General features: G+C 36.8%; 1 protein-coding gene and 2 pseudogenes across 4 annotated transcripts; 1 reads left to right on the top strand and 2 right to left on the bottom strand.

Annotated features, from left to right (window-relative positions):
- The first annotated feature begins 32,058 nt into the window (after positions 1-32,058).
- Positions 32,059-122,463, top strand: HACE1 (HECT domain and ankyrin repeat containing E3 ubiquitin protein ligase 1). 4 transcript variants are annotated; one of them, XM_024551769.3, is made up of 24 exons: positions 32,059-32,366; positions 42,227-42,281; positions 43,134-43,223; positions 43,786-43,890; positions 49,184-49,259; positions 59,166-59,297; positions 69,340-69,422; positions 75,749-75,845; positions 76,673-76,774; positions 77,474-77,580; positions 81,142-81,292; positions 87,178-87,512; positions 88,620-88,688; positions 88,914-89,001; positions 93,993-94,104; positions 94,202-94,299; positions 94,482-94,569; positions 98,606-98,755; positions 99,278-99,474; positions 107,673-107,804; positions 112,287-112,385; positions 112,656-112,726; positions 120,473-120,586; positions 121,121-122,463. In XM_024551769.3, the coding sequence occupies exons 1-24, from the start codon at positions 32,291-32,293 to the stop codon at positions 121,221-121,223; spliced, it is 2,730 nt and encodes a 909-aa protein (XP_024407537.1). In that variant the 5' UTR covers positions 32,059-32,290; the 3' UTR covers positions 121,224-122,463. The 4 variants fall into 4 exon arrangements, with proteins under 4 accessions (XP_024407537.1, XP_045044575.1, XP_045044578.1 ...); XM_045188640.2 differs by having other exon boundaries at positions 81,142-81,388; positions 121,121-121,823; XM_045188641.3 differs by lacking the exon at positions 32,059-32,366 and adding an exon at positions 40,433-40,605 and having other exon boundaries at positions 81,142-81,388; positions 121,121-121,823.
- LOC112297177 (tropomyosin alpha-3 chain pseudogene) lies at positions 39,293-40,045 on the bottom strand (annotated as a pseudogene).
- A 13,431-nt stretch (positions 122,464-135,894) lies between the features above and the next one.
- LOC112297216 (piezo-type mechanosensitive ion channel component 1-like) lies at positions 135,895-139,689 on the bottom strand (annotated as a pseudogene).
- Between the last annotated feature and the right edge of the window lie 4,490 nt (positions 139,690-144,179).

Raw genomic sequence — 144,179 nt, 5'->3', positions numbered from 1 at the left:
GGGTGCATGAGTGGCAACCACATATTGGTGTTTCTCTCCCTCTCTTTCTACTTCTATTCCCCTCTTTCTGAAAATGAATAAAATCTTTAAGAATAAGTAAGTAAAATTTTTTAAAAAATGGAACAAAGAACGCAAATTATAGATGAAGAGCACACTTCAGAAGAACAAAATTTTACAGAATTGCTTTGATTCTCAAGACTAAAGAAAATATGAACTCCATGAAACAAACAAAGACAGTGTCAAATAACCCTAACTTTTTATCTAACCCTCCATGTAATCTTAGTAAAACAAATAAATGAAAGCATTCAAGAATTTTTTCTCATTTTAAAAAAATAAGTAAAAATAAATGATTAAATTATGTAGGAAGGATGAGTGATACACAGTGAACAACCTTAAAGAGAATCTTAGTGTATAATAATAATTTGACTATAATAGTTTAGGACAAAATTCTCAGAGCATGCAAACAAAAATTGGAAGTTGAGGAAAATGGAAAGCAATATTTGTGCCTTACTTTACTTCTCTGTCATATGGCATGCTCATTAGAAATGTCAATTCCGTGATGAGATTTTACCACATTTTTATTTTTAAATAAGAATAAAGACCACTTGCATTTTTTAAAAACTAAGTTCTGATGATGCAAGAAATAAGGGCTATTTAATTAGCTTTATTATAGAACCTCATATATGGAAGGGATCTCTGAGGCTACCTATGAATTTATCTATTTAAAGGCTTAATAAATTCTATTATTTTATTTCAGACTGATCAAATAATGCCAGTTAGCTGAGGCAAATGTATATGTTCCTCCTTCAACCTCAGAGAGCTTAATAATGATTCATTAGGCAGCCAATTAAACTTGCATTATTCTCAGTAAGAAGCTCACAGACTCAACCCAGTGCACACACCTTTGGCATGCTCCTTGCTCTTGGAGCAACTTTATTTTGCTATTTAGAAGCAGCCCAAGAGGGAGTTTTGGACTTCTGGCCAAGATGGAGGCGTAGGTAGACACACTGTGCCTCCTCGCACAATCAAAAGAAGGACAACAATTTAAAAATAAAAAACAACCAGAACTGACAGAAAATCGAACTGTATGAAAGTCTGACAACCAAGGAGATAAAGAAGACACATTCATCCAGACTGGTAGGAGGGGCAGAGACGGGCAGCCGGGCGGAGAGTACCCGTGGCAAGGTGGCGGCTGGTGGACCCAGTGAGGTGGCAGATTGTGGAGCGGGGTGGGCAAAGCTGCAGCTGGCAGGGGACCTGGCAATAGACTGCACAACCCAGGGTTCCAGTGTGGGGAAATAAAGCCTCAAACCACTGATTGAAAACCTCTTGGAGGTTGAGGCAGCAATAGGAGAAACTCCCAGCCTCACAGGAGAGTTCCTCGGAGAGACCCACAGGGGCCCAGAACACACACAAGCCCACCCACCTGGGAAGCAGCACCAGAAGGGCCCAATTTGATTGTGGGTAGCAGAGGGAGTGACTGAAATCCGGCAGAGAGTGGAGCAAGTGCCATTGCTCCCTAACAGACTCCTCCCCCATATACAGCATCACACGTTAGTGAACACCTAAGGCACCGCCCCCTTGCGTAAAAGGCGCACTGAGACCAAAAAAAAAAAAAAAAAAAGGCCCAAATGAAAGAATAGATCAAAGCTCCAGAAAAAATACAACTAAGCAACAAAGAGATAGCCAACCTATCAGTTGCACAGTTCAAAACATTGGTAATCAGGAAGCTCAGAGAATTGGTTGAATTTGGTCGCAAATTAGATGAAAAAAAATGAAGGCTATGCTAAGAGAAACAAAGGAAAATGTACAGGAAACCAACAGTGATGGGAAGGAAATGAACTCAAATCAATGGTGTGGACCAGAAGGAAGAAACATCCAACCAGAAAAGAATGAAGAAACAAGAATTCAAAAAAATGAGGAGAGGCTTAGGAACCTCCAGGACATCTTGAAACGTTCCAACATCCGAATGATAGGGGTACCAGAAGGAGAAGGGGAAGAACAACAAATTGACAACTTATTTGAACAAATAATGAAGGAGAACTTCCCCAGTCTGGCAAAGGAAATAGACTTCCAGGAAGTCCAGGAAGCTCAGAGAGTTCCAAAGAAGCTGGACCCAAGGAGGAACACACCAAGGCACATCATAATTACATTACCCAAGATTACACAGAAGGAGAGAATCTTAGAAGCAGCAAGAGAAAAGGACACAGTTACCTACAAAGGAGTTCCCATAAGACTATCAACTGGTTTCTCAAAAGAGACCTTACAGGCAAGAAGGTGCTGAAAAGAAGTATTCCAAGTCATGAAAGGCAAGGACCTACTTCCAAGATTGCTCTATTCAGCAAAGCTTTCATTTAGAATGGAAGGGCAGGTAAAGTGCTTCTCAGATAAGGTCAAGTTAAAGGAGTTCATCATCACCAAGCCATTATTATATGAAATGTTAAAGGGACTTATCTAAGAAAAAGAAGATAAAAAACATGAACAGTAAAAATGACAGCAAACTCACAGTTATAAACAACCACACCTAAAACCAAAGCAAAAGAAAACTAAGCAAACAACTAGAACAGAAACAGCACCACAGAAATGGAGCTCACATGGAGGGTTATCAACAGAGGAGTGGGAGGGGGAGAGAGGAGGGAAAGGTACAGAGAATAAGTAGCATAAATGGTAGGTAGAAAATAGACAGGGGGAGGATAAGAATAGTATATGAAATGTAGAAGCCAAAGAATTTGTATGTATGACCCATGGACATGAACTATAGGGGGGGAATGTGGGAGGGAGGGGGTGTGCAGGATGGAGTGGAGTGAAAGGTGGGAATGGGACAAATGTAATAGCATAATCAATTATATATATATAATTGATATGTATATATCAATATATATATGTGGTTCTTTTGTGAAGAACATCTTGCTGTCGTGACCTGAAGATAATCCCAAATACATAGATTCAAAGTCCACTCTTTTGGTTCTTGAGATAATAGGGTATTGCCCATGGAGAATCCATACATGTAGAATTTTTGTCCTAGTCCTGACTTGGCAAAATTCCAGTTCATGGACCTCTAGGACTTGTAAAATGGTCACTTAAAATGAGATTTTTATTCTTGTTACAAGAAGTGTCACCATGTGAGTTGATCATTTTCTAGATATATTATTTTATGTATTTCAAGCAAACATCTTATATGGTTTCTAATTTGTTTTGTCATAGATCATAACCTTAAAAATAAAGAAAACCAACATCAGAGACATCGTCAAGGTTACAGTTCATAAGTGCTGTGGTGATTGCTGAGAGGAGGGGTTATAAGGGTACTACAAGGTAGTGTAAAAAAAAAATACAATAAAGATTAAATTACAAAAAAGCACTGACTTCGAAACTTAAAGTAATTTTATTTCTCCTTATCAAACTCTATTACTTTAGGCCCTGGCTGGTGTAGCTCAGTGGATTGAGTGCAGGCCTGTGAACCAAAGGGTCACTGGTTTAATTCCCAGTGTAGGGCACATGCCTGGGTTGTGGACCAGGTCCCCAGTGTGGGGCTCCTGAGAGGCAGCCACACATTGATGTTTCCCTCTCTTTCTCCCTCCCTTCCACTATCTAAAAAGAAAAAAATAAAATCTTTTAAAAAAAGAAAAAATCTCTTATTACTTTGATTAATAAAAACCATCTGAACCTTGATATTAAACACAGGATATTCTCTTTTCCCTGCCATTAAGCCATTCATAAGTGCTGTGCTTTCCCATCATAACATCTGGCTATATGCAATAATTTTCAGAGGTGTGTGGAAGAAAGGAGTGAGGTCCTTGGGTACAGGTAAGGAGTTTCCTAACCCCCTTGAAACTTGCTAATTAAATTTTTTTTTTATTTCCTCACCCAAGGACATTTTTTCTTTGCTTTTAGAGAGAATGCAGCCAGCAAGGGAGGGAAAGAGAGAAATGTTGATATGAGAAACATTGATCGATTGGTTGCCTACCATATGCACTCAGACTGAACATCATACGTGCTTGGTCTGGGGACTGAACCCACAACCTAGGTATGTGCCCTGACTGAGAATCAAACCCACAACCTTTCTATTATGAGACGATGCTCCAACCAACTGAACCACACCAGCCAGAGCAAACTTACTAATTTTAAGTTTTTCTTTAAAACTTAAGTTTTAAGTTTTTCTTTAGGTGTCTGCTTAAAAGTGTGGTTAATGTCACTGGGTTGTAATGATGATTACATGCACTGGGATTGCCTGGAAGCTCAGGTCTAGTACAACTTTGGTGATCACAAAGAATGCTTAACATGAAAACATACACTTATTAGGTACTTACTATTCCTAGACTAATCCTAGGAACACAAAATGAATTATTGAGAAATTTTAAGGTAAGAAAAACAAATATATCCTGAAATAATAGCAATTTAGTATGATAGATGTAATGTTGGAACTATGGTAAAGATTTAAAGACACAAAGAAAATTATTGGAGAGAGGAAGAAAAACTTCACATAGGAGTCATCTCTAAACCAGGTTTTGAAGAATATTTATGAATTATCCAGGTGATGAAACAAAGACACTGTAGACAATCATTTATTTGTTAACCATTCAATAAATATGTATAGAACAGCTACCATATGCCTAGTGCAGTACAGTATGTGCAAAGGCTAGAATATGGATGGTATTTTATATCTCTTATTGCTACAGCAAAAACTAGGAGAAATTGTGGGAGCAGTATAAAAGTGAGGTGTATAGTAGGGAAGAACAAATCTGAACTCAAAAACCATATCCACCACAATACTTAGTATGTAAACTTTATGCAAGCAACATAAGCTCACTAAATATTATTTATGCCATCCATACAATAAAAGCAAAGCTGTCTCACAGGTTATTGTGGAAGCAGGCATAAGGAGTGAAAGGTTATTGTAGCCATCAGCTTTTGCTGCACTATAAACAACCACAGAAATCTCTGGCCTACAAGAACTAGTATTTATTTTCATGCTCATTGGTCTTCAGGTAGACTGCAGTTGGGCTCATCTAGGCTGGGGTGGCTAGGAAACTCTGCTTCAGATTGTGGGAGGAGCCCACATACTTCATTTTGAGCTCTGGCTATAAGGACTTAGGCTACCAGGGTATGGTCTTACAGTGATGGCAGAAGCACAAGCCCAACTAGTCAAATTTCTTTCAAGCCTCTGTTCATGTCACATTCCTAACATCCCGTTGGTCAAAGCAAACACATGGCCAAGTTGAAAGTCAAAGGGTGAGAAAGCATCCTGTGACTCCATGAGTGATGGCATGAGTGTGGATATGTCATACTACCAAGATTGTGGGAATAATTTATTATGTTATATTTCTTATATTGCAAAGGCCTTACATATCATCCTAAGGAGTTTAGACTTTATCCTGCAGATAATGGAAACAGCTGATCAAATCTGTGGTTTTAGAAAGATGGTTCTCCTGATGCATGAAGGGTAGAATTGAAGAAGATCAAGACTAAAAGCAGAAATACCAGTTGCAGTAATGTCTAGTCTAGAGATGACAAAGGCTTGAACTGGCCTGCATAGAGACAGGAGATTTTATTAAATAAAGAAGAGAATACAATAGGTTGAATTGTGAGTCTGAATCCTGAGGGATTTATTAGTTTTATTTGCTTCATTTTTAACAATTATTGAGTAAATCTGGTCAAAGTAATTCTTCCTAAAGCCACGGAATTTGGACTTGATGAACTGGAAGTAATCTTACATTGCATTGAACAGTCTCTTTGTCCAATGGATGTAGAAAGTGAAGCTCAAGCAGAAGGGTGCTAGAGGCAGCTTTTACTGGTTTTTGTGAGTTAATTGTAAAATTTTCAGGAATTTTGTGTCAGTTGATTTATGCGGCCGTTGTTAAAAATTTAATTGTGTAAACTTATGATGAAATAAATTATGCTTAAAAAAAACAATTACTTCTGCTTCCAGCCAAGATAAAATAATAGGGACTGAATTTATTTTTCCACCTGAAAAAAATTGTAAAACTCAGGTAAAGTATACTAAACAACAATTTTCTAGACACTGGACACTCTTTTGTGGTGGACCACAAAAGAGTGGTCCCTGAGAGATGAGACGCTACAGTTGCCCCCAGCTTACTGCCTTGAAAAAGGCTCTTGGCCATTGAGCAGAGGGAGAATGTAGGCAGAGCTAAGGAATGTGGACAATGTGGAGAAAAGGAATGTCAGAGCTCCCTGAAATGTGGAGACAGTGTTAAGAGTCCAGAAAGACCAGGGCAACCAGCGTTCTCAGGACAAAGTACTAGAGAGGAGAGAGCTATAGAGATAAAACACTTCAAAGCTCTGTATAGGGTCTCCCTGGAATATTTTGCAGAGTACTGATCAGCATATGCGTGTAAGGAAATTACTTGAGACCAGCAAAAGAACTGTTGAAAGGATTAGAGGAAATAGTACTCTGTGCTCACACATGATCTGAAACAGCGCCTGTTCCCACTAACTGGAAAAACTTATACCTTGGGTAAAATACTGAGAAGGGTCTTGCCTCAATAGTGGGGAATAATTAACCTGGACTAAATATTGCTCAGGTTAACCTTAAAGATTCTTAAAATGGAGAACCAAAAGGAACAAACTTTTCAAGTAACTTAACTACATCACAGAAAAGGCCCAAGAAAATTTATACTGCATACAAAAATATGCAGTACTCAATGAAGTAAAATTCATAATATCCAATCCAAGATAACAAGAACGTAAAGAAGCAGGAAAAGGGGAACTATAAGAAGAAAAATTAATAAATTAAAACCAACTTAGAACAAATACGGAGGTTATAATTAGCAGACAAAGACAGTAAAAAAATGGTTAACTATATTCCATGTGTTCAACATCTAAGTACAACAGAAACGTGGAAGATGTTTTAAAAATCCATATAGAATGTCTAGAGATAACAACTACAATGAGATAAAAAAAAAATACTAGAGTAGATTGACAACAGACTAGACATTGCAGAAGAAAAGATCGGTGAATTTGAAGACATAGCAATAGAAACTCTGCAGTGACACCCAAAGAGTAAAAAAAATGAAAAACAGAAAATAAAACAAACAAAACATAAAACGAGCATTAGTAAACTTTGAGAAATAACCCCAACATAAATTAATAGGTGAGTGGATAAACAAATTATGGTATATTCATGAGATGGGATATACTCAGTAATAAAAGGAATAGACTATTGTATATGTACAACAACATGGAAGTATCTCAAAATAATAGGCTGTTAAAGAAGTGAGATAACAGAAGCATATATACTGTATGATTCTACTTATACAAAGTTCTAGAAAATCCAAATTAATTTAGTGACAGAAAGCAGATCAATAGTTGCCTGGGAGGTAGAATGAGGATGGGGCTGGATGGGCAGGAGTGGGAATTACAGAAGGGCAAAGGGAAACTTTCTGGAGTGATGGATATGTTCATCTTTGTGATTTTGATGATGGTTTCTTGGGTGAATACATGTGTAAAAAATTGTACACTTAAATATGTGTTGTTTATTGTATGCCAATTTTACCTCAATTAGGAAAAAACCCAAATTCTAAACCACAGCAATAATTAAGATTTAGCTGTTAAGACCACACACACACAAAGGTAACATAGAACTCATTTCCTAATTATTTTAATGTATTTTATTATCATCTGCATCCTTGAGGTTATTTACATCTATTTGTGTCTGTATGGTGGCAATATTATATAATAGTGTGCCATTTTGAATCTCTTCACAATCCCACATTCACTGACATCATGCTTGTAGTGTGAAATTGGTCATTATGGGAATGTTTACATCACAAAAATTGGCAAATACTATATAAATCATGTCCATTTCTCCCCACCTCCCAACAGTCTGTGTTAGCTAGTTAGAGAGGCGGGTCTAAAACCAGGTGTCCTATTTCTAAATCCAGTGATCCTTTCTCCAAATCCTGCAATGCACCAGTATAACTAGAAACTGCTCAGAGAGACACTGTGGTGGGGGCCACTGAAGCAGAGACTGAAAGGACCATTTCCTCCTGCCTTCCAGCCAAAGGAACAACACTAGTTACCTAGTTACCGACTGTGAGGCATGAGACCTTGTCCTCATTGTTTCTTATCATTTTTACTTCTTCAATACCCCCTTCCCATCCCTTTTCACCTGATAAGAAACAGATCTGCTCTCAAAGAGCATTTCCCAACAAAAGAGAATACATTATTTTTGGTGGAATTTCAGCAATCAGTGGAAATGATTTTTTTCTTTTAGTGAGACTTATTTCCATCACCTCTCTCATTATGTCACATGAATGTGGTAACTACATTTCTGCCCAAAGTCAGGCATATAGTTCAAAGATCTCATTTATGTATTTCCATGGTTTATGAACATGGTGGGAAGAATATTTGGAATCTGGATTTTACCAGAAATTCCACATAAGCTGAATTTGTCAGTCTTCACCAGTCTGTGGATACAAATGGAGTTAAATAAGTGAGCAATCAAATTGTAATATTTCTGCCCTCATTACCATCACAGGACCTCCAATCTCCCTCTGAATTCCCAGGGCATGTCTTGCAAGGAAGCCCTCTTGTGCTCCAAAATCCTGTCACCTGGTTAATGTGCTGCCTGAGAAGAGAAGCCCCTGAAAGTGGTGGCTGCTTTTGCTGCCCTCATCTGATTGAACCTATTGAAGGTACCATTTTTAAATGTGAATTTTCATAAGATATTTTATTTATTTTTAGAGAGAGGGGAAGGGAGGGAGGAAGACAGGGAGAGAAACATCAGTGTATGGTTGCCTCTCACATGGCCCTCACTGGGGACCTGGCCTGCAACCTGGGCATGTGCCCTGACTGGGAATTGAACCGGCAACCCTTTGGTTGGCAGCCTGTGTTCAATCCACAGAGCTACACCAGCCAGGGATGAAGGTACCATTTTTTATTGCTTTCAGAGTTGCCCAATCTGGAGGTGCTGAAGCAGCAATGCATTTTCTGAAGCTATTGTTGGTGATGCCAAGTCATGCTGTTCTGTGAGAAGACTTGTAGGGAATATCCCTTTTTCTCACTTATGTCGAACTGTGTCCCTTTGGCTTCCAGAAACCACAAGAAGTGTTCCTTGGAATTTATTTTGTAACTTCTCTTTATAGAGGGTCCCAATGGGACTCAATGGAATTCAGCCACAGAACATACTGTTTTCTCCATCTTTGGCCTCAGGTGAGTGGTTGGGAAGGGTGTGAAGAGTAGGATATGGCAGAGGAGAAAGGAAGAGAAAATAGTTAAAAGTCAGTCTAGTTATATCTAAATGCTGGTTTTGACTCAGTAGGGGCTCACTACATCCGATCACATGAGTAACCTTCAGTTTTTCCTATGGCAGTAAAACTGGTGTTATTTAAACTTTCTGACTGAATTGTCATCACAGAAATGAAATGTCTGGTTAGAACACGTAGAGGTAGTTCTTGAATGCCTAAGGAAATTAAAACAAGTGTTAAATCAGAACACATTACCCAATAGCTTAGCTTTTTTCCTTTTTCTTTTTTAATTTGACAAATCATCCTTCTCATTCTATCACTGAATCTAGTATTTTTATTTTTGTGGGATAAACATTGAGAAGAATGTATTTGAAAGGCAGGAAGAAGTGCAAAATAACCTTTTCTTTTCCTTCTTTACAACTTTAGCATTAGCTGGAGCATGGACACTTGCATGTGAAATCAGTTTTATAAAAAGAGAAAAATAGGGCAATGAGGGTTTAATATCTTAACTTCACAAAGCCCCTAAAGGCAGGAATGAACTAAGGGTCTGTGTCTCTTGACTCCTAGTCAGCAAAGCCTCTGCGTTGACTTCTTAACTTATCACCTAATTTTATATACTCAAATTATAAAGTCTAATCTGCTGATAAATGTTATGAAGGAATATCTTTATGTTACATTTTGATATATGTTCATGACTGCAGCCCATGAAGTGCTGAGGATTTTCTCATTCGGAGCCTTTCTATCATAGATATTAGGTAAATTATGAAAGCTTTGCTGGATGGTAGAGAATATTTTGACAAATCATAAACCACTAGGAATGCAGTTTTGTTAGAGTGTGTTTTTATATACTCATAGTTTTCCACAAGCAGAAATCTAGCAAATACATGAACATTTAAAACTCTAAAGACTTAAAACCATACTTTAAATTCTAAAGCTACAGAAGCAATTGAATGATTTAGTTCAGGCAGGGGGTTTGTAGGGCTCGGTTCTAATATTAGACAAATCAGTTCACTCATCTCTAGTTGACCTATTTGTTCATCCATCCAAGTCATTACCCTAATCTCTGTATCTTCTGTGCTCTGTAAGGTAATTAGCACATATGGGATTCATTTGTAGCAGGCCCTGTCACCTCCTTGACAATAAGCTTAATCGAAATACATGTATTTATGAAAAAACTTCCTCTTAGGAGGAGCAACCAATTGATTAAATGGAAGTGGGTAAGGCGTACCCGGGCAGTCATTGTCAGGCAGCGCAGAGCCCTCTTCACTCCAGACGCAAGCACTGCTCTGTAAAGTGGAGCTAGAGACCTCTCCGCTCCACGAGCAGGTATGTCCAGGACCTTAAGTGGGTAGAAGGAAATGATTGAACAAAACTAGTTAACAGGCTGGCTGTGTAATAACCATTCCTACTCCACTAGCTCCCTTATGTAAAAAACCTGTATATTACATATTCATTATCATATATGTACACACACATATATTTGTTTATTTCCTATGTACAAATACACAGAGACATACACATACAGATTTTCTCCACATAATATAGAAGGAAAGTTTCTCTCAACTTGTTGCTTAAAAAGCTCTGATATTAGGGGAAAAAATCTAGGATGGTAATGAATACCCCACTTGAGTGTGTCAGCAGTCTTTCTCATCAGTTTACTCCTATGAACATAACTGTTCATGTGGAATGGACAACTCATATCCTTTTCCAAGGGACAAATTAATTTTAGTCAAAAAACACCCCAACCCCCAAAACAGATTGCATAGCCATATCATTCCTTTGGTGAAAAAAAGAGTATTACAACTTTAAAAGGTTACTTATATGCATATTTCCCTGATTTTATTGATGTGCCCTCATTTCATTGCTTTCTTTAGGCCAAGCAACTCTAATCTTCTTCCAACCTTTTCCTTGAAGGAGTTGTCATACTAAACTAAGAATTTTTTTTTTACATTTTTAAATTATAATTTTAAAATTTTAAAAAACAAAGGAGAATATGTGATGGTAAATACTTTCTGGCCCACAAAAGCCTAAAAATCTGGTCCTTTGCAGAAAAAAAAATTGCCAACCCCTCTTCTAGGAGTTGACTCTAAGTCCCCAATCATAGCATCTGCTGAGGAAAAATTATTATGGTCCAGGCTTGGCCCTTGACATTTCTATATATTAGACAAGACCTGAAGATGATTTTAGCAGAAGTATACAGGGTAGGAAAGAAGTAAGTTTACAATTGTGAGCACACAAAACTCAAAGTTTATTTTTGTATTATTATTTATTAATTATTGTATTATTTTCCAAACAAACATGTATAAACCTACTTTTGCTCCCACCCTGTAGTTTCCTCTGTATCTTTGAACAGAGAATGAGTCTTTTGTATAGGAAGGTGTCCTATAACCAACAAAGCACAAATCTGGAAAAAGGACACACAGAGCATTGAGGACATGCATGTAGTCAGTCACATCATACCACACTCATCACAGAGGTTAATGAAGAGGCTTACGTTAGTGCCAGACAATATTTGCATTCACAATAGTTATGACAGTGATGCTGCAGAATGAAGTGGGCATGGGGTCCTCTACTGCTTTTACTGGCTTATTTGCCAAACTATTGAACTTCTGTTCACAGGTTTTTTTCCTACTAAGTTGGCAGCATTGTCAATCTCTGAGAAAGGAGCTTCTGATGTTAAGAATCTTACCCACTGTATACTGTATTCTTGGTTTGTTTATTCTAATGAAACTGTCCTTTATTTAAAGTATTTAAAAATAGAGTATAAGTATTCTCTTACCTTTAAATAAAAGACCATTTTCTTCTTGAATTAAAGAAAAAAAAAACTTGTCTCTATATACTGTGCTTACTTGTTGATTTCTCCTAATTATATTGTCACCTTTTTATCTGTTTTGAATAAAGTCAAGACAAAAGTTATCTTCAACTTACATGACTTATATGCACATGTGTATATACATACACACACTTGTGGTTTTCTTCCTCAAAGAGGTCTATATAAAGTAATTTTTTGTCTTGAGAGAGTAAAATAATGTTAAAACAAAGTACCTAAAATGAGGGTGGAAATAATCATGCCTCTACTCATCAATTTTCCCTTCCCCAACCTCACTTTTCTTTCATTCTGTTTTATCTTCTCTCGGTTAGTGCAAAATAATTGTTAGTGAATTAAGGTATCTGCTTCCAAAAACGAAGACCATGAGGGCTCAGGAAGACCTACCTGGGTCACAGTTGTAATCAATAACAATCATTCAATCTTGTTCATGCCTGTGGGGAGTGCAAATCTGTTAGCTCTTATCTGTGCACACCAGGGTTACTGCTTAAAACTATTATCTCACTTTTATTGGCATGCCTTGAGTGCTTGTGGATTTGAATCAAATTGAACTGAATTCAGATAAAAGGGCAGGAAGAACTTACTCTAGTTGCACTGTTGTATGGACCTCCTTGCCTGCCTCTGCACGTGAAAATGCTGTTTCTATTTCTCATGTCTGAATGCCTTCCATTGTCTATTTTATTCAGTTCAATCCTTCCTTTTTGTCCGCAGATTTGACTTTTCCTTCCTCTGAGAGTGATTCCTGGTTATCTGTGTTCCTGGTTATTTGAGGATGTTTACCATCTCTCTGCCTGAGCATGCTAGATTGGCCTCTGAACCATGTCTGTGTCTTCATTCTAGCGCCACTCTTGATACACAGTAATAGATGCCTTTCTGTAGGAGCAAACTATCCACAGAGGGGGTCCTAAGGGAGGTGCACGTGCATAATGCTGTCCATGGTCCTGAATCTCCATTGTTCTGAATCACCCTGTGGTTACACTCCACTTTGCTGTCCAGACTAATTCCTGGTCTTAGCCTGACTTTCACTCTGTCATGCCTTGGACAAGAATGCTATTTTAAATTTGAAACCCCTCCAGGAAGATGCTATGCAGAGGAACTAAAATAGTCAACTGGGCTTGTATATTCCACCTGAGTTTATTTTTGTTTGACCAAGAGATGTTTAAAACCAAAGACCATGGCTTAAAAGAAAATACAACAAAATGTTGTATCCATACAACAAAACAGAAAGAAAACAGTATTTTCTTTTCTGATTGTCTGTATTTTATCCAACTCTTTAACTTTCTATCAATGCACACTAATAGTTTAATACATAATTATCATTGTAGTTATTTGCACAAGATTTTTATATTTTTGAATTGTCATAGAGATTGAAAATTTTAGGGGATTTAGATTTTATTTTTTTATTTTTTTTAATATATTTTATTGATTATGCTGTTACAGTTGTCCCTTTTCCTCCCTTTATTCCCCTTTGCTGTGCACACCCCCTCCCACCAGCATTTCCCCCCTTTAGTTCATGTCCATGGGTCATACGTATAAGTTCTTTGGCTTCTACATTTCCTATACTATTCTTTACTGCCCCCCCCCATCTATTTTGTACCTACCATTTATGCTACTTATTCTCTGTACTTTTTCCCCCTCCCACTCCTCCACTGATAACCCTCCATGTAATCTCCATTTCTGTGATTCTGCTCCTGTTCTAGTTGTTTGCTTAGTTTGTTTTTGTTTTTGTTTTAGGTTCAGTTATTAATAACTGTGAGTTTGTTGGCATTTTGATGTTCATATTTTTGATCTTATTTTTCTTAGATAAATCCCTTTAACATTTCATATAATAAGAGCTGGGTGATGAACTCCTTTACCTTGACCTTATCTGGGAAGCACTTTACCTGCCCTTCCATTCTAAATGATAGCTTTGCTGGATAGAGCAATCTTGGAAGTAGGTCCTTGCCTTTCATGACTGGGAATACTTCTTTCCAGCCCCTTCTTGCCTGCAAGGTTTCTTTTGAGAAATCAGCTCATAGTCTTATGGGAACTCCTTTGTAGGTAACTGTGTCCTTTTCGCTTGCTGCTTCTAAGATTCTCTCCTTCTGTGTAATTTTGGGTAATGTAATTATGATGTGTCTTGGTGTTTGCTTCCTTGGGTCCAACTTCTTTGGGACTCTCTGAGCTTCCTGGACTTCCTGGAGGTCTATTTCCTTTGCCAGACTGGGGAAGTTCTCCTTCATTATTTTTTCAAATAACTTTTCAATTTCTTGTTCTTCCTCTTCTCCTTCTGGCACCCCTATGATTCAGATGTTGGAACGTTTCAAGATGTCCTGGAGGTTCCTAAGCCTCTCTTCATTTTTTGGAATTCTTGTTCCTTCATTCTATTCTGGCTGAATGTATCTTTCTTCCTTTTGCTCCAAACTGGTGATTTGAGTCCCGGTTTCCTTCCCATAACTGTTGGTTCCCTGTACATTTTCCTTTATTTCACTTTGGATAGCCTTCATTTGTTCCTTCATGTTTTGACTGAGCTCAGTTGGTTCTGTGAGCATGCTGATTACCAATGTTTTGAACTGTGCATCTGATAGTTGGCTAGCTCTTCATCACTTAGTTGCATTTTTTCTGGAGCTTTGATCTGTTCTTTCATTTGGGCCTTTTTTTTTTTTTGTCTTGGTGCACCTGTTACATAGTAAGGAGCGGAGCCTTAGGTGTTCACCAGGGCAGGGCAACCCACGTGGCTGTGTTGTGATGCTCTATGTTGGGGAGGGGTCCGAGAGGGAACAGTGCCTCTTGTTCTGCTCTCTGCCAGTTTTCAGTCACTTCCCCAACTACCCACAATTAAATTGGGCCCTTCTGGTGTTGATTCCTGGGTGGGTGGGTGTTGGGAACCGCCCTGCCTGGTTTCAGAGGCTGTAATCCCCCATGGTTAAGGCTGAGTTAGAGATGGGACCATAAGCCACTAAGGAGACAAAGCTTATCTCCCTGGTGGAAGTGCCACCTCTGCCCACTTCACCCTGCTTGGCCCTGAGATTGACCAGTTAGCCAATGACGGGTAAGAATCCTCAAGGGAGGATCAACCTAAGACAGGCTCTAGTCACCAGGAATAAGCTCGCAGGGAAGGACTCGGGGGGCTGTGGAAAAAGGGGGTGATGGACCCTCGCCCCTCAGCTTTGAAATAGCCTGAGTCCTCATTCTGTCTGCAAGAAGTCTCCTAATCTCTTGGCTGCTTTACTTCCCTTGCCTGATTTAAGCCTGAAGCGATAACAGAGGGCGGTGCAGTCCTGTACTGGGAGGGGGGGATTCCCTGGGGAATCAGGCCTAAGAAAAATACTACATTCCTGTGAAACCTACTTAATCTCTACCCTCAGCTTAAAAGATAAGGGTCCAGACCTGAGATGAGTCTGGCGCCTAAAGTTTTATGGCCCTCTGGCTGATTGGCTGTAGTTCAGAATAAGCCCTCGAAGTTCTCTGTAAATCCTGTATTGTTTAATCCTTACTGGCTGACAATGATTGATGAGCTTTATTTGTATTCCTATGCGAATGAACCTAATAAAAGCCCATGGAGGGAAAGGATCAAGGCCCTTCTCCTTGGAGAGATCGGCCCCCTTTCCTCCCCAAGCAGGTCATGTCTTGGTAGTCTTATTCTTCATCCCTGGCGGACTGGGTCGGGGGGGGCTGCATTAAAGCTCCTCGACAGGTAGGTTTGTGTACATTCTAGGACCCTGTGGGTCTCTCCAGTGAACTCTCCTGTGAGGCTGAGATTTTCTCCCACTGCTGCCACAACCCCCACGGGTGTTTTCAATCAGAGGTTTCAGGCTTTATTTCCGCGCACTGGAACCCTGGATTGCATGTTCTGTCTCACTCCCCAGTTGTTCCTCCCAGTTATCTGCACTCGAATGTGGGACCACTCGGTCCACCAGCCACCGTTTGCCCACCCAGGTCCTCCAGCTGCTGCCTTGCTGCAAGTCTTCTCTGCCCAGCTGCCCATCTCTGACCCTCCTGCTGGTCTGGATGAACGTTTCTTCTTTAACTCCTTGGTTGTCCGAGAGCCATATAGTTCGATTTTCTGTCAGTTCTGGTTGTTTTTTGTTTTTAATTTTGTTGTTGTCCTTTTGGTTATGGGAAGAGGCACAGTGTTTCTACCTGTGCCTCCATCTTGGCCGGAAGTCAGGATTTAGATTTTAAATAAGTTTGTCCCAGATAGTTGTGAAACTCTGATAAAGAATCCTCTAATTGATGGAAAATGATTTTAAAGTTTAATTAAAGTTGTTGAGAATAGTGAATGGATTAGAATCCAGGTATCCATAAACTCTCTTTATCTTCAGATAAAGATGATTACAATGAGGAAGAAGTTGTATGAGTAGAGAAAAAAAAGATTTTTATTTTAGGCAAACAAGTATGGCCATAGAGTGAAACTGGGTTATGGATACTAAGGGGTTCCTTACATACAGCGGTAGGTGAAAGTAAGTTTGCAGTTGTTCATATGGAAAATAATACAAAAATTAGTAAATAATACAAGAATAAACGGTGTGTTTCATGTACTCACAGTACTATGCCTACGTTTGCCTACCCTTGTGTATTTCCTCTACTTTTGTTTGTGTTTGGGAAACTCCATAACAAAAAGTTTTTAAAGTTGTTTTAAATAGTTGCAAAGAAAATAAAAACTTATGAATAAAATTATATTACATCTATATAATAAAATACCAGATACATATTAAAATTATTTCTAGGCTCTTTTATGTAAACATGAATGTAATATAATTGGGTCATAGTAACAGAGCTGTTAAGGGCATAGGAAATTCTATTTAGCTGGGTGAAATCCCTCTCTGTGAATTCACAAGTATATGCTTGTTTACTAGCAATATTAATACTTAATTCAACTTGTGATTCTTTTTTATTTTTTTTTGCTAAGCCCTTTAAAAAATACAGAGACACATGAAGTATAAATTGCTGCATGTGATCTTAACTTTTTGTCTCCCCATATAATGTCCCTCATCAGAAATGACACTATTATTAGGTCCTTAATGGGTATTATCCTTGTAGACTTTAAAAAAATGAATTAATATTGATGTGTAAATTTATAAATATGTAGTTTTATTATACATATCTACATTATATTGTATAATGTCTTTCTGCCAATTGAATTTTAAACTAAACTGTATTTGAAAGATAGTGATAGTCATTAAATATAAATTCACTCTTCTATTTATAATACCTACTTCATTGTAAGACTAAATTTGTTGTCTCATTATTCTAATGGTAAGCTTCTAGCTTCCTGGTGTAGAAAACAAAACAAAGGGTAAAATTTCAAAGATAAAAGAAAATATTTATGGCCTACTATTACCACAGCATGGGTAGTTATGATAATTTGTTGAACTGAGGCTATAAAATACCTGGCAATAATGATGGAAATAGTTCTCTAATTTTCCCAGACCTCTGGTATTGAGTGACAATTAGACTTCCAATCATGGTGGGTTCTGCTCAGGTCCTATAATTACAGCCTCACATGCAGAGTCTGACAACTTTGTTCTGGGTCATCCATGAACTCATGGATGCCTGTCAGTTTCTCTCTTTTACTTTTGTTGAGCATACAGTTATTGCAATTATAGCAGCTAAGCACTTGCAGGGGTATAAACAATCATCTGATTTGCTTAACAAGGGTGATAGCACAAAGCGACCTCATATTATTGACATATCAATGCCTTAAAACTTTACCTACTTCCTTAAAATTCAGATTTCCCCACCTTGAATTAGCTGTTTTCTTTATTTTTTCCAGTGTTATTGAGATGTAATTGACACATACATTGTTTATGTTTAAGGTATACAGTGTGTTGATTTGATGCATTTATAAATTGCAAAGTGATTACCACCATAGTATTAGCTACCACATCCATCCCATCACATAGTTTTCATTTCCTTTTGTGGTGCAAACATGTAATATCTACTCTCAGCAACATTCACGTATGTGATACCATATTATTAGCTATAATCACCATGGTGTACATTAGATCCCCAAACTTGTTAATTGTATATCTGAACATTTCTATCTTTTGACTAATGTCTCCCCAGTTCTCCCACCCCCAGCCACTCACAACCAGCAGTCTACTCTCTATTTCTCTGGGTGTGTCTTTCTTAGATTCCACATATGACATCATATAGTTTTTGTGTCCAAACCCAGATTTTTGCCTTCATGTAAGCGCCATCACCTCAACCATCACTGAAGCAGGTCAGCTGACTGTATTATGAGGAATTGACTTTTAAATACGTTTTAATAGAATTTCTATGTATATGAAGTTGGTAAAATCTGGATAACTTTTCCCTGAGGTGCTACTGGGTTGCCACTGGGACAGTACCTTTGAAAATTTTTCTGCTTAAAAACATATGTGGCCCATCAATTTGTAGGAGCAAATTTTCAAAATCAAATTTGCAGTGAGATTTTCATAAGAGGCAATATGCCTTGTAGAAGAGGAGTTTTGATAGAGAGGAGACAGTTCTCAATTAAGAATTGAGAATTCTCAATTAACTGTATAGCTTAAGATAACTCATCTAATCTGGTTCGGTCTCAATTTCATCTGTCCAATGGAAATTTCTTTCTTTTCTGCCTCCAGTGATGCTTTGTATTCCATCAGCAAATATGTATTAAAGATTCAAGGCAATGAAGAGAGAGAGATAGCAAGATCCTACCTCAAAAAAAATCACTTAGTGAGGGAGACAAACAGTAAAAGACTTAACACGTAGTGATTAAGCTGTAATATATGTGTATAGAATAACCTATGGGATTACAGAGGGTGGACCCCTGACTCATTTAGGGGGTCGTATGAGCTGAGACTTAAAGAATAAGTAGCAGTTAAGCAAGTAAATGAAATTGGAAGGACATTCCGGGGGAAGGCAACAATACATCATTCCAGCGGATGTGTGAGATAGCACTACATATTTGAGAACAAGTGTTTTGTCACAATTGGAGGGAAGGGTTCACACAGCATAATACCGAAGAAGATGAAGCTTAAAATTGGGCTTTAGAAGGGCCCTATATGCCATTTCAATAGTCTCTACTTAATTCTGAATGTGATGAAGACCCCTTGACAGACTTTAAGTCTGGGAGTGATACAATCAAATATTAGAAAAACAATTGTGTAATACAGTTTGGAAGATTGATTGCAAACTTTGACACCTGGCTCAGGGGAACCACCTAGGATACTATAGCAAATATCGAAGGAGAATATGAAAGAGGAAATGATGAAGGCCCAACTGTGGCCATGGTAATGGGAATAGAGATAAAGGGACAGATACAAGAAATGCTTAAGGGGAGTCGGCTGGTGGGTAGAGGGGATATGGTGAAGGTCATTAAAAGGCACAAACTTCTAGTTACAAGAGAAATAAGCTTTGGCAATATATTGTACAGCATGATGACTAAAGTTAACAATACCATATTGTATGGTTGAAAGTTGCTAAGAGATTAGATCTTAAAAGTTCTCAGGATAAGAAAAAAAAACATTTGTACTTAAACTTACTGTAATTATTTTGCAATATATACACACATGAAGTCATTAGATTATTATATTGTGTTTTTGTTACACTGCATATTTATTACATCTCAATAAACCCAGGGTGGGGAGAAGAAGAAATCCTTAAGGGGAGGTGGAGCAACAGATCTGTGAGACCTAGTGAGTGTAGAGTGAACAATTCAAAGACAATGCCCTGATTTCTTGCTTATGCATTTGGATGGAGGAAGATAAAAAATGTGTTAAAAAATACAGGTAGATGCCGTGACCAGAGCATAGTGGGGGTTCCTGAGTGGGGTCAACGGGAGATGAAGAAAAGACACAACACAGATAGTTTAAGGAAAAGTGGGGACCAGGTAGGACATTGTCCTCTGATGGAGAGACAATGAGCCCTGAACATGGTAACCACGTTTATTTTATAGGGGTAGGTTAGATACAGCTCAAGGACGTTTTGCAAACTTAGGGAGACGCTGCAGGCACAGATTGTTCCGTTCCCAGCCTATCTAACTGATACATACGTCTTCTGCAAAAGTTACAGCGCATACAGTTGAAGCCTGCAGTTATCTATCCTCTGTTTAACCCCTGTGGATCCTGGCTGTTGTCACTGCTGGCTTGATCAGCCTTGCAGATGCAAGCAGTCAAGTGCAGCTTTGTTAAGCACTCAACCTTGGCTATGACGCCAGCCTTCACAGTCCCCCACAGGTAGAGCAGAAGGACAACAGACATTTGTTGTTTGTGTGGCTACCCAGCATCAGAACTTCCTTTTTTTGAGAGGGGGCAGCTCTCCATAATATAAGTCTCAGTGATAGTCAGAGCCCATTTCCCATTCTTTGCTAACCTCCGTTGCAGCTAAGGCAGAAGCACATCTCCTAGGCTCAACCAATTAGATACTCCCAGAATTTAAACTGGAAATCAATGGTATAAAGAATGGGTACTGTAATCCATTTTTGTGATGGCAGTTGCTATAGTAGAAGCTGTACTGTGGCACCCAGGGTTTGCTGTCAGCAGCTACCACTGATTACAGGCCTGTGACTGTGGTGCCTGGCATTCAGCAGCAATCAGATCAGACTCTTTCTGTAGAGTGATCCTGCTTGTAACCCTGGCTGCTGCCCTGGTTTCCAAGCCTGGCTCTGTGCTTCCTAGTGACTCCTCTTCAGCTTAAATTAGAGTGAGTTCCTGATGCTTGTGATTTAAGTCTTTGATGGATACTAGCAAACATGGAGGGTAAGATGGTGTGGGGCTGCGGAGAAAACACTATAGCAAATATCCAAGGTGGATATGTTCCCGCACAGCTAGAGCTTTCTAAACAAATGTTACTGAAACTTGGTTCCAGCAAGCCTGAAAGGTAATTTACAACTAATTAGATAATCAGAGACTTCCAGAAAGATTGACCTCAGAGTAAATCTCTTTACAGTTGGGGGTGCGGTGGGGGGGGAGGGAGGGGGCACAACAGCCCAGACTTTGGACGCATCCCTGAGTTGTAAAGGTCTTATCTTTCCCCTGACAGATTTCTTTTTTAAAAAAAAATATATTTTATGATTATACTATTACAGTTGTTCCATTTTTTTCTCCCCTTTACTTCTCTCTGCCCTGTACCCTCCCTCCTACCATCATTCTCCCACCTTAGTTCATGTCCATGGGTCATACATATAAGTTCCTTGGCTTCTCCATTTCCCATACTATTCTTAACCTCCCCCTACCCTGGCAGATTTCTTTACATGAGAATCCTGGATCCTCTCCATCCCATCTCCAAGGAGACTTTCATTAGGGAAGGAGACAGCTGACTCATTTTTTTTTGTATAAATATCCAGATTCTTTTGGGGGAGGACATTCCTCTTCTACAATACAAGCCATGTGTTTATAGAATAATACTTGGTTTTTGTTGTATCACCCCAGGGGAAATAATTGGGCCATGGGGGATCATAGGGTGGTTATTTGCTTTTAAGTGAATAATAATTATTTGTCTCTACTCCAGAAACTTTGTATGTATGTTAGGGGTAATGTTAATAAACATGGAGAGAGAGGAAGAAATAATCGATACATTCATGTATTTTGGGGACATCACTGGTCTGGAGGTAGTGGTTGTCAGGAGGTCAGAGGGGAAGGACAAGGGGATTCAGAATTTGAAATGGTGGCGAAAGATAAGAAATTGAATCAAACTGCATCAAAATTTAAGAGAAATGTTGTGGTGGTATCAAACTGATAGTTGGAGAGAAACCAGAGCAAAAAAAACAAGAGCTCAACACTTGGAGAATGTACTTCCTCAGGGACAGGATCTGATCCATTCACCAGGAAATTAAAACAGGAGTGCTTTTCTCCCTGAACTTCATTCATGCCAATATCCCTGCTCCTACACTTGGCAAGTACTGTGCTAGGTTCCGAGGATAAAGCAATGTACAAAAATAAACAGAGGCCCTTGCCCTGAGAGAGTATACATTCCAGTGGTGGAGACAGATAAACAACTATATGTATCAGATGGAAATAAATGTAAGGAGAAAAAAGAAACAGAATGAAGGATATAGCAAATGACAAGTAGAGTCAGATGAGTATTGTTTAAAGATAAACTGAGGCATATTAATTTTTTTAAGATTTTATTTGAGCAAAATAGCCCTGGCTGGTGCAGCTCAGTGGATGGAACTTTTGGCCTGTGGACCAAAAGATTGCCTCTTCGATTCCCAGTCAGTGTACATGCCTGGGTTGTGGGCCAGGTCCTTAGCTGGGGGCATGGGAGAGGCGACCGATTGATGTTTCTCTTGCACATGATTGTTTCCCTTGCTTTCTCCTACCTACCCTCTCTCTTGAAAAGTAAATAAAGAAAATCTTTTTTAAAAAAGTGTTTATTTGAGCAAAACCTATTCTAATTGGGTAGCATCCAAATGGAAATGTTTAGAAGCATGTAGATAACAGGAGCTAGGGTCAACACTTTTATAGAGAAGACACCAAAGCAAAACAAGGAAATTATTGGATTAGCTATAGCTTTCGTGGTTGCCTTATTTGGAAAAGCCTGGTTGGCTTTTGTGATTGATTGTCCTTAGGCTTTGATTTCTTAACCTTCAGGCATTTACAGGCTTAGTATTTGTTTTGCTTATGTAGGCTGCCAGGGCATTAGAGCCACCTCAGTTTAACTAATCTAACAGTATTAATTTATATAGGTGGTGGTTAAAAAAAAACCACAACACTTCTTTGTCATAGAGACAGAAGGTAGAGCAGTGGTAGCCAGGGGCTGGAGGGAGAGTGGAAATGGGGCATTAGTATTTAATGGATACAGAGTTTCAGTTTTGTAAGATAAAAAATATCCTGGAGATGGATGGTGGTGATCGTTCACAGCAATGTGAGTTTTCTTAATTCCACTGAACTGTACACTTAAATACAGTTAAGGTGGTAAAATTCTCGTATGCAAATTTTACTACAATTTAAAAAATTACCTCTACATATGTTATTTTGCGCATGTTCAAGTGTATCTACAGAATAAATTCCAAGTCGAATTGCTAGGTCAAAGGTGCACATTTGCATTTTGATAGACACTGTCAAACTGTCCAAATGAGTTACACCGATTAACACTATCTTCAGCAATATAGGGAAGCTGTTTCATTTAAACACATTCCAATCAGGTTTTACACTTATCACCCCACCGAAACTGCACTTATCAAAGACATAAATGACCTCTAAGAAATTCAAGAGTCAATTTTCAGTCTTCTTAGTTCTGGCTCTCAGGAGCACTTTAAACACATTCTTCAGGTGGCTTCTAATCTCCCAACCCTCACTGCTTTGCTAGATCCATCCGCACTTTCCTATTTGTTAATGTTGATGTCATTCCCTTAGGGATCTCAGTTTATGGTTTTAATATTCTCCCAAGCTGATGAGATATGTAACATAATGCGATGAGAAATGTAGTATGTCTAGCCTCAACCTCTTTCTTCAATGCCAGATTTACAGATCCAACCTTCTACTTAACATTTCCTCTTAGAGGTCTAATAAGTATCTGAAACTTAAAAGACTCCTGATTCCTCCCTGCCCCAACCAGCTCCTTCTCCAGTGTCCTCCATATCAGTACATGGCAACTCCAATCACACAGTACATCAGGACAAAATCCTTAGCTCTAAATCTTAGACTCTTGACTGCTCTCTCTCTTTCAAATCCCTCATCCTACCCACCAGCAAATTCTCAAGGACCAGCATATCTCACCATCTTCGCAGAAACCATCCTGGTTTAAGCCACCACTATGCCTCTACAGAGCTGTTGCTACAACCTCCCAACTCACCTCTTCTGCACTTCTGTATCTCCTACAGTTTGCTCTCTACTCAGCAGTTAGGGAAGTACTTTTGAAAAATATACATTAGATTACATCATTCTACTTGTTTCAAACCATTTGGTGGTCATCAAATTACAGTCTACCTACCCCGATATTTCTTTGACCTTGTGTCTTAGTACTCCCCCAAACTCGCTCTACTGTGATTGCACTGGGCTTTGTGCTGTCTCCCTAACACTCCAAACTCTTTCCACTTCCTGACTTTTGTGCTTGTGGATCCTTCTGCCTTTCCCTCCAGCACTTTGAAATAGCTTATATTATATTATTTATTTTAATATTTGTATTTTAAGTTTTTTCTATTTGAATGTAAACCCACGAGGACCAGGATATTGTCTGTTTTGTTTAGTGTTATGTCCCCAATACCTAAAACAGCACCTGGAATGCAATAGGTACACAATAAATATGTGTTTGGTGAATTAAAATGTGCATGTCTTAATCTGTTTTCTGTCATGTATTTAACCTCTCCCCCATCTTTATCACCATCTCTCACTTGTTATTTTCTTACAGACAAGGACAGCATCTTATTTTTCTCAGTACTTCTGTGAGCGTGAAACACAAGGCTCTACACTTGTTCCACCTGTTGAATACATGATGAAATAGGGATTGGGAGAAGTAGACAGCTGTCAGAAGGATGAGAGGCTATTTCTTTTAGCCTTACAGTCTGATGATATCTTGCAAAAATGTTTAAAGCTATGATCAGCCCAATTATAAAAGCTGTTCAGAATAAAATAACCGTGCAGCTCTCCACAGCTCCAGGTGCCAGTCTCGTGGCAATTTTCTGAGCATCGGTATAAGTAGTACATGACCAGGTGCTACAATCAAACCCCTTCCCACCTTCAATGCTTCTGGGAACACTTTCTTCCAGAAATGAGGTAGTCAGGACAATATAATCCTCTAATAGAAAGCTCTTCAAAGCATCACTGGGTCCGAGCACAGGAGTTTAGATGGTCTCCCCCACCCACACTATTCCTCAGCCATCCACTCTAGAGCACTCACTTCCCCTTTCATCTGCCTTCTGCTCCCATCCCCACCAAACCTCTCTCCACAATGACCCCCCAAAATGTAACTGAATCTATTGTGTTGAAACTCAGAGAGAGAGAGAGAGAAAACAAAAACTAAATATTCTGTATAGATTATTTAGGAAGAGGAAAAGAAATCACCCCTCTCCAACTGAGTTACTGTTCAGCTAAGAAAGTGCCATTAAACATCAAAGGTTTTCTACATTCTACTTCTGAGGCTATATACTTGCATTCCTAGGTATCCATATTTTAGGTACCTGCAATTTTGCTGTGTATAATGCGTACTTTCTGCCCAAATTTTTTAGGGAAAATTAGGATGCACATTAAACATGGGTAGTACTAATTTCATAGTTATATAAATGTTTTTTAATTCTTTTATTTATACTTATGCATTAAAAGTGTAACCCTAAAAAGCAATAACGATATCCATATGTTCAAAAATAAATGCTAAAATTCCTTTATAATACAAAACAAGTATCTAAATATAAATAAATAAAAAATTGAATTAAAAATTAAAATGAAAGGGTTTTTTTTCCTGAAATTTGGGCCAAAAACATGGGTGTGCAATATACACAGCAAAATACGGTAATTGTAAAATTTTAAAAAGATAGAGCCAACCATCTTTATTGGGCTTTCTTGCCCTGATTTTCATACCAAGTCAAGCCCTGCCTTTGTGAATGCTATAGGCATACTTATTCATAGATTTAATTCGAAGAATCAGTGCCCAAAATGTTGAAATATGGAGGTTAAACTGGCACTGTAGGATTAGGTAGGAAGCAGGTTGCAAAGGCACAGAAGTCAAGTAAGGATTTTGGAGCTGTGATATGTGTCCAGGTACAATAAAGCTGTAAGGAGACTGCTCCTCCCTTGATAACATGAAATCTACCACCTCCAAGGCTCAGAGTGGGGAGGCTGACCAAGTATTCTTGACCCTTCCCAAATGACCAATCGGGATCAAGAGAGTGTTGAGGAGGCACAGTGGTCCATGGTGGCTATTGTGGAGGGCAGAGGGGACAGCAACTGGTGTTAGTTCAGATTACCTTTTGTCTAAAAGCAACAAGTGCTAGGATAATTGAGAAATTCTGGGAGTGTGGTAGTGCTAAAATGAGGAAGGATTCAAACAAAAGAAGCAAAAAAATTAATAACATTTTGGAAGAGGAGACATAAAGGATATGCCAAATAAGGATGTTATTTCCCAGACACAAACTTTTGGAGTTGAATAAGTCTACATTCTCTGTATTGGACAAGTTATTTTGTGTGTCTTGGCTCCTACATTTTGGGGAACTGCATAACCTGGTTCCAAAGAGAGCAGCCTATTTAAATAATTTGACTCTGCACCCTGGTCTAAGAATGGGCCATCAAGAAAAGCTGTAAGATGTGAGACCATGTTTCCCACCATGAAATACAGAAAGAAATCAGTGAAATAATATTTGTTTGTTGACACTGTAATTGCTCCCATTTTGCAAATGACGAAAATGGAGGCTTCCAGGGGCTAAGGAAGTTTTCAAGGCATGTGATTAGTTGGGGTAGACACAGAAATTCTCATGCCAGTTTGTTTGCCTCTAAGACAAATCCTGGTGCAGTAAGGGCTCAATAAATGCAGGCAGTTATTAAAATAAGACTGAAAAGGTTGTTTGAGGACAGACTGTCAAGCTTTAAATAGTGTGCTCTGGAGTTTAGTTTTTAAATTATGAAGAATGCTTATGCCACATAGTTTCTGAGTGGGAAGTAAATGTTTCAAGTTGTTCTTTAGGAAGAGAACTCTGACAGAAACCAGAGAGAGTCTAATGGTGCCTTCTCCTTTGGGGTCCATGAATCATCCTATTGTATTAATAAATTCTACATTTAATGTAAGCTAGCTGAAGTCAAATTTCTATCACTTGCAATGGAAAAAGTCCTGATTAATAAATCTCAGTGTGCAGACAAGGAAACTTGAAACCAGATACCCTGAATGAATCCCAATGTTCTAGTGTCAGTGTCAGCATGTCTTCAATGTGTGGTCCTACACCACTCTACTTTGGGAGATTGGACCTTTTCCTTTTTTGCTGCACTAATTATCTTAAGGTGAACAAGTCAATTCATAGGCGGTTGCAAGTGATTTTATGTAAATTAGCCCACACTGACATTGATATAGAAAACCAATACTCATAAGACAGATGGGTTTATTAAATGTATTTAGCATAAGATCATCCCATATTCCAGACTCAGTCTTGATAAGACTCTTCGGACTCTGTAAATCTGATGATTTGGAGTTAGAGACACAGCATGTGCACATAAGTAGTGAAAACATGATAATATGTGTTTATTAATCCACTGTATCAGAGTGGAGGAGAGACAGACTCAAATGTACATAACACTAAATTTGAATGCCTCAGACCTAGCTTTATAAGAAATGGATGACTTGCATTTAAAATAACTGTCGTCCTCCATGAAAATTTATTAACAAGTGTAAAAACTTTTGAACAAGCTTTTCTCCCTCACAAGAACTTACTCTACCACTAGTTGCGGAGTCATTTTTAACCCTTACCCATCTAAAATCTAGATTCTGCATCCTATCAATCCACAGTACTCACATCCATCTTTCTTTCTTCACTCCCATCTTGATAGTGTCTTGTTTCACTCACCTGTATAATTGCAGTGGCCTCCCAATTCATTCAGCTGTTGTCATTCTCTTCTACTACCATTTCATTTTGTTGCTCCTCTCTGCTTGAGGAACAGGCTTCAAGCTCCTAAGCATGGCACTCAAGGCTAACTGAAATCTGACTAACACATGTTAGTTAGCCTTAATTATCCAATTAATCATAAGCCTCAGTTGAATCAGCTATTAATGCTCAACAGGCATCAACTGTTATTATTTTCTATTAATCAGATTGTCTTGCTTGTTTCTATTCACCCTGTGTTAACTTGACCTCCTTTCAGGCATGAAATTTTCCTTGATTCTTCTCACCCCCATAATGACATGATGATTCTCTCCCTCCCATCCCCATGTTGTTTTTTTTGCATAACTTGAAGGACTCTCCACAGTTTTCTATGTATTACTTTCATGTTTGTACATGTCTTAACTTTCTCTCCAGGAGTTGAACTCCTTGAGAATAAAAATATCTTATTCTTTATTGTACTTCCACCTTGCTCCTTGCATGTAAATAGTTGTTTGAATTGAATTTGGGAATGAGATATTGATGATAGAATGAACTCACTGACATTTTTTACCTAATTCAAGATGAATGTTTTAAAAAACAGAATTTTACTGAAGTGGGCAAAAAACAATACAAATAAAAATGGTTTCAAATATACACAAGTTCAATGATACTAGTTTCCTTAACATCGTTATTTTAGAGTGGAAACATGATCTTTCAGCTCTCTCAGGTGATCACTAAGGTCATTAAACTTATTACACAATTCAGGAAACTCTTTCATAGGACTAATCACTGATTTCATTCATTTATTATGGAAGTCAGAGACTTCTGTGAATGCTTTAACAGTTTAAAATTAAAAAAATTGTCAGTATGCATCTCATTTTTGATGTCGTCTGTCTCTATATTCCAAGGCCTCACTTTAGAAAACATAGCACTGCTTTCAATGTTAGCATAAGCCATAAACATTTTTTGCAACAGGTATAGGAAAGTTTGAAATGTCAGAATTATTTTAGTTGTAGCCAAAAGCTCCTACTTTACACATTCACAATTTTTATGATTTATGGGAATCCCATAATTTACATCTCTCCCAAAAGTTAATACGTTTTAATCCTGGATTTCATGTAGGCTTGCAATAATCTATGCCTGAGAAAGTTCTGGTGTCATGCAGTTTATATCCATGAGGAAGAGCTGCAGTTGGCATGTACTTCCCATGGTTGATGTGCAGGGAAGAGAATTGATATATATAGTGCTTTGAATTAATAGAGATATGAATTTTTAATGTGTATGTCTTCAGTATTTGTAGTGTTTATCTCAGGATTCAAGAAAAATAGAAAAATATTTACTGCAGTTAGATTTTCTCAGGATTAATTTTGTCCCATATATTATGCTTATATGTTGTCTGGAAAGGAAAACGTTTTCCACACTATCCCATATTATTTCATCTTAGTCTTAGAGAATAAGCCTCTTGCTTTCATGGAATAAATGCTTATTGACTTTCTTTGTCATAAGAGAAGATAGAATATCTTTGTAACATATCATGTTTCCTAAGGGTATTATAGCACAAACGTCTTCAATTTACTGAGTTGTCTTTTGAGTGGTAGGAGTTTTTCATATACAAAATCTTTATGAAATAGGTGTGTTGCAAATATTTTTCCCATGGAGAATTTTCCTATTCATTTTCCTGTTCATTTTCCAAATGGTAGCTTTTGATAAGCATAAGTTTTTAATATTTAAAACTAACATCAACTTTTGTTTTTAGTCGTTTTGTTTTGTTTTGTTTTCTGAGTCCTATGTAAGAAGTCTTTGCCTTCTCCCAGGTCACTAGGTCACTAAAGTAGTCTCCTGTATTTTTTCCTAGAAGCTTTATAGTTTTACTCTTACATTCAGATTTACGATCCTTCCTTGATTATTTTCTGTGGAATGTGTTATAGGAGTTGTTATATTTTTCCTTTCCAAGTGGATATAAAATTACTTCAGTACTATTTTCACTAATTAGGATCTCTAGTATAATGTTGAAGAGTAGTGAAAAAATCATTCTTGTCTTATTTCTGATCTTAGGAGGAAAACAATGATTGGTCTTTGCTCTTTTTATTTTTCTGCCCATTTCCTGCATTTTTGTTGAATTGATTATTTTCTTCTTTTAGTTTTTAAAGAATTTATTTATTTATTTTTATGAAGAGAGGAAGAGAAATGCTGATTGGTTACCTCTATAATCTCCCAGTGGGGACAAGGCCCACGACGAGGCATGTGCCCTGACCTGGTATGGAACCAGCAACCTTTTGGTCTGCAGGACGACACCCAACCCACTGAACTATTCCAGCCAGAGCTTGTTTTCTTCTGTTACATGGAGAAACTTAAGTTAGGGTATCTCCTATAAAACCAATTTCCTGGGAAGAAAAGGAATATAACATTAGAAAAAAGAAAGTTAAAACTGAGCCAAAGAAAAATCTGGAATCTTATAAGTGAAAAATTCTATGCTTTTGTGATGGGGCTTATGATCCAAAATGATCTTTTAAATCACCATTTGATATTTTTGGTGTTGGCTTCCATAGGACAAGTGAGAAAATCTTCAATTCTTTCAGAATTCTTTAGCTAATAACCTATGAAGAGCTATTTGACTTTTTGGTTGTCTTCCTGGACCTCTCTCTTCTTGATGTGATAATCTGCCCTGTCCAAGATGGGAGCCACTAGGTGTATGGGGCTATTTAATTTAAATTAATTACATTTAAATACACGTTTGAACTCCAATTGCGTTAGCCACATTTTAAGTACCCAGTGACCCAATTTGGTTAGTGGCAACTACTTTGGATAGTGCAGATTATAGAACATTTCCACCATTATAGAAACGTTCTATTGGACAGTAGGTGAAAAGTTTATAGTAGTACTCCAACTTCATACACCTTGGAGCAGAGCAAGTGGAGAGACATCATGCTGCAGAATTTATAAAAAGACAATCTACAGTAGCATTCTGTAACATTTTTCCAACATCTGATCCTGTGGTGAACAGTGTGGGGAGTGATGCCCACTTTGGAGGCTCCTGGGGACTTCTACTCCTGCACACAAGCTCTAGGCCTGGCATCCGCAGGACATTGAAAATGATTTATTTAGTAAAACAGCTTATAGAGTAGTGGTGATGACAGGGACTGAGGTGCTAGCTTCTGTCCAGCAGTAGGGAGCTTGACATTCTGAATGGTATAGGGAAGCCAAGAAAGGTTGGAACATTTGCAGTTGAAGGTAGGTGACAAAGGGTTGTGCATGGCCCACATTGGGCCATAGCATTTGGCATTCCTTGGAAGCTTTGGCCTCTCCACCTTGTTGCCAGACTGGTTTAGGTCTCACCTAAACTTGCTGGTTAGGATGTCTACCCTGAGCCTGTTGCAACTCTGGCACAAGTGACTGATAGCTGCAGACTGGAACTGATTTAGGATGGCATGGACAGGGGAAACCCATGCCAGCCACCACCTGCCCCTACATTTCCTGGATGGGCAGGTGAGACAAGCTTTCTTTCTGGACTAGCCAATATACATTATCAACATCTCTGTGCCCATTCATTGGAGGAATAACTTTGCCTTTCTGAGGAAGAAGATGTGAAAATCCACATTCTTTGTTTCCCTCTTACTCTGGCATCATCTTGTCATTGGTTATATCCACGAAGGGAAAATTCCCCCCTTATCTTCGCATTGTCAGTGGGTTAGCCAGGTTCATATTCACCTGTGTAGATTAATTTTTTCATGTGTCAGCTGTTCCAATTTCTGTTTTTATATTGGCTTGAGCTCAACTTTTGTGTAGAGGTGACAAATATGATCTCCCTCACTGATTTCCTTACCATTGTTTTCTTTCACATTTTGTTTTAATTTTGAAGTTTTTTGCAACTTAAAAAGTCAGAGTCTTTGGATTTCCCATTGGGATCTGTTATAACCATGATGCTTCAGCATTGTACTAAGTAAATTGAAATATTCATCACCCAGATCTTTCATCCCCAAAAGTTTCAACTTTGTGTCGGGTGCTGTGGTAAGCACCGGAATACAAGGCACGAGACAAGCCAGAGCGGGGTCCTATCCTTATGAAGTCACCCAGCAGGAGAGACAAATAATTAAACTACAGTTAAGTCACTTGCAATGAAGAAAAATGTGTATTCTGCATTTGTATTTGTTTGACTTTATTATTCTTTAAATTTGATACATGAAAATAGTATAATATTTCAACAATTTATGTAGCTGAAAAACAAATGTACCCAAACCGGGATGATGGTTTTTAAGAACTGTGCAAATCCCCAATCTGCTATACAGGAGAGTGATAGAATTGAAGGTCAAGGAAACAGCTCCCGTGCAACTTTGGAAGACCAAAAGTGAGAGCCTGTTGACACCCAAAAAGTCTCCCCAGGAACTTGGAGGTACGCCCAGACTCGGCATTGTTTTCTTCATACACTGCCCTACCCGGGCTTGGGCACTACCAAAGTGAGGAATACAAAGCAGCGCAGAGCTGGCTGGCTCCGCCCGAGTCCCCAGCTGGAGTAGGCCGGCTCGGGACTACGATTCCCAGAAGGCCGTGCAAGGCCGAGGGGAAAGAGCCGCGGCGCCGGAAGAGCGCAGCGACGGGCGGAGGTGGTGGGTGTTCTCTCGGTCGTCGGTCCGGCAATCACCGAAACCCAGACAGGGTACCCGGCCGTGGGCAGTCCTCGCAGCCCCAGGCGCTGGCCGGGGCGAGCCGGCACTTCCGACCGCAGGACGGGTCTGGGCGGAATGTAGGGCGCCCGGCGCAGAGGCCGCCAGCGCGGCTAGAGAGGCGCGGGGGCGGGGGCGGGGGCCGCCGAGGATGGAGAGAGCGATGGAGCAACTGAACCGCCTGACCCGCTCTCTGCGTCGTGCTCGCACCGTGGAGCTTCCCGACGGTGAGCGGGGCCGCGCAGCTCGGGGATGGGATCCGGGGCCACCGGCCCGGGGGTGGAGTTCGGGCCTTGAGAGGTCGTTGAGAAAAGTAACAGAAAGCTGACAAAATGCCCACACCTACTTTCCTGAGCTGGGAGGGGCTGGGCTGGGACCAGCCGATCACCGTTGCCCTAGCTCCCGCTTCCGCAGGTGGGAGTTTGCGGGAGGGGCCCAGGCTGTGCGAGGTCCTCTCGGTGGAAGAAGCAGAAGAGACAGAAGTCTCTCCCGACAGGTGGCGGAGACCCAGATTCTGGAAACATCACAGTTGTGGGCCATTTTGCATTTGCTGCTTGCTGGGAATGGGAAGATGCCCCAAAAATAATATTATTAACTTTAGGCTGCGGGAGGGTGGGGTGGGGTTTAAAGCAGCCTTTTTTCCCTGAAATCATAGAGCAGGGGTCCTCAACCCTTTTTGGCACCAGGGACCGGTTTTGTGGAAGGTGAGGGACGCAACAGGAGGCGCAACTTAGGTGACATTCGTTCGCTCGCCCGCTGTGGATGAATGAGTGTGGGAGACGGGAGGCTGAGCTCAGGTGAGCTTCGCCAGCGGCTGGGTTCCTAACAGTTCGAGGAGGGGGGTTTGGAGACCCCGGCGTACAGCGCTGTCGTATTTCCACAATAGATAAATAAGAGGGTGTCAAATGTCAAACTCGTACTCTTAAAATACTGTGTGTTTACAGACCCGTATTTAATTACACTTTTCTTTACTGTATATGCCTGCCTTCATTCTTTATCTGTTTGTCAGACGTGGGCGGGGGCTGGGGAGCTTCTACAAAGGAACAGGGCGTGAGCCCCGCAGTTCAGGAATTTCAGTTCAGTGTGCCAGGCCGGGTTCCTTCAGGACAGGTAAGATACTAGTAATAACAGAGGTGAGAAAGAAAGCCGTTTTGTTTGCAGCCTCATTAATTCAGACGTTTTAGTGGCTGTGGGAGATGGCAGTCAGCCTCTCAGAGGCTTCCTTTATGTATGTGAGGAAAGGGTTAGGCAATTATGGTGGCTGATTTTTAAAAATGCATTGCATTACTTTATCTTATTTCATTTTTTCAAAACTTTATTTGAATTGCTGCTGGAGAGGTGATTTGTAAATTAGGGACGGAAACCTTCGGAGGGAGTCCTCAAAGAAATGTGGGTTTGGATATTTGGGGGATAATTTTCTTGAAAAAAATTTTTCTAGTCTCCACTTAAGACGCAGAATAGGGATGACTTGTGGTCCCTGTTTCTCAATAATTTTGTATTTGATACTTTGCTACTATGAAGTAGTTGACCGATGATAATCCTGACTTTATTTTTTAAAGATTTTATTTATTTTTAGAGAGAGAAGGGAAGTAGAGAGGGATAGAAACATCAACGTGTGGTTTCTTCTCTAGTGCCCCCCCACTGGGGACCTGGCCTGCAACCCAGGCATGTGCCCTGACTGGGAATCGAACCAGGGACTCTCTGATTCGCAGGCCTGCGCTCAATCCCCTGAGCCATGCCAGCCAGGGTGATAATCCTGATTTTTAATAACTAGAACTCCAGCTTCAACTTTTTCTGTTTTCTTTCAAACTTCCACCTTTGAGCTTATTTCTTAAGTGCGGCTCTTACTCATTTTCCAGTCATATTACTGATAGAGGTTGATGAAGACTGCATGTGTAGGTTTATTGACAGTGATCTGTACTGCCTAGTTTAAATCCCAAAGTTTTTAATTAAATGCGATTTAGAATTTGATTAATGTTTCTGGGTTTTAAAAGTAGTAATGTATTTTTATTGTAGAAAATTTTGAAAAGAAAGATTAAAAATTCTCTTATTCACCCAGTAATAAACAGTTAGTGTTTTCTTCAGTTCCTTTTATTATTTTTCTTTCTCTACAAAATTAAGATCATACTGCATATTTGCTTTTAGAAAGCATACCACTTTTTTTGTATCTTTAAATATGCTTAATGACTTTGTAGGATTTCATAGGATGTATGTAACAAATATAGAGTCTAATTTTGTTAAGATAGATTTTATGAGGTGAAGGTAGTACTTTTTAAAGTCTTAGTCTGTCTCTATAAATATTTTTTTTAGGATTAATACATAAAAGATTTATATACCTAATTATGTCAACATTTTTAAAATTGTGAGTATCCACGTTTTAACTTACTCTTTGGAAGTTTCCACCAACACACTGAGAAGCCCTGGAAACTAGAGTAACTAAAAATAAAACTTTTCCCCATGTTGTTCAGCAAAAGTGGCATTTTGCTCACATTTGTTTTTCTTCGGTCATAATGAGTTTGTGCTCATCTTGTTTGTTTAATTTATCTTTGTCCTTAAATTCTGATGGCTCTTTTTGAATTCTGTGAGATTGGCTCTTTCGTGTGTGTGTTTATGTATCACATTCTAATAAAATTCCAGATTGTTGTGTTTGCATTTTGAAGACTGAACAGAACTTCTGAGATCTCTCTAAATTTAGGAACTAATCAGGTTTTATTTTGTTTTGCTAGAATTCATTGATTAATAAGTATCTAATTGGAACACATTATTAAGGTTGGAAAATTTTTAATCATCTTTTACTCTAAAATTGTCACATAGGATTAAACTGCAGATACTTGATTTCCTGAATTGAATACTGAGAGGACACATTTATATTTCCTTGGTTTGATGAAAACCATTAGTATTGTTACTAAGTAATGGATGGAGTGGAGGTTGTTGGGTCCTATCGTGTGCAGGGCTGACATAGGAATATTCTTATAAGAGAGGAAGTGACAGGAAAGAGCTTACTTTAGGGATGTGGATTCTCAGTGACCTTTAAAAGTTGATTTATATTGTTTGCTTATGTGGAAAAAGTCTTTTGCATTACAGTGAATGTAGCTTGTATAATAAAATAATATATGAACTTGAGCCTATTTTAGCCTATTTTTGAATGATGATTAGGATAGTTATCAGTGTTTTAAGAAAAATCACTCCCATAGTAATTATATATATAACACATAAATGTTTTTTTAAGGTTTTCCTTTTAGTTGTGGAGTTGTGAAACTTTATTAATGAAAATGGCCAACATATCTGGTTAAGTGTGAGATTAAACTTTTCTTATCACTGAACACTTAAGTTATATGTCTAGTACTCAGTGTTTTTATGAGAATAGAGAAGGAAGCACTTGACAAGTTATATTGTTTTTAGTAAAGTATTTATTGGATAGTCTCCTTCTAGCTCTATTGTTGTGATGCTACTTGTTTCTTCCTGCCTTTTAATGTATGTGAGCTATATTTCAATAAGGTTAGATTTGACTTAAAAAATAAGATCTACATCTAAATATTATCTAAATAAACACTTTATAAATAAAACCCATGTGAACCTTGTGATGCTCATTTACGGTCACTAAAAATTATGCACTATATTGATTTATAAGTTTCAATTCACAAATAAAGGTATTTTCTGTTTATGACTTTGTTGATTGTGGAGTTACTTAATTGAAATTGTCATGGTTTAGAAGTTCAGATTTTTATTGGGGTGTGTATTATGAGATATAAAGAGTGTTAGTAAAAGCAAAGATAAATTAATGGGACTATATAAAACTAAAAAGCTTCTGCTAAACAAAAGAAACCACCAACAAAATAAAAAGGCAGCCAGTGGAATGGGAGAAGATATTTGCAAACACCGTCCCCCACAAGGGGTTAATGTCTAAAATATATAAAGAACTCATATAAGTTAACATCAAAAGGAAAAAGAAAAAAAAAACGAGGAAACAATCCAAATAAAAAATAGACAGAGGACCTGAATAGACATCTCTCCCAAGAAGACATACAAGTATCCAATAGATACATGAAAAGATACTCAACTTCACTAGCTGTTAGGGAAATGCAAATCAAAAGTACGGTGAGATGCCACCTCACACTTGTTAATATGGCCATTATCAGCAAGACAAGAAATAACAGCTGTTGGAGAGCTTGTGGAGAAAAAGGAGCCCTCATTCATTGCTATTGGGAATTTAAATTAGTACAGTCAAAATGAGAAACAGTGTGGAGATTCTTCAAAAAATTAAGAATAGAGTTGCAGTATGACCCAGCAACCCTTCTTTTGGGTATCTACCTGAAAAATTTGAAAACATTCATGTAGATATAGGTACCCCTGTGTTCATTGCCCTATTATTCGGTGACCAAGACATGGAAACAATAAAAGTGTCCCTGGGTAGATTGGCTAACCAGGATGTACATAGATACAATGAAATACTACTCAGCCACAAGAAAAGGTGAAATACTGCCATTTGTGACAGCATGGATGGATCTTGAAAATATGCTAGTGAAATAAGTCAGACGGAAAAAGTCAAGAACCATATGCTGTCACTCGTGTGTGGGATGTAAAACTGAAAGCAACAAATGAACAAACAAGAAAAATAGTAACTTATAGACACAGGCAACAGTATGGTATTTACTAGAAGGAAGGGGAGGGTAGGGGAGGTAGCAGTAAAGGGTAAAGGGGGTCAAATATGTGGTGACAAGATTTGACCTTGGGTGGTACCATAGAATTGTACACTTGGAGATTTGACTTTGGATGATGGATTGTAGACTTGTACAGTTGAAACCTATATAATTTTATTAACCAATGTCATCCCAATCAATTTAATTTAAAAAATTAAGGAAAAAAATGTTACCATGCCCAGGGAGGCTTAGTGTAGTGTTTTTCAACTCCTGGTGGTGATTTAGTTTTAGTTGATGGAAACAATTTAGTAGTTGCATTCAACATTTAAAAAAAAAACCAAACTATATAGAAGATAATAAAACAGATTACAATGTATTGCAATTACGTGAAGAGTAAGTTTTGTATTTTAGACCTTTGGTTACTATGTATACTGCATACTGGTGCACTGTAAGATTTTTATTATGGGGCTGTGGAATCACTTAATGTTACCATCATCCAGCTTGTTTAGTGCTTCAGTTTTCTCATTTATAAAATGGGGGTAATAATAGTACCTGCATCATGAGGGGGTTGTGAGGATAAAAGAAATGATGCATGTAAAGCGTTTGGAACAGTGCCTTTAAGATAATAGCTTAAAACATGTTGACTGTTAATTACTAGGATTCTTTGGTATTTTATTTTTATAGCAAAAGAATTGCATTTGCATACTAAACTTGTGAGTGTTGATTAGCAGTGAATTGCTTTTCATATATATACTCCCAAATAGTAAAATAATGAACAAAAATGTGAAGGAATAGTAATAACTTATTTCCTTCTCATATCTAAATACTTCAGTATATATTCCTAAATATATAAATTATGTTTTTTCAAACATAATTGAAGTACCACAGTTAATGATTTTTTATCATCAAATACCTAGTTCATAATTAGTTTTTCCTTCTCAGAAACATCCTCTTACACTTGGTTTATTTGAGTCAGTATCCAAAGTCCATACATTTGGTTGATTTATCTCTTAAGTTTCTTTTAATGGTAACAATTCTCCCTCTTTTGTTGTTGTTGTTTTTGAGGGACTGATACCTTTAACTGGAACATAATAAATAGGAAAAAAAAAAAGCAAACAAAATATAACCAGAGACATTGAAGTTAAGAACAATCTAACAATGGACAGGGGGGAGTGGGGAGGGGACAGCGAGGAGAGGGGATTACAGGAACTACTATAAAGGACACATGGACAAAATCAAGGAGGAGGGTGGAGCTGGGGGAGGGAGGGGGGTTTGGATGGGGTGGGGTGGAGGGATGGGGAGAAAAGGCACACAACTGTAATTGAACAACAATAAAAAAAAGAAGAAGAAGAAGAAGAAGCCTTCCCAGGCCCTGCCAAAATAAAAATAAAAAAAATAAAGACATTTGTCAATTTTCAGTATCAGAGTAGTTGGTAGTTGCACTGTTGGTTTCTCTTTCTCCCAATTGGCCCTCAAAGACTACACCAAAGCAGAGTACATTTTAAGCCAATAAACTGCAGGATGCGCACCTAATTGAACTCACAGGAACCTCACCAAAAAGGGGCTACTGGGTAGGGAAAGAAACTTTTAAAGATCAGCACACTGCCAGCTCAGATTGTAGAGGGCTTTCATAACCAGATGGAGTGGCCAGTGCACCCCAGCCCCAAAGAAGCAAAGTTTCAAAATAATACTAAATTTATAAACAATTTTGTGCATAAACTATTCAGGATTTTTCCAGCATTAACTGGTACAAAGCACAATGAGAGGGCACTTCTAGAGACAGCAGCTTCAGTCCCAGCAAAGTGTGATGAGATCAGTTTCATATGGCTTAATCAGTGGCAAAAACATAATTTTCTTTTGAGGAGGCATGAGAGCAAATAACTGATCGCTTCCACATAAGGGGCACACAATCCATTTTGTGAACCATTGGGAGGGGCAGAGATGGGTCAGGACCTGGTATCAGAGAGGTTTCACCAGAACATCACGGTTTTTTGACTAACTCCTGGAATGACCTTTCAGGTTTCACTGGTATTCTGTACAAAGCAATGATTCCTCATAGTGGAGTCTTTCTCTGGGTTCTGTTTGGCTCTCAGTAATGTAGGCCCATACCTTTTCCCCTCCTCTGTGGAGAGGGCAGTACAGATTAAGGTAAAAAGTTACCTTTTAAAAGTGAGAAAGGGATTAGACTGCTACTTGAGAACTGTGGAATTATTTGAAATGTTTTTAAAATGGTTGCTATAACGAAACACGTAATTACAAAATGTGTACATCACAACATGCTTTTAAATACACTTTGCAATGTGCTCACATTCCTTTAAATGTTGTTTCCAGAGGTGCTCAGCTTGCAGTCCATCCAGAATCTCTGGGGAGAGGCAGATACAGTTTGGCAAAAAAGACATTAGGTGGGGTTGGGGTGAGGGATGAAATGAAAGGAGAAAGCAGCCTTTCAGTTAAAGATCAGCCTTCAGTTTAAAAGTCAACTTCTGGCAGGCTGGCCTCAGGCGGAGTCAGGGTCAGAGGATGGAGCAGCAGCTGGGTGAGACTGGGGTGCTGCACATCTCATTCAGATCAAGCAGAGTTTGGCCCAGCATCCTTTTGTACAGAAGTGTTCGCTTTGGTGCATTTCAGTTTATCTTCCAAATCATTAATTGTCTTTTCCACCTTGGGTGCTGATGATCTCTCCACAAACTCAGCTTGGGTCTCTGCCTTCTTGGATTTATCAGTAAGAATCTTGATCTCTTTCTCATATTTGTCTTCTTTTTGAGAGTACTTTTCTTTAGCAGTACTGTAGGTTCTGGGCGTTCGATCAGTCTGATCTGCTCATCCATCTCTGCAACCGGACCCTGCCAGCTCAGCTTGTTCCTCTGTGTGTTCCAAGTCTCCCTCAATAATGACCAACTTATGAGCCACCTCTTCATACTTCCTATCTGCCTGTTCTGCAATGTGCTTAGCTTCTTTGAGTTGGATTTCTGGGAGTTCATGTTCATCTTTTAAAGCTCAGTTTTCAATAACCTTCATAGCTTTCTTGCTCTCATTGGCAGCTTTCTCAGCTTCCTACAGCTTTTGCAGGGTAGTGGCCAGGTGCCCTGAGTGTGGTCCACCTCCTCTTCAACCAGCTCGATCCTACGCTTCAAGGGGGCCATCTCAGCCTTAGCCTGTCCCTGGGCCCGCCTTTCTCCCTCCACCTCCAGCTGGAGGCGCTTGGCCCTCAGCTCTGCATCATCGGCCTGCTGCTGCAGAACTTGGATCTTGGTGATCCCACCCATGGTGCCCACCCAGCTCCTGCTCTGTTTTGGTTTCCTGTCTCCTCCACCTGGAGCTGCAGCTGCTCCTGCTCTGTTGCTTTTTTTTTAATGTTTTATTTTTAACTAATTTTAGACTTACAGAAAAGTTGCATAAATAGTGCACAGTTCCTGTAAACCTAACGTCCCCTGAAGTTCACATCTTCTACAATTGTACTACAGTTATCAAAATTGGGGAATTAACATTGATATAATACCATTAACTACATTAGAGAGTTCCTTAGACTTTCACAAGTTTTCTCACTAATGCCCTTTTTCTACTTTATGATCTCATCCAGGATACCGTTTTTGCATTTAGTTTTCATGTTTCCTTAGCCTCCCCTAAACTGATAGTTCTTCAGTTTTCCCTTATATTTAATGGCCTTGAGACTTTAAAAAAAAAATCCTCACCTGAGGATATATTTTTATTGGTTTCAGAAAAAGAGGAAGGGAGAGAGAAACAGCAGCATGAAAGAGAAACAGTGATCAGTTACTTCTCAATCAGGTCATGTGTGCCCCAACTGGGGATCAAACCTGCAACCTAGGTATGTGCCCTGACTGGGAATTGAACCCACAACTTTTTGTTGTACAGGATAACGCTCCAACCAGCTGAGCCATCTGGCCAGGGCTTGATGGCCTTGAGAATTTGTAAGAGTACTATTTAGGTATTTTGCAGAATTCCCCTTAATTTGAGTTTGGTGTTTTCTCATGATTAAAGTTACGCATTTTTGGCAAGAATATTGCAAAAGTGATGTTGCCCTTCTCAATGGATTGTATCAGGGGCTATATGATATCAATGTGTATTATTTCTGGTGATTTTACTACCCTGTATCACTTGATTAGGTGATATCCTCTGGGTTCTCCACTATAAACTTACTATATTTTCCTCTGTAATTAATCAATATTTTGGGGAGATACTTCGATATTATATATTTGTTCTCCTTCTCAAAATTTAACTCATTACTGTTAGCTTTGGTATTAACTTTTTAATGGCTGGCCCTGGCCTGGTAGTTCATTTGGTAAGAGTGTCACTCCCATGCACCAAAAGGTTGCAGATTTGATCCACCCTCGGGGCACCTATGGGAGGCAACCAGTTGAGATTTCTTTCTCATCCCTCTCCTCCCCTTCCCCCCTCCTTTTCTGTCTCTCCAAAATCAATGAGTATAACCTCAATTGAGGATTAAAAAATAAAGTTTTTAAGGGCTAAATGGGAGTTGTTAGGGTTATTTCTTTGTAAGTAACTTACTTAAAAAACATAAACCTCTAAAATGGATTGAACTGAGAAATGACCATTAGTAATAAATAAAAATAAATTCAAACACTAGCTGAAACTTACGTAAGTATGATATGTAGCATTATAGATGTTATTGACTTATATAACCTTTTCTTTTGGATCATGTTTGTATGAATTTATGCTATAAAAGATACAAATGAAAATGTGAGAGTAGTTAAAATTAATAAGTAAAACAAAGACTTTAATGCTGTTTTACAAAAGCTTCTGAAATATTTTTTGTTATAATATTGGCAAGAAACAGGTACTGTGTATTTTTAATTTAATTTTAGTTTTTAAACATTAAAAAATAGATTTTATTTATTTATTTTTAGAGAGAAGGGAAGGGAGGGGGAAAGAGAGGGAGAAAAACATCAATGTGCGGTTGCGTTCCATGCGCACCGCCCCCCAACCCCCAGCTCCTGGGGACCTGGCCCACAACTCAGGCATGTGCCCTGACTGGGAATCGAACAGGTGACCTTTTGGTTACCAGGCTAGCACTCAATCCACTGAGCCACACCAGCCAGGGCCATATATACTTATCCCCCAAAGTACATGTAACTATGATAAAACATGAAGTCAATAACCACCTCCTTGGAAATAAAAGAAATTTTAGTTGTTAAAGCTGCAGAAAAATATTAGGACTCTTAATTTTTCCCTCAGCTCTAGAAGTTAAGCAGTTTTATGGTGATGTAGAGGGGATGAGTATTAGAGGGGATAAGAAATTCTGCATTATTGCAAATTTCACGATACTTCTGATATTCTGCACTATTCCTAACTTTCTTTCACCTCTTCTCCTACTCTGTATGTAGAGTTAAGAAAACTCTAAAACAGTCTTAGGTATCACCCTTTGGAAAAAGTAGGAGATAAAGGAATTCTTTTTTTTTCTTTATCAGATAATGAAACTGCTGTTTATACATTAATGCCAATGGTTATGGCTGATCAACACAGGTAAGTTCCTATTTCACAAATTTATACTTTTTGAGAAATAAAAATTTATCTGAATGTTGTATGTACATACACACATGCAGTTTGGACATAGATGTTGTCTGGGGGCACATTATTTAACCTATTACAATTTTCTCTCTGTGAATTAAGAAACAAGATTTTTAAAGCTCCTATGGCAAGAGATTTTTTAAAATAAATAGTCAGATATTAAGTCAAGTATTTGGTTGGTGGGGGCTGGGTGCAGGTAGGCAAAGAGGGGAAAAGGGGGACCTCTGTAATTGTGCTGATCATAGAAATAAAGTAAAGAAGATACAGTTATGTGATTGTGGGATGAGGTGATACATTTCTAGCAGACAGCTGTGCTGTGGTTAGCCATTGGGTAGTTTGGTGTAAATAAGAAAGCGAAGAGAAACTATATTTTGAAACAAGTTTTTTGCTTTAAAATTTCTGTCTGATAATAATTAACACATTTTTTTGTCTCTGATTTTTCTTATTTGGTCAAGGTTAATATAACTGGGCTCAGCTTTCTGCAAGGGGAGCAGCCAGCCCTACTCCCTTTGTTCCTTAAGAATCTAGAGTGAGCTGGAGGCTACTTAGATGTCCTCAGAGGAGGTGACACGGTGCGAATGAGGAAATCTTCAGCACTAGTGTTGGTCAGGGCAGCTGGGTTTTGGATGATACTGTGCTGGCTGCCATGCCACACTTAAAGAACAATGCCTGTTTTTTAGTTTATGCAAGAGAGAATCTTTTGAATAATTAATTGGTAGGAGTAACTAAAGAGCTACTAACTTTACCTGTGTGTTTTTTAAAAGTATTTTTTAAAACATATCAACACTTCAATTTTCTTTTGTGTAGATCTGTTTCTGAACTACTATCAAATTCGAAGTTTGATGTTAACTATGCATTTGGACGTGTGAAAAGAAGCTTACTTCACATTGCAGCAAAGTAAGATTAAAGATATTTTGGATTAACTCTGGTCTAGAGTAATGATCAGTAGTAGGCTTTGAGTCAGTGTTGGCCCACAGTAGTTATGGAGGGAGATGAGGACTGCTGAGTGGTTGTGTATATGTTTAGGGCATAGTGTGCTATGCTTGCATTCTTCTCTGTATAAGTTGTTAACCTTGCATTGGACTCCAGTCTCATACCCTCTGTCCTAGCTTGTTCTCGGTCGGATCAGAGTAGGTTAGGCACAGGATTGTCTTTCCTAGAAGTACTTAAGAGGGTTCATTCATCGAAATTTTTTTCAATGAATGAATTTCATTGAATGAATTTCAATTGGCTTTATTCAGCCAATATGAGATTTTATATGCTAACTGCACATGGTCATTGGCTTTATAGTATCTTAAAGTACAGGACATTTATTATTTGTGACAGAAGTTAAGTCAAACTTTAGGTTAATATGGGCTTGAAAAATAATGTGCTTAATAGAGATTTTTGTTCTTTAATTAAGCTATGTCAACTTGGCTGTTTGTTGAATGTATCTGACCTGTTTTTAATATTGTTTTAGTTGTGGATCTGTGGAATGCTTGGTTCTGCTATTAAAGAAAGGAGCAAATCCTAACTACCAAGATATTTCAGGCTGTACTCCACTTCATTTGGCAGCTAGAAATGGGTAAATATTTGTTTCCTTAAGTAGATTAGGTTGTATTATCAGTATTCAAGGCACTCTACCTTGATTTGATTTTTTTTCCCCAATATTGGTCTTGGGAAGAGGGTCTTGGGTCATATTCAATTTTTAAGTAACTATCATATTAAATAATTTATGAAATTGTTTACTGATATCTCTCTTCTTGAAAATATATTTGAAGTTCATTTTTACTTGTATTATAATGACATTTAATTTTCTGAAAAACATAATTTTCACCTTTATTGTTTTGGTGTTTTTTTCCTGCTAATCTTTAGCCACATCTTACTCCATGGCCTATTTTCCCAATTGCTTATTTAGTTAATTTTATTAATGGAACTAAATACAGGGTAAATATTGTATCCAGTTTATGTATAGTAATTATTTGAGAATGAGCTGTACTAGATAGAGTAAGCTTTCTTGATAAGGGTAGCTTACTCCTTTCAGTGCCAAAACTACTTTTCATTTCAGTTACGACAAAATGTTTCCTCAATAAATAGTGTGCTTGCTAGCCTTCCTTTTGATTTTTTAATTAAATCCGTTTTTCCCCATTATGAAAGTAGTATTTCCAAAGTGTAAATATATTTTTGCCTTTTCCTGATAACTCTGGTTATCATTATGAACATCATTATGTTAGGGTGTGCTATTTTAAAGATTTTAATTATTCATTTTTAGATAGAGGTGAAGAGAAGTAGAATGAGAGGGAGAGGATTATCAGTGTGTGGTTGCCTCTCACGTGCCCAGTACCAGGGACCTGGCCTGCAACCCAGGCATGTGCCCTGACTGGGAATCGAACTGGCGACTCCTTGGTTTGCAGCCTACGCTCAATCCACTGAGCTACACCAGCCATGGCAGGGAGTGCTGTTTTAAATCCTACTATACTTTTTATGGTTTCTCTCCCCTTTTTTGTAAAAAATATTAGATGTCACATGTCTATGTCTGCCTCTATCACTATGTTTTACTTCTTAAAATTCTGTTGGACTGAGAAACCAGACAAAAATGTTTATATTCAAAATGAAAATAAGCAGTTTTTGATTCTGAGTTTGAGAAACATATAAACATTTTTCTAATGCTATCAAACTACTTTATGCAAGTTTGTTTCTATGTGTCTCTTCTTTTGATTACTCTTGAAAATATTTTTGTTTTCTGTTTGAACTAAGATTCTAGATATGGATATGGGGCTAAAATTTTCTACTGCATTAATCTAAGACAAATTTGCATATAACCAAAAACATAAGAACGTTAGTGATGTGTAAATTGGACTGAGAAAGGCATAGTCTTTTGACCCTGTCTGGTCTTCCCCATTTCCTGATTTAGCATATGAGCGAGTTTAGTTATGCACTTTTCTAATCGGTAACAGCAGCTGATGAAAGAATTGTTTTTATAATAATTGGCCACATTAGGTATGTTGTAGGGTGTCACCCCAGTGTTATAGAGTAAATTATTAATTTCCTTGCTGAATTAATCTCAGATCTAGATACCTCATTCCAAGCGTTGGTAGAATAGTGACAAAGGTCTTTGAAAAAGTTACACATAGAAAAATAATCTCCTTGTCTCAACAAGGACACATGGGTGTATTTATTGAAGGGTGTCTTGTACAATTTAGAGGTGCTCAATAAATGTTTGCTAAGCCATTTGAGTACTTGTTACTTCCTATAGCTTCTTACGTTTTCAGAAATAGCTTTTTACTTTAATTTTTTTATGAGTATATTTGTGTAGACTAAAGCATGTCATAGGGTAATTTTGCCTCTTTTGCTAGTCCATTTGTTTCTTGGGGTTTTTTGTTTTGTTCCCGCAGCTATCATTGTCAGGCGCCCTGCTTTAGCATTACCCATTAGTGCTGGGTGCCTTAGTACTGAATTGCCCTCCTTTCCAGCAGAAGACTCATTAAGCTGTCACATAGTACTTAGATGACAGGTCCCTATCATTTGGGTTACCATAAGCTTCCCTAATGTTGCAATATTGGGGCAGGAAAATAGTTGTTTCCTATACAGGATGATCCAGTGTTGCTCACAGTTGTATGAGAATAAAAGGGAAGACTTCAAAATTATTGTGTATCCTTAGGTTTCACAGTTTAATTCATATTGCTCAGATTTGAAACATGATTTCTTCTTTATTTTTTTGGCAGGATTGTGAGCTCATAAAGTGCAAAGCCTGTGTATTAGTTAATATTTTAGCTCCAGTTTTTAGCAAAATAGGTGCTCACTTAGTGGGTTGTTTTGACTTACCTCAGGTTCTGGAGAGTAGCAATAATGATTGTTAAGTAAGAAAAATAGGATATATTTCTCTCATATTGCCAAGTACCGTTTGCAGTTCAGTTTTGAGAGGATCATTACGGACTTCTCTTTTTCTGCAGTGACCCCTAACAAAAACACATCTTTGGGACTATTCCACTGGCCCATTTCCACTAAATGTTTATTTTGGCAATAAGCTGACAGGCTTCTGTATAGGTTTTATAAATTCAGCAATATAGGTACAGACACACATACATATTTTAAACAGTGTACTTATTTTAATATGACTGTTCTGTTGTCTTAGCATTATTGAAGATTTATTTTAGAATGTGTTCATAACAATGTGTTAGATGAAGGACTTTTGTAAATGTTTGAACTTATAAGTTTACTCAGCTTTATTTTCTTCAGTTTCTTTGGTTATAATTATGATGTTAAATGACATTGCAACTTCATTTTAGATACAAAACTCAAAGCAAGAAGTTTGTTTTTATAAAAGATTTATTCAGCCAATAAAAATTTTACTTACTGCCTTATTAATAATAATTCATAAAGTTTTATTGAGAGTGCCTAGGTATGCTTAGTACTGAGTTGATTAAAGAAATATAATCCATGGCATGAGAAATTTATGATCTAATTGAATAAATAGTTAAATATACACATATATACTGTATGTACTAAATATTCTATATACCATATATTATATGTGTAGAAACTATACTCATATATATTATGTTAATACTATATACAATACATATATAACATACTACACATAATATCTGTTACACATACACTATTACGTGTTTTTATATATCTAATTATTTACTCAAGTAGATAATAAATTTTTATGCCATATTTCCTTAATGCATATATATAAAATGGATATTATATACACACAAAGGTGTATATGTGTGTATATACTTTGTTTCCAAAGTGTTGATTTTCATTTCATTATTTAGTGAAGGGGACATTGAGATGAATATGGAATAGTGACTAGTAATTGATCAGGCTAAGAAAAAACATTGTGACAACAAATTAAATGGGTAGGCAGTCAAAAAGGGGCAAAGAACTTGAATAGGAATTTCTCCAGAGAAGATACACAGATGGTTACTAAACATGAAAAGGTTCTCAATATCACTAATCATTAGGGAAATTCAAATCAAAACCATAATTAAATATTAACTCACTCATTAGTATGGCTATTAAAAAAAGTGTTGGTGAGGATGTGGAGCAATTGGAAGTCTTGGGCACTGTTGGTGGGAATGTAAAATGGCGCAGATGCTCTGAATAACAGTTTGGTAATTCCTCAAAATATTAAAAATAGAATTACCATATGATCCAACAGTCCCACCTCTGGTATATACCCAATAAAATTGAAAGCAGGGTCTTGAAGAAATATTTCTGTACCCATGTTTATAGCTATTCACAGTAGCTAAAATGAAAGAAACCTTAGTATCCATGGACAGGTGAATGGATAAGCAAAATATGGTATATACATACAGCAGAATATTACCCAGCCTTAGAAAGGAAGGAAATTCTGACATATGCTAAAAAAGGGATAAATCTTGAGGATGTTGTGCAAAGTGAAATTAGGCTAAGCACAAAAAGACGAACAACTGTGTGATTCCACTTTTATGAGGTACTTAGATAAACCCAAATTGTAGAGACCGAAAGTAGCATGGTGGTTACAAGGGGCTGGGGGGAGAGGGAATGGGGAGTTACTGTTTAATGGATTTCAGTTTTCAAGATGAAAATAGTTCTTGAGATAGATGGTGGTGATGATTGCAAAATATGAATATACTTAATACCACTGAACTGTACACTTAAAAATGGTTAAGATGCTAAATTCTGGGTCTGGTGGGGTAGCTCAGTTGGTTAGAGTGTTGTCCCAATATGCCCAAGTTGTGGGTTCAACCCGTGGTCAGGGCATATACAAGAACCAACCAATGAGCCCTGGCTGATGTGGCTCAGTGGACTGAGTGCTGGACTGCGAACTAGAGAGAGTTGCTGATTTATTCCCTGTCGGGGCACATGCCTGGGTTGTGGGCCTGGTCCCCAGTGGGGGACACATGAGAGGCAACTACGCATTGATGTTTCTCTCTCTTTCTCCTTCCTTTCCCCTCTCTATAAAAATAAATAAAATCGTAAAGAAAAAAAAAAAGAATCAACCAATGAATGCATGAATAAATGGAACAACAAATCAATGTTTCTCTCTAAAAATCAATAAAATAAAATAAAGGTGCTAAATTTTATGTTATGTGTATTTTACCACACTAAACATAATTTAAAAAAATGAAGTGGGTAGGAGGATGCATTTTAGTAATTTTGTGTATATGTTTCTATAATTCATGTTAGGGTTTATTTTGGGGGTTTTTTTTAGATTTTCTTTCTTTATTTTTAGACAGAGGGGAAGGGAAGGAGAATGAGAGGGAGAGAAACATCAATGTGTGGTTGCCTCTCTCACATCCCCCACTGGGGACCCAGCCGATAGCCAAGCATGTGCCCTTACCGAGAATCAAACCTGCCACACCGTGGTTGACAGGCTGGTGCTCCATCCCTGAGCCATACCAGCCAGGGCTTGGCTTTTATTTATTTTTATTTTTTTATTTTTAGAGAGAGGGAAGGGAGGGAGAAAGAGAGGGAGAAAAACATCAAGGTATGAGAGATACATGGATTGGTTGCCTCTCACATGTCCCCAACTAGTGACCTAGCCTGCAATCCAGGCATGTGCCCTGACTGGGAATCGAACCTGAGACCTTTCAGTTCGTAGGCCGGCACTCCATCCACTGAGCCACACTAGCCAGAGCAAATCTTGGCATTTTGAATGATGAATACATCCCAATGACATAAAAATACTATTCTGCTTTTCCTTTATCCTATTACCTTTGAGTCATAGATGCCATTTTATATATTATTTCAGATGTTACAGTGTTTATTTAAATATTGCAGATATAGATTGATACTTGCTATTAACTAATATTGAGTATAGTTAATATTTCAGCAAGATAATTGTCATTTTATCAGTTATTTATGACTGTCTCTCTTTTCAGGCAGAAGAAATGCATGAGTAAATTATTAGAATACAGTGCCGATGTCAACATTTGTAATAATGAAGGCCTTACAGCAGTAAGTGCTTAGAAGTTCATGAGATTCTTAAAATACGTTTTAGAAAATAATATTCAAAGTGATAGTAATGCAGTAATACATGTTTCTGCAAGCTACTTATTTGTGATCATTAAGGAGATGCAGAGTCACTTGAGATACAATTCTCAGCAATATTTATTAAGAGAAGCTATGGTTTACCAAATTTCTCCTTTTTCTTCCTATTTTAGTTTGTGACATTTCATTTGTTTTGAGGTCTCATTTTCTCAGCTTTTGTCATTAACTTTCAAGGGGCTTTTTAGGAGTATCTCTGCTAAAGTGTATGATGAGTTCATTATAGGAGAGCTGTTTTTCATTATGTCCTTTTAAATTCTTTTCATGTGTATATTATAGGAAAATTGTGTTGTTAGGCAGAAAGGGCAAAAAGGTAACAAAGGGAATGCCACTTACCTGTATTCCCTGCACTCAGAGGTAATCACTGTTAATATTTTGGCCTATATTACTTGTTTAATTAAGAGAAGAATATGTTTTATTAAAACTAATATTTTTATTCATTTTGCCATGTCACTTTTTTTTCCAAAAAAGTTTATTTTTAATTTTTTACCTACATAGATATTATAGGGAGATGGTATGGGATATTTCTGAAGAGATTGTTGAAATAAAAAATTTTAATTGTCAGTATTTAATGAAGTATTATTCATTTTAGAAGTAGAGATAAAATAGAATTTTGTGATTATTGAGAAATTATCCCGAAGTCATGACAGAAGATGTTAAGTTTTATTTATTAAATTTAACTGGCCTATATGTGAGGTATATATGATGATCTATTAGTTAACTGGATGGTGGGAATCCTTTCTCAATGTATAGCCAATCATCACGTTGTATACTTTAAATATTTTATACTTTTATTTGTCAATCATATCTCAGTAAAGCAGGAAAAAATATTTTATCTCCCTTTGGTAATATTTGTAGATTTTGAATCTTTTAATTTTTTTAAAAATATACTTATTAGCTATGCTATTACAGTTGTCCCATTTCCGCCCCTTCACTCCACTCCATCCTGCCCACCCCCTCCCTCCCACATTCCCCCCCTATAGTTCATGTCCATGGGTCATACTTATAAGTTCTTTGGCTTCTACATTTCCTACACTATTCTTACCCTCCCCCTGTCTATTTTTTACCTACTATTTATGCTACTTATTTTCTGTACCTTTCCCCCCTCTCTCCCCCTCCCACTCCCCTGTTGATAACCCTCCATGTGATCTCCATTTCTGTGGTGCTGTTCGTGTTCTAGTTGTTTGCTTAGTTTGCTTTTGTTTTTGATTTAGGTGTGGTTGTTAATAACTATGAGTTTGCTGTCATTTTTACTGTTCATGTTTTTTATCTTCTTTTTCTTAGATAAATCCCGTTAACATTTCATATAATAAGGGCTTGGTGATGATGAACTCCTTGAACTTGACCTTATCTGAAAAGCACTTTATCTGCCCTTCCATTCTGAATGAAAGCTTTGCTGGATACAGTAATCTTGGATGTAGGTCCTTGCCTTTCATGACTTTGAATATTTCTTGCCAGCTCCTTCTTGCCTGTAAGGTCTCTTTTGAGAAATCAGCTGACAGTCTTATGGGAACTCCTTTGTAGGTAACTGTGTCCTTTTCTCTTGCTGCTTCTAAGATTCTCTCTTTCTGTTTCATCTTGGGTAATGTAATTATGATGTGCCTTGGTGTGTTCCTCCTTGGGTCCAGCTTCTTTGGGACTCTCTGAGCTTCCCGGACTTCCTGGAAGTCTATTTCCTTCGCCAGATTGGGGAAGTTCTCCTTCATTATTTGTTCAAATAAATTTTCAACTTTTTGTTCTTCCTCTTCTCCTTCTGGTACCCCTATAATTTGGATGTTGGAACATTTAAAGGTGTCCTGGAGATTCCTAAGTCTCTCCTCATTTTTTTGAATTCTTGTTTCTTCATTCTTTTCTGGTTGGATATTTCTTTCTTCCTTCTGGTCCACACCGTTGATTTGAGTTCCAGTTTCCTTGTCATCATTATTGGTTCCCTGTACATTCTCCTTTGTTTCTCTTAGCATAGCCTTCATTTTCTCATCTAATTTGCGACCAGATTCAACCAATTCTGTGAGCTTACCAGTGTTTTGAACTGTGCATCTGATAGGTTGGCTATCTCTTCGTTGCTTAGTTGTATTATTTCTGGAGCCTTGATCTGTTCTTTCATTTGGGCCTTTTTTTTTTTTTTGGATCTCGGTGCGCCTGCTACATAAGGGAGCGGAGCCTTAGGTGTTCACCAGGGCAGGGTAATGCTGGTCGCTGCTCTGTGATGCTGTATGTGGGGGAGGGGCTGAGAGGGATTAATGGTGCTTGCTCCACTCTCCGCTGGATTTCAGTCACTCCCTCCACTACCCACAATCAAATTGGGCCCCTCTGGTGCTGCTTTCCAGGTGGGTGGGCTTGTGTGTGTTCTAGAACCCTGTGGGTCTCTCTGAGGAACTCTCCTGTGAGGTTGGGAGTTTCTCCTGCTGCTGCCGCCTCAACCCCAACAGGTGTTTTCACTCAGAGGCTTGAGGCTTTATTTCCCCGCGCTGGAGCCCTGGGTTGTGCGGTCTGTTGCTGGGTCCACCAGCTGCAGCCTTGCCAACCCCGCTCCACAATCTGCCACCTCGCCGGGTCTGCCAGCCACCGCCTTGCCAGGAGTCCTCTCTGCCCCACTGCCCGTCTCCACCCCTCCTGCCAGGCTGGATGAATGTGTCTTCTTTATCTCCTTGGTTGTCGGACTTACATGCAATTCGATTTTCTGTCAGTTCTGGTTGTTTTTGTTTTTAAATTGTTGTCCTTCTTTTGGTTGTGTGAGGAGGCACAGTGTGTCTACCTACACCTCCATCTTGGCTGGAAGTGAATCTTTTAATTTTGAATGAAGGAGTATATTAAGTATTTACCTTCCATGCCAGTTTTCAAGACCTTTTGTATTAAAATAATTTTTTTGGGTGGGGGGATACTTAGGAGGTGCACTAGAGCATTTAAAGAAAAGCTTTCTTAAGATTTATATCCTTTTAATAACTTATTGAAGAATAAGTTCAATCATGATTGTGTAGAATCCACAATTCCTGTGATAATTCAGATATTGTTATATATATAAAACACCATCTACTTTACAAAGAAAAACTAGTTTGAATGTCTTCTGGTTGCTTAGTGCCATGCTAGGTATCACAGAGGGTTGTAGATGTATGGAACTGATATAGATCTGTCCTTTGGGCACTATCTGGTATAGGCAAGATAAGATGTTCAATATTAATATAATTGTCTTATCACATAAATTTTTATCTGCTAATTTCTCCCCTTCCTGAACTTTAAGGGAAGTGAAATAGAAAACTTTTAAAAGTCAAATTTTCATTTAAAACTTATTCATACATATATATAAAGAGTCATTTGGTTCTATAAGGCTTGTTACAGAAAACCAGTCTCTACTCTCTGCCTGTTGTCAGCCTCAGTGTTCTCTCCTGTGGCCCTGATTGGTGTGGTGTGCTTGCTTCTCTTGGATACTGTTCTGGCCGCCAAGGGTGTTCCTGCCTTGTCCAGACCACTGTGGTGGAATTAATTCAACAGTTGGGCTTATTGACCCCATTGGGTGCAGGAAGCTGGGATGCTGAAAATGTGCTTTGTTCTGAATTCAGCACAATTATAAAAATTATGCAATAGGAGTGATGGAATATCTATTTGGTTTGTCACTAATACCATCTCCCAGCTACTTTCAAAGAACTCACTGCCTGTAAGAGGAAGTTCTGTAAGAACAAAACAAAAAGGACATCAGTAAGAAATACTGAAGTCAATGGGGACTGATTTCACTCAGGTGGCAAAGTCAAAGTGTACTTTTATCTATCTATCTTTCTGCATATTTATTTCTATCTATGTCTGTATTTTATCTGTCTCAGGAAATGGGCAATGACTGCTAATGGGTACATGTTTTCTTTTTGGAGAAAGGAAAATGTTCTTAAATTGATGGTGATGATTGTACAACTCTGAGTATTCTAAAAACCAATAGGTTGTGTACTTTAAATAGGTGAATTGTATGACATGTTATATGTCATTTTACCTCAAACAAATACACACATACCTTATGATACCCTTGTCTCCCCCAAAATAAAACATTCTCTTGATCTTCCTCCCAACCTCCAAAATTCTCATTCCATTGTCAGCTCCTTTCGAATATTTTTAATGGGTTTAAAAACTTTGTTTTCCTGTACCTGAATAACATGCTAATATTTCTCCTTTTTGATTTTTTCAGTTCTAGGCATCAGCTATTGACTTTCTGGAAGATAAGATTATTGCTCTCTTTTTTCAGTCCCTCTTCCTTATATTCCGTTATGTACAAGCACATTTCCCTCATACATTTACAAATACAGTCATAATTTTAGTGACATCATTTTTCAGTGTTTTAATTTTTGACTTTATTAAAACTATTCATAGTTAGGCTAAGTTGTTTTCTATAGTTACTTAACAATGCATTTTGTTTTTCATGTAGTTAATAATCACACTTAAAAATTGAGATAATTGTAGATTCATATGCAATTGTAAGAAATGATATAGAAAAAAATCACCTTTATATTTTGCCCAGTTTCTCAATTATCACATTTTACAGAACCATAGTATAATGTAATATCATGACCAGGATATTGACATTGATTCAATCTTACTCATTTTACCAGTTTTACTTGTTTACTTGTACAGTTTTTCCTGTGTATATGTATGTATGTTAAGTTGTATACAGTTTTATTACCTGTGTAGGTCCATGTGTCTGTTACCATAGTCAATATTCCAAACATTTCTAATTCTGCAAAGATGTCTTGTGCTGCTCTTCTTTTATATCCACACCTTTCTTCCTCTTAACCCCATGTCCAACCCCTGGCAACCACTAATCTGCTTCAGTTCAAGAATATTATATAAATGTAATCATACCGTATGGAACACTTTGGGATTGGCCTTTGTGTGCTCATCATATTCCCTGGAGATTGATTTGGATTTTTGGGTGTATAAATACTTGGTTCTTTTACTTTACTGACTAGTATTCCTTGGTGTAGCTGTACCACTCTTTAACCATCACCTGTTGAAGGACATCTGGGTTGTTTCCTGTTTGGAGCCATTGTGAATAAAGCTGCTATAAACACACACACTAGTGTGCAGGTTTTTGTGTAAACATACAAATTTTCATTTCTCTGGAATAAATGCCCAGGAATGCAGTTGTTGGGTTGTATGACAGTTTTATGTTTAATTTTCAAATGAGCTGCCTAACTTTCCCAGAGTGGCTGCATCATTTACACACCACCAGGAATCTCGGCATTCTCACCAGCATTTGGTGGTGTTACTGTTTTTTATTTTAGCTATTATTCTAGGTATATAGTGATATCTCTTGTGGTTTTAACTTGCATTTGCCTAATTGCTAATGTTGTTGAACCTGTGTTCCTGTGCTTACTTACCATTTTTTCATCCTTTTATGTGAAATGATAGCTCATGTCATTTGTCCCATTTATAATTGGATTTTTTAACTGTTGAGTTGTGATAATTCTTTCTATATTGAAGATACCAGTTCTTTGTCAAAGATTAGTCCTTTACAAATATTTTCTCCAAATCTTTAGTTTGCCTTTTCAAACTCTTAACAGGGTTTTTTATAGTGCAAATGTTTTAAATTTTGATGAAGTCCAATATACAGTTTTTCCTTTTATGGAAAAGAACTCCGTCTAGCTGTAGATCTGAAGATTTTCTCCTATCTTTTTTCAAAAAGTTTTATAATTGTACATTTACATCTAAGTCTTATGATCTCTTTCGAACTGCTATCAGTATAAGATGTGACACTTACTTCAAGGTTTTTTGCCTATGAAGTCTAATTAATTACTCTAGCATTGTTAGTTGAGAAGGCTACCTGTCCTGCATGAAAGTGGTTTTGCATCTTTCTCAAAAATCTGTTGGGCATATTTGTGTAGGCTCACTTCGGGGTCCTCAGTTCTTTTCCACTGATCTGTGTGTCTGTCCTTTTGCTAATACCACGCTTTCTTGGTTATTGTAGCTACACAGTAAGCCTTAATATCAGGTAGAGTAATTTCTCCTACTTTTTGGGGGGTAAAATTGTGTTAGCTATTCTGATTCCTTTGCTTTTCATATACATTTTAGAATAAACTTGTCAATGACAAAAAATCCTAATTGGAATTTTTATTGGAACTACATTAAACCAATAGATCAACTTGCGGAGAGTTGACATCTTTACTATGTTGAATCTTCCAATCGATAAACTTAGTATATCTTGCTATTTAGTTAGGTCTTAGATTTCTGTCATCAGCATTTTGTACTCTTTAGCAATTCAGATCTTGTACATCTTTTAAGTGTATAGCTAAGTATTTCATTTTCTTTGGAGCAGTTGTAAATGGTATTATGATTTTAATTTTGGTTTCTGCATGTTTTCTTCATCATTTCCACAGTATGTGGAAATGTGTTTGCTTTTTGCGTTTTGCTCATGTGTCTTGAGAACTTGCTGAATTCACTTATGAGTTCTAGGAGATTTTTGTAGATTCCTTGGGATTTTTTGTTATATACAAATAGAGATAGTTTTCAGTCCCAATCTGTATGTCTTTTATTTCTGTTTCTTGCCTTATTGTAGCTTAATTTTTTTCAAGTTTTCTAAGTACGTATTACTTCATTAGCAAACTTTCCCTAAGCTTTGTACCCTCATGATATGTATTCAGCACCTTTCTCCTTCTTTTTAAAGATTTTATTTATTTATTTTTAGAGAGAAGGGGAGGGAGGGAGAAAGAGGAATAGAAGAAACATTGATGTGGGAGAGAAACATCAATTGGTTGCCTCTCACATGTCCTTAGGGGACCAGGCCTGCAACCCAGGCAAGTGCCCTGACCCAGAGTGCCGTGGGGTGACCTTTCCAAAGATACTAATCCCACTGAGCCACCCCAGTCAGGGCCAGTACTTTTCTATTTGATTAGTTTTGAAGGAGTCTCTCATGGAGACTGCTGTTCTCTCCAGGCCAGATTGGTTGATTTCTAGGCATGCTTCACACTTTTTGGAATGTCACCATTGTCCTAGAGATTCCTTTTGCCTTTCTCTTGGGTTTCTGGGTTCTTTATTATATAGGTTCTGTGTCTGTATTTCTAGTAACTGTTCTGTCACTTTGCTGGAGTACAGTTTGTAGTAATTAACTGAGAAAGGATGTACAGGAGGCAAATTTATGGATAGTTTGCATGACTGAATATTACTTGAGTCTTTGAGTTTGTCTGACAGTTTCAGTAACAATGAAATTCTAGGCTGGACATTGTTTTCCATTAGGATTTTAAAAGCATGGTTTTGTTGTCTTTTGGCTTTCAGTTTTGAACTTTGGTGCCATTTTGATTCTGATTTTTTTTTTATGAAACCTGTTTTGTTTTTCTCTCTAGAAACGTAGAATTTACTTTGTCCTTGGAGTGCTAAAATTTCATAATTATATGTCCTGGCTTGGATTAATTTTATCCATTTGGCTGGATAATACTGACATTTTGTCAACCTGCAAACTCATGTAATGGGAGCTCATGAGAAATTTTCATAAATGATTTCTTTGATGATTTCCTCTTCTCTGTTTTCCCTGTTCTCTCCTTTTTTGAATTCCTGTTATTTGAATATGAGACCTCTTGGGCTAGCCTTTTAATCTTTTTACCTTTTCTCTTGTTTCTCCCTTTCTCTGTCTTTTTGTGCTTTCTGGGAGACTTTTTCAATATTATCTGCTAAATATTTTGAGTTTGCATGTCTCTAATCACATTATTAATTTTTGAGAGTTGTTTTTTTTGGAACTGTCCATTTAAAAAATTTTTTTATTGTGTTCTTGTTTTAAGGATGTAGTCACCATATTCTCTCTCTGAGAATATTAAATCTAGTTTTTCCTTTTGAAGTTTTTTTTCTTGAATATTCATGGTTCCTTTTCTTCTGTACTTTTTGATTTTAGTTTATTTTGTATTTTATCTTTTAGATTGGCTGCACTTGTCAGATGTTTGGGGGGACAGGAAAAAGCTGTTCAGAAGCTTTGAATGAGTGAGGTTTGTTCACTGTGGGCTTCAGTGTAGGGTGATCTGCCTTTAGGATCCTCTCTGATGTCATTTTCCTTAGGCATTTATTTTTGACCTGGATAGCATTCTGGATGCTGTGTAGAGGAGAATGCTTTGGGATTTCAGTATTCAGTGTGTCAACTTGCATATCATCTTCCTTTTTCAGTATGATATTCTTGCTTCAATGTGCCTAGTGTCTTTTACCTAGATATTTTTGTTTTTAAGCCTCTTGTGTTCTCTCAGATTGAGGAGGGACATTTCTCGGCCATGCAGAGTAGGGAAGGGTTGGGGATCTAAGGGTCTAAATCTTATCAAATAATCTTTCAACTGATCTGGTTTTAGTCCCACATTCACTTCTTCTTCAAGAGGTAATTACTGATGATACTTAGGTCTTTTGGGAGTTCTGTGATAGGAATCATCATCCTAGGCTTTCTCTACTGCTGGTTTAGGATTCAGCTTTTGGTTTTGACAAGTCAAACAAAAGCTTCCAGTTTCTAAAATTTGCTGCTGTTGTATTCTTTTCTTTATCATATTGAGTTTATCCTTTAAGGTGAAGTACTCTTTACTGTCATTTCAGTGGTGTTTGGGGAAGAAATAGATCTGATGCATGTGTTCAAGCTGCCATTTTAAAACGGAAGTTTCATGATACATATTTTTTTTTCAAAAGTTTATTTAGTATCAGCAAGAGGAAACTTTGATTAGCACCACAGAACATTTTATGACTTGAGTTATAAAAGAATACCACATTATTTGTACTTGTAATTGACTTCCCGTTTCACACATGTTGGTGAGGGGAAAAAAAAAAAGCTAGCATATGCCTGAAAGATAAAGTAACTAAATTCCATGGAAACCTTTAAAATGAAAGGTGAGGCTTATGATGAAGGATCAACTGACATATTTAGTAAACCTATGTTTTTAACACTAGTTAATGAAAGGGTTTTTTTTTTTTTCCTTTTGATGATCTATTTTTTCATATACAGACTGGAAACAACAAAATTTTACATGTCTGTTTTTTTCTTGCTGCCCAGGTTGATGTTTCCACAAAGTAGTTTTAAGTTCTGCTCAGATTTTAAGTATTTTGATTTGTTTAAAAAGGGTTGTTCATGGAAAAACTTAGTTTGGACAGTATACAGGACTAGTGGAGATAGGCTATTTCACAACATCAGACAGTACAATCTGTATCAGCCATGTGGCTGGTTTCCGTAGACACCCTTTGCTGTCCTCACTGAAGGTGCCTTATGTCTTGTGGTAATCCACTCCTCTTGCCCATAGAAGTTGCATGTCTTGTCACTGAGTGCATGTCCTTAATCATCATGATATATTTTTTAATTGGAAAAAAGTCAAATGAAAATGCATGGTTTGCATAGTCCAGAGTTTTAACATTGATTATCTTTGAGCGATAGACTTATTGGTGTTTGGTATTTTTTTATCCTCCCTATATATTTGATTATTTATACATGCATTACTTGTAAAATACAAAGGTAAAGAATATGATACCTGCTTTATTCATTACTTTTTAACTTATGTTTGCTTCGGGGGAGAGAAAAAATACAAGAGCTAAGATATGCATAGAGTCCAAATCATCTAAGAACCAGAGTATTTAATGATCCCAGGTCTACACTTAACTACTTTGAACCATAAAGTGCTTGATTTTGAAATACATGGTGATATAATTAACATACATCTTGATGCATCCTTCCCCATATAAAAATTCTGGAAAAAATATTGGCTTACATTTTAATTTTAGTCTTTGGTGTGTGTATTATGCTCACAATTTGGGAAATAATAGCATTTTTTATCTGCTGTTTTTATATAAAAAACTCTTGCATAAATGTTAAGTAACTAAATGCCTGCACAGATACACTGGCTGGCTGTGAATGGGCGGACGGAACTACTCCACGACCTTGTACAACACGTCAGTGACGTCGATGTTGAGGACGCAATGGGGCAGACAGCACTGCATGTGGCCTGCCAGAATGGTCACAAGACGGTAAATTAAGCTCTGAGAATTTTAAGTTGCATGTGTTTATTTTTTAAAACTTTGAGTCTGTGAAAAGATTTTTACTGTGCATAATTGGGAACATGAAGCATTATAGCAAAATCTTGTTATTACATTTTCTTTATCATAGACTTCTGATTTACATATTTTATGTAGAAAAAAGGAATAGAAAATAGTGCTTTAAATTTGTTGAAAATATTTGTAATTTGGATTTCAGTTTTATTTCTGATTTGTAGATTTCAAATACCTGAATTTATTAAAATTTTAATGTAGTATGTTCATATATAACTTTAACAATTATGTTTCATTCTCAGTTTTATCAACTAACTTGTTCATATTTTTTACTACTAAGGCTCAGTTATTGGGATTAAATAGTAAAACAGAGTGAATACCAGCATTGCTTAAATAGTTAACTTGGGTTATCCTATTTGCTGCCTTGGAATATGATCAAGGACTAGAGTGACAGTTGTTTTCTTTCTGACTTTAGATTTCTGAAATTACGCATTTGTTCTATACCCATACTTTTCTATTATTCCCATGTTCAAACATTTGGCTTTTAAAATTGCTTATAGTTTTCTCTCTCATTAGGAGACTTTGCTGCCTTATATAAAAGTTATAAGCATAAGATTTTAGATGAATTTCTGCTTTGCTATAATTTCCTACAATTTCCTGGTTACTTTTAGTTTTTTTCACATTAACTATTATTCATAATATATTTTATTTATTTAATAATAAATATTTATTTATTTATTAATAACAACAACAAAGACCAACCAAAAACAAAAAGTCACCACCACCAACTACAAAGATACAAAATTTGTTTGTTTTTATTTTTTTGTATACTATCTGAGTGTTATCTTTTTGTTGAGATAATTCTTAGTGGGATCCTGGATATCCATCTCTGCAAACTCTTTTTTCCTATGTGTTCAGGATGTGGGATCCTACATGATTAGATGCTTTATGTATGACCTCAATTCACAGAATATTTCACTTCTTTAAGATAGTGAGGCCAAGGTTGACATTGCCTTATGTTTAATAAGAGCTGAATAAAAAGAAGGATATAGGATTGGTTTTTTTTCTTCTAGGAATTTCTTCTGAACATCAATGTTCATTTTAAGTTTTTTGTTTTTTATCATCTGAAAACCCAATGTTTTCAAGGTATATTCCTTCTCATTATTTTTTACTTTCTCAGAGTCTACATTATTAAAATTTAAAAGTATTCCATATGAAAAAATGTTTACCTGAAGTATTCTAATTTTGAGTGACTCAGGTTTTTAGGCAGCTCATGCTTATTAGAGAGTGAGTTCTGCTGGTAGCTCTCACAGGATAGAAAAGCGCTTACTTTGATATAAACACTGTTTTGCTATAACAGATAATTGGAGTGTCATTTACTAAGATTGCAAGACCTACCTGTGTGCCCAGAAACTGGTGTAGGAAAAGCTGGAATTCAGATTAGAAGTGATCTACAAAAGCTAATTTTAGTTGCCTTGAATCAGTGAATGAGCAAGAATTACATAGGAACTCTTGTTTCAAAACATGTGCATTACAGGCTGCATTAGAAATTTAGAATTGCCTTCTGAAGTTATTGAAAGGTAGTTAGTATAAGTATAATATATTCCATATGGTTTGCAACCTAAAGCAGGTGTGGTAAAGTAAGGGTGAATTCCTCATAGCCAAATGCCTTTGAAGAATTGTATTCTCAGAAGATTTATAGGGAGCCTGACTTCACTGTGGTGATGAGTTTTACAGGGTGAGATTTTGCAGATATAGTAGAGGAGGAAGTGTACAAAAAACCATGTTGACTTGGGGTTGATTGTATTAGTGAGTGACATTCCATTCTGTCATAGTTGATCAATTATAGTTATCTGCAAGGATCATATACAGATAATGTTTAAAACTGAACATTTCTGAACCATTTTCTGAATCATCGTATTCATCTTTAATCCTTCTTCAGTTAGGGCAAGAAGGAATCTTGAAAAATTTGTACCTCTAAATTGTACCTGAATTGTACCTCTCAAAATCTGTGTTGAGAGGTGTGCTGATATTACCTGTGTTTTGTAATTATTCATGTATTTATGGGCTGTGTTCTGATGTCAGTAGATAAGCATACCCTTTTATCTTGAGTTAGATATGATTTATTGGGTTATGAGGTATGATAATTTGTTATAGGATAGGGATTATTGATTTTTTTAACCCTTTGTATATCTTTCTGTAAGCTGAAACTGAGTCTAAAATACTTTGTCAGGTATCATAGTGACTTATTTTAGTGACAAGTGAAAATGGCCTTTTCATGGTCTTAAAGTAGCCAGTTCTTGCATAAAATCATTAAAAGGTATTTAAAACTGGTGTCGGTGTAGACATGGTTTTCAAGTTTTCAGTTTATGTTTAAGCTTAAAGCTTGCATATTGTTTATATAATTTTTATAAAATGTAATATAAAACTTTAAAGAGGGAAAGAAACTATTTAGAAAACATTTACTAAAACATCATTGCTTTTCAAATTAAAGAGACAGCTATGATAAAGAAATTCTCTGAAATTTACTGTCTAATCTAATGTTGCATCTATAGATGTAACCCTATAGATTTACCCTAATCTATAATGTTAGGGTAAATTTCAAGGGTGCATGATAATCCCTCCCCCACCTACTTTATTTATTTAAAATTGTGCTCTTGTCACTTGCAACTGAAATTATGTTTTAACCAATATATTAAAAATATTTTTTCCTTTGAATTGATACTACTAATAATTAAGTGTAGATTTTTAGAGGTGCAGCATTCAGCCTTACAGAATTGGAAATTGGATGACTCATCCATGATCACACTGTTAGGAGTGAAATTAGAATTAGAGGAATTATGGCTTGTAATTGAAAAAATAACGAATTTAAATTGAATACTATATTCTTGCTTTAATGACAAGAAATGTTTTCTAGATTTCCACTATATTTTTTAAAGTTAAAAGATTTGGTGTGCTCATTTTTGTTATAACTAAGAAGTTGAGTGATCTTTGCTATGATTTCATTTGGATGCAACATAATTGCACTATGCACTATGATTTTAAAGTATTAGTTCTATTTATAAATGATCAGGTGAAAGAAATGATCATAACTCCTTAATAGTGTAATTCTTTATAATTTTCCTTGGATCAGTTGTTATTAGCTGTACAATATTAAAATTATGACTTGTCTTTGGATATTGATTTTAACAAGTCATTTCAGAGAATGATTATTTAGCTGGCTTATTATATAATCTTTGACAACTTTTTCTTTCCCTGCCTTATGTGCCTCCTAAGGTATATATTTTTTACTGATTATGTAATTAAGAAAACTGTTGTGAACATGTTGGAAGACACTTAAAAGCGATAGTATGGGTACTGTTAACAGTCATTATTAGTATGGATAACGTGATTCTTCAAGGAAATACAGAGAGCACTATGCAGATCCTTAATTCATTTACTCTTGTGCAGTAAGTTAGGCCTAGTGTGTTGTTTGAGTTTTAAACACATGTTGAGAAAGAGTAGTGAAACTTAACATTATTCTACATAGGTGTAATTGACTCTGATTTTTTTGGCCATAAATTGAATTTACTTTTAGGTAACTTTTTTCTTTGTAATTAGTTAAAATTTATTAATGTGTTGAATTGCCACAAATAGTCGCTTAATGTTTCCCTGGAATAACTTGGATTTAGAAACCCTAGAGAACTATCAGGTGGTTCAGTCTTAATTTATGTAAGTTAGAGTACACAGCAGGATTAGTTTATGGACAAATTTCAATTTGCCTAAAAAATTTTATTTTTATCAGAATAAATTTTATATTGCTAAATTTATATGCTGAATCTGAAGCTTTGCAAACATATAAAATGATAGCTGAACCCTGATTAGAGTAGATTTAAGCTCCTGAAACATAAAAGCAGTCCTTTGACATTGGTATTACAGACTCTCTTTGATAGAACCGACTGCATTTTTTTGCTGAAATTGTAGGCTTGTTAAGGAACAGTGCTCACTCACCTATGTTCAGTCAGCTCTCCTGATATCTTTAGCCAGCTTCCAAGCTTTTCATCCAGAGATTATAGGACAGACATGCTTAATTAAAAGCTCTGTGAAAACATTGATGGATCAGCCTCGAGGCACAAAGGATAGGCTAACATTATATATTTTTTGTATTTTTAGGTTTTGAGTAATTTTATTTATTCTAATGTTAGAATTCTCCTTTATCACTTTTGGGAAATGTGGGGAAAAAATAGAAAGTTCTTTTATTATTCTGGTTTTTCTCATACAAATGGATAATATTGATTTTTTTTGCTAGATATTACATATGAGTTCAAAGTCTCCATAGTTGTATGTGGACAAATTTCTAGAGAAGACATATAAACCAGTCACTGATGAGTGAGTTGGCCATTTTTCTTAGTGCTTATTTGTGCATTGCCATTAAGTCATGTCATTAGAGTTTTTTCTAATGTTCAGAACTTTTAAAATTTAATTAAACTTATTGCGGTGACATTGTTTAATAAACAGAATTATTTTTAATAAAAGATAAAACAAAGATTTTTTTTGTTGTTTGGTCTTTCAGCATATGGTAAAACCATAATAGATTTTTACCTGTAGTTTTAATATTGAATATCTATTCCTTTTTACTTTGATCAGTGTTGTTTAGAGACTTGTCATTGATAAAGTAGAGCTGCCTTGGATTTCTACTTTGTAATTTATCAGCGTATTGGGCACAGGTGGTCTTTGTTAGTCACTGCCTTCAATTAAATGACTTTTGTGATTGACCCAAACATTAGCTTTGCACATTAGTTTTCTACTCAGGATATTGTTTTATCATTTGAAAGGTCATGAAATCTGTTAAAAATGTGTTGTTTCTTTTTAAGGATTTTTTGCAGCCCATATGAAAATCCCCTTTCAATGCTTTTTCTTCAAGTTTCCTTCCCGGCACTTTCTTATTGCAGAAGGAAGAAGACCCCCACCCCCCCATTGCAGATTATCTAGAAATATGAGAATAATTATTTTTTTAAGGGGAGGAGGGAATTTCAAATTCTGAATTATTTTAACACCATATTTTGGTGATCTAAATGAGGCACATAAAATAATATCAGTTCAGTGTCGTTCTTAAAATTGTGTTGTGATAACTTGAAAAATCGAGGTAATCAGCTATCAGCCACAATTATTTATGTTGGCATACTTTTACATTTACATTTACTAAATTGTAAGCTGCTGAGCTTAATTTTTGCAAGTAAATGAGAAGCCCTAAAATAAGCAGACACAATGCAGTTTTCACAGAAGTATTTTGTATAGGGGTTTAGGGGTGAGAAATATGCTAAAACAAATTGAATTAAAATCTGTCATTCAAATTTTATCATTTTTTTCTGGATAGGCTTTATGCCATCTAGTGCATTAGATATTTTGTTTATTTCTTTTGTCTCTTGGTATTCCTTTTCCACTACAATGTAAGCTTCATAAAGGAAGAGAGTTTTGTTCCTTTTGTTAATTGCTCTAAGCATCTAGAGTAGTCCCTAGCACATAATAGACATTGAAATTTTTGTTGAATAATGGAAGGAATGGACTAGTCAAATGCCATATCATTTCAACCAATTTATTTCTGGCATTCTCTTTCCATTTCTGAGTGTCACTGTTTTTTTAAAAAATTGATTTTAGATGGGAGGGAGGGTGAAGGGAAGAGAGAGAGAGAGAAAGACAGATACTGACTTACTGTTCCAGTTATTTATGTATTCACTGTTTGATTCTTGTATGTGCCCTGACTGGGGTTCCAACCTGAAAACTTGGCTTTTCAGGGTGATGTTCTAACCATCTGAGCTATTTGGCCAGAGCTCACTTTTTTTCTTTTGTATCTTTAAGTATAGTGAATTGATAGTGCTGGTCCTTAAGATAAAAAAGATCATATCTGATTTATTGGTATTTATTGATGAAAATCTTCGATTTTGAGGATCCTTAGGGATTTTAGTAGTTGAATCCAGAATTTATTCTCTTCAATTATGTTTTTGCCTTATGCTTCTATATAGTTTAGTATATTCAAGTAGTATTGTTTCTCCAAATGCTTTTGTGTATTTATTTTAAAAACACTCAATTTCATCCACCTGAGTTTTACTAGTTACAAAGTTATTTTACCCTTTGTGTACATATAAGTCATCTACATAGACTGGAAAATTTTTTTAAATGGTGATTTAGTTTTTTTGTGACTTTCTTGCTCCTTGTCCCATTATGCCATCTAATTGATCATTGAATTATGCATTAGATTTTCTCTTCCTGTTTCAGAGCTTTCACAAAATAAAGTCTGCAGAAAAAACACTTTTTTTTAAGTTACAAAGATTGATGATTTTACGATCATTTCAGTGCCATAAGGTGATTGTTTATTCTTCCCGTTCAGATCCCTTTGTGTATTTTTTTCTTCACTCTGAGGGAAATGGATTTTCTCCCTGTTTGTCTTCAGGTAACATTTTATCTACAATGTACAAGTGAAGCTTTTAAAAACTTACCACAACAATTTTTAAGTAGTCGACTATTTTGAGGACCTTAATTGGGATAATTTTGTTAAAACAAAAATAGAGAAACTTATAATGAGCTAGAATTAGCTCATTGTAATAGCTAGAATGAGCTATTTCCACTAAAGTGTTTTTCTCCTATAAGAACAGAACGAATTTCTACTGACTTTGTAGAATATTTGCTATGTACAAGGATATGATCGGGTCATATGATAGTTCATATTGTAAATCATGCTTTCTTGCTATGATTTGCCCTAAGTTTGTCTCACCACTTTGTTGAAGAGAACAGTAGCAGAATATGGTAGTCTAGTGGCTAAATTGTTTATATACTATAAGCTTTACAGTATAAATAGAAATAGAGAAATATTATAAAAAGTATATTGTTTTAGCATTACTTAAAAACTAAACACAAATACCTGTCTAGGCACTTATTTAATAGGGAATTACTAGATCATCTATGAGTAATGTAGCTTATGAGATACACCAAATTAGTCGTAATTAGTAACCTGAATTAAGACAAATCAGAATTCTTACTTAGGTAAATAGCATAGTGGTTATGAACATGGGCTTAGGTTTTGTGTCCTGCTTACCTGTTTATTTGTGTGTTGGGGTGCACATTATTTGACCTCTTTGAGACTCAGTTTCTTGCTTATAAAAGTGGAGAGAATATTGACTTTCTTACAGGATGTATTAAATTAAATGATAAATGCTTATTGCACAGTGTCCAGGCACATGTTAAAGTTACTCATATTATTATATCATTATATAGTTTTGACAACTCTATAATTTTTATGAATGCATAGTATATTTTGTTACTAATTATTTTATTTCAGCCTCTCTTTGGAGTGCTAGGTTTTAATCGTATATTAATGTATATATTTTTGATACATTTGCTTGCATCTCCCCTGAGCCTTTCTTTAAAAAAGATTTTATTTATTTATTTTTAGAGAGAGGGGAAAAGAGGGAGAAAGAGAGGGAGAAAAACATGTGTGAGGGAAACATCGATTGGGAAACATCGATCAGTTGCCTCTTGCTAGCCCTCGACCAGGGACCTGGCCTACATCCCAGGCATGTACCCTGACCAGGAATTGAACTGGCAACCTTTCATTTTCTCAGGATGATACCCAGCCCACTGAGCCACAATGGTCAGGGCTTTCCTGAGCCTTTTGAGAGATAGTTTATTGTCTATAATTTCTGTAACAGTTAGTAAACATTATTGCTGCTATCCATCTCCTGTTCTGGGACCATACAGAACTTCTAGGTCAGAAATCAAAAAGGGAAAAGCCATGATCAAAAGGCTCAATTTGGCCTTATAAAATAACCCAAATGCTTAATTTTTTTTCTCTTTGAAAGGAAAGCTCTACTGGAACACATATGCTCAGTTTAAAGGTGATAATAAAGTTTTATGTAATATTTCTATTGTATTACATAGATTATATAGATTTTAGAATTCCTCTTGGGATAGAAGTAATGCATGAATAGTGTATCTTAAAATATTTTTATTAAAACCTTTGTAATAAAAAATAATAGCCCCTTAAACTGTCATTCTTCTTTGTCAAGTCATGATCACCAGGCAATGATATTCAGTTCTTCTTGCTTTTCTTATAATATTTCCAAGTAACATGCTTTTGCTTCTCTTTCTCAGCTTAAAACTTTTAGATAGCACCAAATCAGTTCTTGTTGTGGTGTGTGAGGATATAACTAATTTAAATCCTCTTCCCATACCCTCTTCCCCAATTTCTAAAATTAATTATACCACAAGTTTTGCTTAGATGATATTAGTTGTTTATATAGTTAGGTAAATACTGTTTACTGCTGTGTCAAGTATATTTATTGTTTGCCAGCCTAGAACCTTCCTGTTCACTTTGTCCAAAGGATAAACCTCCCTCCTGAGACAGTGTAAGGTGCATTAGTAGCTAACTGTATGGGTTGGGGAAGAGGGGTTCTGGGAGAAGATCCAACTGTTTCCTTTATAGGCTTTCAACTACTCCTGTTTTTAGCTGTATGTAACTACTCCTATCTTCCAATGTACTTGGTACTGTTGGCTACTGTATTTTTTGTGTACTGTAGCAAGCATTGATGATTTGTTATTGGAATCCCTGTTTATAGGCACTTAGACTTTAGTTTCCTTTGATCTGCTAAGTCAGTTACTGTTTCTCTACCTACTTGCCATTTTCCCAAACTGATTGACTTATCTAATATGCTGTTGTATCCTTTCCTCTTCTTCCTTGTGGGTTTTTATAGTATGATTATTTTACTGCCGTTGCACCAGGTTTTAGAACAGCAAGAAAAATGAACATGTGTGTTCAATCCAAAAATAATATTAAATAGTCTGATTCCCAAAACTTAAGTTTTTACACATTTTCTTTTTCAGGAGAAAATAAAATGAGGGTCATAGGAATAAAACCAGAAAGGATTCTCCTTACGGTTTTCAGGCAAGCCTTGCCCAACCCATAATCATCAGATAGGTATTCTGAAGATTTTATATTAGCTTACTTTTTGTTAGTAATTGACAGTTGCACAAGGAAAGCTTAGGGGACATGAGAAAACATGAATGATAGTCAGGAAAACTGAGTCAGTGTTGGCTGCTGTTAATAGCAAAAGGATCCTTAACTTTTTAACATTTTGTACTTTAACAATTATGCTCTTTGACTTTGAGAGAGTTATAGCTGTGGTATGTATTTTTTCTTTTTAGAGGCAAAAAAATCTATATTTTTAAATTCAAATATTTAGAGCAGTACTGTTCAATTTACTAGCCATGCATAGTTGTTTAAACTTAAATATAAAATAAAATAAAATTTAGTTCTTCATTTGTGCTAGCCAAATTTTTTAAAATATTTTTTAAAGATTTTATTTATTTATTTTTAGAGAGAGAGGAAGGGAGGGAGAAAAAGGGAGAAACATCCATGTGTGGTTGCCTCTTGCGTGCACCTGACTGGGGACCTGGCCCACAACCCAGGCATGTGCCTGGACTGGGAATTGAACCAGAGTCCCTTTGGTTGGTAGGCTGGTGCTCAATCCACTGAGCCACACCAGCCAGGTAGCCAAATTTTTTTTTTTTAATTAAGGCTACCTTTAAAAAAAAAATCCTCACCTGAGGATGTGTTTATTGAATTGGGGGGCGGGGTGGAGAGAAATATCAATCAGTTGCCTCCTGTACTCACCCTGACCGACTGTAAATGAAACTTGCAATCTTTCAGTGTACAGGACAATGTTCCAACAAACTGAGGCACCCGGCCAGGGATGTACTGGCCAAATTTAACGTCCTTGGTAGCTCTCTCTGCCAACTTTCTAGAGCCTTCCCAGGTTAACACAGTTTATATTACATTGATAATTCCACATATATTGTATAGTGCCTGAGGGACTCAGAGGGCTTACCAAAAGTTGAATTTGTTCAGCCCTCATAATTGTCATGTTCCTACTTATTCCTTAAAGCTTCAAGTTGTGGCAGGAACTTTCCTTATATGGATAAAAATTGTGAAATTTTGTCCTTGTTTGACTTTTCTGGCTTTATTTTTAATTGTTTCTTTTCTCCCCAGACAGTGCAATGCTTGCTAGACAGTGGTGCTGATATTAACAGGCCAAATGTATCAGGAGCTACTCCGCTGTACTTTGCTTGCAGGTATGATATTTTATACTTCCAGATACTGTCATTAAAGGATGTTATGTATGTGCTATATTTCCAAGCACAAACATTTCTGTATATTTTCTAAGGCTCTCTTGTTTTCTCATTAATACTGAGCTGTCTTTTAAGATATAGTATATAGCATTATGGTTGTTACTTAACTGCATGAGGAAAAGGATTTTCTATTATATTGTCTTTATATGGTATAAATGGAGCTTTTGATTTATTTGATTATTTAATTTTAGATTAATTACTAAGTTATAAGAGAACACATAATACAGTAATTTTCATAGTTTAACTTTTTTAAGTACCAGGTCAGTTCCAAAAAGAAGATATTAAAGAATATTAAAAGTAAAAAAGTAAAGTAAAGATATTAAAGTTCCAATGAGATAAGATATTAAAGTATGTCTCGGTCCAGAGCCATGTCTTTTCTTTCTCTGGATTTGTAACTTAAAAAAAAAAAGTTAAATTATGCATTAAGTTATTTTTGTATTGTCCTGGTTCATTTTCTTAAAGCATACATTTTGTTCATTGATTCATTTATGCAATATGCAAACATTTAGCTAGCACTCACTGTTTATCATCCATTATTATAGGCATTAGTGATACAGTAATACACCCCAGTCCTTGTGGAGGTAACAATATAATAATTATAAACGTACACCTTCCCACACATAGATACACACATGTGCACACAATGTTATGTAAATATAGTTTGCAATTAGAACAGTTCAAAATACACTAGTGATTCTTCTCTTCAGTTTAGATTATGTGAATTATAATATTTAATTAGGCTCTTAAATTCAAATAGAGAGCTTTTCCGAAAGCTGTTGTTTTCCTTTATCCTTTTTCCTGTTTTATATCATTTTAGTAGAGATTTGTTTTAGACTGAAATACCTAATTTTCTTCTTGTTTAGCTTCTCTTTAGGAATTCTGATGTTACTTTGATCAGACTGATGCAAATCATCATTGGACAACCTTGAATTAGAATACAAGGATCTTGGAGCTCTAGACTTCAGATCTTACCTGAATTCAGTCATTTTCTAAAATTATTATTTGGTTGCTTGGCTAGAAAACTATTTTTTTCCATAGTATCCTGAATTTATGAATAATATTACTTGATTCTGTGAAATTATATCCTGTCCTGAGGGGTTGTCTCTAGATAAGACCTTCCTTTGAAGCTTTAGATTTGAATGTCTACCAGTCTAATTTACACCATCGCTTGCAAGTCTCATGGAATGTTGATGTTAACATGTACAAAACACAGCATTCTGATTTTCCTTTTCAAACCTCCTTCAGTTTTTCCCATCTCAGTCATTGGAACCTATATCCATCCAGTTTAAATCAGAAACTAGGTCATTGTTTTTTAATTCTCTTTCTATGTCTGTCCCTTAATCTGGAAATTATTAGTCAGTTCTATAAATTCCACTTTCAGAATATATTTGAATCTCTTTATTCTCTCTCACTCACGGAAACCTTTTTGGTTAAAGTTGTTACCTCTATCTAGAGTACTGCAATAGTCTCTTAACTGGTCCTATTGATTGATTCCTCTGTTTCCCTTCCATCTGTTCTTTTCTCAGCTGCCAAAGTGATCTTTAAAAAAAAAATGAATCAGTCTTGTTCCCTTGTGTTTAAACCTTGTATTTAAACCTTTTCAGTGCCTCTTTGTTGCATTTAAAATAAAATCCAGACTCTGCATTCACCTGTGAGACCTGTGTGGTCAAACTCTGACTTGGCTCACTGTTGTTCAGCCACATTGGTTGTCTTTGAGTTCACCAAACCCAGCTGACTCTTTCCATCAGGCTTTTCTACCTGCTGTTTGTTTTGCCTGAAATGTGCTTCCCTAGGCTTGTTATGTGGCTGACTCCTTGCCTCTCCCCAAATTTTGTTATTTATTTTTTTTGAAGATTTTATTTCTTTATTTTTAGACAGGGGATGGGAGGGAGAAAGAGTGGGACAGGAACATCAATGTGTGGTCTCATGGGCCCCCAGCCAGGGACCTGGCCTGCAACCTAGGCCTGTATCCTAACTGGGAATCAAACTGGTGACCCTTTGATTCCCAGGCAGGCTCTCAATCCACTGAGCCACACCAGCCAGGGCCTCTCCCCAGATTTTCTATCACAGCATTATGAGCAATTCCTTCACAGTACTTTATATTTTGTAATTGTTTATTTACTTGTTTATATTGTGTCTCCCCTATTAGACCAAAAGCTCTGTGAAAGCAAGAATTTTATTTTATGCACCACAGTCAATGTGCAGTACAGTGCTTTCTGCTGAAATGCTTAATAAATGTTTTTGAATGAATCAGTCACTACAATTACATCTTTGAAAAATATCTTCTATAAAATAATGCCATATATAATAGAAAAAATATAAGTATATTAGTACTGTACAGAACTGGTATATTCATATAGTTAGTCTAAGGATAGGGATATGGTAAAAAAAATTTTAGAAGTATTTTCTGCTACTATTATATTGCCATCAAGTTTTTTAAAAAATTGATTTTAGAGAGAGAGAGGGAAGGAGAGTGAGAGAGAGAGAAAAAACTTTAATTTGTTATTCCACTTATTTATGCATTCATTGGTTGATTCTTGTATGTGCTCCAACCAGGGGCACCCTGTGGGGACACCCACAACCTTGGCATATCGGGATGACTCTGTAACCAACTAAGCTGTCCAGGGCCCCCACCATTAAGTTTTAATCTAGCAAACATTGGATCTCTTTGAACAAAGATGGTTAAGCAAATCTGATTAAAATTGAAACTGGAAAATAAATTCATCATCTTAGAGCAGGATAATAGATATGGAATATGGTTCCTTTATAAGCAGACTTTTAATAGTATTTGTGTTATGTAGGTATGCTTATACATTAAAGATATAATTATTATATATATGTGGTCTCTGATAAACAAAAGGGAAAGGAATGTGGGAATTAAAACAACTTGACCCTGCAGACAAATTATAGGGCTTGAAGATTAAAAAGTTAAATTTAATGCAAGATTTTACTGGTTAAAATGTATTACTAGATATGTTATCATGTATCTTATTTAAGAATCAACTATCAAAACATTTTTTTTATTTTGAATTAAATTCAAAAGGTATTGAGATGTATAGGAGAAAGCACCTAAGTTTTTATTTTTTTTATTTTTATTGTTATTCAATTACAGTTGTAGGAGAAAGCACCTAAGTTTTGAAAGCATCCCAAAGCTTTGCAAATTTAGTCAAGTTTCTTGACCTCTGAAGCTTTGTTTCCTTGTGAAATGGAGATGGTGATATCTGCCTTGTGAGGCAGCAGAGAGAATTAAATAAATTGGGTTTAATATAAAGCATCCTTCAGAGCAGTTTGCACCTAGTAGTTGGTAAGTGCTCACTAAGGTCTAGCGCACTTTTCCATTCCCATCAGCACAAAATTGTATTGTCCTCATTCAGTTTCACGCTATTCAGGGTTTTCTTTCTGGGAACTATGATTCTTCTCCTATCATACAGACCTTTTCTTTTTTCCTTTGTGTTACTTCTGTTCTCATTCTGCACACTATTTAATAGTAGATTGTTTTTGTGAGTGAGTCATTATTAGACTGATTTTGACCTAAAATTATGACAAGAACTTCTTCTCAGCCACTTTTTTATTTAGTTATTTTGCACAAAACATTAATTTTCATGTGTACTCTAGGCACACATTGGCATTTTACAGGTCTGTAATAAAGTGACAAAGAAATAAAATTCTGTACATGGATTCTTATCTATTACTAAGCAGCTTCTTTCAGTTGGTAAACTCAAATTCAAAATATCCATGTAAAACAGCCCATAGATTCAAAATTGTAAACGTATAGAATAGGGAAGGACCATTGGAAAAATATGGTGTCTTTGTTTCATAAGCATTTCCTAAAACTATTGCAGTGTATGTACTATTTGCACTTTAGCCAAGTTTTCAAATCATATTGCTGGAAGAGCCCGAAGTTAGGAGGCTGAAAGTGCTGGAGAAACCAGAAGTGTTTTAGGTGCATTACAGGTTTCCTTTTAGTTGAGTCTTTGCTAACTTCTTAGTTTCCCAAAAATACATGGGCATATTCTTGAAGAGGGTATATCTCAATCAATATAAAAAAATAAGTTGAATTGTGAAGAATAATTACTCATTGAGCACATTTTTGCAGTTACTTGAACTGAGCAGTCTGTTATAGGGTAGTCCTAATCTCTTGGAATATTCAGATGAAGCACTTGAAGCCCTACTGGTGTTACGCAGATTCTGTATATAATTAGCTATTGTTTCTTGTTTTTAATTTATTTTTTAAATGAAGTGTCACTTGATCATACATGAGATGTTCATGTAGTTTTAGAAAATACTTCATCTTTCTAAAAAAGTCATAGTAGTATTTTTTTCTTCATGCTAATTATTGTTTTTGCTATATATTGTGCAAAATTAATTATTTTGAGACTTTTTAAAAACCACATATATTGAACAGTGTCTCATCTGTATATGGTGATCTGTGTTCATACTGTGTGATCCCCATTGTATTGTTCTCAAAGCACACTTCCCTGTGCACCTGATGCCATACTTTCGTGAGTACTAAATTGTTTATTGTTTGAGGGTAAACCGTATGTTTATTTATCTTGGTAGAGCAATATGATATCAATGAAAGATTTTGACATCAGACTGATCTAGATTTAAATTCTATGCTATGTAACTGTTGACTTTGAGCAACTCCATTGTACTTTTGGATTATGGTTTTCTCAACTGAAAAATGGAGTGAATGCTTATTTTATAACAATATTAAGATTAAATCAGACTTTGTACAAAGAACTGGTCATCATGCTTGCCATCTCTAGATCCTCAAATAAATTTAGACTCAAATCTCTTTTGTAATTTCCTGTAATGGCAGCATCTTTTTAAATGCTATGTGTCAAATGAATGGTATCTAAAGTTAAAACCTGTAGTATGTTTCACCAGTTGTATTGAGTACATGTTATAAACCAACTACCATGTTTAGTGCTATGGAACAAGTGTATTGTCAAAAAGTTTACAGTTGGAAAGATCGCACACATGAATATTTAAAAACATGGTTTCTTAATTTGCTTTTTCTGGAGTAAATTAGATATAGTTCATTTAAAAAATTTATTTTGTATTGTTTTTGTGTGTATAGCTTAGTGTTTTAGATATTGTTTTTAAGTTAATGTGGGCCTATTATATTTGTATTAAGGAAAGTAATCAGTATTACAATAAAATATCAAGAGAGTGATACAGCTATTATTATCTGCCACCAGATTTATAGTAGGATCCTGTTTTTTTAATCTTTAATTCCAGTTGGTTATCAATTATACTTTACACAGTGTCATTTTGTAAAAAAGGAATAAATAGATTTTTGTTAAGGTTCAGAGACATCTGTGTAGTCTTTCTCTTTGTGAAATGGCATTTCTTTTTAGGTAATGGTATTGTGCAAAGACTATTGGTCTAGACGACCAGAGATTTGAGTTCTAGTTTTACCTGTGTTTGAGGTAGTAACTTTTCTCATCTACAAAATAAATTTTTTTATCAGATGCTCTTCCACACTGTATGACTTCCTTGGACATTTCATAAAATTAGCTTAAAACATTAATGTCCCTGAATTGTAAATTTGTTTTTTATTTCCTGTATCTAAGATCAGATTATCTCATTGAAGTTACTCTCAAATAAACTGCTTCCTAGCTGAAAGAATTATAGTTTCTAATTTTGCTCCTGTTAGAAAGAGAGTAGTAATCGGAGAGAATGGGGCATGTGGATAAAAGAGTTATACATTCTAGGTCAGATTGAATAGCTGTCAGTAGAAGTCAGAGTGGGTTGATAAAATGAAGATTGGAAGCTAGATGGTATTTTTGGCTAACCAACCCTAACCCTTCCCCTACATTCTCTTACTTTGATATTTCTTTTCATTTTAATTTTTTCCAAGTATTAAAGTGCCATAAAATACACTCTTATTTTGAGTAATGAGGTCTTTTGGATGTGCATGGTAGGAACAAGTTCTGGTTAGAGCTAAGAAGGAAGTGACTAGAAGAAAAAAAGAAAGCATAAGCCTAAGTAGCAGCTACTTACTTCAAAAATGTTATGATTTATTGTAAGTAATGTGTTCCAAGTTCAAGTCTAAGATTTAATAAGTCATTTTCTTATTACATAGTGAAAGTATAACTTAACATTGAGAGATGTTTTCCTGATTGTTGAGGATGTAGTTCAGATCTTCCCCTCACTTCTTAAAAATTGTTCACTCTCTGTTCACTCATATTAACTGTCCATTCATGGAGAAGAACTTGAAATTAAAATGATTATATTTTTAATTTTGTTCTATTTCTGTACAGTCATGGTCAGAGAGACACAGCACAGATTCTTCTATTACGAGGAGCCAAATATCTGCCAGATAAAAATGGAATAACCCCTCTGGATTTATGTGTACAGGTATGTTGTTACTATATATTCTTAGGCCCTTACTTTATCAAACAAACTGGTAAAATCACTTTTCTTCTCAAGTGAGAGGGTGGGTCCAAAGATTTTTATTCTGTGAAGAATATGCTCTTTAAAAGAACTGTGATCTAAGAAATATATATTGGTTTTTATCCCAGTTTATGACACAAGAACTTCTAAGACCCTTGGAATCTCCAGAGTGTAAGACTATCCTTTTGTATATTAATGAGATGACTGGTGGCTAAAAGCCCCCAGATAGCTTCAAGATATGGGCTGCTTGCCAGAGGAGCCAACCATGTGGTTAAGAGGGCACCCTCTTCCCCCATTTCTGGGGGAAGAGACTCCAGCTTGAGGTCAATCACTGATGACCAATAATTTAACCAATCATGCTTATATCACGGAACTTCCCTAAAAGTCCAAAAAAGTGAGTTTCTGAGTTCGGGGTTGGTGAGTATGTCAAAGTGCTTGGAGGGTGGCATGCTCAGAGAGGGCATGAAGCTCTGTGCTCCTTCCTACATATGTTGCCCTAAGAATCTCCTCCATTGGCTGTTCAGAGTTGCATCCTTTATAATGAACAGGTAATAGTAAAAGGATTCCCTAAGTTCTGTGAGCTCCTCTAGCAAATTACCAAACTGCAGGAGGGGTTGTGGGAACTCCTGACTTGCATCTGGTTAGTCAGAAGTATGGGTGGCCTGGACTGGTGATTGCCTTCTGAAGTGGGGGCATTCTTGTGGGACTAAGCTCTAACCTGTGGGGCCTACAAGTTTTCCTTTAGGAACTTCATTTTTAAACCTAGATAATTTTAAATCTGTTTTTTTTAGGGTGGATATGGAGAAACCTGTGAAGTATTAATTCAGTATCACCCTAGGCTTTTCCAGACGATTATTCAAATGACACAAAATGAAGATCTCCGAGAAAACATGGTAATGTAATTGTGCTAGCAGCTTGTAAAAGAACAAGCTTTATGCATGCTTAGCATATATGCTTACAAATGTGTTTAATTTTATTATTATAAATATTGTGATATTTATAATTAATTTTATAAGTATTGCAGTATTTATACTGTGATAATAAACAATGTTTATAAATATTGTAATATTTACCATACTGTAATAATATAAAATTCATAATACAATAAATTTATTATGACTTAATATTTATAATAATACAATAAATTTGCTTATTGCATTATAGGACAAATATTAATTATATAATAATTAATAAACTTGTGCTAATATTTGGCCCTCTCAGTCTTCTTTTTTCTGGGTCTTTGGTCTTTCTTAACAGGAGTATCATGTTATGATTGATAATCACTAGTTTACTGCACTCTGTATTTAGAATAGTAGCATTTCAATTTTCCTTAAGTTTTAGAATTAAATTTCCATAAGTAGACTTGGTGATATCTGTTTTATTTATGTTTTTTTTTGCTTCCTTCGTGACTTTGAACAAAGATTTTAAATCATCTTGTCTCTGCATTAGGTTTTGAATTTATGCAAGGCAAAAAGACTGTAAAGGATTTGATTTCAGCTAATTGGCTTTGGGATACTTATTGGTACTTAATTTTTTGATAAAGGTTAATGGATTATTATATAATCACATTTTTTTATTTGTAAAATATTTAGTTACGGCAAGTTCTAGAACATTTGTCTCAGCAAAGTGAAAACCAGTACCTGAAGATTTTGACAAGCCTTGCTGAAGTTGCCACAACAAATGGTCACAAACTGCTTAGGTAAGTGTTTTAAAATATGAACAGATCAACGGGTAGCAGTATCTGTCAGCTTTGTCTCTTTTAGTCTTCCTTGGGAATAGTTGATGTTGTTGTATGCCTTTTGCCAGTGGTAGGAGATTCTAAAAATTTGCTCACACGTCATTGTATTTTTGTTTTAAAGGACCAGAACAATCAACTTTTACTGAGGAGACTTTACTTTCCCTAAAGAAACTAAAACTAGAGTCTGAGTCTGGGCATGTCTGTCTAGAAGTTTATAAAATGATTGCTTTGAACAATCAATGTAAGTAAAACATGCCTAAAGAAGAATCAAGATATTAGTTTAGGAATCTTGATCACTAATATATAGAACTGGGTATAAGCTGCTTAGTTCTACCTCTCAGTACACCCTCATGATTCCTTATAAAATTTTCTCCTTGACCTCTCCCTCTTTTCAATTTTTTACTCTTTCAAAAAATTACGTGGTTTTAATAGCTCATCTCTTAAGTCCATGGATTTAATGCCTTTATAATATTTGCATTTATATATTACATTTCCTTGCAACTACACTTCTTTGTATGTGGTTAGCCACTTCAATTAAGAATAAACAGCCATTTAGAAATGGTTAATGTGTTATTTTGTAGCTTCAGATTTGGCCCACTTTTAATTTGGATGCTTTCCATCTTGTTATAGTCCTTTTACTTCTGTTCTTAATACATTGACAGTATTAATAGATCATGGTCTTCTCTTACCTCTGTGAGATGCAGCTGGACTTCTTCCTTCCAACTATATGCTGCTTCTATTGTATAAAACAGCCACATTGTCAAATCCATTATGTTAGCCCTTTTTTTCTCTCTACCTTCAGACTTTTCATATACTTCAGATCAGAATTACATTCTGTATCATTTACTTAGAAGAATCTTTACCGAGTCTTTTATACTTCATGGTGCCAGTGTAACCTTCATTTTATTCTTTTAGCCATTTAAATCTTTTGTCAGTAGTTTTACTCAAAACTACTTTCAACTACAATGACTACTAAGAGTCATTGAATTCCACCTTGAAATAATGCACACTTTTTATTTAGTTATTTCCATTAATCCATTTATTTAATGAGGACTTTCTAAGATTTAGATGTACTAAGTAAAAGTATTTATACCACACTCAGGTGTAAATCCAGACATCGCCATTTATTGTGTGACCTCAGCAAGTATAATAACTTTTCCAAGTTGCCCTTTACCATCCGCCTAATACTTATTTTTTAAAAAGATTTTATTTATTTATTTTTAGAGAGAGGGGAAGGGAGGGAGAAAGAGAGGTAGAGAAACATCAGTGTGTGGTTACCTCTTGTGCGCCCCCTACTGGGCATGGGGGGACCTGGTCCAAACTGGCAAACCTTTGGTTTGCAGGCCCATGCCCAATCCACTGAGCTACACCTGCCAGGGCTAATACTTATTTTTGAGTGCCTATTATCTACCAGGCCATCTGCTAGGTGCTTGTGAATAATATAGACAAAATCTCTCCTTATGTTTAATTTACAGACTAATCAGGATTATATTTCCTTGTTGGAAAATGATAGTAAATATCTTAAAGAATCGTGGTAAGAATGAAATGATAAGGTATTGTAAAGTGCCAAGCACAGTGTCTGGCATGCAGTAGAGGAGATAATGACAACGACGGCAATGATAAAAATGGAAATGCTAGAGATAATGATTATTTTAAATGCCCCATAATACCTTTAACCTGTTTTCCTACATTAGAAAAGTTAGCACTTAAAAATGAATAGGAAGACTTCCAGTCAAGGTGGCAGCATAGGCAGACATGGCTTGCCTTTTTGCATGACCACATCAAAATTACAACTAAAATATAGAACAACCATCACTCAACTGACAGAAATTGGGTTCAATGGAAGTCTGACAATGAAGTAATTAAAGAAACCACATCCATCCAGACTGGTGGAAGAGAGGATACGCTTTGATAATTAAATTTGTACAAAAATGATCATACCATTCTGCCCAAAAGTGTATGCCACTCTTCACTCTGATTTTGTGCAGCCTTTGTAATACAAGATAACTGATATTAGAGATTTTGAGTTAAAACCACCCCCTAAACAACAATGCCAGTAAAATGTTTTAAAATACCTAACATTAGATCCAATACAAATTTAGCCTGTCCTTTACAGTTTCTCTGTGGAAGAGTAATGATTGATATTTATGATGATGACCAATCCCCAGGCACTGTGGTATTCTTAAGGGCTTTGTGATTTGTCAAAGAAAGTTTATATTATAGTCAGTATGCATTAATGTTAATTGGATTTGAGTCTTTTTTTAATAGTGTGATATGTTTCTTATATTTGTGTAGACTCATAAGACAACCCATTATATAGAGCACCACCCTAATAGAGGGAGTAACTTTAAGACTAATTTGTGCATGTTCTATATGTGAAAAATTGGTTATTATTCTGGGGTGAGGAGAGGAAATGAAATTATGGATTGAATAGTGGACAGATCAGCCTGTACAATTGAGCTATGGGTTGGCCTAAGAACATAAGGCTATCATTTCTACCATTGTTTCTCTGTGAAATGTTCTTAGAGTTCTAAAGAATGAGTTTAATGTACGAATAAACTTTTGGAAGTGAAAGTTGAAGACTGCCTTGTAGCTGGTGTCTCAAGAAACCTACTTTCTACAGTGGTGATTTTCTTCATATTTTATGCTTTGATCATTGATTACATTCTGGTGTCTTAAAAATTAATAATTTATTCATATGTAATGCAGGTAATATATGAGGTCTGTCCAGAAGTTATCCAGCCACATACTATGAAAAATAGAGACAATTATTGAAGGAGATAACCAGAAACATTGTATATAGAACACTGATGCCTTAGTCCCCTTCAAAGTAGGTACTTTGGGACTTCACATAGCTCTCCCAATTGCCATCAGCTGCCCTATTGTATTTTCCTGAATCTTATCACTGATCTGAAATCTCTTCCCTTTGAAAGGTGATTTTAGTTTTGGGAAAAGACTGTAGTCACCTGGGTGATTTGATGTTTCACCAAAAAACTCTTCACAGGATGTGATGCATGAATAGGCATGTTGTCGTGTTGAAGCTGCCAATCACCAGTTGCCCATAGCTGCAGCCTTCTGATTTATCCGAATAGTTTCCATGGAGAAATGTTCAAGCTTAATTCTGCAATACTTCATGCAGATTTGTTGCTTTACTGCTCAGTCATTTTGAATACGATGGCCACACAGTACACATGCTCACTCAATGGCACCTACTGCCCCCACTGACTGGTACAGTGAAGTCATCATTGTTCATGCATGTGCATTCCAGTCCACTCTCCTTGGCTGCCAGGTTACATTGATGTGGAGTGACCTGTTCTCATTATATTAACAATTGCTGGACTTTTTCTGGATAGACCTTATATGTTTAACTTCCTGTTAAAATGTAGTGTTCTCTATCACAATAGGAAAGGAATTTTACTTGTTATAAAACAGGTGGACAATTGATGAAAATGTTTTAAAATAAAGTATTTTAAGATATGATTTGCTTTATTACATCTAATCTGTTCATATTTTTATTTTCAGCCTGTCTAGTAATTATGATGCTCAAATGAAAAGCCTTTTAAGGATTGTGAGGATATTTTGTCATGTCTTTCGAATTGGTCCATCCTCTCCCAGTAATGGAATCGATATGGGCTACAATGGGAATAAAACTCCAAGAAGCCAGGTGTTCAAGGTCAGAAAAGTATATGACATTGTTATGAAGATAGACGTAAAAGAGATGAATTTGACAAAGCATGCATTCATTAATCAGAAACCTCATACACAGGACGTAAGTTCGGTTCATACGCATAATCACTTTCTAAGTTAGGCACACACCTTCCTCCTTTCATTTCTGTTTAATCAACAGCAGGTATTAATTGGTGAGCTTTTATATTTCTCTTTCAAGTGAAATTTTAATTCCATTAGTGTTTTATTCTAATGGTAAGATATTTAATGTTTAAATCTAATTAAATTTACTTTTTATTGGTTTGTAGGTTTTTAAGGTGGCAATATACAGCTCATGCTTTTTAAAAAATACTTATTTAGAAGGAAAGAAAATATTCAGAATTTATTTAGATTTTAACCATATATATGTTTTGTGTGTGTCCTTGTATATGTTTTTAAATTAGGTTACTTTCAGTTAATGGGTTTACCAATGTTTAACTCCTAGCATCACTTCAAGGAAAAATCATTGAGATGTGTATTTTGCTTCTCTTATACAAGCATATTTGTGGATGGAATCCTTGGAATAATAATTCCATATGACACCCAAGGCAGGGTTGCTACTCATGCTAAATTAAAATTTTATAAAGTAAACAAAATGGACATGGCTGTAATTGCTATTATTAATGCTTTTTTATAGCATTATATTTTCAGATAACTCAGTTTTGGGACAAATGTGTAATTTAATAATTTTTTCCATGTTACTTTTTAAAGGTAATTAAAGAAATTTTTATGGTATAAATTTGGCTTTTGGGTTCATAAAGAAAGACATTTCTTTAAATAGTCTTTTGAGTATTAATACAGGTTATCTAGCCAAAAAGTGATATAATTGCTTTTATGTGCCACTTCCTCCTAAAGTAGTTATGATTGACAGCTTTACTGTCTGTAAAAATTTAAAGTTAAATTAATGAGCTATGTTAAATGATTCTTACATGGAAAATATTTGGCAGACATGTAACAAATAAATGGTTTGCAAGCATTTCAACACTAGTGGATTCTTTATGCTTAGAATAAGTATGATATACTTTTGGAAGGTATATATAAGAATCCCTGCATCTGTAAGTTATCTCTCTCACCTGTCTTACCAATGTAGGAAAGACTTTACTTTTTTTTTTTCTTCTTTTCTCTTCCTGTATTGTGCCATCTGCTGGAAGAAGGAAGATATGCATCTTCTTGTATTTCAGATTTTGGCTTTTCACATACCAATTCCTCGAACATTAGCTAGGAATGATGACTTATGGTCTGTGTGAACTTCTAATCTAAATTATTGATCCATTGTTTTTTCTGTGCTGTTCTAAATGAGTTTTATTGCTCAAACATTCACATTACACGAAGTTCTTCTTACCATGTTCTGGTGTGGCTCCTGCTATTAGTTACTCAATCTACCCCTGATTTGATTTTTCTACTCATCCTTTCAACTCACTTATAATGATGAATAGAAGAATCAAATCAGGTGTAGATGTGGTCACCATTATTTATATTCACTGTAGTCTGATTTTTTTGTTAAAATTTGTGCCACCTCTTTACTAATGATGTCAGAAAATAAGTATGTGCTTAGTAGCCTCTCTGTATCCGTTTAATGCTTATGTTAGTTTCCTCCCTACCGAGTTAGTACAGATATGACTGAGTAGAAAAGGATATCACTGTTTTGCTTTTAGCTTTTCTTTTATGGGATTCAGACTCTGTATTTTGATTGTCACATATCAATTTTACATATATATTCTTCTATTTTATTTCATTTGTTAGCATTTTTATTTCTTTTTTAAGGCATTATTTTTTTGTGTTATTGACAACTGCTTTTGCCTCTCAGCACTTATTTTCTCTTAAATTTTGTTCTGTCATTTTAAAACATTTTCATTAAAAAACTCGGCTAATTTTTTAAAACAGCAGTTTTGTTCTTAAGGGATTTATTCATTTCTTCCTATCTAATTTTATGAATTAAGCGAGGAGTCTTTAGAGGGTGTAAGGGCAAAATGATCTGCCCTGACAGGATGAAAATAGAAATTACATTGTCATATATGTATATGAGGTCTTCTGTTCATTGTGGGACAATCCCAGTTGTGAAAATCTTAAACATATTGCTGAGGTACAGTAATGTTAGATTGGAAATACGTTTTAATTTTTACCACATTTTGTTCAAGGTAGCAATTGATCTCCACTTTTCATTTCATTAACTAGGTACTCTTAACATGTCACTCTATTAAGATTAACTAACGGGTTTTCCATTAATATGAGTAGGTTTATAGGCCATGTGTTTTTAGTAGGTGAAATTATCTAACATCCTGTTATTAGTTTTCTCATTTATCTTAGAAGTTCTTTAAATTAATCTGAACACCTAGCTGTTTTTCAGTGTTAAGAGATTTTTATCTAGTGCCTTGGGAACTTCAGAGTACCTGAAGGAGGTGGAGGTAGTTCAGGGTTTCAAGGCAGGGTGAGCATGGGAAAGACAATTTAGGCTTCCTGAATCTTGACGTGCTGTTTTTATGAATAGTCAGCTGTGATTATTAACAGTTTCATAGAAGTATAATTGGGAAAATTTGAAAGCCAAGAAAGATTGAGAAACTTTTAACTATATAAGATCTTACCTTTTCGGTTTTGGCATTTGACATTATCAAGTTGAGAATAGTCAAACAGGATTTCAGGATACTATTAATGAACTTAAGTTTGTAATGCTTTCTCATCAAATTTGTGTCTCACTGTGGCACATGGATCTTGAAAAACCTTTTAAGTTTTCAATAAGTTTGGGACTATATGTTATCGCTTTGAAATAAAACTTGAAATGTTTTGAAAATCATCTGATTGTCATCATTGTTGCTATAGGTAGAATGTAATTCTGTGGTGAAATCACTAAATAATATGTAGTGAAGCAGTATTTTCACAGTGCTAAGAAGTTAGCTCATGTTTTCCATCATCATTGACTCATTTTTTCAGTAGCAGTTGATACGTACAGTGCTTTGTGTCTTATCTAATGGTTTTATTATTATTTGTGGGTATAGAAAGCATCATAGATATGGTTTGCAATGATTTATTTTTATTTTTAAAAATTTATTATAATCTTTTTTGTCTGTGGCTACTATCACAATTAGAAATTAAAGTTATTTTCACAGTATTTTTTTGGTTGTTGGAGAATGCATTTTCTGGACAGATCTTCAAAGGGGACAACTCCCTAGGTAAAAATACCCCAGGGTTGGGATTTTGTTTTTCTGCATGTGTGAGTGAAGAAAAAAAGGTGGGAAAGAGAAAAGAAGGGCCGAAGGGCCTAAGTGCCTAAGAAGGGGTGACGTCCTACTTCTCTTTTTTTGCTCATTCTCTTTTAAATCTGTGCTGTATTCATTTATTGAAAGCTTTCTAGTTTATTTTTATTTTTGTTTTCTATTTTTTTAAACAAAGAGGAAGAAAGAGAGAAAGAGAGAGATAAAAACATGAATGTGTGGTTGTCTTGTGCACGTTCTCTACTGGGGACCTGGCCTGCAACCCAGGCATGTGCCCTGACTGGGAATTAACCAGTGACACTTTGGTTCGCAGGCCAGCACTCAATCCACTGAGCCACACCAGTCAGGGCTAGTTTATTTTTAGTTATTTCTGGATTGTTCAAAATTCCAGTTTTGCACATTGTCAGTTTTTGGAAACAGGATTGTTACAGGTTCATGCTCAGTGCTCTAGTCTGCATGAGGAGCAGGTATCAGTTCCTGCCTTAGGCTCATCTCCATCCAGTGTGTTGATTTTCTAGGTTTTAGCCCTTCTCATTTAGAGACCAGTTATTCCTTTTTTCTTTAGTTTCAAGCAGGATTACATCATACCACCTGTTCTTTCTATTTTGGAAGTTGATTTTCTGACGTAAAGCCGAATAGTTTTGCTGATACAAAAAGTTCTTTTTCATCTTTTACAGCAGGTTTAATGTTTTGCTCATGAAGTGTAACTGTCGGCTCAAACTTGAGTCATGATTAGAGTTAACACATTTTCAGTGAAGGTATCATCTCAATGTTCATAGTAGCCAGTTGTTTTTCCCCCTCCTTTAAGCAGCTCAGGAACCCTGAATCTTCCAACTGCTCTCTGCCTAATCATGGAAAAAACCATCTTGTGGTGGAGGGGCACTAATTTCAACCTCAGAGAAGGTATAATTAGTTTCTCTCTCTGCTTACCTGTTTACCTAGTATGTGCTGATTGAACATTTGTTGAATGAGTGCATTAGGATTTTGGTGATGGTAGTGGGATTTTCATTTTGTTTTGTTTTCTGCTTTTTGGTTTAATGTTTTAAGTGAAGACTTAGGGGTGATTTAATTGTTTTTAAATTTATTAAGTCAAATATTCTCAAAAAGGAATGTTGTGGACACCAGAAGAAGGGCTGAAGATGTAGCAGAGGGATTTGTTAGATAATTGGAATGAATTTTCTGGCAAAATAGGTTATTTAAACACTTTCTAAGGTTCCAAATATGGTCGTATAATCTCTTTCATATTGGTCTTTAAAAGCAAGATTATTTCTTCTAGTTGAAGTAATGTAACGGTAGGTCTTTTCAAAGTACATGATCTACTTTGTAGCATTCTGTGATCATATAAGAATAAAAAAGTAAGGTTAACTTTTATATTCATTTGCAGAAAGTTAATCATTCTCAGTAGGAACATTTAAAATAGTGTAGGAATGAAGGACCATTTAACCATTACCCCTTGCCAGGGGTTGACTTTTATTTGGGAAATAAAAATGTTCTAGTGGGTTCTTTTTTAATCAATGTAAATATTGTATAAGATACACAGTGTTGATTTGATACATGTATATATTGCAAAATGTTTACTCCAATAAGGTTAGCTAACGCATCCTTCACCTCACATAATTACTATTTTGTTATTGTTATGGTGAGAACATTAAAGCTTTACCGTCATAGCAACTTGCGATTACATGACACAGTATTGATAACTGTGGTCATGCCGCTGTGCATTAGATTCCCAGTAGCAGATCATTTAATGGTAGTTGGGCATTTACATTTCTGCTTGTGTTAAAAACTACTCATTGTTAGAGATGATGTATACGTTTCATCTTTTCTAGTACTTAGTCCTGTTGTAGCACTTGAGATCACATAATATTTAAAAAATAAAATTTTATTTGCTGTTAATTTACCAAAGATATTTTATGCCTGTCAAGAGGAATATTTTATATAGTGTAGAAATAAACAGTTTAATTACTTCCCATCTTTTTCTTTTTTAAGCTGTTAATCTCTACTTGGAATTAAGAATTTGCTAGTCAGTATTTTATAGTTACCGTTTAGTAGAGGTGGATTTTGTGGGTGTGTTGGTGAGCACGTATATACGTATATGTAGTATGGTGTCTATGTGTATGTATATATAAATATCATTCCATAATTTAAAATTTCTTGTCATGAATTTTCAAAATTTTAGGAATTAGATGTAAAGAAAAGAGCACAGTAAACTAAGCTGTTTATTAGGCTCTTTAGGATATCTCATTTTTTTAATTGAAAAAAGATTTATAATTGAAAATTGTTTGCACATTAATACAGTAAAGGTTAAGGGCATTTTATATGTATGTAATAAATGGTTTAAAAATGAAATATTTGAAAATGTTTAAAAGAAAATTGCTCATACATTTTTTGTTAGGTTTTAGTTTTTACTTTTTATTCCAAGGAATGCATAAATACAAATTAAGTTTTCATTATGAACGAAGAAATTGTCATTTATGTGGCATTCATATCTTTTTGTTATTTACCTATAGTCATTGCTTTCACATTAACTTGGGAAAATAGAACTATGTAGAGTAAATTTTCTCTTTTATTATTTATTTGGCTGTTTATTATTTATTTGGAGTTTCAGAATGATGTTTTAAAAAACCTTTTCTTTTTCTCTTAGCCTCTTGAGTTGCTTTGGCACTCATTAGATGAATGGCTAGTTTTAATAGCTACAGAACTGATGAAAAACAAAAAGGACTCAACGGATATCACTTCTATTTTACTAAAACAAAAAGGCCAAGATCAAGATGGTACTTCCATTCCTCCATTCCAACCTCCAGGACCTGGGAGCTATGAAAATCTATCCACTGGCACCAGGGAATCTAAACCAGATGCTCTGGGAGGGAAACAGGAAGCCAGTGCAGACTGTCAGGATGTTATTTCTATGACAGCTAACCGGCTAAGTGCTGTCATTCAAGCTTTTTACATGTGCTGTTCTTGTCAGATGCCTCCGGGGTAAGAAGGTTTCTGCTTTGTTTTGTGTGCAGGTCTCAGCCTATCAATAACCAATCTTGTGGCTAGACCAGCCCTTGTGGTTCTTATTATGATTGCAAGGCGCCCTTCAGCAATAACCATCAGGAAACTTTGAAAAAAAAAGGGTTTATTACTTACAAGGTCTGGAAATTACATGGCACACCTGGGGCCACACAGCGAGGTCGCTGGGAGAGAGCAAGAGTGAGAGCATGGCCCCTGGGACAGCTAGCGCTCACACAGTGCGGGCATGGGCCAGGCGTTCTGCTTTTTGGGGGGTCGAACATGGGGGCCGGTTTCTGGTGCTCACTCTTTATTGGTGAATTTAAAACATAATGTGGGAATTTAAAGTGTGGGAAGAGGGGAAAAAAACAAGTAGCATAAGTGGTCAGTTATTGAAATCAATCAAGATCTCTAAAACAAGGGAGCCTCAGTGGGGGGAGGTGGCCTGGCTCTTATCTAGTTGGGTGGCTGGCAATGTGTTTATTAAAGATAGCCATCTTTGAAGTGTATGCCTCTTTGAAGCAGAAGCCTGGGCGACCAAAACTTAAGTCAGGCACTTGCATTATAAAAAAGAGAAAAACCCAATTGTCAAGGCTTACACTGCATGCTTATTATTTCTTCTCTGATAGATGGAAAAATGCGTTTCTTTTGGAATTTCAGTAAATACAAATAGTAATTTGTTGCTTTTAGGTTCTATTCTGATCTTGTTTTAGGATAGTCATTGTACTGATCTAAAATTAGTTCAAAACATTTGATAAGCATTGTGTCAGTTATTAGCATGTAGAATGGTGAATGCCACTTTGTGTAAGGATCACTTTGCTATGTATTTGAAATGTGTAGACCAGAGATGCTTAATATTTTAAAGTTTTTAAAATGTCACTTGTTTATATCAATATTATCTATTAATTAAAATTATATATTTTTTTATTTTATAGATTGACTAGGCATGCCTAATTTCTTAAATTTGTAAAGATGATCCAAACCCCAATAGTTTTTTGCCTAGAAGCCAGTCTAATTCAATACATAGTTTTCAAATTTGCTATATCACCAACTTTTGTCTATGGTTCTAGTTTTTTTTACTCTCCACAGAATGACTTCACCCCGTTTCATTGAATTTGTATGCAAACACGATGAAGTCTTAAAATGCTTTGTTAACAGGTAAGGCTTTCTTAGATTCATAGACTGCCCTTATAGCTTTTTTTCTTTACTTACAGTTTTCATCTCAACAGAAAAAAATGTATTTCTGTTAAACTATTCAAAAAATGCTTCACGACGAGTGAAAGTATAGTAGGTGTATTCTTCTCCTGTTGCAGTATCTATGCACTTCAGTTAATGCCACTTAATCCTTCCTGTCCATTTAAACAAAGTGTATTTTTCTTTTAGAAATCCGAAAATTATATTTGATCACTTTCACTTCCTCCTTGAATGTCCTGAGTTGATGTCAAGATTCATGCACATCATAAAAGCACAGGTAGAAATTTCTCTTAATCTTATTTTTAGTTTGTCTAAGGAAAAGTTTCTAAATTAGAGTACTGTTTAGTGAAGTAATTATTATACATGACACTTGCTGCTATAAGAAGAGTGAAATTATTCTTTAGAATATGGAGTTATGTTAGCATTTTACTTTAGTATGAGGAGTAATTTTTTTCTTCAAGAAATGTGTATTGAGGTCCTGCTATGTACAAAGGCTGTTGAAAGACAACAGAACACGTTGCCATATCTCCTGGAATGAGTGGGCCTGGAACAAGGGTTTTATCCCCAAATGCATTTAGAAAATAATGTGCTGTTGGAGATTTATAAAGTTTATCAGCAGCTTGTTAAAGACTTTGAGAAGCCCTTTTCTAAATATAGTGATTAAACTTTGTTAATCCTCTAAACTTTGACCTGAGAACCTTCCCCCTGCCAGGGTTCATTCCACATATTTCATGCTGTGTGAAACATATTAGGAAAAGCTTTCTACTTAACAACTATGTGACTTTGAGCATATTTCCAGCATCCTTGAGTTTTGGTTTCTTCTGTAAAATAGAGATAAACCTTGTAAAACTCTTGTAAAGAGTAAATTTTAAATAGTGACTGGCATATACTGTATTTTTCAGACAATAAGATGCACTGAGGTTTTAGAGGAGGAAAATAGGAAAAAAAATTTGAAGGAAAAAAGTGGTAAATAATTCAATAACATAAATAACATAATATTTCACCAATGTAAATGTAAACTACATTTGGACTATAAGACGCACCCCCATTTTCCTCCCAAATTTTGGGGGGTGGGAGTGTGTCTTACAGTCTGAGGAATGTATGTTCAATATATGGTAGTTGTTTTAGAGGTAGAAGACATATCCTTTCCCCAAAAGGATCTTAATTCAGTCTAGCAGGGGAGATGATAAATGTACCTATAAGATAGTAATTACAATATTACCTGGTTCTTTAGGAGTTTATAGGATGATAATAAAGCACTTGTTTCTGGTTGCTATAGTCAAGGGAAATTTCAAAGAGGAGGTATATTTTAACTGGACCTTGAAAAACATGCCACATTTTGATGAGAGTAAATGAGGAAGATGAATGTTGTAGGCAAGATATGGGCATGTAGGTGGAAAAGTGTATAAAACTACAGTGGTTGAAGCAGAAATTTCGTATAAGTGAGGAAGGTGGTGTAATTCTGGAAAGGCAGATTTGGGTCATAGTGTCTTAAACCTTGATTGCCAGATTAAAGAATCTTTGTTTCCCAGGGTGGCAGGAACCACTGCTCACTCTGCTTTAGGAGCATGCCATGATCCTGGCAGCATTGTGGAAACCGTTGTCAGAAGTGTAGGATAGACTGTAGGCTACGGTTTGGATGGTAGTCATAGGGTAGATACTCTAGGTGCTTTTCAATGTCTTCAGGGACACTGATTCTTTCAGAAGTTAAAGGAAGCTAAGAACTAATTCTTATAAAACGGTACACAAGTACATAGGTGCCCTTTGACATCTATTTAATCGTGATAATGTAAAAGAGAAGGTACTAATAATAAATTACATTTACTGAATGCTTTTTGTGGATTATTTTATTGTCATAGAAATCATTTGAGCTGGGTACTCTTACTGAAGCTGAAGAGGTTAAGTAAGTTAAGTCATTCAGCTGCTAAGTGGGAGAACCAGAATTTAAAAGTCTGTCTGGTTCTCAAGTTCATTTTTTTAACCTACATTGTGACCCCATTCTAGGGCAAATGAGATTATGGGTGAACGAAACTTAGTTTTTGAAAGGGGTAGTTTGCTATATTTAAATACTGTCTCTGCTTTTCACTTCCTTTTTCCCCTTTCCTTCCTAAAAAATTCAGTCCAAAGCATCTGCATCAGCTCTCCACCATACGTACCTTTTTGACCAGGGTGAGGGAAGTATCCACAAGCGTTGTATTGTTCCATTGTGGGGTTTGGAGCTTGGGCATGGAAAGGAGGGTGTCTGTAGAAGAGGGGCTCAGCATGGAGAGTGTGAGTTGGACTGGCATGTGGAGGATGTCCCATGCGGAGGGTGGTGACAGTTGCTCAGAGTAGTTTGATAAAGCCCAAGTTGGGTGGAGGGCATCCATGCAGTGAGACATTCATGCTAGCCATGGGATGTTGGTTATATACACGTTGATCAAATCAGTAAAGAGTACGGAAGCTTAGTTTCTCATTGTTGGAGAAAGGAGTTATGAAACGGAGGAAAAGAGAATGAACCATGTGTTGTTGATTGTAACTGGAGATAGCAGTGTGGACTTCGTCTTTAATGTAGGTACATCTAGCAGTATTGCCACTCAGTTCTTGGTCTTTAAATCCCATTCTCAATGAACCAGACTCACTGGGGAAATGGCTAATTGTAGGGTTAGGTCAGGGAAAGTACAGATGAGCCTGGACCTTCTGATTGTGCAGGAAAGTTGTTTAAAGAATTACGTCATATTAAAAATGACTCAGAACCAGTTTGAATGAGTCCGCTGGCCAAATCTGGGACAATCTGATCATCAAAATAAATAATAATGACAAAATATTATAAATTAACTCATGAGTATATATTAAAAATAATGAATAAATGGAAAGTTTGATGATGTGGGTGATATATTTACTGTTTCAAACTATCTCTCCATGGAATACTTAACTGATTACAAAGATTTAGAAACAATAGAACTTTATAGTGGATACATTTGGCAGTGATCAAAGCAGACAATATTGGCGTGCCAGCCGATGAGATGCATGGAGAAAGAGTATGGTATCACTTCTTTAATATTCTGCCAAAGATGCACACCCTGAATTTAATCATGAGAAAACATCAGACTAACTCCAATTGGGACATTCTAACAAAACATTGACCTGCAATCTCTAAAAATATCAAGGTCATGAAATTAAGAAAACACTGAAGAACTCTACCAAAATGAGACAGACAACTAAATACAATTCATGAGTCATTGTACTGTCAAGGACATTGTTAGGAAACTGGCAAAACTTGAATTGGATCTAAGGACTAGATATAGTAATATGTCCATGTTAGTTTTCTGACTTTGATGGTGGTTTTCTGGTTATGTAGAAGAATTCTCTTATTTGTAGGAAATACACACTGAAGGTTTAGGGATAACTGGACATCATGTTGGCAACTTACGCTCACTTCAGGAAGAAGAAATACTTTGTATTCTACTATATTTAGAAATTTACACCCTGGCTGGTGTAGCTCAGTGGATTGAGCATGGGCTGCAAACCAAAGGGTTGCCAGTTCGATTCCCAGTCAGGGCACATGCCTGGGTTGCAGGCCAGGTCCCCAGTGGGGGCTAAATGAGAGGCAACCACACATTGATGTTTGTCTCCCTCACTTTCTCCCTCGCTTCCCCTCTGCCTAAAAACAAAGAAAGAAAGGAAGAAATCTTTTGTAACTCGGAGACTGTTCCAAAGGAAAAAAACACCAATTAAAAACAAAAACTATCTCTTCTAAGGGATTGACTTCTTATTCTATTGGTGGTTTTCAGGTGGCCTCTGGTTAAAGCGAGAAACATTTTGTATTGCTGTAACAGTCCTGTTTCGTGAATTATTTTATGGAAGTGTAGGTACTCAGAAAGTTTACATATAAAAGTCTGTCTTTTGGCTTTGTAGGTATGTTTATATGTATGTGGATGTTTTGATCTTACAGATATCTTACTAGCTTTTATTAGCATTTTGTACCTTTTAATGTTCCATTTGAATTACTTTAAAAAATTGCCACTTCCTTTTATTTCTTGGTTCACATTTTACAGATAAAGGATATATCAGTAGTTTAATATTTAATATCTGGTAATGGCAAGGATATTTACTGTCATTTTAAATATGTATTCACAATAATTTTAACATCATTATGAGTGATAATAAGAATAATACCTTTTTATTGAGCATTCTGGGTGTTGAGTATTTCTTCAAGTTAACCTTGGTGTTACATTTTTTCTTCTGTGAAATGGGTATAATAAGAGTCTCTTTCCTCAGAATGTTGTAAAGATATGTCAAAATGCATCTAAAGTGCTTCAAATGGTACCTGGCTTATAGGTACTTTAATAAACATTAGCTAATTTATTATTATAATTATTCTCTGTATTTGCATTGTTTCACTTAATTCTCAAAATTTGCCCTAGAAGAATTTTCCCTGTTTTACAGGTGGGAAAAGTAAAGTTCTGAGAGGATTCTTACTTCCTCTAAGTTCAAAATATACTATAACTTGTACTTCACTGTGTAGAACTTAATATTGTATATGTATGATATTTATTCTAATGCTAATCTCATCTCTTTAATTGTATTAAGCAGTTTTGAGCAAATAAATTGAGATGTTTACAGCTCTCAGGTTACCTGCAGTGTTGGCATGTTCTGGGTATTCAGCAATACTTTCTGAATAATCATAAAAAATTGCAAATCACCTGCATTTGCATACCTGGCAAATGAACAAAACGTAGAGACTTTTCTGCTTAAGAGATCTTATTCTTTAATTTTTAGGGTGGAAGAAGGGAAGGAGGAAGGAAAGAAGAAACTTACAAATTCTTTTTTGGTTGCTGCATATATTCAAAGGATAAAACTAAGAATAAATTTAGGTGTAAAAGATTATTTTCATGAAAAATTAAATGGAACACGTGACATAATTTTTCTGAAAAAAATTTCATTTTTATAAGCCTTCTTGGATTCAAAAGAAATTGAGAGTAAATGTGTTTAATTACATACATGACATTAAATTCTTAGATATTACCTTCTAATTTATTAAGTCGTTTCTGTTGAAAATGTAGGGAATTTTAAAAAATACACTCCCTAGACAAAGTATTTGAGCTGATCTCTGCCTTTTTGTGAGTAGTGGTTGAAATGGCAGGACATTATCTAGAACCACTTACTGTAAACAAAGGCCTGAGGATGATTATCTGTAGAAAGGGCATTTAGCATGCATGCTAGTTAGTAACTTTAAAAGCTGACTGGAATACTGCTCACATATTTTACTGTTATTTGTTGGGGTAGCCATTTAAAGATCGCTGTGAGTGGTTCTACGAGCATTTGCATTCAGGACAACCAGATTCAGACATGGTGCACAGGCCAGTGAATGAAAGTGATATCCTGCTGGTCCACAGAGGTATGTGTAACGGAGAAAATGCACGTGTCTGTGAGGCACAAAATACTAATTATTGTTAAGTGTTACTATGTGAAATTAACCAATGCTACATATTTAGATTCTATTTTTAGGAGTAGCTGTGAAGTTGTGTCAAAAGCAAACTGCGCAAAGCTGAAGCAGGGAATCGCCGTGCGGTTCCATGGAGAAGAAGGCATGGTGGGTATGAGATAAGTGCGGTGAGCATCCCTGCATGTGAAAGGTTGGAATGCACTTGAGTCAAATTTACTATTTAATCGATAATGGAAGAAATTTAATATGATTTTAATTTTATTATTTACAAAAAATTTCCCCATTTTATATATTTCTGTTGATACTTAATTTTATTTTCTTGAACTCAGGGTCAAGGTGTTGTGCGTGAGTGGTTTGATATTCTATCTAATGAGATAGTCAATCCTGATTATGCATTGTTTACCCAGTCAGCTGACGGTAAGTTGTACAGTCTAGATGACTTTTTCTGTGGCTTGTCACATTTTCAAACTACTTGAGTGTATTTGATTCTTTGATTCCCATAGTGGCCCTATGAGATAGGTGGGGTATTACCATTTGATAGAAGAGACAACCGAAATTCAGAGTGTTTGTCTACGTTAACACAATTACGGTGGAAACTGACTCAGTCCAACAGACTTTCCTTTAAGCAGTCGATTTTCAAATGCTTGTCTCAGGTATTAGTGCTGGTACCCAAGAAACTTTTCATTGGTTGTTTGTAAACTAAAACTAAATTTATTTACTTTAAGGATTGACCTTCAGTCTACTTTTCTTGGATTAAAATTTCCATTAGTCAAATAGTGATAGTAGATGAACTTAAAAATAATGTAAAGCCTTATTTGGAAAAATTAAAATTTGCTAGCCCTATTTGAGCTTCCAAGTCTCAAAATTTATTGTTCATAAAAACACAGTCTAGAAATCAGGGTGTCAAATCTTAACTTAAAGTCTGTTTATGTATAGTAACTTAGTTTTCAGTCTTTTTGAAATATTAAGACCTGGCAACTAAAAAGCTCTTACTGCTGGGGGGAGGGAATGTCTAAATGGTAATAGAAGAGAAGTACAATAAAGATTAAATTATTTAAAAAAAGCTCTTATTTAACCATATAATACAGATGAAAAACTCTCTTGAAATGGTGCTGTTGACCTACAGAATTGTAATTTTATATTGTAGGCTAAATGGAATTGGTTAATACTGCCTTGTTGGTGTGAGGTATAATTGAGAGTTTTGTATCTTAATAGAGACATCCAAGTGAAGGTAGGATTTCAGTTTCTAAATGCTGTGTACAGTTGTTTTTATTTCCCGAAAATGTTTTCTTTCCCAGTGTTTAAATTTTTTAAAATAAGGGTAGAGTGCTTCATTAATTGTAGTTCCCGATTGTATCCAACCAAATGAGCAGCAAATCTCCTTTGAACAAGAAGAACAACTCTGAGAGAGGCACGCAGGGGTGGGCTGCAGTGATGCTAGGTAGCTGTGGATGCTCACCTATGTGACAGGCTCCTCAGATACACCTGGCGTATTTGAAATTATTTAGGAATATGGGACTGTCTGCTTAAACCCTGTTACCTTTAACTCTTTGCTATGAAATGGATTTGTTGAATTTGACAAGATCGATGGGACACTTTTAGTTAGTTAGGCCTACTCTTTGATGTAAGATTTAGCATTAAAACATAGTATTTTATATTTCTTTCTTTTCTTTATAGCCCTTTATTCTGAGTCTATTTAGTTTCATACCTGAAAAACAGATTTGGTGTGAAATCACTAGTCGAGGTACTTCCTTATGCTACGGATTTATAGCAGAGCATATATTGAAGCACATGGACTGTAAAGATCGTGACTTGTCCCATCTGTAAGCCATATGAGTATTTTCTTCAGGGTCACAGTATTAGCACATTAAAATCTAGATCACTGGTGGCAAACACAAGGCCCGAGGGCCAAATCCGGCCCTCCTCCTCGTTTTATCCTGCCCAGCACCTTGTTTCTACCCAGCGGCAGTGCCGAGCTCCTTGTCCCTAGTTAAGCAGTAGTTACATTTGTACAGTCCTAAAATTACCCTCGGCCCTTTGGAGGCAACCGCAAGGCTGATGTGGCCCCTGGTGAAAATGAGTTTGACACCCCTGATCTAGATGAAATCATTCTTATGTATAGTTGACATGAAGAGAATTACATTTAAGAATGAACAATTCCTAAATGTGGGAAATGTTTAAATAGATCTAACTTCTATAATAATTTCTCTAAATTAATATACATTAGAGAAGTGATATAGTATAGTGGCTGAGTTTGGCCTTTGGTGTTACACTGATGTGAATAATGGCTTTGCCCCTCTTTATGCTATGATCTTGGGTCAGTAAATGGAACCTTTCTGGTCCTTAATTTGCTGATTGGAAATGGTGACCTCCTATGTTTTGTAATGTAGTGAGTGAGAATCAATTAGCTGTTGTGTAAAAATAATTGGCCCAGTACCTGGCACATAGAAAGCGGAAATAACTATTAGATGTTATTATTACTATTCTGTGAAATACAACTTTTTTGAAGCAGTGAAAATAGCTGGGAGTATTACAGTTACTTTTATTTTGAACTTAAAAGATAACATAAAATTTATATTGTTTTTACTAGTTTTCAAGTAATAGTTTCAAAAACTATTACTTGTTTTCTGAGTATTTTCCCTATTTGTTTCATTTTTTTTATGTCTCTGTGTCTATTCTTTGTAATAACCCAGACTTCCTAGAAAGTACTTAGGGAAGGAATTATATACAGCCCTGCGGGTAAAGTCGAGTTATCAAAAATCTTTGCTGGTTCATCAATTACCCTAAGCATTCACTATTTTTAATAGGTAAAAAAATATTTGTGATTATTCTCAGAATACCATATTTTTTGAAATTATGGTATGTTTATCTTTGAAGCTTTTCTTCATCTCACAGAATTTTGCTTGGACTTTTTAATATCCAGTCTTACATTATGACTGGGAATGATTCTCAAAAGGTGAATGACTAGCTTCATGTGGCTCTTTTAAATCATTCACCCATAAGCTTCCAAATTTGTATCTTATACCTAAGTAAATTTGTCATGGCAATTAGTCCAGTGCCAATTCTCATAAATCAAAGACCGATGAAGCGTGAAGGGAATTATTGTCAAAATATATGTACTAAATGACCACACATTTCACTCTCTAGTACTTTTTTATTTTTCCTTTATTTTTCTTTGATGTAATTTCATTAGATTTATCAGTTATTCTTTCTTTTAGCCCAGGTGCCTAGAAGAGTAGTAAGTAGCATGAACTCAATAAATATTTGTTCAATGATGAGAGAAGTTAGTGATTTATCACAGAAGAGTAGGGAGGGAGGGTTACTTAAAGTTGTGGTTTTGGTATTAGATTTTTCCATTGCACTAGATTTCTTTGAGCCTTTTTCATTTTTTATTTTTTTAAAGATTTTATTTAGTTTTGGAGAGAGGGGAAGGGAGGAAGAGAGAAACATCGGTGCGAAAGATGTCGATTGGTTGCCTCTCGTAAGCCCCCAACTGGGGACCTGTCTTATAACCCAGACCTGTGCCCTGACTGGGAGTTGAGCCGACCCTTTCAGTTCTCAGGCCGGCACTCAATCCATTGAGCCACACCAGCCAGAGCTCTTTGAGATGTTTTTATTGTGATAAAATAAAATTTACCATTTTAACCATATTCAAGTGTTATAATTCAGTGGCAGTGAGTACATTTACAATGTTGTGTAACCATCACCACTGTTTCCAGACTTTTTCATATAAGTGGCGTCATATACTCCATTGCTGTAGATTGTGACAGTAGTTGATAACTATTGCCCTTGCCGTTTTTACTTTCATACCTCAGTGGTATTATACTTAATTGATTATTTGCCATGAGGATGAATTGATTGACTTGTGGACTTCGGTGATTTTCTGCTAATTGTTAAAAAGCATCAAGTTCATTGATTTGGTCTGTCACTTAAGAACAGTTATACATTTGAAATTTTTAGTTATTCTCTTGTAGTGCTCTGTTCCCATAAGAAGCAAAAAATAGTAAATATCTACTATTCTGGGCCTGAACGAGACGATGCCCGAATTCATAGCCTAGTAGCTATTTCCCCACACTGCTTAGGACAGCACTGTGTGTGTGAGTGTGTGTGTGTGAGTATGTGTGTGTGTGTGTGTGAGAGGTCTTCTAATACATTGTTTCCGGGGTCTCTCTGACAAATCTTCTAATTACAACAGTTAAAACAGTTAAAAGTATTCAAAAATTTTCTCTCTGTACAAAGACTTGCCGTGACACGTATGTGTGAGTTAATGGTCATCTTTTTGTACCTCCAGTTCCACTGTCTATTATATATTCCACAAAGAGCATTCCTGTAGAAGTTTATACATAGCTTCAGTTTGCTGAAGTTTTATATGAACTAATTTATCTGCATTAAAATGATCTCTCTTCTGCTTGTAGGTTTTTTAAATAAAATTATTTTGTATTTATTTTAATAGGAACAACTTTTCAGCCTAATAGCAACTCCTATGTAAATCCTGATCACCTGAACTATTTCCGGTTTGCTGGACAGATCTTGGGATTAGCACTGAACCACAGGCAGCTGGTCAACATTTACTTCACAAGATCGTTCTACAAGCACATTCTTGGTATGGCTCTAAGGTTATTTCCATAGACATTTATTTAAAGTGTTTTCCTTAAAGTTTTTAGGGAAATCTAATTTGGTAAGTAATGGCATTTTGGATGAGATCATTTTTATTTTCATTAGAGACTATCTGTATATGTAAGGCATTTAAATGGGGGCCTGAGGGAAAGAAAAAAACACTCATTTGCTACAAAAAGGTTTTTTTTTTTTCATTTTAGTGTGTGTATATTTATGCTAAGAATGCATTTTGATAAGAATATAGTAAGAGAATTGGTACTTTTTGAAGTTTATAATTTCCTGAGTAGCTATTTCAAAGAAAGATTACATTGTAAAAATGTGGAAGAAACATAAACTTAAATTAACAGACCTTCAAATTCAGGAATTAGCATCCATTGAAATCATGCTGTGAATTTGATTATATTTTGCAGTTTTGCACAGTATCTGTAGAGGGCAGTATTTTACCATTAAACAGATAAGGAAAGGCAAAAACCTGTAAAATATGACTGCTGTATGTTTACATTTGTAGGTATTCCTGTAAATTACCAAGATGTGGCATCTATTGATCCAGAATATGCCAAAAATTTACAGTGGATTTTAGATAATGATATTAGTGATCTAGGTCTAGAACTAACTTTTTCTGTTGAGACTGATGTATTCGGAGCAATGGAAGAGGTGCCTTTGAAACCTGGGGGTGAAAGTATTCTGGTGACACAAAATAACAAAGTAAGTATTTGAATTTTTACCTTAGCCATTGTTTGTAATTTGACCCTGATATTCTAAAGTCTCTTGGCACTAACTAAAAAAGCTTTTACTGTTAAGATTTAACAACATTTTATAAAAGATAAAATATTTAAATTAACTAAACTACCACATATCAAACTTATGGTTAATAAGATTAAAACCTTTTTTCTTTCCTTTAGTTGGATTATAGTTCCAAGACAGCTTCAGAATCATCTAACTATAAAAAATAATGTTCATGGAACAATTTTGTAGGCTAGCAATTTAGTAAAATATCGATTTTTTTTAAGCCAAAAGAATTTGGCGTGTTTTAGCTAAACTCTTTGAGCCTCAGTTTTCTAGTCTGTAAAATTGAGATAATACTGCCTCCTATAGAGAATTTTTACTAGCATTTGGTAACCTAAAAGCTCATTACAAAAATTAGTTGTTATTGGATAGTGTTTTTAAATAAAAATAGGCTTTTAATTTCAGATGGTTACAGGGTATTGGAGATCTAGATTAAGCTACATAATTTTACTTTTTGAAACTTAGATAATGTACATATAAATAAGGATGAAGTTTATCCTTAGAACATAAAATCAGGAGCAAGTTTTACGACGTTTATACTTGGAAATGTTTTAGTCTACCCTTTCATTTTACATGTGAGGATACTGAAGCCTAAAGAAAGGGCCAAAACCCAGGTCTCCTAGTTGCAAATCTATAATGTTCTGCATACTATTTACAAAGTTAATCATGTTGAGGGAGAGCTTACTTGACTTTTAATATAATGAGTCATATGATTCTCAAAAAATTAAAATAGTAAAGTGCTTAAATTAATTTTTAAAATCTATATGAGCTTGCTAGTGAATGAAAATATTTTCAAATTCGTTTAAGTTTTAGATTGTGCAACCTTATAGTGATTTGTTACTTTATTTTACACTGAAGACGTATACTCAATTAAGGGTAATGAAGTCATAGACTCTTTATTATAAACAAGGGATTGCTTTTCATGAGGAAACCTCAAGCATGATTCCTGTCTGTGAACACTGTGTCTGATGAGAGGCTTTGTGACTCCTCTCAGATATATTTTAGGTAACAAAGTGGAAAGCCCCATTAACAATTGCATGAAAGATATTTTTACTTGTCCTCCTACTGGGTAGCTTCCTTTCCACTATGATGTGATATTTGTTTAGATTTTTAAAAATTCATATTTTATTCTTTTGCAGTTAGTCTTTTATTGAAATCTAGAAAGAAGGGAGATAAGGAAAAAATAATAACAAATGAGAATATACTCACATTGAAGGGCATACCGTTCATCTTGACTCTAGTCTGAGGCTGGAGTACTTTTGTAATATTAGAGAGCTTGAAACTTGAGTTTCTAAGTTTAATACATTTTTATTTAACTATCTTAACTAATTGCTTGGTTGATTGCAGGCTAATCTTTTTCAATAATTACTTTTAGTAACAGAAGTAAAAGCAGGATCTCAGTCACTAATATGTTCATTCTTCTCAGCTTTCATTTTTCTGATATAAAAATTTTTCACAATAAATTGAACTTCCTCATTTTCAAATATTACCAGTAAGAGCCAAGTTTAATTTTATATCTAATTGTTGATGCTTAAACATTCAATGTCATTTAATAAACAACCTGATTAATTGTTAAATATTCAAATCTTCAGAAACATACCAACAGCTTAAATTTATCACTCACAATACTTTAAAATTGTTAAAGTATTTAATTTACAAATAAAATTTTCAAACCGTGTTCTTTAGAGTTGTTTTTTTTAACATACATTTTTGTCATGAACTTTTTTGTTACTTTAGGGTTAGCCTTTTATCTACTTACCTTTATAGGTATAAAAAGATAATTGTCACATTTGGAGTTCAATTTCAAAATTTACAGGCATATTGAAGCTTAAATGACTTGCCAAGCTAGTTAGTAAGAGAAAGTCTATGTAAGCTGATCTCCACATGGGGGAGGCATTTATTCCTAAGTTTTATTGAAAGGCTTTGGTGATTATAGAGTGAAACCAAACAGATGAAAATACCTTTGTTTAAAAAGCAGTACATTAAAAAATACAAGTGATGTAAGGCAGAAGACAATATATTGGTTCCACATTTGAAGTATATTGTTTTTTAAATTTAATTTTGTATCTGTCAATGATTTGTTTTAAAATCTGAGAAAAAAACCCTTGGTTTCACTTTTGAAAATGGCTGAGTTACCAGCAGCTAAATATTTACATTTAAATATTTTTTTATCTTTGTTTTGCTTTCACTTCTTTACTTTTAATTTCACTTTTAAATTCTTGATGAAAAACTGAAATTGTAGAACTGTGAAATCTGAAGTTAAAAGTGACTTTTTTCCCCCTTAAATCTTCAGGTATAGCTAACAGCTAGAAATGAAGAGTAAACTACTTGCATTTAAGTATTAGCAACACTTTTACAATACTAATCATCAAGTTTGTTCTGTCTGGGAGGGGAAAAATGGGGTTGGGATGAGACAAGATCTCAGTCACTAATCAGGGAATGGAGGAGGTGGTGTGGAAGTTGAACAGAGGAGAATCACTAAGTGGTCAGTTAGGAGTAAGGAAGGTTGAAGGAAGTGTTCTGCGCTTACAGGAAGTCACAGAGTTGACTGAGCATGTGTCTGGGGAACCACAGAGAGAGCAGACTTGCGGATCTTAGTTTAGATTGCAAAGTGAGTGAGTGGAAAAGAGATGAGGCGAGGGATGTAGAAAGGGGCCAAATCTGAAAGACTTTAATTCACAATTAGAAATTAGAAAATTATTGAAGGCTGTTGGGGTGATTGCAGATGCCATAGAGGGGAGTGACATGATTGAATTTCTGTTTTTTAAGGAAAACATAAACTCAGCTTGGGGTGTGGGGAATGGATTGAAATGGGACAATACTGGAGTCAGGTCAACTGATAGGATGTTGTGGCATTGGTCTGTGGAGCATGCAGGGGGCATTTTATAAGACAGCGACTGCAAGGATAGAGAAAGTGAGATAGCTTTCAAGGATATAGAATTTATAGAACTTAGTAATTCGTTGTTTGGGAAGGTGAAAAGAACAACTTGAAGATGACTGCTTCTTAAGTGGATTGGCCCCCAGAACGACGGCTGGTTTTGCCATCCTGCTCTTCATCCGTCTCATTACCATCAGTTCTGTTTTCTGGTGATAATAACAGTTACTGTCTATTGAGTACTTTGTATTTATTTCATGTATTCGAGATGTGGTTTTTGTGCATTTCTCATTTATTATAACAGCCTTTTGAGATAGTTATTTCTACTTACTGATTATAGAAACAACTTTAATATTAAAAGTATCTGACATTTATTAAGTGCTTATAATGGCTTACTCACTGTTCAAAGTACTTTATGTGAAGTGTAGATATTTTTTCCTACAAGTCAGGAAACTGAAGCATAAAGGATTTAGGTAGCTTTCCTCCAAATCACATGATTAATAAATGTTGGAGCTAGGATTTGAACGCAGGCGGACTATAAATTTCAAGCCTGAGTTTGTAACTATGACACTATATGTTTCTTTCTTTTCCTCACCCGAGGACATTTTTCCATTGCTTTTAGAGAGAGGGGAAGGGAGACAGGGAGGGAGAGAAACATGTGTGAGAGAGAAAACACTGTGTGAGAGAGAAACACTGACCGGCTGCCTTCTGCATGCACCCGGACTGGGGATTGAACCGCAACCTAGGCATATTCCCTGACTGGGAATCCGACCCGCGACCCTTCAGTAATGGGACTATGCTCCAGCCAACTGAGCCACACTGACCAGAGCGACACTCAATATTTCTTAGACAGTTATTTAACTGTCCAAGGGCTCAAAATTAGTAAGTGGTGGATCCTCGGTTTAAATCAAGGTCTGTATGATTGTGTAACTGCTAGGCCTCTCATTTACTAAGTCAGTGAATATGAACAAGGTTGCAAATAAATATTTAGTATGTTTTCCTCCACTTCATTTTTATATGGTTAATACCTTGTATTTTATTGCAACTTTCACTTGATTTCTTTCACACACAAACACATCTGATGCACAGAGGCACAAATACAAGTTTGTGTGTGTAGTGGTGGATTCCTTATTTTATCTACAGAAACGTTACCATGAGAAATCATTTCATTACTCGGAAAGCTTTTAGAACAGTTCAGGTCTGAGCTTCTGCATATTGAGTGTGTGTATTATTAGATTGGATTTTAAATTATCTTTAATATCTCTCTGTCTACAAAGAGAACATTCTTTTCCTTGCATTTTAGTAAGTATATTCTAAAATTTTACCAAATCCATGAAATGGTAACCTGAAGAATCACTATTTTCAATAACTAAATTTTCTTCAAGGGAACTGAAGTAATATGATTTTTACTAGACTATCAATGTCTGTAACTAATTTGTGACCTTGAAAATAAGAATATACTCATCAAGAAAAAAATTATTAAAAAATACTATATCGTAAGAACATGTCTCTCATTTTTTCTTGTATCTACTTATCCCTACAAAAGAAACCTGATATTCTTTTGAGTTCTAGGGAGAGAAATTTTCAGTGATAATTCTTACATAACAGAACAGTAATAATCAAGTGGATAAACCCAGGAAGGAAGCTTTTATTACCAAAGAATTTATAGTCAAACAGTTCACTGAATTATGCCAAAATTAATGCCATTTAAACTATTAAGTGCTAAAAAAAATATTCCAGAGAGTTTTATAAATCGACACAAGTTTATCAGTTTACTTAGAGGGGGGAAAAGGGACATCTTGTTTTCACTATGAGTTTATTATTTATGAAATATGGTTTATTTAGATATTTTTCTACAAAGAGTGAAAAAGAAGAAAAATAACTTCAAAAAATACATCAAGTTTTCAACATCACCACCGTCCTTCACCAAAAGACATAATTTAGGTCCAAAGAAGTTGGAGTTTTAAGGAACACTTCTGAGTGGTGATATATTGGTCATTATATACATTCAGAAGACTAGGAGATTATTAAAACATTTCTATAATTAAACCTGTAATTTAACTGGAGCATATTGTCAGAAGTTGCATCTCCTTAATCTTAATGTTATTTTTTCCTTCTCAGTTACTTTTTTTCTTAACCTTTGTTGTATCAGTTATGAGGCTCAGAGGTTCCGCTAGAATTGCTAGGGTTTTTGCTCTTGTTCTTGTCCCCACACTGAGGCTTTCTAAGTCGAAAACTTTATATGTGTTAACATAACTATTTAGTACAAGTACTAACTCAGATTCTTGTATATAGTTAATTCTTCGATTTAAGTCTATGGCATCTGGTATTATTTTATGCCCTTAAAGAATTAAATACAAAACTCAGGTGGGAACAAATATGCCATCTGTTGGAGATGAAAGGTACCATATTTTTTGGACTATATAACACACCAGACCATAAGACACACCTAGGTTTTAGAGGAGGAAAATAGGAAAAAAATTTCTGAAGCAAAAAAATGTGGTCCTGCTCCTGCCTCCTGTGACCCTGCTCCACCCCCTGCCAGCCAAGTAAGCTACATTCGGACTATAAGATGCACCCCCATTTTCCTCCCAAATTTGTGGGGGAAGGTGCATCTTATAGTCTGAAAAAATACAGTACTCCCCCACCTCCCTTAAATTATATCATCTCTTTTAATACCTTAGAAAAGAGTGAGATTTTAGGTTTGGTTCATATTTAATGTTTGATTGTACAATTCTTTATGCCAGTGTTTTGTAGACTGATTATCATCTGTATGTCCACTGTTTGCTTAAGGCATGTAAGGTGTTTGATGTAGATGTGCAGGGCAAAGTGTGGAGTGAGGCACTGGCTGCCTGCGTAGGTGGAAGGGATGCAGCCAGTGTGTTTCCATAGCACTGTGTGAACAGTCAAAATGTTGGCGCATAGTAATAGTGGAGGTTCATAGTACTGATTACACAGTATCATCAAGCAAACGTTCATGTGTGTTTTTCTGTTTGAGGATGGGCTGTGTAAGGAGACAGAGCAACACATTTTAGAAGCTGTTGGATTTAGATTTTTTTCTGTTTTCTGTAGATTTTAAGTGTTAAACAGTTATTTTTCACTACCTGGAAAACACTTATTTTACTACTCTCAGGGCTATTTGTGATGGCTAGGATTTTATTGCTTTACTGAGAAATAATTTAGACCAAGATCCGTTCACATTTAAATTAACTTAATATGGAGACTGGTATCTGAAGGAGTTGATTTTTGCTAACTGATATCCAATAACTGTGAACCAGAGTTACAGAAATAAATGTGGAAAACAATGTTCAATGGAACAGAAGGCAACATGTGAGCAAAGATAAGTATAATTGTGAAAGTTAATTTCTAAAAATGAAGTGTATGAGTAAAAAATAGTAATTAACTGATATAAAAAGAGAATGTGCACTATTCTAATAAATACAGACTGCAATGGCAAATTAAAATAGGTTAAGTGTACTTCAATTTAAAATCTTTTACTTTCATGCTTCATAATTTATTAAGGTCTTGAGTGACAACTATTGAATAGTGCCTTAAGATTGTAAAAGCAAAACCTCTTGAGAAAAAGCTATTTTTGTTAAGGAAAGATAATATCTCATATAGCACCTTAAACATATAATTAATGGATGAATGGGGCAAAAAAATTCTAGTGTTCAGTAAGCAGTTTCAGTTAGAGCAGACATAAATATCAGTATAATCATGTACTAACGTGGAAATCACTGCTGGTTATCTCTTAGAAGTGTGTTGTTATGTATTATTTCTTAATTGGACCCTGCAATTTTAGCTTTATATTTAGCTACTTGACTGTTTGGCACCTATTTCTGTCCCCCTGTAGTAACTACCTGTATGTGACTTATGGTAGCTGAGTAATTCCTGTACAGTGGAGAAAGGCCTTTGGGTGGTAGGGAGTAGTAGGATTTGGGGGTAGGGATAGATTAAATGACAGGGATGGCGGCATTCCCTGAGCCAGCTTGTACAAGGAGCCATGTGGGGTTTGGGGAGAAATGTGAGGAATTCACTATGACGCTTCGGTAGCTCTGGGATATAAGGAGAATTCATAGCCAGAAATCAAATCTAACTTGCTGGCTCAGCGCCTGTAGCTTTTTGGGAGCTGGGGAACATAGCATCAGGTAAGTGCCAATGAATAAATAAGTAAGTAAAAGTAAAGGGTGGGTCCGGAAACAGGCTTCCTCCCCTTTGTGTTTAGAGCATTCATTCCTGGGAAGTGAGAATTACATACGATATCCTGTTTTTAAGTCACAAAGTTTCACTTGGGTGTAATTTAAAATAAATAAATGATAATAATTGATAGAATATATATGACAGTTTATTCTGGTCTGAGCCAAAATGCATTTTTTATTACCAGTTAAATTTTAAGTGACACTATTTCCTATGACGATGATGATGTATTTTAAAATAGAATGAGTAAAAGTAGCTTACCTTAACTCAGAATCAAATCAGCTACAGTTAAACGAGCCATTTTATCAAGTTCTAAGTATGTATTAAATGAACTTGTTGAAGGTGTTCATTTACCACACAGTTTTTGAACACTGACAAAGTGGCCATCACTGTTTTTAGGAGCTCAGGATATATGCTGGTAAACCAGACAGAGACCCTGCCCGCAGAGAGATTACATCCTAATGAGACTTTTCAGTCAGAGGCATCAGGAAGTATAAAGATGCTGAGGCCTGAACAAGCTTGTGCTTGGGTAATACAGTGAGTGAGCAAGGGGAGAGTGGAAGGAAATGAGATGAGAAAACGAGGCAGAGAGGCTAGGAAGGGAATTCGAATTTTATTCTAAGTATCATGGGAAGTTAGTGTAGGGTTTTGAGTGGCAAAGTTATGTGATCTAAATTATATTAAAAAAATCACTCTGTGGCATGGAGAAGGAGCAGTACAGAGTCAGAATGGAAACAGGGACACCAGATGTTGCAGTGATTTAGGTGAGATGATGATGACTTGGACCAAGGTGTTAACAGTGGAAGTGGTGAGGTAAGGCCAGACTGAGGATAATTGTTTGGAAGTAGATCTGGTAGCACTTGCTGTTACAGGATGTGAGAGAAATCATGGGTGATTAGGAGTTTGGCCTAAACAGTTTAGTGAATGGATATTGGTGCCAAATTTATCCTAAACTTCACCGCTTAAGTGAGAAATGATTATATCAACATTATCTTAAGTATGTGGAATTAGAAGTCATCACAAAAACTTTTTTTTTTTTTAATAGGCGGAGTATGTCCAGCTTGTTACCGAACTTCGAATGACAAGAGCCATTCAGCCGCAGATCAATGCCTTTTTGCAGGGCTTTCATGCGTTCATCCCACCTTCCCTCGTACAACTGTTTGATGAATTTGAGCTGGTAAGGAGGAACATCGGCGCCTTCGTCGTTACACAGCAATACAAAACTCCAGTTGATGTCATTCAGAATTAATTTTGGAATACTGTGATGGATGGAATAAAGTATAAGATTTATGGTTTAATGTTCATGTTTAGAGACTTGTTGCAACACTCGTATTTGTTCTTCCTTTAAGCTTAATCACCAGATTAGCAATTCCTTCCTGTGAAATGGAGTGCAGTGGGGACAAACAAAAATGGAGTGTTTTTCAAAAGTACTCTACATAGGGGTGCTGAAAGCCAGTCTTCCAAAAACAAAATTTCCATTATTTCTGAATTTTTTATTTGACTATCTGTGGCAAAAAGGATATTGATACAAACTTCTTGGACTTCCAAAAAGAAGAATTGATTAATAGGGTTTTCCTTATTGTATTTGGGTCGTCTTCTCCAGCTTCGTATTTCATCACATATGTAATTTTATAATCATTCATTTCAGACCTCTGTGGAGTCCACTCTATTTTCTGGGCTCTGATCCCTAATGAATATTTTGTTATACTTTGTTAATTTGCCTGCCTTTTACTGTGATCTAATGAGATTTCTAATTTTATATAATCTATGTCTGCATTTTCCCTTATTTCCTTTTTCTCTTTTATTTTTGGTAATAATTATTTTTAAACCCTATGAGTTTCCCTCCTTAATAAAACACAGTAGTATTTTAAATAGAGTATAGCTTTTAAAAGGTATAATTTAGAATAGTAAATTTTGGATTAATGGAAAGTACCCTTTGGTTTTTATTCTGTTTCATAAATTAGTTTTACCCTATGCCTTTCATTTTAATATATGATTAAGTACAGTGGTGTGTACATTTATTTTTACATATATACCAGTGTTTTCCTGTTGTCACTCATAGTGTATCTTAGTACAGTAGTGGACAGAATTTGCTATTTAATTTAGAGGTCCCTTGTGACCTAGTTTCATTAAATATCAGTTTTGAGTTTTTTGGTTCTGTTTTAGGTTTAGGATTAATGGTGTTAACATAGACTAGTCTGGGTTTTGCATAACCATAAAAGTTATTTTTAGCATTTAAAATGGAGGAGTACTTATGAACTGTTAAACAGAGAATTAATTACTTTATTTCTTGGGCCTGTGGTGTAAAAAACCAACAGCAACATAAATAATTAACAAAAACTTTGCCTCATAATTTACTGATACTGATAAGTCCTGTGAAACTTACTGAATTACAACATACAGAGAGAAAAGCACACGCATCATAAATGTATAGCTTGATGAATTTCCACAAGCTGCCTACACCCATGAAACGAGTATCCAAATCAAGAAACTGAAATCCTAGCACCCCAGATGTCCCTCATATGTCCCCTTTCACTCACTATTCCTGGCCATGGGTAGCCACTCTCCTAACTTACAATACCATAGATTAGGTTGCCTGTTTTTGAATTTAATGTAAATGAAATAATCACCTTGAATATATCGGGCTTCCTTAGCTCAGTGTTTTGTTTGTGAGAATCATAAGTGTTGTTGCATACAGTATATCTTGTTCATTTTCATTGCTGTGTGGTGGTTCGTTGTGTCATTGTACTTTTTGTCTTTTCTACTCTTGATGAACATTTGGTGGGTACCTTTTAGTTTTGGGCTATTTGAAATAGTGCTGCTATAAACATTCAACTACATGTCTTTGGGAGAACATAGGAATGCATTCTGTGTGTTATATATCTTGGGGTAGAATTGCTGGCAGATAGGGTGTGCATTTATTCCATAAGGGTAGATACTAGCCAATAGTTTTCCAAAGTGGTGTGTCAGGTTACACACTCACCAACAGGTGTGAGAGTTCTGGGTGTTCCCATTCCTCACAAGCATTTGATAATTTCTTTTTTCATTTTACCATTCTGATAGATCAGTAGTGGTATTTCATCATGATTTTAATTTGCATTTCCCTTATGATTCATGAAGTTGAGTGTATTTGATATGTTCATTAGCCATTTGTGTTCTCTGATTTTGAAGTGCTTGTTCAGGTAATTTGTTTTTCTATTGTGTGCTCTGTTTTTGTTGTTGTTACTGACTTGTAGGACTCTATGGGAGTCTCTTAGATGTATGTATTGTGAATATCTTTTACTGTGGTGTCCTGGCGAATAAAACTTTCAGTTTTAACACAGTTCAGTTTATCTTTTTTCTTAAATGAATGTAGCTTTTTATGTCCTGTTTAAGAAACTGTTTCTTATTCCAGTATCATGAAGGTATTTTTCTTTGTTTTTTTCTAAAAGCTTTATTTCTTTGTCTTTCACATTTATTGGAAATTAGGTCAGGATTCCTGGTGTATCTTAGACTCTAGCTTTAAAACTAAGTTGAGCTGGTTCAGATGGTAGGATTGTTTGGGAAGAGAAGTGTTAAATAGGATAATAAAGATCTCTCATCCTCTTCATAAAAAGTTATAACATGATATTCATGAAATAGTTCAAGTTTCTTGAGAATAAAGCCTCATTTTTATTCATAATTATTAACAATGAAAGCATCTTAATATTATTAAAAGCTTACTCTAGCTTAAAGGGAAGAAGATTAAACTCAGATTGTAAGAAACGTGTAAAATTCATTCTTACTCCCTTTTGACAGGTCTGTAGGAGGGTCTGGCTACAAAACAGAATTCCCCAGATGGTTCAAATAAAGACGTTTTAACACAGGGATTATTACAGAGGTGCAGGCAGTGTTGAGAATATACAAGATTTGGTGAGGCATCCAGAGACTAGTAACAGTGGAAAGGCTTTATCACCTCTAGAATGGAAGAGGCAGGTGGAGGAATTCCTGTGAGGAGCCCTGTGATGAGGGGACATGACTGCTGAAAAGATGTGCTAAAGCAGGGAGGGAGCAGAAAATACTCTTACCTCCAGACTTCTGCCTGTGCTCAGTGGAGAAACCCAACCTCAAGCCAGCAGACAAGAGAAGCTGGTTTGCCAGCATCAGCCCCCTAAGGAACAGAACAGTACAAAGAAAGATGGAGACTGTATTTGTGGGTGGTAAATGGACCCTAACCAGAATGCCTTCATCTAGTAAAACTATTGTATGTAGTACCATGGCAAGAACCAAAATACTAGCAGTTCTCAAACTTTTTGGTCTTAGGAGCCCCCTAAAACAAAAGCCTTTTTGTTTATGTGAGTTATATTAATTGATGTTTGCTGTATTTGAAATTAAAATAGAAGTATAAAATATTGTATTGATTCAAATAAACAATTCATTACCTGTTAACATAAAAAACATTTTAAAAATGAAAACTGCATTTTTCCAGAATGAAATAAAAATAATGGGAACAGTGTCATTGTTTTATATTTTTGCAAGTTTCTTTAATGTGTAGCTTAAAGAAGACAACTGGGTATTTATATCTGTTTCTGCACATTATCTGTTGTGATATTTGTTTGGTTGAACTATATGGAGAAAATCCAGCCTTAGATAAGTTGGAAAAGAGAGATACCTTGCAGACTGCTCGATCAGGTCTCAGAAACACCCAAGAGTTTTCAGACACCACCTGATATTAACCTTCAAAGTACACTCTATACCACCCTGGTATATATATATATATGAGTAGTTGCTGTAGGGAACTTGATTTTGAACCATGTTATATTTTTCTCTGGAGTAACAAATCCTGATATTCCAGCTTATCAGTGTTTTAGTGAAGTGCAGGCTAGTATTGCCTCCCCTGACGGTGTAAGTGAATAATCAGACTGTGAGAAGTGGACTGGTTTAGAGATGTGGAAAGCTCTTGTTCAAGTTTTCTTTTCTCTTGGAAAACATAATGGTAAATACTGTTGCCACTCTCAATTTAATTTTTTACTTATTTGATTACTATTTTGTTTATTTGATGATCTTCCTGGGAAAAAGGTGGCTGCCAAATGTTATTAGGGAAATTTCATTTTTTTTTTCTCACCTTGGGAAAAGTTGACATTAGAGGATCTGAATTATTCCAGAATGGTTCTTCAAAGGCCTGAATGTGTGTGCTTTTCAAATATAATTATTTTCATTATGTTACCTTCTTTTTCCTAATGATTAGGGTTACTTGGTGATCCTTTCCTTTGCTTAACCCAGGATTTATTTGGGTCCATGTTGTCACTTTCCTATTGAGGGTATGGTCCCTTTATAGAATTTAACAAACTCATAAAATGAAAATAAACATAAAGATAATAATGTTCATAAAATTATCACATATATACACTGTTTTGTTGCATAAATGTTTATGTATAAGCAGAGTATTATCTCTTATATTGTAATTAAATTGTATCAATACAGATACACCTCCACATGCCACATGTTTGATTATCATTACCAAGGGTTCTCTCCCATGTATACTAGTACTTGTTACTGATGACTTGCAGAAACTGTCACAAAAATAAGTCAGTTTTACATGGAATTAGTTTCTAATGAAAGCACATTTACTCTTTAAATGTAATAGTTTCTTTTTTTCCACCAAAGAAGATTAATGAAATATGTTTCTGTTTCCCCAAAGGAGCTACTGCTTTCTGGCATGCCAGAAATTGACGTGAGTGATTGGATAAAAAATACAGAATACACAAGTGGCTATGAAAGGGAAGATCCAGTCATTCAGGTAAAATTTCTCTAGAGCTTCGAATGAAGTTAAGTTTTGCCATTTAATTTTGTAAGCTTTTCAGCACTATTGGATGAAAACTTACATTAATTAACCAAGTTTTTCCCTAAATTCTTCTCATGGGAATTGCATATGAAAGCTTTGTATAAAATCATTTTTGATAAATGAATTTCTTAGAATAAAATATGCTTTATGAATGCTTCATATTTCTCTGGTATTAAGTCTATGATTGCTCTGAAATATGAGCTAAGTCTTTTTTGTTGTTGTTAGTGGTTCTGGGAAGTTGTGGAAGATATTACTCCAGAGGAGAGGGTTCTTCTCTTGCAGTTTGTTACTGGCAGGTAAGAAGTGTTTTTATGATAATGTGAAAAGAATTTAATGTATTCCATTCCTAATAGCTTAGAGATAAACAACAAAAATGAATTATTATTCTGAATTGTCAGTTTCTTTCCTCCCTTTCTACCTTTGTTTAATCCTTATCCAAGGATATGCTTACTGATTTTTAGAGAGAGGGAGGGGGAAAGAGGTAGAGAAACATCAACATGAGAGAGAAACATTGATCAGGTGCATACCATATGCACTCCCACCAGTGACCGAACCCATTACCTAGGCATGTGCCCTGACCAGAAATCGAACCTGAGACCTTTTGATTTATGGGACAGTGCTCCAACCAACTGAGCCACACAGGTCAGGGCCTCACTTTTTTGATATTATACAAAGATTTATTTAAGACAAAACGTGGTGCTCAATAAATGTTTATTTAATATATGAAAAAAATAAACTGTTGCAACCCAGGTTATTAGCCTGTATATTGTATTTTATAATTTGGTAATCTTTCTGAAGGTTGGTCAATGGTAGTAGCCAAATTTTTAATATTGCTAGACAACACACACACACACACACACGCACACACACAGCATGCCAAGAAATGCCTAGAGAATGGAGTAATAAAAATAATTAAAAATTATAGTTTCTGTGTAGGAAGGTCAAACAATTCAAATTTAAAAAATCACTGTTAATCTCAATCACTGAAGATAATCACTATTAAAATTTTGGTTATTCTTCCAGAATGCTTCTCACATATATACAGTTATACATTTTTTTTTTTTTTAATTCTCACCCAAAGATATGTTCATTGATTTTTAGAGAGAGAGGAGGGGAGAGAGATAGAGAAAGAGATTTTGGAGTGGCCTAAAAGTCCATATGGTTTTTTCCATAAAATAGAAGACACATTTTTCATTTTTACCAGTAACTTTATTGATTTGGATATTTTGAGTATGTTAGCTGTCTCCTGCTTGGTATAATGTTGATTGTTCTTAGTTAATGTCTCAATTTGATCGCTGTCAACTTCAAATGGTCATCCCGACCATGGAACATCTTCCAGCGAGAAATCTCTAGCACAAAACTTTGCAAACCACTTCTGACATGTTTGATCAATCACAACACCTTCTCCATACACTGCACAAATCTTTTTTTTTTTTTTGCATTTCAGTTGTGTTTTTACCTTTATTGAAATAATAAAGCATAATATGCTGAAAATGTTGCTTATTTTCCTCCATTTTCAATATTAAGATAGCTATACAAAAATTTATCACTTTTGATAAGTTTTTTAAAAAATGCATGCTGATATGACAGCTGTAACAATACAATCTAACAAAATTGTTTCAAATGAAGGTAAAGACAAATAAGTACTACTAGCCGCATCTTATGGAAAAAAACAGGAACTTTTTGGCCAACTCAATAGGGAGAGAAAGAGAGAGAGGGAGAGAGAGAAACATCCATGTGAGAGAGAAACATAGTTCGTTTGCCTCCTGTACCTGGCTTGAGTATCACACCTGCAAGCTTTTGGTTCAGGGGATGATGCTCCAACCAACTGAACTACCCAGCCAGAGCTAAATTTTTACTTTTTAAAAACATTATCCCTGTTTTATAACTTTTGAATTTTGCAATACATCATTAAAATTTATTCCATTTGTAGATCTAATTTTTTAAAAGGCTGCCTGCTCTTCAGTTTATGGACTTCCTTTCACTGATATTGTTCTTTATTGCTAAGTTTTCCTGTTTATGAATAATGCTGAATAAATAAGGAATTTTTGTGCTACATACTAGTCAGGTCAGTATCCTACATTATTTACATAGGCTAAATTCAGAGAAGGGAAATTTTGGGGTACAAAATTATATCTATTTTTACAGCCTTTACATAGTGCTCATTTATTCCTCAGAAAGATACCAGTATTCACATCAGCAGGGAATGAGAGGGCCTATCCCTTTTATTCTGTCAACACAAGATATAATCATTTTTATTTTCATATAACTTCTTATTTATATAATTTTTGAATGGTTTGAATTGCTTGTCTTTATTTTTTGTTCATTATTTTGCTGTCATTTTCAAAAATTCAGTTTCAAATGTTCTTTTTTTTTAATAATAGGGACATACAGAAAGAACTTTTTCCCAGTTTATTACTTGCCTTTTAACTTTAAGTTAGAGAGAGTTTCATGTAATTTAAACTATAAATTTAATTTATACAATAGAAGTTTTAAATGATATTGCAAGTTGATTATGGTTTTAAATGAAGTTGCAACTTTCCTTTATGGTTCTTATAAATCTTTTCCTATGTTCAAGACTTTATAGATATGTTTATCTACACTTTTTTCTGTAACTTTTTACAGGGTCTGTTTTTACATTCCAATTTTAAACTGACTGGACTTACTTTGGTTTATTGTCTGAGGTAGTGCTCTTTTATTATTTTTTTAATGGTTTAAATCTAAACACCATCTAGTGCATTATTATATTTTCCCACCCTTACCCTATGATTTAGTTAGTGTGAGTCTTTAAAATGCAGGAAAAAATGATTCATGTTCTTTGGTACCAAAAATGTCTGTAAAATTGATGCTCTTACAGAATCAAAAGTCACCTGGTGTAGTGACACACAGCGCTGCTCTTGCGTCAGCAGTGTGGTCATTGTTAACAGTGCTGAAAACTGTGCTGCCACTTCTTTAACTGGTTGTGACGTGTAGCATGTGAACCCATTTCAACTGAGGTGGAAGGATGTGGGTACAGGGTTGGAGCTGAGGAATCTGGGGAAACAACGCAACTGAGCTTTAGCTCATGTTGAAGAATTCACCTTTTAGCACTTACTGTACATTGAGTCCTTATTTTGAATTCAAACAGTAAGTCTTAAGTTCTTTCAAACCTCAACTTTCCTTTTACATTATACCTCCCACCAGTTATTACTCTAGGTATGGCATTTGCCATTCTAAACCTAAAGCATGTGTTTTTCTTTTCTTTAGCATTTTTTGGGAAATTCGGGTTATCCATTGGTTTATATTTAGATACTGAAATGTCTTTCTCCATGTATTAGTATAATTTAGTGCACTCTTACTGAAAAGTTAAATGTGTTCAATTATAGAATAAGTATAAAATATAAATTTTTAATATTTTTATGGTAGTGACAATATTTTCGTGGTCTATAAGACTGTCTTAAATGTATTACTCTTTTATTTCATGTTCCCTTAAAAATAATGAAAGTCGGACTTAATTTTATCTGTAGATTCAACCCTCTTTGGATTGAAAATTCTTGAAAAAATTTACATTGTTGCTGATGTGTACTATGTAATTAGGCTACAGTGGCTGCTGGTTGTGTCTGTACTGAAGACGTACAGACTTTTTTTCTTGTCATTATTTCCTAAACAGTCCAGTAGAATAACTGTTTATGTAGCATTTGCATTATATTAGGTGTTATAAGCAATCTAGAGATTATTCAAAGTCTATGGGAATATGTGTGTAGGTTATATACAAATACTACATCAATTTAAATAAGGGACTTGGGCATTAGTGGATTTTGGTAACATCAGGGGATCCAGGAACCAATCCCCTGCAGATACCAAGGGACAATTGTATATTATTTTAAAAAAACCTTTTATTGTTGGTCAAGTACAATTGTTCCCATTTTTCCCCCATTACTCTTCTCCCCTGCCCTACCCACCCCTTACCTCCCACATGCAATCCTCTGCCACTGCCCCTCGCCCCTCTCCTTGTCTTTGTCCATGAGTCCTTTATACATGTCCCTTGACTTGACCCTTCCACTTCTTTCCCCCATTATCCCCTGTCCTCCTCCCCTCTGGTTACTGTCAGTTTGTTCTTTATTTCCATGTCTCTGGTTCTGTTTTGCTCGCTTCTTTGTTTTGTTGATTCGGTTCCACTTATAGGTGAGGTCTATGGTATTTCTCTTTCACTGCCTGGCTTATTTCACTTAGCATAATGCTCTCCAGTTCCATCCATGCTGTCACAAAGGGTAGGAGCTCCTTCTTTCTTCCTGCTGCACAGTATTCAATTGTGTAAATGTACCACAGTTTTTTTATCCACTGATGGGCACTTAAGCTGTTTCTAGCACTTGGCTATTGTAAATGATGCGGCTATGAACTTGGGGTGCATAGGTTCTTTTGACGTTTCAGGTTTCTTAGGGTATAATCCCAGCAGTGGAATTACTGGGTCAAAAGGCAGTTCCATTTTTAGCTTTTTGAGGAAATTCTGTACTATTTTCCACAGTGGCTGCACTGTCTGTATTCCCACCAACAGTGTAGTTGTGTATTATTTTTATCAACTGTAATTTTACCTTGTATAACCCAGGTTTCATATTATTCAGCCAGACTATTTTTCTCATACATGGTTAAGTTTGATGAGCCATGGTCTTAGCATAATGTTCACAGATTATTGAAGTATGGAGCCTAGTCATATTCGTACTTTAGAAGAGGAGGAGTATGGTTTCGGGGACTGTTCGTGAATATCAGTTTACAGAATAATTACAATTCAGATATTAAAATTGGGAAAATTTTTTTAAGCTTTTCAAAATTTAGCTATATGAAGACATTAGACTGATTATCCTGATATTGAAATACTGTGTTATAATTTGTGTAAGAATCAGTGTCAAGTCCTGTTGTCTCCACCTGTCCTGATAAAGTGGTACCCTTGTTTTTAAATTCTGCCTCTCTAGGCGGTTGAGAATAGCTTGGTTTTTTTTTATCCTTTTTCATTTTTGGGTGCCTTTGTGATATTTTAGGCAAAGGTTAATATGCATAGATGAACTAGTATAGAATTTTATTTCAATTTACAGACATATTCAGGTCTTCTTTAGACATTGTTTTGCCCTAAGTAGGAATTGCTCATGCATTAGCATTTTATTAGTAAGATTCAGACGTACTTTCAATATTCACTTAGTCTCTAAGGTAAGCTCAGGCATTTCATCAAGAAAACATTTAATAGCAACCAAACTGCTTCCCAGCTAGAAGAGAAAACTGCTGTCTTTAGAGATTCATTTATAGTAGATTGCTATGTTTGTTCCTGTGAATATATACATATCCATGATTTCAAGTAGAAAATTTTGGTTCATTTTCAACAGATTTTATAATATGTGCTGAAAAATACATAACATTTACCTTTTGAAACACAGTTCTGTGACATTAAGTGCATTTACATTGTGCAGCCATCCCCACATCCAACTCCCGAACGTTTTTATGTTCCTCAGTTGAAACAGTCCCCAGTAAACACTAACTGTCCATCCCCAAACCGCCACCATTCTTCTGTCTCTCTGAATTTGACTCTTCCAGGTACCTCGTGTAAGTGGAATTATTTGTCATTTTGTGATGGGCTTATTTCACTTACCATGATGTCCTCAAAGGTTCATCCATATGTCGCAAATGCCAGAATATCCTTCCTTTTTAAGGCTAAATAATATTCCATCGTGTGTATACCACCTTTTGCTCATCTTTTCATCCATGGATGGTCGCTTTGGTTGCTTCCACCTTTTTGCTGTTGTGAGTGATGCTGCAATGGACATGGATGTTCATATATATGTTTGATTCTCTGCTTTTAGTTCTTTGGGATATATACCCTAATTCTGTGTTTCATTTGTTTGAGAAACTGCCAGATGGTTTTCCACAGGGGCTGTACCACTTTACATCCCGACCAACAATGCATATGGGTTCCAATTTCTGTATTTCCTGTCCATTTTTGTTTTCTTTCTTTTTGGGGAAGTGATGGTGGTTTTTTGTTTTCTGTTTTATTAATAGCAATCCTAATATGTCTGAAGTGGTTTCAGTGAGATATTGTGGTTTTGATTTGCGTTTCCCTATGACAAATGATTTAATTGAGCATCTTTTCATCTTTATAGGGCATTTGATGTATCTTTTTTGGAGAAGTATCTACTCAAGTCCTTTCCCTATTTTTAATTGTGTTTTGTCGCCGTTGTTGAGTTGGAATTCTGTATTTTTTTTGGTTATCAATTCCTTATGTCTTAGAATTTGAAAATATTTTTACCTATTTTGTGTGTACTTTTCCCCTCTGTTCCTGGTATCCTTTGACATATAAGTTTTAATTTTGATGAAGTCCAATTTATCTATTTTATCTTTTGTGCTTTTGGTGTCATATCCAAGAAATCACTCCCAAATCCAGTGTCATGAAGCTTTTCTCTTATATCAGGGGCGTCAAACTCATTTTCACTGGGGGCCACATCAGCCTTGTGGTTGCCTTCAAGGGCCGAATGTAATTTAGGACTGTATACATGTAACTACTCCTTAACTCTAGGGGTAAGGAGCTCGGCACTGCCGCCGGGTAGAAACAAGGTGTAGGGTGGGATAAAACAAGGTGGAGGGCCGGCTTCGGCCCGCGGGCCTTGTGTTTGTCACCTGTACCCTATATCTTATAAGAATTTTGTAGTTATGTCTCTGAAGTTTAGGTCCTTGATTTATTTTGAGTTAATTTTTGTAAATGGTGTTAGTAGGTAAGGGTCCAACTTCTTGTGTGTGTGTGTGTTTGCGTGTGTGTGGTGTATATCTAGTTTTCCCACCACAATTTATTGAAAAGACTGACTTTTCCCCATTGGATGTGGCTATTAGCACACTCCTTGAAAATCTTTTGACCATATATGTGAGGGTTTATTTTTGGGTTCTCTGTTCCATTCCATTGGTCTATGTGTCTTTATGCCAGTACCGCACTGTTTTGGTCATCATAGCTTTGTAGTAGCTTTGTAGTTTAAGTTTTGAAATCAGAAACTATGAGCCCTACGACCTTGTTCTTTTTCAAGATTGGTCTGGTTATTTACATTTCAATGGTTTTTTAAAATGAACTGAATTATGGTTTGTACTATGAATCATGTTGGAACACATTTTTAATATTAAAGAGAGTCTACTGCTTTTGAGGATGCATTTAGCACCTATATGTTAAATGTTTACCATCATTTTAATTTATCCAAAAAGCACTACAGCATCTCATTTTAAAAACAAACAAATTTATTGCAGGATCAATTTGTTTAATCATGATAGATATACAAAGGCTAATTTGAAATACTAATTTTTTTTCAAATTGAAACAATAGAATTTCAGAAGTTATAATTACACCCTTTACAGCCATGTACCTAAGACTAAATTTTCTAGTGGTGTTTATGTATTTTGTTAGCCTTCCTGTGATTTCATTATGTTAGATAACATTTTAAAAAAATACATTGATACTATGAATCTCGGGGAAGAGAAATGTAAAGAATTTCCTAGTTTTTCCAATGTGAAAAACAAAACAAAATCCTTTTGACTCTAGATACTTTCCAAACAGGGAAATTATTTGGATTACCTGTAAAAGCCTTAGTTGCCTTAATTAAAAGAGCAAACATTCCTTTATTCAGCAAATACTTAATGAATGTCTGTTAGATGCCAGTCATTTTGCTAACTCCAGGGATGCATACAAATATGACATACTTGGGCCCACAAATCAATCCCAGTTTAGGAGGGAGAGACACGAAATAATTGTATATGCAGTATGCTAAGTGCAATAGTAGAGCCATGTGCTGTGGCCAACTGAAAGCATAGTAGAGCTTGTAGAAATGTGGAGGGGTACGGCTTATAGAAGGCTCCATGAACCTTGCTAGCTGGCCACAGGGTGACTCTTAGTAATGAGTTAGAGTATTGTAGATTCAAAAATGTTATTTTGTCAGTGACCTAGAGTTGAATATATTCGTACCCTAACTTAGAATTTAAAATACATCTGTGACAAAGATTTACCTTTCTCGATTACAACTTACTAAGATATGAACTGTTAGTTCCAGGGTCCCGCATGGTGGATTTGCTAATATCATGGGTGGAAGTGGATTGCAAAACTTTACAATCGCTGCTGTGCCATATACTCCAAATCTTCTACCGACTTCAAGCACATGGTATGTTAAATTTTTTTAATTTAAATGCATTTTGAATTTTGATTAATTTTGAATGATCAAAAGTCAAACGATTGTATTGCTACAAGGAGAGGAAAATGTCAACAGGGATCGCCATCAGGATTTTGGAATCACTGATGAATAAATAGCTACATAGTTCCTTGCTTCCCCCCTTTTTGGTAGGGAATATGTTTGAGGAAACTACCTATAATTTAATTGAATATAGTTCAACTGTCACTAAAGTTAAATTGTCATAGTATCACTGAGTTACACCATCATTTCAAACTAAATCACTCTTAATATATTTTTGGCCAAAAGGAACTTCTTTTCTTTCACTCCATTTGCATGCTAAAGGAAACTGCGGCGCAGCAGGATTTTAGTTTTTGTTCTTTTTAAATACTACTTCAGGGTTTTCCCATTTGAATGCAAATTTGAGAGGGTGGTTTTATGTTAATTTTTTAAGTTTTCACTGCTAGACAAAACAATTAGAAATTTCGTAGATTTCCTATTTAATGGTGGTATATTTTTCTTTTAAAGCATCAACATGCTCAAGTTACCTGAATACCCAAGTAAAGAAATACTCAAGGACAGACTTCTGGTGGCACTGCATTGTGGCAGCTATGGTTACACAATGGCGTAATGAAGTCTGGAAAACTCATCTGACTACTGACAATTCACAGTAGCAGGGGTAATTTAGGGAACTGTCAGCGGAAACGCAGCCTAAACGCAGCCGCAGGCAGGGCTGATGTTTAAAATTCATAAAGGATCAGGTTTTCTCCTCGCCCCTTTTCCCTCGTATGTTTTCTCAGTTTGTGATAGAAAATCACAGTAGTGTTCATTTTTAAAAATGCTAATTGTAGAAACTGTCCTTATTGATATTTCTTAATCTTATTCCAGATTGTGTTAAGGCAAAATCTTATTTTACATTCCACCTCTGCTATGTTACTGTCTTGTTAAAAGGATGTTTTCTCTTTATTTTCATGTATATTAAAATATATTAGGACATCCAAACTGCTATGTTCTATTGCATGTAAAGTGCTGTTTATATTTTGGAAAACTTGAATAGAATGGATTAATTTAGATTGTGTATAAAGCCACAAAATATGTATTTTCCCATATGAATCTATATTGCAATGATGTTTTTTAGCTTTTTATTTTTTAATATATAATGTAAAGTTTAAACTAATGTGACTAACACACAGCTGATGAAATGATATCTAATTTATATATTAAAGCTTATACTATGAATTATTTGTTTCCTTCATTTCAGTTTTCCATATATATTGCATTCTCAAGGTTTTTCTTATGCCTTAATTTATATTTTAGGTAAAAGCAAAATAGAATTTTTATCATATTTTTATTTTATCTGTGAGTACTGATGACACATTTAAAGAAGTAATCTGATGTGCAGATTACAATTTAAATATGTAATTTTTTCTTAAATTGCTTTTTATGATTAAGATGTTGAGTTCCAGTGGCATATGCCTAATACAGAGCAGTAGTTTTGAAATTTTAGGGTGATCTAATCAGTTTTTATTTTGAAAAGACTCACTTAAGTAGTTACAGCATATGTTTTAGTGGGAAGCAGGAACATGCACGTATTTGGAAATGCTAATGGAGGAATTAATAATGTTAAGGACCTTGAATGGGGGGCGGCGGAAACTAGAATGAATGGCGGATCCGTGCATTATTTTCTCATATGAGCATCCAGCGAGTTTGTCGCTGACAAACACAGACAATGTATACGTCAATGCAGACAAATATATACTGTATATATGTATATAGACATATACATTGAAAGTTTTGCTAAGTTATAGAGCTCCTCTGATATGTTTTCTTTCGGTCCTCTTTTGGTATTGTGGGTTTTTTTAATATATTACAGACATCTCCTTAATCCCTTCACCTTTCTTGTTAAGCCCCACAACCTCCCTCTCCCCTCTGACAGTTGTCAGTCTGTTCTCTCTCTGTGAGTCTGTTTCTGTTTTGTTTTTTAGTTTACTGTGTTCATTAGGGATTAAGGGGAAAAAAACTTCTTAGATACAGACAACAGCATGGTGACTTCCAGAGGGAAAGGTGGGTGGGGCGAGGTAAAAGATAATATGGGGGATAAAAGGTGATGGAAGGAGATTTGATTGGGTGTGGTGAACACACAATACAATATACAGTTGATGTATTATAAAATTATATACCTGAAACCTATAGAATTTTATTAACCAATCTCACCCCAATAAGTTCAATTAAAAATAAAAGAAATAGAAAAAGAAAAAAGAAAACATCTCAACAGATTACATTTAAAAACTAGGAATTCTTTGAAAATTACTTTTAGCTTTAAAATTAAGTCATATGTTTTATTTATAATAAATGAAACTAATAATTTTTAAATTTTGGTTTTCAAAATTTAGTTGTAGAGGTCATTGACTTCTGTCTTTTTAAATAAGTATTAATAAATGACTTTATTACCTTATAATTTTTATGTTTACAAACATTAACTTCTGTTTATAAATAACAATCCACTTGCTTTGTCAGATTGGCCCTTTTGCAAGTATATGTGTGTAAGAAATAATTAAACATTAAAAATCTCATGGTATTTTATCCATGAATATGAATTTTTTTTTGATACAGTTGTAATAATTTCAGGGGTTACTCTTACATTGTACTTATTTTTTAAACTATAGGAATGTAGTTAATATGAAAAGATTTTACATGGATTAAAAGTACTAATTAAACAAGAGGCAGCTAGTCTTTTTAGTTCACTCCACAATTTCTTAATAAGTAGATGGATATATTGGGTGGAAGATAGCATAGAAAAATGATTAGAGCTTTACTTTCCCTTCAGGTAAAAGAAGATTATACTAATAGGAAAATTACTTCAGTCTTAAAATATGTGGTAGTTCCACAGAAGGAAGAAAACAGAAACATAACACTCTAAAAGGAATAAAAGTATAAGTCACTGGAGCAGATTGTAGAAAACTGATTAATGAAAACCTCCAGGCAAGAGGGGCAAGAGGTTATTGAGTCAACCAAATAGTTGGAGTGGATAATGACCACGTAGTTAATTAAATCCATTTTCTAGTTCATCAACAAAATAAAACGTAATCTAAGGAAATCCCAGTTTTCAAAGAGTATGCTGAATCCAGCCTGTTGCCATCACAGGCTTTATTAGTGTGGCGGGGGAGGGGGCGGGAAATTTTAAAGCACGGGTCACAAGGTGGAGGTCCAACAGATGATTCCCTGTTGGAGGAGGTAATCAAGAGGACTCGACCGCCAGTTGGCCTTAGAGTTGGACCTGTGCAATCAGAGACTCCTCGCCTCCTTCCCTGTTCTTAGAATGCACGTCTACCCACCAATCCCCCATTTCGAGCCATTGGCAAGGACACAGCCTTGAGAGAGCGCTATGTAAAGACCATCTATAAGGTATATGCGACTGAGCCCAATTAAGGCCTCTATCTAAACTTGTAGGATTTGGCAGGTGGATGCAAAGATCTACTTACTTCTCAGCTGCCCAAGACAAGCCTCATAAGTAGGTGCTTGTTAAAACTGCCACTTATCAGTCTGGAGGGTCTGCCCCTCTTTGTGTCTGCCCTGGCTGGCCCTCTGGGTATGTGGGCTGCTTTCAGATTTTACCAGGGCAGCGTCCAAGGTTGTGTACCAGCACTCCCACCCCACACATGGCTTTTTTGTTAGTCATGCCAACTTTAAAATTTTAATGAGCTTTCAGCAATTTAAAAATCTGGAGATTTTATGCAGAAGTCCAGAGTTTGGCTTTTGAGAAATGAACAATCTCGCAACACTGAGCATATCCTGGAAGACGTTATCATGGGCTGGGCTTGAGGAGAAGCTGCTGCTTTCAAGGACTGTGCCCTCCAGTTTGCCCCACGAGTTTACCAGTATGTTACCTTTCTGGCATTGACAGCACTGAAGTTTGCTTTTAAAAATCTTTGTTGATCAGAAATGTTCCCTTGGAGTGTTAATTGGTACAAATACTTTGGAAGGCAATTTGGCAATATCATATTTTAAAAATGTACATACACTCTTTCACTCAACAATTCTACTTCCAGGATTTTATCTGACGGCATACTTAATTCATGTACATAAAGACGTCTGTACAAGAATGTCACTGCAGCCGTCTTTGTCATAGAGAAGAGCTGGAAATAATTTAAATGTCTGTTGGTGCGGGGTAACCAATAAATATTTCTGAGGTGTGTTAGGTGAAATAAGGTGTGTGGAAGAGTGCTTCGTGTATACATACAGAATACATGGGGTTTTTTTCAAGAAAATTTTTTCAGCCAGAGACTATTGCTGTATCTCAGAAAGTATTATAAAATGGGATAAAGTTTTTTTCACTATATAACCTTTTTGTTTGTCTATGTCACAAGTCTGTGTTATTCTCTCTTATTTATGTAAAGGAAACCCAGTATCTTTAGTCAAGGGAAACAAGGATCGGGATAGGTATTACTGAATCTATAAAATGCAGTAGCAGTGGTGATGAGCAATATTTTCATACCCACGGATTTTATTTTATAATGTGGTTAAAAATCAGCCCCCTAACTAAATTCTGTTGCAAACAAAGTGAACGAAGGAATGGTCCTTTGCCCACAAATTTCCATTTCCACATTGCCTGATACATAGCACTGTTTATGGCTCCTAAAATTCTAATTAGAGATTTATTTGAGTTTTGCACTTTCCCCCAATTTTCCTTTTTCTCCCCAAGTAACAAAAGTACTTACTTAATATGGGAAAATGTGGTAAGCATGGATTTATGTACTAACTAGAAAAAAGCAGTAAGTTACGATTCTACTCCCAAGCAATTGTCTTTCCTTCTAGTCTTTCTCAATGCGTTTTCTCCGTAGTTGAGTTCGACCTAGCATTTAATATCTTCCTTACTCAGCATCGTCTTTCACTTGTTTGTAAATAGTTTTTTAAATGGTGGCATAGTCTGTTGTGTGTATGTATCATAATTTACTTGATTATGTCTCTAAAATTAAAAAAAATTAATCTTTATTGTATTTTTCTCCATTACCATTAAGTCCCTTTATACCCAACTCCCCCCAGCAATCAGCACACTCCTGTCCAAAATTTTTTTTAATACTTAGATTTCTAATATTTTTGCTTTTGTAAATAACAGGTGGTCTCTTAATACTATAGGAGTGGTAACGTTTTCTAGATATTTGTTGAAATGTTCATCAGCTGCCCTGTGATTGTGGGATTACTGTTGGACGGCTCAGGAAGGGGCCTTGGGAACATGAGGCCCCTTTTGGTAGGTGAGACTGTGTAGGCTGGTGCCAGCAGCACGACCAGGGCTGTGTGTGCTGTCAGGGTGCAGAAGGGTTAGAAAGTGAGGTAGGGTGTGGCAAGAGTAAATTAGTTTTAATAATTGATTACTTTTAGTAACCAATTTTCCCAAGAACAGGGGAGAAAAGCTATCTGTTACGTGATACAAGCCCCCTTCCCAGAACCCAGAACTCAAACATGTATGTTACATAGTTTAGCTACATCAAAGGTTGCTTATGCGCTTATGGTGAAACTAGAAACACACCGACTCCATTCATAAAGTTTCCCAAAAACGGACATACAGGCTTTTGGAGTGCAAGCTTTTGTCCTTTGGACAATGCAAGTATAACAGCTATGTCTATGAGCAGTGTTTAGCTAATATTGAAATTTAGCTTGCTTTCACAACTTAGGTGTATCAGTATAAATCAGTAGTCATAATTCTTTTCATGTGAAATGTGCTTCTCTGCTCTTGTGCATTTCCACAGTTGTTAGTCAACAAAATGTACTTTTAAAGTTAACAATAGTAACAGAAATCCCAACTTTACAGTTTGGTTTAAGCTAATTTAATGTGGCCAGATTTCTGTTAAAATGTCCTTTGTGAAATTCTTAGGTCCTAGGCTGTGGTTAACTGCCTGTTCTTCTGGTGCCGTATGGCACGTATTTGTGTATTTAATTTGTGATCGGTCCTTTCATTTTACAGATCAGAAAACTGGAGACCAGTGAGGTGATACCTCCCTTAAGGTTCAGGACTCCTTAACCAAACTGGAATTTAGAACCTAGATTTTCTGATTCTTAGTCCACTAGGTTTTCTTTTACTCCCTGCTGTCTCTATGACATAACTGCATTATGAAGAGACTCAGAAAAACACCTGCAGCCTGTTAACAGTCATGTAAGATAAGCTTTTGAGAAACTGTAACTTAATAAATGGATAGTTAAGAGTGATTAATAGGACTGTATTTCTTCTTTCCCACGTGCAACAATAAGCTAGGGTGGGTATTTCACCATCTCAAAATGAAAAAGAACAGATGTATTGTCAGATCATAGATCACGGATAGTCATTAACTTTTATTATCTTTATAAAAATGTTCAATTTTAAGCATGCTTGGTGCTTGCTTGGAAATATGTTGTGCATCAAAGTTACAAAACCATTAAAACTATAAACAATATGGCTATTAGAGTATAATTCTGTGAGTTAATCAAGTCTTGTTAAGTGCAACGGAGGGGAAGTAGTCCTATGTGATGCTGGATATACAGTTATTGGAGGAAACTTCAAATCAATACAACAGATTCCCTTAAATGCCTTTTATGTATTCAACACAGGTTTAGGGACTGTGACCCAGTCCCTACCCACAAAGGAAAGAAAATTCAGTTAGTTAAGTGGAAGGCATATTTGAAGCAGGTTTTAAAATTGTGCAGTGTAGCAAATGATTAAGTATGAAAACCAGCTATAGAAATGCATTAGCATATGAGGAAGAAGGTTTGAATAGAAACTGAGTATCCAGTACAGCTCCCGATATTTGACCTATTTGAATTATTAAATTGCCCTTTAGATTTCAAAACTAATAAGTTGGCCAACCTGTTGATTGAACAAACAAATGAAAAGGTTAAAAAGGACTGAATTATTAGCTTGCTTATTCCTAGGTTTGGGTTATTCCTTGAGAATTCTGATCTGGTAGTTTCCATTTGGAGACTGCTCACACACCAGCCATATTTGCTCTCCATTTTTCTCAGGAGAGTGGCAATATCTGATTCTTTTCGAAAAGCTTATTGTAGGAGAGGGTAGAAGTGCTTAAGTGGTGTCTGTACAGTATTATATAGTATTTCTCTTTGCCTAATATCTAGGAATAGAGAAAAAAGTAAAATGGATATTCTCACTCAAATTCCAAAATTCTATATGTGGTTTAGTTATTAAGAATCTCAAACCAAACATATGTCCAGAGAGGATCTCTTATTTCCCCATGGTCTTCCTGCCACCTATCACCCTGTCCCAATTTCCTGTCCCAGTAAATGAGGACCACCATCTACATTGTTCTGAGAGGCAAACCAGAAGTCATCCTTTACTCGTCCATTCTCTCATTTTGTACATCCAGGGTCCTGTTGAGTTCCTCTGTCTACCATGTCTTCGTCAAGTGCTGCTGCCCTGTCCCAGTCGCCGTCCTTGGACTACCGTGGTGTAACACAGAAGAAGGCAGTAGAGCATCCTGGTTGGAGTACAGATTTAGAGTTAGCCTGCCTGGGTTTGAATTCCAGCTTTTCCACTATTAGCTGTCAGGAGCTCAGCTGAGCTGGGAGAACACAAGTTGAGCAGCCAGGTGTGTCAGGTATTGAAGTAGTTGATTAATGCAACAAGCCAAGAATGAAAGAAGCCTTTAATCACCTGTGGTGATGGTATAAGTGGATAGTCTAAAATTGGAGAGAGTACCGACTACCCCCGTTCCATTTCCCCATGGAAGGGTGCACTGATCCAGGGTCAGGTATATCAGCAGAGATGTGAGGATTGTCTCAGTGTTGAGGAAGCCGCCAACTAAAGGCTCCAGAGCTTCCAGGACCCCCACAGTTGTGGGGGAAGGTAAAGGAGTTGGGTTAGCAATGGAAAAGTATTGGAAAAAATCAGAGTGGGACAAAGCATTTTCAAGGTTTCCCCTTCCTCCCTTCACGAGGAGGTCTCAGCAGAGATGCTTGAAGATCTCTGCCCAAGGCCTAAAGAGACCTAGGGATGAAGGCATCAGGGCTGGGAGTACAAATATTCAAAGAACATAACTGGCCAGGGGGCCCTGAGCTGTTGATTGCAATTGCTTTAGAGACTGCAGTGTGTTGCCTGTGCACCACGTCTTGGATGTGTGGGCGGGGCAAAACCTTTGTAATTGCGCGTGAAGAGATCTGAAAAATCACACACATGTTTTTACCCAGGAGCCAGACTCCTCAGCTGTGTGACCTTGGACAAGTTTCTTAACCTCTGTATGCTATAATTTATAAAGGAGATGTAAAATTATTAGAATTACATACTGTGTTAGTTTCTGTTTTTGCTGCTATAACAAATTATCACAAACTTAATGGCTTAAAACCACACACATTTTTTACCTTAACTGTTCTGGAGGACAGAACATTATCATGAAAAAAAAAATCATGATTATATCAATGAAGGTAGAAAAAAATGCCTGATAAAATTCAACTCCTATTGATGATAAAAACTGTCCTAAAATTCAAAATTTTGAAGAGCTTCCTCCATTTGATAAAAACAACACACCAATAATTCTACAGCAGATACCATGTTTGTGGGGAAACTTGCATTCTCTGTAAGATGCCCCAAGACAAGAATACTCACTGCTACCGAAGGGTTGGCCAAGGCTGCGACGGAAGGAAAAGAAGACTTACCAGGATTGGAAAGAAAGAAAGAAAATTGCAAATATTTGCAGATTATGTAAATAAGGAATAAGTGGATTGAGTAGAACAACCATTAGAACTAATGGGAGATAATGATAGCATTTTTCTTTATTGGTATTAACCAAGCAAAAACTTAATTGGACATCAGATACTGTCTTTGATAGCTGCCAAAGCTATAAAGTGTCTAAGAAATAGTCTCTCAAAAGAATGTAAAACAACATTTACAGATGACATGTTAAAACTATTTAAAGGACTTATGGCCCGAGAGTTAGGAAAAACCTGAATAGGGCCCAAAAAGCACAAACTTTAAGGTGAAAAATTGCTTACTACAAAATTAAGAGGTTCTTTGATTTGAAGGACAGCATAGAGGGAGCTAATGGACAGACTACAGATTATGAAAAGCTACTCAGAATGTCTAACCAGGGATTGACATATAGCATATACAAAACAAAGCCTGCATTTCAGCAAGAAAAGACAGGGATCCCAGTAGGAAAATGGGCCAAGGATATGGTTAGGTTAGTCTGTCTGAGTAAAAAGTATATGAAGATATACACAACAAAAAAGCCAAATTTAAAATAAAAATTTGGTTCACATCAGAATAGCAAATATTAAAAATCAGAAAATACCACACTTTAGTTAGGATGTGAGAACTCTTGAGCCCTTCAAACTTGGTAGAGTTATCCTGGAAAGAGTTCTGGAAAATCTTAGTAAAATTAAATGTGTACCTATGACCCAGTCAGCCCATGCTTCATACTTCTCAGAGGAATTTGACACATGTCCCTAGGGGGAACTTTATTATTTGTTTATTGTGGCTTTGTTTAGGGTAGACGTTCGGATTGTTTCCAGTTTTTCTTATTAAAGCAGTGCCGCTATGAATATTCTTGTTCATCTTCATATGTGCAATTGCTGGGTCCTAGGGAATGCACACCTCCAACTATACCAGACGATCCTGATTGTTTTCCGAAGTGGAGAGACTGAGTAGTATTCCCGCAGGCTGTGGGACCATAAGAAATGTGGTCACTCTAGGTTCTTGTCAACACTTACGACTGTCAGATTTCAAAAATATCACCAATATGGTTTGTGTGAAATTGTATCTCAGTGTGATTCTGACTTTCATTTTCTTTATTACTAAAAAGTCAGGCATCATTTTTTATAATTTTTTGGCCATTTGTGCTTCATTCTTCAATGAAGCACATTGTGGCAAAGAATATAATCTGTATGATATCAGTCGTTTAAAATTAGGTGAATCTTGTTTTATGGCCTAGAATGTATTCAGGGCCATAAATTCAGGGCTTGTAAATTACTGTCGCTGCTTGAAATACTTCTCTACTCTTTGGGTACAATGTTATATACATATATGCACACTAGGTAAAGCTTATTAACTGTATTGTTCAAATCTTTTATATCCTCACTGATATCTTTCTGCTTGAGTTTGGAGGTATCAACCACTAAGGTGTGTTAAAATCTTCATCTCTGTTATTTGTATGTATTTCTTCTTGTAATTCGTTTAAAAGATCTGCTTTATATAGTTTTAAGTTATACTATTTAGAATTCAGTTTAGAATTTTTATATCTGGTGAATTAACATTTTCTCATGTAGCTTGTCTCAGTGCCTTTTGCCTTAAAGTCTATATCAATATAGTAACATTAGCTTTCTTTTGGTTATTTGCACTGTACATATATTTTCCATGCATTGAATTTCACTATTTGTTATTGTTATGTCACAGGCTTCTTTCTAAAACAACTTGTAAGTGGATTTTATTTATTTTTATCCAATCTGATAATCTTCACTTTTAAACAGTTTATTTTTCCATTTAGATTTATGCAATAATTCATATTTTGCATGTATTTCCATGTATTAATATTTTTTAAACATTAAATTATGGTTTTTATTGGTCCATCTTTTCTATGTATTCATCTTTCACAATTTAGGACTTTCTAAATTTGAAGATTTAAATCATTTAACCTAGAAAATTCAACCATTATTTCTTTGAATATTATCTTTCCAAATATCCCCTATTCTGTTCTTAGGAATTCCAACTTGACTTTTTTAGATATTTCCACTCTACAGTCTCTTTCATATTTTCCTTAATCTTGTGTCTTCGTTATGCATTATGCAAAATACTCTGATATACTTTCCAGTTTATTCTTTCTTATGCTGTGTCTTCTGTTTTATCATCTTTTGAACTTTAAATTAAAATTTTTTTTCTTCCTAGAAGTTCTATTTGGTTCCTTTTCCCAAATATTTCTTTTCATGTTTTAATGTTTTACTCCTTATTCATATTTTAAATTCTCTGGCAAGTAGTTTACTGTGGGAACTGGACCCAGTGAACAGGAGTGGAAGATTGCAGAAAGTGGGAAGAGAGACAATGCAAGGCTGCCCTGTGGGTGGATCTCCACTGTGGGCAACTGGGCCTCAGTTCCATCAGGAACTTTAGAAGAGGTGGTATCTCAGAACTGTCCACCAAAAGAGAAAGATGAGGGCATCTATTACACCATCAGTCAAGGGTGTAGTTGCCCCAGGGATGGCAACTTCCCTGTAATTCCAGGTGTGCATGCTGAGTGCCTAGCTGGCTTCTGAAGGCATCCTGACATCAGAGAAGCCCAGGTCCAGAGAGCAAGAAATAAGTGGTGCAGCTGAAGAAAACACTACCAGATCACACCCATCACGCTCTATTGCGCAATTGCACTGTCTGGTGTCTTGTGGTCTGATTCTTAAGACTGCAGTTTCTCCTGGCTCTATACTCTACACTCAAACAAATGGCGGTTTGTTTATGTGTTTTGTGATATTTTACACTGAGCTTTTATTCCTTGGTAGTTTATCTGTGGGAATTCTTGGAGAATTGATTTTAAGGTTTTAGCCCCTTTAGGGTGGGGTTGCTTCTGATTCTGCCAGGCATCCAAGCGTACCACCAAGTCAGAATCATTTACCATGTTCTTAACCTAAAGTTTCTTTGGTACCACCCTAGGGCTGTGAATTTGTACTAGAAACCCAAACGAAGGTCTCTTTTGTGGTTTTGAATTCTTAGGTGAGATTGTCTTTCTCCTCTACTAGCACTAGGGATTGAGAAGTTAGTTTTTCTTATTTCTGATGTACAAAGTGGATCTATGGGTCATGAGGTCTCCCGTTAGACTCTCGCCTCGGTCAAGCCCTGGACTTTGGGTCCACTTTTTCACATAATTTTAGGTACATCAGCTTTCCTTTCCTACTTGTCGGCTTATTAGCATGTTTTAAAACGTTTTCTTCCTTTTAATTTTAGGCATCAATTTGGGGGGTTTTCAATGGGAAGTTCAATCAGACTGCCTAGGCTGCAATACTGCCTGGAATGGACATATTCTTTGTTGTTTTTAAGTCAGAAAGAGCTAATAAAATTTAGTAATTCAGGAGGTCTCCAAATTTATCATTACTGCCACCCAGTAGTCAGAACACACATGTAGAATCAGTTTGCCCAGGTTGGAATCTCGGCTTTACATTCACTAGCTGTAGGGTCACAGGTGAGCTCATCAAACCCCCTGTTGCCTCAGTTCTCTCATCAGAACAACGGTACCTGTTTCACAGTGTTGTGATGAGAATTGCATAAATTAATATGCATAAAGCACTTAGAATGGTGGAAAATATTAAGTGCTTAATATACATTAGCTATTATTATTACTGTTATTATTATTCTTTCAAACTTACCTTCTCCTTACAATCTACTCTTCCCATTGCCCATTGATGGAATTGAGTGTGTGTTGTTATTTCTCTTTACAGCTCTCCTCCAGCTGTTAACAGGAGGAAGTCTTTTGACAACACTTGTTCCATCACTCAGAGAATTTTCAGCCCTGCATTCCATCATACCCTGCCCATCGTTGCTGGCCCCCTGTCTGCCTCTGTTTCCTTACCTGAAGGGTTGAAGTGTGGCAGGGTCCTCTGTGGGGGTTTCTCTGACAGCGCTGCCTTACTCAGGGGCAGGCCTCTCAACACTGCGATCGCATGCTACTGCACCGACCCTTGCAATCTTCACACGGGAGCAATAAGCTTCAATAACAAGATTTACAGCATGGGGAAGACCTCAAAGTCTGAAACCCTCAAATCTAGTGTTGAGTCTCAGTTCTGGGATTTACTAATGATGTAAATGATGCTTCCATCTCCATTGACCTCTCAGTGTTGTGGCAATAATTAAACAAGATAAGGGACTTAAAGATCTTGCTAGAGAGCCCCACATTGGCATTATTAAGAGTTTGGGGACCCTTGTTTGAAAGACAGGATGTGATTAAAAGCCAACAACAAACCCTTGTTTACATTTGGAGGAGTCCAGCACACTTGATTTGTTGATAAATGCTTGTGAGGACAGCAGGATACATGACATGAAGCCTAGTTGATGTAACATCGTTAAACTTGGATTGACATCACCACACACGACAGTGTGCTGCTTCCATCGGACCGAATGCAGCGATCATTAACTTAAGCACAAGAGGCTAGAGTTTGTGTGTTGACACAGAGTTCAGCTGTGTGTACTTATTCCTCTAAGTACTTGTGACACGCTGTGTCGAGAGTTCAGCAGCTGAGTTTCATACAGGGCAGTGTGATTCATCGGGATTATTAGGGTCCTTCTGGAGTGACCTCCCTGAGCTGATTGCCTTTGACAGATCGGTTTGCTTAGATTAAAAAGCAATTGCTGCTGTCTAGTCAAATTTAAACACTTTGGCTAGAGGAAGCTGAACTCTAGCTCTGTCCAGTCTGTAGAAACACCTTGACGTGAAAATTACATCGAATGTAGTGAAGAGAAAACTGAGTTTCACAATACTCCGGGGTATGGTTTTGTAATAACGTGAAACAGTGTAACCAACAAAAATGACCCCAGGCATGTGTGAGGGAGGAATGAGTACATTGCTTTTTTTTAAAAGATTTTATTTGTTCATTTTTAGAGAGAGGGGAAGGGAGGGAGAAAGAGGAGGAGAGAAACATCAATGTGCCAGAGAAACATCGATCAGTTGCCTCTTGCACACCCCCAACCAGGGACCTCACCCAAAGCACAGGCATGTGACCGGAAGTTTCTGACCAGAAACTTAAGCAGTGACCTCTGGGTTTGTGGGAAGACGCTCATCCTAGTGAGCCACAGCAGTCAGGGCTGCAGTACACTGTTTTTAATAGCAACGTCATCTGTGCCCAAAGTACTGCTCAGTCAGTATTAATGTTTGAGGGACCACTCTGCTCCACGTTCATAAACACTGGCCACCATTAGAATTGGAGTAGAAAGGATTTGTCTTCTGAGCTGAACAATGGAACGTGTTTGGGAATGCAGGTATCTCCTTCTTCCTCTCTCTGGAAGGGGCCCAGGAATTTATTAGAAGAAGCAATCGCATCAAGGGGACTGAAATAGAAGTATGCTAAAGTTTAAATCATCTTTTAAAGAAATGAATATCTGATTTAAGTGAAATTTAAGCCTAATGCCTGAAATTATATTCCAGCCCGCCTGAGCTATAGAGAAAATGAAGTTCGAGGTGACATTAGGCTGACCTGTCTCTGATGGATCAGCAGACAGAGTATTGAAAGCAGTATGAGGAAGAGGAGAGTCTCACACACACCCTCCCATTCTCCACAGCTTCCTCCCAGAGTTAGTCTCCTTGATCTCTTCCAGCCTGGAGGCTGACTGTGATGTTCGAAGTGGAGATGAGAAGCCTGGCTTAATGGGCATCGCTCTTCTTTCTTAGGAGTACGAGCCCTCTGAAAGGATAGCCCTTGCTTGGACATAGACTACAGAAGGCATTGGTTATACAGTTTTAATTTTAGAGAATTTGTAGTACTTTTTTTTCCAAAACGCATTGCTACCATGTCCATCTCTTAGTGTATTAAGTCGCGCAACCATCCTGATGTTCTAAGTTTAGACTGTTTCATCACCCAAAAGAAACCCAAGTATTTATTGGTAGTCTGTCCAGCAGAACACTGAGTGCCAGGAAGCAGTGCCAGGGGAAGGCGCCAAACACATGGAGGACAGCAGAGATCGCCACAAGGCCAGCCACCAGGACGAGAAGTCCAAACACTTCTGCCCACTGCGACTTCACATCAGAGCCACTCAGGAAGACACGGCAGCCTGGCACTGGATGGAGCAATGCTCTCACTCCTGTGGAGAAGAGGCAGAGCAAGGTTCGCTGGAACCGTGGTCAGTCACTCGTGGCTAGTGGGGGCCCCAGGCAGGTGACAGGGCCACTGGCCTGCGCACATGCCCCCACTGCCACAGCAGAAGGGCCTCGACCTTGCCGGTGGAGTCTGAAATACAGAAAGCTAGGGAAGCACCCGAAAGCCACTGGGCTCAGGGACCATCTCCGGGCTGCTGCTGCTCGGTGTGTCAGCGGGTGCCCACAGGCTGCTAGTGTCCTGCGGCTGCCCGCCTGACTCCTTAGTCCCAGCCCACTGGAGCCTGTGCTCGGCGCACGGCGGGCCTGGGCAGGACCTAGCAGCACTGCCTCGCTTCCCTGAGGGCCCAGCACCCTCTGCTCCGGTGTCCCTCCCATCCTGACGAGATCTCCCGGGGTGAGGCGGCAATTGGCGTGCAGCAGGTGCCGCGCCTGCCGCAGCAGGCATGCGGAATTGCTCGGGGCTCAGCACTCGTGCTGTCGCAGGGCTGTGATCAGCACCCCTGGTCCTCTGGGCCCTCTGCTGGTCCGCCTCCTGGTTCAGCCCGGCTCGTGCCACCGCTGCGGCCTTGGCACCGTCTGGGCGTTGCTCACCCATGCTATATGGTGAGCCATGCCATCTGGAAGGCTCTCACTGTGGACATCCTGGGGTCCTCAGGCTGGACTTCCACCTCCGCATCACCGTCGGACTCGAATAGGAGATATCCCCTGGAGTGGATGACTGTGATGTGGTCCAGCCAGGGTGACCACCACGGTCTCTGTGGCAGGAGGAGCCCATGGGGTTGCCGGGCCCTGGCTCCTTGCTGGGGTCCAAGGGTTGTTGGAGGCCTTGCCTGTGCTGCTCCTGCTTGGCACAGATGAACTCCATCTCTCTTTTCAGCTGGGCCTGGGACTTACCTGCTTTAGTGGGGGAGGTCGATGCTTTTGACGTTAACACCCACGTAGAGGGCCAAGTGTCTGGAGGCCTGAAGGGCAGAGGCCTGGAGTTCGGCTCTGATGTAGAGGAAGTCACAGCTGAGGAAGACACATGTTGTAGCAGCAGAAACAGGAAGCAGACGCTGTCCGGGAGGATGCTGACTTCTCATCTGGCAGCAGGCAGTCCCGCCTAGAATCTCCTCGACGTCATAGCAGCCTTTGACTATGCACACGAGGCTGAAAAACTGGATGGCTCATTAGAAGTCACTCTGCATTTATTCTATGAAGATGTAGGACAAGAGCAAGAACATGTTTTTAGAGATGATGACGGCGACGTTGTAGAGAATGCAGCAGCCCCACTGCGTGAGGTGGGTACACGTGTGCTTCTGCAGCAGGGTTGTGCCACAGAGCAGCAGGTAGAAGAAGGCCAGCAAGAAGCCCAGCCAAAGATACGGTGTGGGTGGCTCCTTTGACAAATACTACCACTGACACCTTTTAGAAGAGGTAGCGAATGATGTCCACCTTCAGCATGTCAAGGTAGGGCCTGCAGTGATGAAGTTGGGCACAGGGTTGGGCTCCCCACTCCCCAGACTCCAGGCAGTCGGCCACACAATGCTACCCTTCAGTATGCTTGGCAGAGAACACCTGCCACCACTGAAAGGCTGAGAGGAGCGGAGGTAGTCACTGATGAGGTTGGTGGAGTTGGGTGCCCTAGAGAAGTCAGGCAGGTACAACCATTTGATGAGGGTGGAGTTCCTGGGGATGGTTTGGTTCCAGTGCCAAGGATAGTCAATGCACAGGGCAGGTCTGATGCCCAGGCATAGCTGGTACTGGTACAGCAGGAAGTGCTAGAGGAGGCAGTAGATGGGCCAGAGGTAAGGCATGGCCCACAACATTAGTGGGTGAGGATGGCCACCAGCCAGCAGCTGTGTAGGATGATTATTAAGTTCATGTGCTGCCTAATCATGTTCATAACTATCAGGAAGAAGATCTCCAGCCCAAATTGTGGAGGAACTTGAAACAGCTGTACAGCTCTTGTTCCAGCTGCTGGCAGCATTGTCATTACTGGCCTGGGCGGGCAGTGGGGCCAGCAGGTGCTATATGGGCAGTGGTGCTCTTGGCACTGGTACACCATGGCCTTGAACACCAGCAGCAGAAGGATCTGTGGGTGGTTTTGGATGTAGCCCAGGTTCAAGAAGTTCTTCTAGAACCTAAACCAGTTAATGGGACTCTAGTACAGCAAGGACTGGTTTATCTCCATCTTCTGCTGGTTGGTGTTACTAGGAGGGGCTCATTGAGTTGCTGAAGTACTCTGGGGCTGACGATCTTGAGCTGGTAGAGCATCTTGCACACAATGATGCAGGTCCACAGGGTAGACAGACAAGAGGCCCCGGGGGGAATGTGGAGGGAAGGTTCACAGCAGGGCCAGCAGGTGGTTCACCACCCACACCTCCTTTGAGGGCTGCCAGATAGTATACAGGGCCTCCGTTCTGGAGATGTGAAGCTCCAACAGATGCTGCATGAACCCCTGCATGTGAAAGTGAGGATGTGCCAGAAGCCAGCAGCCAGGTCTAGCAGCCAGGTCTAGCAGCCGCTCGGCCACCAGGCCCCACTTGTTGACTGTGGCTTCTGGGACCTGTATGGCCTGGCATGGGACAGCTGTGCTCAGCCTGTCATCTCTGGGGCCCTCCTCCTTCTCCTCCTGCTGCTGTAGCAGTGGGGTTTTACTCCCCACAGTACTGCTGGTGAGCCCTGAGTGGGAAGTGGCCCTGGGCAGGGGCAGGGATGGGGCATGTGCCCCAGGTTGGTGAGGCATGAGGAGCTGGTGGAAGTAGTGCAACTGTAGAATGCGGGTGAGCAGGAAGTGCCTAGGATGAGGATGCTGGGGAAGAGCTCAGACACGCTGAACTGCTCCAGGCCCAGGGCCCCCAGCTCACATCAGTGAAGTGCATCGGATTGTGCGAGTATACATGGGGAAGTGCTGGAACTGGAAGGTAGAGATGGCAGCGAGCACGAGTGTGGTGCAGGCCATCACCAGCCACCAGGACACCTTGAGCAGCTTCCTTCACAGGCTGTAGTAGATCTGGGAGAGAGTGAGGCAGAGCAGGAAGAGGAACATAGTCTTGCAGAAGATGAGGCTGCCAGTGAAGCTGACTGACAGGGACATGTCAGCAGACATAATAGATCTAGTCCCTGGAGTAGACTCCTGTAACCGGCTCCCCCAGTCCCCAGAGCAGTGTCTGCGCCTGTTTGGGCTCTGGGTCTGCCACCATGACCTCCATCAGTGCAGTGGGGACCTTCACCTTCTTCTCCTTGACAAATGGGTATAGCAGCAGCCAGAAGGTCAAAGTGTACAGAAACGTGACACCGAGGTCCAGGCAGGCTAGAGGGTGTGCTGCCGCCCCAGGCGGTGCAGGCTGATGGGACCCAGGGTGGCGGGCAGCTGGGGATGCAGGTCCATAGCCCACATGTAGCACAGGCCACATAACACCAGCCTGTAGAGCAGGGTGAAGGGTGAGCAGAGCATGGCCAGCTGGTGGCAGCTGCACAGAAGGAGCACAGAACAGAAGAATGAAAGTCGGTCAGCTGTGGCAGGTGATGCTCCACGCTGTCATGGTGATCAGGGCACACACACGGCTGAAGTCCGTGATGACGGGGCCCAGGCTGTGCAGTGATGTCTGCCTAGGCTTAGCCAGCCTGGGGGGCAGGGGCCACTGCTGGACAGGACTGTGGTCATCAGGTCGTGTGTTTATTGGCTTCTGGGTCAGGCACTGCACGTGTAGGCTTCATGTGCTGGGCAGCCCCTTCCTCCTCGGAACCGCAGACCTGGATAGCCCTGGGGCCACTGGTCAACCTTGGTGAGCACCACCTCCCACTCCTTCTCACTCCACTCCTGGCTGCCTCTTCCCTCTGTTCCAAGGGGTGGCATGTGTGGAGCTTTAGGAATGAGGTTCAGAAGCTCGACTGTAAGACCTGTGCAGTCCTGGAAGAGATCTTCCAGAGGCTGCAGTTCAAGGTCATGTGTCTGGAACAGATGAACCTAGAGGGAGTTGGTGCCTCAGCCCACTTTGATGTGATGGAGTGTCACTAAGAGTCACCACCCCTTTCCACCACCCCTCCTCCAGCAAGCACATGGCCACTGCAGGCCAGCAGGCTGCTGCCCAGGACTGGGAGGCCACATCTATCAAATGATAATGCAGGGGTCCTAAAACGAGCTCAGGGAGGACAGAAACATCCCATGAGGCAGAAGGGCTTGCTTGATCTTCATTTCTAGTACGTGAATACAGACAGATCCTTCTGACCTTTTGGGTTTTAAGCAGGAGGGGTCAGAAAAGTTACCACAGGGATAACTGGCCGTGGTGGCCGCGTGTTCATAGTGAGTTTGCTTTGTGATCCTTCTATGTCAGTTCTTACTATCATTGTGAAGCAGAATGTACCAAGCATGGGATCATTCACCCACTGATAGGGAGTGTCAGTTGGGATTTGATCCTGGTGGAGACAGGCTAGTTTTACCCAACTGTTGATATGTTGTTGCCATGGTAATCCTGCTGGGAACGAGAGGAAACACCCTATCATTTTAAATAATCACAATTCTGGACTTCACTTTAACTTCAGAGAAGTGTTCTGAGCTTCATTCACACTTAGGAATTTGATTTTGTTAATTCTATTTGAATGAAAAGTTTAAAAACAAACTTACTACAATATTCTTGAGATACTCAGAATTTTGTTCCTAGAAGGATTTTCTAGATTATCTGGCCCAGGGATTAAGCAGCAGCTACTCAGTGCCAATCAGTTACTGCCAGACTGGAATGAGGGCTCAGGGATGCTGGATCTTCCAACTTAAAAAAAAACAAAGCTGGAAATTTGGATATTTGTGGAATGTATCCATAATTTTAAATGGCAACAATGAATGCAAAACTTTTTTTAAAGATTTTATTTATTTATTTTTAGAGCAAGGGGAAGGGAAGGAGAAAGAGAGGGAGAGAAACATCAATGTGTGGTTGCCTCTCATATACCCCCTACTGGAGACCTGGCCCACAACCCAGGCTTGTGCCTTGACTGGGAATCAAACTGGCAACCCTTCGGTTTGCAGTTTGGTGCTCAATCCAGTGAGCTACACAAGCCAAGGCTGAATGCAAAACTCTTAAAACTCTGTTAAGGTTGGAGTCCCTGCTCTTTTAGTTTGCTTTCATCCTGCTCTGTCCTCAGCATGCTGTAGATTGGTGATGTTGTTCAAGAGTTTAAGGAATTATAGAAGATTGTAGGTCTTACTAGCTCTTAAGACTGACACAGACAAGAAAAATGGTATTAGCCTCAGCCTTTTAATATAAACACTGGCTATTCGGAACCAGATGGATATTAAGAAGTCATGTCACTGAACTTTCTTCCCTCCTTAAGCTTTCACACTCGATTAACTAGCCATTTATAAAGTTGGATCTTCAAAGACACTTTACGTTAGCTCTGGGAATTGTCCCTTCTACTCAGCTAGAACTTGATGAAATGCTTTAAAATCAAGCCTCTATCTCCTATCCAGCTCAAGTGTTAAGGATTGGTATCTTTTGAAAGTGGGGCTCTCATAAAGAAGCATCCTGGGCAATTTGACACTCAAGGAGGATGGCCTGGGAAACTTGCCCATGGAGAATCCAGCACCATCACTCAAAACAAAGCTCTCAATATATTTAAAACCATACTGGGAAGGGACTAGAGATACTCACATTTTAAAAATATAGAATGGGTGCCATTTTCTGGGGAGATAGAGATAGACTGTTTCTTGTGATCTTTTTCTCCTTGTCCGATTTGGGGTTTTATTTCTATATTCAAAAAAAGAGCTGGTCGTACCCTCTGCTCCCTGAAATACTTCAGGCTCTTTCCAGATGACTGCTATAGTCCTTAGTTTCCTGATACCTTTCGTAAGATTTCCTTTCTGTGAAACTGTCTCATGGTGCAGGAATGAAGCCTGTGGTTACATCCTGATTTTCTGGTGTGTGGTGGATCAGTCTCTTTCAGATCTCAGGAAAAGGCAAGGGGAGTAGGTTCCTAACCCTTCTTTTTTCTACCTATAAACACTTAGAATTAGAAGCCTTTGAACCAGCACAACTGGATGTCTAAATATGTCTTGTCAAGTAAGGTGATCCTCTTAAAATGGGACCATTTAATGGCAAAAGTGAAAATTTTGAATTTTCAACATGGGAGAATGCCTGACGTTGGAGAACTCTAATAAATGCAGTATAAGCATCTCTCTTCTGAAAGATCCAAGTGCTTTTGTACCCTTTGTGACTTCTGCTTTTTACTTCATTTAGGCAATATAGATTTTCTCCTTAATGACTAGCAATCGAAGTATACATTTTATATACCAGTAGGTGGCTATGAGATCCTTCTGAAAATTAGCCACTAGAAGGTACATCTCATGTGTGAAGCAACATTTTGGCAGACAGACTTAGCTTAAAATTGAGACTGTCCTAAACTAGCTTTCAGGGTCGCAAATTCATTCCACGCGGAGCTGCACCAAATGGCATTAAATGGAGCCTGGTGTAAATGCTTGAAATGCACATCACGCTTGTTGAGATGGCCTTTCTGATGAAGAGTGGGTCCAGAGGCTAAACATCTGTTTCTGTTTATGCAAAATTCATTGTCAAACTGCAGCATATAGGAAAATGATGACTGTTGTTTTCTTTTGCTGCCATTCCTGCCAGGAGCAGATTATTGTCTGTTCTCCTGTCAAAATTATGTTAAATGATGATAATAATTAAAAAACAATAAGCTTCATAGTTTTCCAAACGTTCCATCCCCAGTTGGTTACTCTCAAAGAATCTGGCTCATGACCCCGCTTTGGGTTACTGCAGCCCCTCTTGCTTATAGTTAAGAGCTGCTCCAAGGGTAAAGCAGGAGGTTGTATGCTTTTCAAATGCTGACTTCCCATTGACTACTTGCTTTTATTTATAAAAAAGAGGATGCTGTATTTCTTTCTTTCTGAAAGTAATTGATTCAATTTCAACTTGCTTTCTAGTTTTGAGTAATATTTATTATTTTGAAGGTATTCATAATTATCATATTCTTAGTTTTACTTTTATGAATTTGAAGCTCTATGACTTCAAGTTATTATTCCTTTAATCATTATAAATATCTTTTATGTGTTTAATCTATTGATGCTTCAAAATACTTCAATTGATGAAGTTAGTATATGTAACAGTGGTTTAAGTCTGCCATGATCACTCTGTTTGAAATACTCCGAATGTGAATTTGACGAGGGAATGGTGATTTGATCCACACGTCTTATCTATTCAGGCCAAGATCTGTAGGTTAGAGTAGCAAAGAGGTGTTGGCATTCATTCATTTCCTTGCTATCTGGAAAACTTCCCCTACCATTTCTTTGTACAATTGTCAGACCCTGTTTATCTTTCAAACCTCCTGGTACAGGTAGAATGAGTTATGTGTTCTACAAGCTTCTTACCTTGATGCATGATGAAAAACTTCTTTCATGCAATGTTTCTTTAAATATGGGAAGCTTGCAATGGACCACCTTTGGGACCATGCTTTCAATAACATGTTGAAGAGATTTTTCCCAAATTGCTTCTCTCAGAGAACCCAGACCTGCATTAATGGAGGTGTTACAAAGCAATTTATGTCAATGGAAAAAAATCTAAATTTTACATTGTTCACTGACAAAAAAACTCGATGGGTAATCTTAAAGACTCCACTCAGATGCTGAACTGCCATTTGGCTGAAATATCCTGGTTTACTGTGAGTGGATCTCTGCCCATAGAATGAAATGTTGTTGTTGCTTATAGGTATAAGTTCTTGTTCTTTCATAATAAACCTAGCCCAAAGACATTTCTTTCCTGTAATTTTGTTTCCACTGAGGTGCTCGTAAACAGTATCTGCTTCCATTACCAGTGGTAGACCAAGTTTAAGCATCTTGTAGAGTAAGCATATGCACTAAGAATCAATATGTGTTTTATTAGCACAAAGAGACTCATTGGATTGATTTTTTTTCTTTTTGCCTTTATGGGCACTTGCTATAAAAAGGTAAATTAAAAAGTTAACCATCTGCTACCTTACTTTTCATTTAAAATCTTTTATTTGATTACTCTTTTCAGGTTAATCAATGCTTTCTATTTTGCTATTATGCTGGCTAGAGAATGAAGGTGGTTTTAATTTATAGCTTTTATTTATCTAACAGTATTGTCAGAGTCACAATCTTTATGCATCCTATTAGTAGTCTGGAAAATATTTCTTACTACATCGAAACAGAACAAAATTCAATTTAGAAATATAATTTCCTGCCATGGAGACACTTGATAATGGGTGTGTGGTGGTGGTGTTGGGGGGGGCGGAGATTAATGGAACCCAGTGACAGAAACTTGATTTAAAGCAGGAGATTAATACCGCTTTATCAGCCTACATTGCAAGTGAATTGGCTCTGAAAGAAAAAAAAAAATCTCTGTTTGAAGTTGCTGAGTTGTCGGCTTGTTGGTTGGAAAAAGGTCTCTGGACATTTATTTTGTTATTGCTGAGTATTTGCTGTGTGCTTGTCCACTTGACAACACAGGAGCAAACCTGCACACAACCCAGACCTGCTTATTTTACAGTAGTAACATGTTTCTTATTATTCCTTTTGATCCCGCAGGAAGCTGGAATGCTGTTGAGGTCAGCTTCTGACTTAAGGGGATTACACTCAGTAAATCATGTCAAAATTAACGAATAGAATTGCGCTGACACTCCAGTTTGGTTGGATTTAAGTAGAATGTTTAAATGGTATTTTTAATTGCAAAGCTCCTGCCCCTAAATCCTAATATAAATACTTTTTTCTATCCTTTACAGAAGTTATTAATTTCCTTTCCCAACTATAAAAGTATGAATCTTCCAGTAGAATTTAAAGCAAATCTGAAGATTACCTCGGTGTGTTGAAA

Source organism: Desmodus rotundus, chromosome 11 (genome assembly GCF_022682495.2).
Source record: "Desmodus rotundus isolate HL8 chromosome 11, HLdesRot8A.1, whole genome shotgun sequence".
In the NCBI taxonomy this organism is placed as follows: domain Eukaryota; kingdom Metazoa; phylum Chordata; class Mammalia; order Chiroptera; family Phyllostomidae; genus Desmodus; species Desmodus rotundus.
This window is presented reverse-complemented; position numbering and strand designations above follow the sequence as displayed.

What these genes read in the sequence shown, in the direction of transcription:
- HACE1 (XM_045188640.2), top strand. Translation starts at nt 32,291, where the DNA reads ATGGAGAGAGCGATGGAGCAACTGAACCGCCTGACCCGCTCTCTGCGT. An exon ending in ATAATGAAGGCCTTACAGCA is followed by an intron (nt 49,260 to 59,165) that starts GTAAGTGCTTAG and finishes ATGCCTGCACAG; the next exon opens with ATACACTGGCTGGCTGTGAA. An exon ending in TGCACATCATAAAAGCACAG is followed by an intron (nt 89,002 to 93,992) that starts GTAGAAATTTCT and finishes TTGTTGGGGTAG; the next exon opens with CCATTTAAAGATCGCTGTGA.